Raw genomic sequence first — 144,179 nt, 5'->3', positions numbered from 1 at the left:
GGATGTTAATGATGAGGAAATCTGGTGGCATTAGTTGTTTACGATAGACCGAAGTTAAATTTTTTGTGATACTTATCTCTGTTCTCGCAGGATCATTCATGTACAGGGCAGGGCGAATAAAGGCGTGATGTTTCTTTCTTACCAAGCAGCACGTTCGTAGAAAGACTGAGTGATTGTATATTCACATGTGCCTGCGGTCTCCGTAACTAATTTGCTTGGATAATAATCATTACTGAATCCAAATACTTTTATCAAAAACGGCTCCAACCTAATCACTCCTAATGTAATATCATTTATTTGTTCTGAAAGAATGTTGCATTGCAGTGTTCTTAGTTATCGTCCGTATTTATCTGTTCATCTTGATGATGAACTCAGAGAATGATGAAAATATTCCTAGATGCACTTGGGCCAAGAATTTAATGCTGTAGTTAGTGAATTCATTTTCATTGCAGTGCACTGTTCACGATTTAATCAAGGCAATCAACTAGGACTCGTTACTAGTGCAATTCCTTTAGATTCACCTAATCACTTTTACACAGTTCTGGCCTTAGTACCAGCGTTCATTCGGACCTGTCACTAGATCAACAGCTGCCGAACCAGATAGCAGACAGATGTAACTTCACATAACTGGAACATCTAATAGGATTCGAACCGGAGTTTTCTGACAGGAAGTTAAAAAAATTGTTCATGGCGTTGGTTCTAAAACGCACTAAAAACTAAATTTAGAATCATTCTATATTATTCAACCGAGAATACTTAATTTGTGTCTCTGGCACACGTAAGTAAAAGATTTCGAGCTCCAGGACAGAAGATTGGACAAGACAATCCTTCCAGTAATAGTTTTTTCGAAAGAAAAAATCCCTTAAACTTCTAGCATGTCGAAACCTTCGATTTCACTTACATTTGAAAGTATGCACTCTCAGAAACATACAACACTTTTCTGATCAGTTTATACGTATTCAGGACACTGCACAACCATAGTTCTTCGTCAAATATTACCCTACAACCTGAACGATTGATAGGAATTGTATTTATGTTTGAACTTGCATTTTCCGTGGCGTTTCCGTATTTCTGTCCAACCTCTGCAAAGTGCAACGTGTCAAGTGCTTTCACAAGGGTAAGCTATACTGTAACACTGATGCACTCAGACACAGTGTTGATACTCACAGGTCAATTGAAGTACGCGGGGAATCGCTGGAGCCGATTCACAGAGTCCTTTATAAGGGCTAGTACACGTAGGAAGAAATATTGGTCGCTGCCATAAATGTCTGAACTGATTTCAACAATACACTAACAAATAGATAGATAGATAGAGAGAGAGAGAGAGAGAGAGAGAGAGAGAGAGCGCTGAAGTAAGACGGGATGCATCACTTTTGGAAGGTTAAGGCCGCTTCCGATCAAAAGTCTGCATCACTTAAGTATGACTATTTGAAACGAAACATCAATGGCTACCATAACAATTTCTTCAAGTCATCCTGCACATTTCATTGGAACATGGCAGTCATATTGTTATTTTTTTCATCACATGGTAACCTCAAATCGTCAATGATTATCATTTCACAACAGGACATAACAGTCCTACCTCAGTGCGTGACGTGACTTTGTAAAGACAGTAGACTTAGCAATATCCTTCTCTGTGTGGCTGTCCATTGTATATTACCGAGATAGTTTTTTTGAGGAGTCAGATTAAACCACAGCAGTTTCTGTGGGCTTCGATCTCAGCACAGATTCTTACTCAAGGACATGAGCTGACTTCAGAGGATCCTGCTACAGCACGAGGGGAAGAGTTCAAACGTACCTACAAATTCATGCCATGAGACATAGCTGTCCACTGCTTCCAACTATGATTAAGACCAGTCACAGAACACTTTGTTGAGAGCAGTGTACTCAGCACAGTGACTTGACGGGAAGTAACTGTAGTGGGAAAGCGATTGAATCAATATTCAAGTTTCTGATCAACTTTATTCACTAAGTTGCTGGCACCCTTTGAAATCTAATTGTGTTAACAGGATTGAAACCAGGGGGCACACAAATTCTTTCACAAAGAACCAGGAGATCTTCTCATTATCCCTTCTTCAAAAATAAATAAACTAAAAATTGCTAAAGTGTGTGAGACTAAGACCAGCCAACCTGATAAATTTCAACACAGGTGAAACACAGATTGACGGGCAAAGTAAGAAATCAATGATGTAGCAGATTTACGTGAAATCTTAATATGATTCTTTCCGCGAGTAGCCAGCTAATTGATGAACTTCTTACACCGATTCTTTGGCGGGAGAAAAGACAGTCTTTTAAAACGATTTATATTGGGAAAACTTTCGCAAACTTGTTACATTGGATATTTATTTTTTGACACAATCTCGTGGCTGGCAGAGCAGACGACTAACAAACGAGAGACTCTCATGTGAAACGAGACTGTACAAATGTTAAGGGTAAAAAGAATATTTTCAGAGTTCAGAGACGGGATATAGCAGCGTGTGGCACTTCTGTTTGGAGTGGCACACTCGACTCGTTGAGAATCAATGGCTGCACCACCAAAGTATGAGTGTGGCATTTCTTTTGCATGTTTATAATGGGGTAATCTGGTGGCATCAGTTGGTTAGGACAGAGTGAAGTTACAATCTTTCTGATACTTAATTTAATTCACGTAGGATATTCATTGCACAGGTCCCGGCGAATAATGGCATGATATTTCTTTTTCTCCAGTCGGCACGATCGTAGAAAGACTGAGTGATTGTGTATGAATATCTGACTGCGTTAAACGTAACTAATTTGTTTGGATTATACTCATTACTGATTCCAATGGCTTCTCTCAAAAACGGTACCAATTTAATCACTCCTAGTTTTATTTCATTTAATTGTTCTAACAATATTGTTTTGCAGTGTTCGTAATTATTATCCACTTGTATCCCTTCACGTTGATGATGAACTCCGAGCATCATTACAATAAACCTAGGTGCACTTCAACTAAGATTTTAATTTCGTAGTTAGTGAATTCGTTTTTTTGGAGTGTACTGTTCACTATTTTGTCAAGCCAAACTACCAGGACTCGTTACTAGTGCCACCCCTGTCGATTTCCCTAATCAGTTGCACACAGCTCTGGTATTGGAATAAGAGTTCAATCGGATCCGTCAGTAGTTCAGCAGATGCCGTTCCATACAGGAGATAGATGTAATCCTACCAGAATTCGAACCTGTGATCTTATGACAATCAGTTAAGGATTTAGCTAAGTAACATAGGTTCATAAACGCATTAAAAAAAGAATTTCGTATCATTGTATAATACTCATTTAGCAACACTTAATTTGTGTGTCTGGCAGTAGCAAGTAGTCCATGTTCAGCTCCAGGAAAGTATTTTGTACGAGACGTTCCTTCTGCAACAGCTATATCGATAGAAAAAATCCTTTACACTTCTTGCTTGACGATACCTTCGAATTCACTTAGATTCGACTTAATAGACTCACAGCAACACACGACACTCTTATCATCATTTCATACGTATTAAGTATTCAGGACACTGCACAACCAAAGTTCTTCGTCAAATATTACAATGCAACCTGTACGATTGATAGGACTTGTATTTATGATTGAACTTACATTTTCTGTGGACTTTCAGTATTTCCGTCAATCCTCTGTGAAGTGCAACGTATCAACTGCATTCACAAAGAGAAGCTATAATGTAACACTCACGGTCTTAGGCACAGTGTTGATACTCAGAGGTCAATTGAAGTATGCGGGAATCGCATGAGCCGATTCACAGAGATTTGTTTATAAGGGCAAGTACAAGTAAGACGAAATATTGACGCAGCTACAAGGGATTGAACTCATTTCCGCAGTCCCCTAACAAAGAGGTACAATGAAAGAGAGATGGTGAGAGAGGGGGGGGGGGTGTAAGAGAGAGTTGAAGTACGAAGGGTAGCATCACTCTTGGAAGGTGAAGACAGTTTGCTACCAAAAGTCTGCGTCATTGAAGTAATGACTATTTGAAACGAAATAGCAATGGCTACCATCAGAAATTTTTCAAGTCATCCTGCCCATTTCTTTGAAACATGGCAGTCGTACTAGTTCTACTTCATCACATGGTAGCCTCAAGTAATCAGTTGTTTTTATTTCCCAACAATACATAGGATTCCTACCTCAGTGCGTGTTGTGACTTTCTACAGGAGATCTTCTCATTGTAACTTTTTTAAAAATAAAAAAACTAAAAGCTACTAGAGTACGTGAGACTAAGAGCGACCAACTTGATAGTTTTGTACACAGGTGATCCACAGATTGAAGGATTAAGTAAGAAATCAATTAAGTAAGAGAGCGACATGAAATGTTCCTATAATTTTGTCTGCGACTATCCAACTACTTGGTGAACTAGCTACACCGAATCTTTGGAGAGAGAATTGGCAGTCCCTTAAAATTTTTCTCATTGAATGAAGTTTCGCAAACTTTTTGCATTGCATATTTATATTGGTGACACAAACTCGAATCTGGGAGAGCAGACCAACAAACGCAAGTCTCTCAGGTGTAACGAGACAGTGCACACGTGCTGGGTTAACACAAGAGGTTCGTACTTCAGAGATGTGATGTAGGAGCGTGTGGCACTTGTGTTTGGAGTGGCACACTCGACATTTTCTGATGGGTAATAATGGCTGTCACCAACACAGCATGCTGCCTGCATTTATTTAGGATGTTAATGATGAGGAAATCTGGTGGCATTAGTTGTTTACGATAGACCGAAGTTAAATTTTTTGTGATACTTATCTCAGTTCTCGCAGGATCATTCATGTACAGGGCAGGGCGAATAAAGGCGTGATGTTTCTTTCTTACCAAGCAGCACGTTCGTAGAAAGACTGAGTGATTGTATATTCACATGTGCCTGCGGTCTCCGTAACTAATTTGTTTGGATAATAATCATTACTGAATCCAAATACTTTTATCAAAAACGGCTCCAACCTAATCACTCCTAATGTAATCTCATTTATTTGTTCTGAAAGAATGTTGCATTGCAGTGTTCTTAGTTATCGTCCGTATTTATCTGTTCATCTTGATGATGAACTCAGAGAATGATGAAAATATTCCTAGATGCACTTGGGCCAAGAATTTAATGCTGTAGTTAGTGAATTCATTTTCATTGCAGTGCACTGTTCACGATTTAGTCAAGGCAATCAACTAGGACTCGTTACTAGTGCAATTCCTTTAGATTCACCTAATCACTTTTACACAGTTCTGGCCTTAGTACCAGCGTTCATTCGGACCTGTCACTAGATCAACAGCTGCCGAACCAGATAGCAGACAGATGTAACTTCACATAACTGGAACATCTAATAGGATTCGAACCGGAGTTTTCTGACAGGAAGTTAAAAAAATTGTTCATGGCGTTGGTTCTAAAACGCACTAAAAACTAAATTTAGAATCATTCTATATTATTCAACCGAGAATACTTAATTTGTGTCTCTGGCACACGTAAGTAAAAGATTTCGAGCTCCAGGACAGAAGATTGGACAAGACAATCCTTCCAGTAATAGTTTTTTCGAAAGAAAAAATCCCTTAAACTTCTAGCATGTCGAAACCTTCGATTTCACTTACATTTGAAAGTATGCACTCTCAGCAACATACAACACTTTTCTGATCACTTTATACGTATTCAGGACACTGCACAACCATAGTTCTTCGTCAAATATTACCCTACAACCTGAACGATTGATAGGAATTGTATTTATGTTTGAACTTGCATTTTCCGTGGCGTCTCCGTATTTCTGTCCAACCTCTGCAAAGTGCAACGTGTCAAGTGCTTTCACAAGGGTAAGCTATACTGTAACACTGATGCACTCAGACACAGTGTTGATACTCACAGGTCAATTGAAGTACGCGGGGAATCGCTGGAGCCGATTCACAGAGTCCTTTATAAGGGCTAGTACACGTAGGAAGAAATATTGGTCGCTGCCATAAATGTCTGAACTGATTTCAACAATACACTAACAAATAGATAGATAGATAGAGAGAGAGAGAGAGAGAGAGAGAGAGCGCTGAAGTAAGACGGGATGCATCACTTTTGGAAGGTTAAGGCCGCTTCCGATCAAAAGTCTGCATCACTTAAGTATGACTATTTGAAACGAAACATCAATGGCTACCATAACAATTTCTTCAAGTCATCCTGCACATTTCATTGGAACATGGCAGTCATATTGTTTTTTTTTTTCATCACATGGTAACCTCAAATCGTCAATGATTATCATTTCACAACAGGACATAACAGTCCTACCTCAGTGCGTGACGTGACTTTGTAAAGACAGTAGACTTAGCAATATCCTTCTCTGTGTGGCTGTCCATTGTATATTACCGAGATAGTTTTTTTGAGGAGTCAGATTAAACCACAGCAGTTTCTGTGGGCTTCGATCTCAGCACAGATTCTTACTCAAGGACATGAGCTGACTTCAGAGGATCCTGCTACAGCACGAGGGGAAGAGTTCAAACGTACCTACAAATTCATGCCATGAGACATAGCTGTCCACTGCTTCCAACTATGATTAAGCCCAGTCACAGAACACTTTGTTGAGAGCAGTGTACTCAGCACAGTGACTTGACGGGAAGTAACTGTAGTGGGAAAGCGATTGAATCAATATTCAAGTTTCTGATCAACTTTATTCACTAAGTTGCTGGCACCCTTTGAAATCTAATTGTGTTAACAGGATTGAAACCAGAGGGCACACAAATTCTTTCACAAAGAACCAGGAGATCTTCTCATTATCCCTTCTTCAAAAATAAATAAACTAAAAATTGCTAAAGTGTGTGAGACTAAGACCAGCCAACCTGATAAATTTCAACACAGGTGAAACACAGATTGACGGGCAAAGTAAGAAATCAATGATGTAGCAGATTTACGTGAAATCTTAATATGATTCTTTCCGCGAGTAGCCAGCTAATTGATGAACTTCTTACACCGATTCTTTGGCGGGAGAAAAGACAGTCTTTTAAAATGATTTATATTGGGAAAACTTTCGCAAACTTGTTACATTGGATATTTATTTTTTGACACAATCTCGTGGCTGGCAGAGCAGACGACTAACAAACGAGAGACTCTCATGTGAAACGAGACTGTACAAATGTTAAGGGTAAAAAGAATATTTTCAGAGTTCAGAGACGGGATATAGCAGCGTGTGGCACTTCTGTTTGGAGTGGCACACTCGACTCGTTGAGAATCAATGGCTGCACCACCAAAGTATGAGTGTGGCATTTCTTTTGCATGTTTATAATGGGGTAATCTGGTGGCATCAGTTGGTTAGGACAGAGTGAAGTTACAATCTTTCTGATACTTAAATTAATTCACGTAGGATATTCATTGCACAGGTCCCGGCGAATAATGGCATGATATTTCTTTTTCTCCAGTCGGCACGATCGTAGAAAGACTGAGTGATTGTGTATGAATATCTGACTGCGTTAAACGTAACTAATTTGTTTGGATTATACTCATTACTGATTCCAATGGCTTCTCTCAAAAACGGTACCAATTTAATCACTCCTAGTTTTATTTCATTTAATTGTTCTAACAATATTGTTTTGCAGTGTTCGTAATTATTATCCACTTGTATCCCTTCACGTTGATGATGAACTCCGAGCATCATTACAATAAACCTAGGTGCACTTCAACTAAGATTTTAATTTCGTAGTTAGTGAATTCGTTTTTTTGGAGTGTACTGTTCACTATTTTGTCAAGCCAAACTACCAGGACTCGTTACTAGTGCCACCCCTGTCGATTTCCCTAATCAGTTGCACACAGCTCTGGTATTGGAATAAGAGTTCAATCGGATCCGTCAGTAGTTCAGCAGATGCCGTTCCATACAGGAGATAGATGTAATCCTACCAGAATTCGAACCTGTGATCTTATGACAATCAGTTAAGGATTTAGCTAAGTAACATAGGTTCATAAACGCATTAAAAAAAGAATTTCGTATCATTGTATAATACTCATTTAGCAACACTTAATTTGTGTGTCTGGCAGTAGCAAGTAGTCCATGTTCAGCTCCAGGAAAGTATTTTGTACGAGACGTTCCTTCTGCAACAGCTATATCGATAGAAAAAATCCTTTACACTTCTTGCTTGACGATACCTTCGAATTCACTTAGATTCGACTTAATAGACTCACAGCAACACACGACACTCTTATCATCATTTCATACGTATTAAGTATTCAGGACATTGCACAACCAAAGTTCTTCGTCAAATATTACAATGCAACCTGTACGATTGATAGGACTTGTATTTATGATTGAACTTACATTTTCTGTGGACTTTCAGTATTTCCGTCAATCCTCTGTGAAGTGCAACGTATCAACTGCATTCACAAAGGGAAGCTATAATGTAACACTCACGGTCTTAGGCACAGTGTTGATACTCAGAGGTCAATTGAAGTATGCGGGAATCGCATGAGCCGATTCACAGAGATTTGTTTATAAGGGCAAGTACAAGTAAGACGAAATATTGACGCAGCTACAAGGGATTGAACTCATTTCCGCAGTCCCCTAACAAAGAGGTACAATGAAAGAGAGATGGTGAGAGAGGGGGGGGGGGTGTAAGAGAGAGTTGAAGTACGAAGGGTAGCATCACTCTTGGAAGGTGAAGACAGTTTGCTACCAAAAGTCTGCGTCATTGAAGTAATGACTATTTGAAACGAAATAGCAATGGCTACCATCAGAAATTTTTCAAGTCATCCTGCCCATTTCTTTGAAACATGGCAGTCGTACTAGTTCTACTTCATCACATGGTAGCCTCAAGTAATCAGTTGTTTTTATTTCCCAACAATACATAGGATTCCTACCTCAGTGCGTGTTGTGACTTTCTACAGGAGATCTTCTCATTGTAACTTTTTTAAAAATAAAAAAACTAAAAGCTACTAGAGTACGTGAGACTAAGAGCGACCAACTTGATAGTTTTGTACACAGGTGATCCACAGATTGAAGGATTAAGTAAGAAATCAATTAAGTAAGAGAGCGACATGAAATGTTCCTATAATTTTGTCTGCGACTATGCAACTACTTGGTGAACTAGCTACACCGAATCTTTGGAGAGAGAATTGGCAGTCCCTTAAAATTTTTCTCATTGAATGAAGTTTCGCAAACTTTTTGCATTGTATATTTATATTGGTGACACAAACTCGAATCTGGGAGAGCAGACCAACAAACGCAAGTCTCTCAGGTGTAACGAGACAGTGCACACGTGCTGGGTTAACACAAGAGGTTCGTACTTCAGAGATGTGATGTAGGAGCGTGTGGCACTTGTGTTTGGAGTGGCACACTCGACATTTTCTGATGGGTAATAATGGCTGTCACCAACACAGCATGCTGCCTGCATTTATTTAGGATGTTAATGATGAGGAAATCTGGTGGCATTAGTTGTTTACGATAGACCGAAGTTAAATTTTTTGTGATACTTATCTCAGTTCTCGCAGGATCATTCATGTACAGGGCAGGGCGAATAAAGGCGTGATGTTTATTTCTTACCAAGCAGCACGTTCGTAGAAAGACTGAGTGATTGTATATTCACATGTGCCTGCGGTCTCCGTAACTAATTTGTTTGGATAATAATCATTACTGAATCCAAATACTTTTATCAAAAACGGCTCCAACCTAATCACTCCTAATGTAATCTCATTTATTTGTTCTGAAAGAATGTTGCATTGCAGTGTTCTTAGTTATCGTCCGTATTTATCTGTTCATCTTGATGATGAACTCAGAGAATGATGAAAATATTCCTAGATGCACTTGGGCCAAGAATTTAATGCTGTAGTTAGTGAATTCATTTTCATTGCAGTGCACTGTTCACGATTTAGTCAAGGCAATCAACTAGGACTCGTTACTAGTGCAATTCCTTTAGATTCACCTAATCACTTTTACACAGTTCTGGCCTTAGTACCAGCGTTCATTCGGACCTGTCACTAGATCAACAGCTGCCGAACCAGATAGCAGACAGATGTAACTTCACATAACTGGAACATCTAATAGGATTCGAACCGGAGTTTTCTGACAGGAAGTTAAAAAAATTGTTCATGGCGTTGGTTCTAAAACGCACTAAAAACTAAATTTAGAATCATTCTATATTATTCAACCGAGAATACTTAATTTGTGTCTCTGGCACACGTAAGTAAAAGATTTCGAGCTCCAGGACAGAAGATTGGACAAGACAATCCTTCCAGTAATAGTTTTTTCGAAAGAAAAAATCCCTTAAACTTCTAGCATGTCGAAACCTTCGATTTCACTTACATTTGAAAGTATGCACTCTCAGCAACATACAACACTTTTCTGATCACTTTATACGTATTCAGGACACTGCACAACCATAGTTCTTCGTCAAATATTACCCTACAACCTGAACGATTGATAGGAATTGTATTTATGTTTGAACTTGCATTTTCCGTGGCGTTTCCGTATTACTGTCCAACCTCTGCAAAGTGCAACGTGTCAAGTGCTTTCACAAGGGTAAGCTATACTGTAACACTGATGCACTCAGACACAGTGTTGATACTCACAGGTCAATTGAAGTACGCGGGGAATCGCTGGAGCCGATTCACAGAGTCCTTTATAAGGGCTAGTACACGTAGGAAGAAATATTGGTCGCTGCCATAAATGTCTGAACTGATTTCAACAATACACTAACAAATAGATAGATAGATAGAGAGAGAGAGAGAGAGAGAGAGAGAGTGAGCGCTGAAGTAAGAGGGGATGCATCACTTTTGGAAGGTTAAGGCCGCTTCCGATCAAAAGTCTGCATCACTTAAGTATGACTATTTGAAACGAAACATCAATGGCTACCATAACAATTTCTTCAAGTCATCCTGCACATTTCATTGGAACATGGCAGTCATATTGTTTTTTTTTTTTTCATCACATGGTAACCTCAAATCGTCAATGATTATCATTTCACAACAGGACATAACAGTCCTACCTCAGTGCGTGACGTGACTTTGTAAAGACAGTACACTTAGCAATATCCTTCTCTGTGTGGCTGTCCATTGTATATTACCGAGATAGTTTTTTTGAGGAGTCAGATTAAACCACAGCAGTTTCTGTGGGCTTCGATCTCAGCACAGATTCTTACTCAAGGACATGAGCTGACTTCAGAGGATCCTGCTACAGCACGAGGGGAAGAGTTCAAACGTACCTACAAATTCATGCCATGAGACATAGCTGTCCACTGCTTCCAACTATGATTAAGCCCAGTCACAGAACACTTTGTTGAGAGCAGTGTACTCAGCACAGTGACTTGACGGGAAGTAACTGTAGTGGGAAAGCGATTGAATCAATATTCAAGTTTCTGATCAACTTTATTCACTAAGTTGCTGGCACCCTTTGAAATCTAATTGTGTTAACAGGATTGAAACCAGAGGGCACACAAATTCTTTCACAAAGAACCAGGAGATCTTCTCATTATCCCTTCTTCAAAAATAAATAAACTAAAAATTGCTAAAGTGTGTGAGACTAAGACCAGCCAACCTGATGAATTTCAACACAGGTGAAACACAGATTGACGGGCAAAGTAAGAAATCAATGATGTAGCAGATTTACGTGAAATCTTAATATGATTCTTTCCGCGAGTAGCCAGCTAATTGATGAACTTCTTACACCGATTCTTTGGCGGGAGAAAAGACAGTCTTTTAAAATGATTTATATTGGGAAAACTTTCGCAAACTTGTTACATTGGATATTTATTTTTTGACACAATCTCGTGGCTGGCAGAGCAGACGACTAACAAACGAGAGACTCTCATGTGAAACGAGACTGTACAAATGTTAAGGGTAAAAAGAATATTTTCAGAGTTCAGAGACGGGATATAGCAGCGTGTGGCACTTCTGTTTGGAGTGGCACACTCGACTCGTTGAGAATCAATGGCTGCACCACCAAAGTATGAGTGTGGCATTTCTTTTGCATGTTTATAATGGGGTAATCTGGTGGCATCAGTTGGTTAGGACAGAGTGAAGTTACAATCTTTCTGATACTTAAATTAATTCACGTAGGATATTCATTGCACAGGTCCCGGCGAATAATGGCATGATATTTCTTTTTCTCCAGTCGGCACGATCGTAGAAAGACTGAGTGATTGTGTATGAATATCTGACTGCGTTAAACGTAACTAATTTGTTTGGATTATACTCATTACTGATTCCAATGGCTTCTCTCAAAAACGGTACCAATTTAATCACTCCTAGTTTTATTTCATTTAATTGTTCTAACAATATTGTTTTGCAGTGTTCGTAATTATTATCCACTTGTATCCCTTCACGTTGATGATGAACTCCGAGCATCATTACAATAAACCTAGGTGCACTTCAACTAAGATTTTAATTTCGTAGTTAGTGAATTCGTTTTTTTGGAGTGTACTGTGCACTATTTTGTGAATCCAAACTACCAGGACTCGTTACTAGTGCCACCCCTGTCGATTTCCCTAATCAGTTGCACACAGCTCTGGTATTGGAATAAGAGTTCAATCGGATCCGTCAGTAGTTCAGCAGATGCCGTTCCATACAGGAGATAGATGTAATCCTACCAGAATTCGAACCTGTGATCTTATGACAATCAGTTAAGGATTTAGCTAAGTAACATAGGTTCATAAACGCATTAAAAAAAGAATTTCGTATCATTGTATAATACTCATTTAGCAACACTTAATTTGTGTGTCTGGCAGTAGCAAGTAGTCCATGTTCAGCTCCAGGAAAGTATTTTGTACGAGACGTTCCTTCTGCAACAGCTATATCGATAGAAAAAATCCTTTACACTTCTTGCTTGACGATACCTTCGAATTCACTTAGATTCGACTTAATAGACTCACAGCAACACACGACACTCTTATCATCATTTCATACGTATTAAGTATTCAGGACACTGCACAACCAAAGTTCTTCGTCAAATATTACAATGAAACCTGTACGATTGATAGGACTTGTATTTATGATTGAACTTACATTTTCTGTGGACTTTCAGTATTTCCGTCAATCCTCTGTGAAGTGCAACGTATCAACTGCATTCACAAAGGGAAGCTATAATGTAACACTCACGGTCTTAGGCACAGTGTTGATACTCAGAGGTCAATTGAAGTATGCGGGAATCGCATGAGCCGATTCACAGAGATTTGTTTATAAGGGCAAGTACAAGTAAGACGAAATATTGACGCAGCTACAAGGGATTGAACTCATTTCCGCAGTCCCCTAACAAAGAGGTACAATGAAAGAGAGATGGTGAGAGAGGGGGGGGGGGTGTAAGAGAGAGTTGAAGTACGAAGGGTAGCATCACTCTTGGAAGGTGAAGACAGTTTGCTACCAAAAGTCTGCGTTATTGAAGTAATGACTATTTGAAACGAAATAGCAATGGCTACCATCAGAAATTTTTCAAGTCATCCTGCCCATTTCTTTGAAACATGGCAGTCGTACTAGTTCTACTTCATCACATGGTAGCCTCAAGTAATCAGTTGTTTTTATTTCCCAACAATACATAGGATTCCTACCTCAGTGCGTGTTCTGACTTTCTACAGGAGATCTTCTCATTGTAACTTTTTTAAAAATAAAAAAAAAACTAAAAGCTACTAGAGTACGTGAGACTAAGAGCGACCAACTTGATAGTTTTGTACACAGGTGATCCACAGATTGAAGGATTAAGTAAGAAATCAATTAAGTAAGAGAGCGACATGAAATGTTCCTATAATTTTGTCTGCGACTATCCAACTACTTGGTGAACTAGCTACACCGAATCTTTGGAGAGAGAATTGGCAGTCCCTTAAAATTTTTCTCATTGAATGAAGTTTCGCAAACTTTTTGCATTGTATATTTATATTGGTGACACAAACTCGAATCTGGGAGAGCAGACCAACAAACGCAAGTCTCTCAGGTGTAACGAGACAGTGCACACGTGCTGGGTTAACACAAGAGGTTCGTACTTCAGAGATGTGATGTAGGAGCGTGTGGCACTTGTGTTTGGAGTGGCACACTCGACATTTTCTGATGGGTAATAATGGCTGTCACCAACACAGCATGCTGCCTGCATTTATTTAGGATGTTAATGATGAGGAAATCTGGTGGCATTAGTTGTTTACGATAGACCGAAGTTAAATTTTTTGTGATACTTATCTCAGTTCTCGCAGGATCATTCATGTACAGGGCAGGGCGAATAAAGGCGTGATGTTTCTTTCTTACCAAGCAGCACGTTCGTAGAAAGACTGAGTGATTGTATATTCACATGTGCCTGCGGTCTCCGTAACTAATTTGTTTGGATAATAATCATTACTGAATCCAAATACTTTTATCAAAAACGGCTCCAACCTAATCACTCCTAATGTAATCTCATTTATTTGTTCTGAAAGAATGTTGCATTGCAGTGTTCTTAGTTATCGTCCGTATTTATCTGTTCATCTTGATGATGAACTCAGAGAATGATGAAAATATTCCTAGATGCACTTGGGCCAAGAATTTAATGCTGTAGTTAGTGAATTCATTTTCATTGCAGTGCACTGTTCACGATTTAGTCAAGGCAATCAACTAGGACTCGTTACTAGTGCAATTCCTTTAGATTCACCTAATCACTTTTACACAGTTCTGGCCTTAGTACCAGCGTTCATTCGGACCTGTCACTAGATCAACAGCTGCCGAACCAGATAGCAGACAGATGTAACTTCACATAACTGGAACATCTAATAGGATTCGAACCGGAGTTTTCTGACAGGAAGTTAAAAAAATTGTTCATGGCGTTGGTTCTAAAACGCACTAAAAACTAAATTTAGAATCATTCTATATTATTCAACCGAGAATACTTAATTTGTGTCTCTGGCACACGTAAGTAAAAGATTTCGAGCTCCAGGACAGAAGATTGGACAAGACAATCCTTCCAGTAATAGTTTTTTCGAAAGAAAAAATCCCTTAAACTTCTAGCATGTCGAAACCTTCGATTTCACTTACATTTGAAAGTATGCACTCTCAGCAACATACAACACTTTTCTGATCACTTTATACGTATTCAGGACACTGCACAACCATAGTTCTTCGTCAAATATTACCCTACAACCTGAACGATTGATAGGAATTGTATTTATGTTTGAACTTGCATTTTCCGTGGCGTTTCCGTATTACTGTCCAACCTCTGCAAAGTGCAACGTGTCAAGTGCTTTCACAAGGGTAAGCTATACTGTAACACTGATGCACTCAGACACAGTGTTGATACTCACAGGTCAATTGAAGTACGCGGGGAATCGCTGGAGCCGATTCACAGAGTCCTTTATAAGGGCTAGTACACGTAGGAAGAAATATTGGTCGCTGCCATAAATGTCTGAACTGATTTCAACAATACACTAACAAATAGATAGATAGATAGAGAGAGAGAGAGAGAGAGAGAGAGAGAGTGAGCGCTGAAGTAAGAGGGGATGCATCACTTTTGGAAGGTTAAGGCCGCTTCCGATCAAAAGTCTGCATCACTTAAGTATGACTATTTGAAACGAAACATCAATGGCTACCATAACAATTTCTTCAAGTCATCCTGCACATTTCATTGGAACATGGCAGTCATATTGTTTTTTTTTTTTTTCATCACATGGTAACCTCAAATCGTCAATGATTATCATTTCACAACAGGACATAACAGTCCTACCTCAGTGCGTGACGTGACTTTGTAAAGACAGTACACTTAGCAATATCCTTCTCTGTGTGGCTGTCCATTGTATATTACCGAGATAGTTTTTTTGAGGAGTCAGATTAAACCACAGCAGTTTCTGTGGGCTTCGATCTCAGCACAGATTCTTACTCAAGGACATGAGCTGACTTCAGAGGATCCTGCTACAGCACGAGGGGAAGAGTTCAAACGTACCTACAAATTCATGCCATGAGACATAGCTGTCCACTGCTTCCAACTATGATTAAGCCCAGTCACAGAACACTTTGTTGAGAGCAGTGTACTCAGCACAGTGACTTGACGGGAAGTAACTGTAGTGGGAAAGCGATTGAATCAATATTCAAGTTTCTGATCAACTTTATTCACTAAGTTGCTGGCACCCTTTGAAATCTAATTGTGTTAACAGGATTGAAACCAGAGGGCACACAAATTCTTTCACAAAGAACCAGGAGATCTTCTCATTATCCCTTCTTCAAAAATAAATAAACTAAAAATTGCTAAAGTGTGTGAGACTAAGACCAGCCAACCTGATAAATTTCAACACAGGTGAAACACAGATTGACGGGCAAAGTAAGAAATCAATGATGTAGCAGATTTACGTGAAATCTTAATATGATTCTTTCCGCGAGTAGCCAGCTAATTGATGAACTTCTTACACCGATTCTTTGGCGGGAGAAAAGACAGTCTTTTAAAATGATTTATATTGGGAAAACTTTCGCAAACTTGTTACATTGGATATTTATTTTTTGACACAATCTCGTGGCTGGCAGAGCAGACGACTAACAAACGAGAGACTCTCATGTGAAACGAGACTGTACAAATGTTAAGGGTAAAAAGAATATTTTCAGAGTTCAGAGACGGGATATAGCAGCGTGTGGCACTTCTGTTTGGAGTGGCACACTCGACTCGTTGAGAATCAATGGCTGCACCACCAAAGTATGAGTGTGGCATTTCTTTTGCATGTTTATAATGGGGTAATCTGGTGGCATCAGTTGGTTAGGACAGAGTGAAGTTACAATCTTTCTGATACTTAAATTAATTCACGTAGGATATTCATTGCACAGGTCCCGGCGAATAATGGCATGATATTTCTTTTTCTCCAGTCGGCACGATCGTAGAAAGACTGAGTGATTGTGTATGAATATCTGACTGCGTTAAACGTAACTAATTTGTTTGGATTATACTCATTACTGATTCCAATGGCTTCTCTCAAAAACGGTACCAATTTAATCACTCCTAGTTTTATTTCATTTAATTGTTCTAACAATATTGTTTTGCAGTGTTCGTAATTATTATCCACTTGTATCCCTTCACGTTGATGATGAACTCCGAGCATCATTACTATAAACCTAGGTGCACTTCAACTAAGATTTTAATTTCGTAGTTAGTGAATTCGTTTTTTTGGAGTGTACTGTTCACTATTTTGTCAAGCCAAACTACCAGGACTCGTTACTAGTGCCACCCCTGTCGATTTCCCTAATCAGTTGCACACAGCTCTGGTATTGGAATAAGAGTTCAATCGGATCCGTCAGTAGTTCAGCAGATGCCGTTCCATACAGGAGATAGATGTAATCCTACCAGAATTCGAACCTGTGATCTTATGACAATCAGTTAAGGATTTAGCTAAGTAACATAGGTTCATAAACGCATTAAAAAAAGAATTTCGTATCATTGTATAATACTCATTTAGCAACACTTAATTTGTGTGTCTGGCAGTAGCAAGTAGTCCATGTTCAGCTCCAGGAAAGTATTTTGTACGAGACGTTCCTTCTGCAACAGCTATATCGATAGAAAAAATCCTTTACACTTCTTGCTTGACGATACCTTCGAATTCACTTAGATTCGACTTAATAGACTCACAGCAACACACGACACTCTTATCATCATTTCATACGTATTAAGTATTCAGGACATTGCACAACCAAAGTTCTTCGTCAAATATTACAATGCAACCTGTACGATTGATAGGACTTGTATTTATGATTGAACTTACATTTTCTGTGGACTTTCAGTATTTCCGTCAATCCTCTGTGAAGTGCAACGTATCAACTGCATTCACAAAGGGAAGCTATAATGTAACACTCACGGTCTTAGGCACAGTGTTGATACTCAGAGGTCAATTGAAGTATGCGGGAATCGCATGAGCCGATTCACAGAGATTTGTTTATAAGGGCAAGTACAAGTAAGACGAAATATTGAAGCAGCTACAAGGGATTGAACTCATTTCCGCAGTCCCCTAACAAAGAGGTACAATGAAAGAGAGATGGTGAGAGAGGGGGGGGGGGTGTAAGAGAGAGTTGAAGTACGAAGGGTAGCATCACTCTTGGAAGGTGAAGACAGTTTGCTACCAAAAGTCTGCGTCATTGAAGTAATGACTAATTGAAACGAAATAGCAATGGCTACCATCAGAAATTTTTCAAGTCATCCTGCCCATTTCTTTGAAACATGGCAGTCGTACTAGTTCTACTTCATCACATGGTAGCCTCAAGTAATCAGTTGTTTTTATTTCCCAACAATACATAGGATTCCTACCTCAGTGCGTGTTGTGACTTTCTACAGGAGATCTTCTCATTGTAACTTTTTTAAAAATAAAAAAACTAAAAGCTACTAGAGTACGTGAGACTAAGAGCGACCAACTTGATAGTTTTGTACACAGGTGATCCACAGATTGAAGGATTAAGTAAGAAATCAATTAAGTAAGAGAGCGACATGAAATGTTCCTATAATTTTGTCTGCGACTATCCAACTACTTGGTGAACTAGCTACACCGAATCTTTGGAGAGAGAATTGGCAGTCCCTTAAAATTTTTCTCATTGAATGAAGTTTCGCAAACTTTTTGCATTGCATAATTATATTGGTGACACAAACTCGAATCTGGGAGAGCAGACCAACAAACGCAAGTCTCTCAGGTGTAACGAGACAGTGCACACGTGCTGGGTTAACACAAGAGGTTCGTACTTCAGAGATGTGATGTAGGAGCGTGTGGCACTTGTGTTTGGAGTGGCACACTCGACATTTTCTGATGGGTAATAATGGCTGTCACCAACACAGCATGCTGCCTGCATTTATTTAGGATGTTAATGATGAGGAAATCTGGTGGCATTAGTTGTTTACGATAGACCGAAGTTAAATTTTTTGTGATACTTATCTCAGTTCTCGCAGGATCATTCATGTACAGGGCAGGGCGAATAAAGGCGTGATGTTTCTTTCTTACCAAGCAGCACGTTCGTAGAAAGACTGAGTGATTGTATATTCACATGTGCCTGCGGTCTCCGTAACTAATTTGTTTGGATAATAATCATTACTGAATCCAAATACTTTTATCAAAAACGGCTCCAACCTAATCACTCCTAATGTAATCTCATTTATTTGTTCTGAAAGAATGTTCCATTGCAGTGTTCTTAGTTATCGTCCGTATTTATCTGTTCATCTTGATGATGAACTCAGAGAATGATGAAAATATTCCTAGATGCACTTGGGCCAAGAATTTAATGCTGTAGTTAGTGAATTCATTTTCATTGCAGTGCACTGTTCACGATTTATTCAAGGCAATCAACTAGGACTCGTTACTAGTGCAATTCCTTTAGATTCACCTAATCACTTTTACACAGTTCTGGCCTTAGTACCAGCGTTCATTCGGACCTGTCACTAGATCAACAGCTGCCGAACCAGATAGCAGACAGATGTAACTTCACATAACTGGAACATCTAATAGGATTCGAACCGGAGTTTTCTGACAGGAAGTTAAAAAAATTGTTCATGGCGTTGGTTCTAAAACGCACTAAAAACTAAATTTAGAATCATTCTATATTATTCAACCGAGAATACTTAATTTGTGTCTCTGGCACACGTAAGTAAAAGATTTCGAGCTCCAGGACAGAAGATTGGACAAGACAATCCTTCCAGTAATAGTTTTTTCGAAAGAAAAAATCCCTTAAACTTCTAGCATGTCGAAACCTTCGATTTCACTTACATTTGAAAGTATGCACTCTCAGCAACATACAACACTTTTCTGATCACTTTATACGTATTCAGGACACTGCACAACCATAGTTCTTCGTCAAATATTACCCTACAACCTGAACGATTGATAGGAATTGTATTTATGTTTGAACTTGCATTTTCCGTGGCGTTTCCGTATTACTGTCCAACCTCTGCAAAGTGCAACGTGTCAAGTGCTTTCACAAGGGTAAGCTATACTGTAACACTGATGCACTAAGACACAGTGTTGATACTCATAGGTCAATTGAAGTACGCGGGGAATCGCTGGAGCCGATTCACAGAGTCCTTTATAAGGGCTAGTACACGTAGGAAGAAATATTGGTCGCTGCCATAAATGTCTGAACTGATTTCAACAATACACTAACAAATAGATAGATAGATAGAGAGAGAGAGAGAGAGAGAGAGCGCTGAAGTAAGACGGGATGCATTACTTTTGGAAGGTTAAGGCCGCTTCCGATCAAAAGTCTGCATCACTTAAGTATGACTATTTGAAACGAAACATCAATGGCTACCATAACAATTTCTTCAAGTCATCCTGCACATTTCATTGGAACATGGCAGTCATATTGTTTTTTTTTTTTCATCACATGGTAACCTCAAATCGTCAATGATTATCATTTCACAACAGGACATAACAGTCCTACCTCAGTGCGTGACGTGACTTTGTAAAGACAGTAGACTTAGCAATATCCTTCTCTGTGTGGCTGTCCATTGTATATTACCGAGATAGTTTTTTTGAGGAGTCAGATTAAACCACAGCAGTTTCTGTGGGCTTCGATCTCAGCACAGATTCTTACTCAAGGACATGAGCTGACTTCAGAGGATCCTGCTACAGCACGAGGGGAAGAGTTCAAACGTACCTACAAATTCATGCCATGAGACATAGCTGTCCACTGCTTCCAACTATGATTAAGCCCAGTCACAGAACACTTTGTTGAGAGCAGTGTACTCAGCACAGTGACTTGACGGGAAGTAACTGTAGTGGGAAAGCGATTGAATCAATATTCAAGTTTCTGATCAACTTTATTCACTAAGTTGCTGGCACCCTTTGAAATCTAATTGTGTTAACAGGATTGAAACCAGAGGGCACACAAATTCTTTCACAAAGAACCAGGAGATCTTCTCATTATCCCTTCTTCAAAAATAAATAAACTAAAAATTGCTAAAGTGTGTGAGACTAAGACCAGCCAACCTGATGAATTTCAACACAGGTGAAACACAGATTGACGGGCAAAGTAAGAAATCAATGATGTAGCAGATTTACGTGAAATCTTAATATGATTCTTTCCGCGAGTAGCCAGCTAATTGATGAACTTCTTACACCGATTCTTTGGCGGGAGAAAAGACAGTCTTTTAAAATGATTTATATTGGGAAAACTTTCGCAAACTTGTTACATTGGATATTTATTTTTTGACACAATCTCGTGGCTGGCAGAGCAGACGACTAACAAACGAGAGACTCTCATGTGAAACGAGACTGTACAAATGTTAAGGGTAAAAAGAATATTTTCAGAGTTCAGAGACGGGATATAGCAGCGTGTGGCACTTCTGTTTGGAGTGGCACACTCGACTCGTTGAGAATCAATGGCTGCACCACCAAAGTATGAGTGTGGCATTTCTTTTGCATGTTTATAATGGGGTAATCTGGTGGCATCAGTTGGTTAGGACAGAGTGAAGTTACAATCTTTCTGATACTTAAATTAATTCACGTAGGATATTCATTGCACAGGTCCCGGCGAATAATGGCATGATATTTCTTTTTCTCCAGTCGGCACGATCGTAGAAAGACTGAGTGATTGTGTATGAATATCTGACTGCGTTAAACGTAACTAATTTGTTTGGATTATACTCATTACTGATTCCAATGGCTTCTCTCAAAAACGGTACCAATTTAATCACTCCTAGTTTTATTTCATTTAATTGTTCTAACAATATTGTTTTGCAGTGTTCGTAATTATTATCCACTTGTATCCCTTCACGTTGATGATGAACTCCGAGCATCATTACAATAAACCTAGGTGCACTTCAACTAAGATTTTAATTTCGTAGTTAGTGAATTCGTTTTTTGGAGTGTACTGTTCATTATTTTGTGAAGCCAAACTACCAGGACTCGTTACTAGTGCCACCCCTGTCGATTTCCCTAATCAGTTGCACACAGCTCTGGTATTGGAATAAGAGTTCAATCGGATCCGTCAGTAGTTCAGCAGATGCCGTTCCATACAGGAGATAGATGTAATCCTACCAGAATTCGAACCTGTGATCTTATGACAATCAGTTAAGGATTTAAAAGTAACATAGGTTCATAAACGCATTAAAAAAAGAATTTCGTATCATTGTATAATACTCATTTAGCAACACTTAATTTGTGTGTCTGGCAGTAGCAAGTAGTCCATGTTCAGCTCCAGGAAAGTATTTTGTACGAGACGTTCCTTCTGCAACAGCTATATCGATAGAAAAAATCCTTTACACTTCTTGCTTGACGATACCTTCGAATTCACTTAGATTCGACTTAATAGACTCACAGCAACACACGACACTCTTATCATCATTTCATACGTATTAAGTATTCAGGACACTGCACAACCAAAGTTCTTCGTCAAATATTACAATGAAACCTGTACGATTGATAGGACTTGTATTTATGATTGAACTTACATTTTCTGTGGACTTTCAGTATTTCCGTCAATCCTCTGTGAAGTGCAACGTATCAACTGCATTCACAAAGGGAAGCTATAATGTAACACTCACGGTCTTAGGCACAGTGTTGATACTCAGAGGTCAATTGAAGTATGCGGGAATCGCATGAGCCGATTCACAGAGATTTGTTTATAAGGGCAAGTACAAGTAAGACGAAATATTGACGCAGCTACAAGGGATTGAACTCATTTCCGCAGTCCCCTAACAAAGAGGTACAATGAAAGAGAGATGGTGAGAGAGGGGGGGGGGGGGTGTAAGAGAGAGTTGAAGTACGAAGGGTAGCATCACTCTTGGAAGGTGAAGACAGTTTGCTACCAAAAGTCTGTGTCATTGAAGTAATGACTATTTGAAACGAAATAGCAATGGCTACCATCAGAAATTTTTCAAGTCATCCTGCCCATTTCTTTGAAACATGGCAGTCGTACTAGTTCTACTTCATCACATGGTAGCCTCAAGTAATCAGTTGTTTTTATTTCCCAACAATACATAGGATTCCTACCTCAGTGCGTGTTGTGACTTTCTACAGGAGATCTTCTCATTGTAACTTTTTTAAAAATAAAAAAACTAAAAGCTACTAGAGTACGTGAGACTAAGAGCGACCAACTTGATAGTTTTGTACACAGGTGATCCACAGATTGAAGGATTAAGTAAGAAATCAATTAAGTAAGAGAGCGACATGAAATGTTCCTATAATTTTGTCTGCGACTATCCAACTACTTGGTGAACTAGCTACACCGAATCTTTGGAGAGAGAATTGGCAGTCCCTTAAAATTTTTCTCATTGAATGAAGTTTCGCAAACTTTTTGCATTGCATAATTATATTGGTGACACAAACTCGAATCTGGGAGAGCAGACCAACAAACGCAAGTCTCTCAGGTGTAACGAGACAGTGCACACGTGCTGGGTTAACACAAGAGGTTCGTACTTCAGAGATGTGATGTAGGAGCGTGTGGCACTTGTGTTTGGAGTGGCACACTCGACATTTTCTGATGGGTAATAATGGCTGTCACCAACACAGCATGCTGCCTGCATTTATTTAGGATGTTAATGATGAGGAAATCTGGTGGCATTAGTTGTTTACGATAGACCGAAGTTAAATTTTTTGTGATACTTATCTCAGTTCTCGCAGGATCATTCATGTACAGGGCAGGGCGAATAAAGGCGTGATGTTTCTTTCTTACCAAGCAGCACGTTCGTAGAAAGACTGAGTGATTGTATATTCACATGTGCCTGCGGTCTCCGTAACTAATTTGTTTGGATAATAATCATTACTGAATCCAAATACTTTTATCAAAAACGGCTCCAACCTAATCACTCCTAATGTAATCTCATTTATTTGTTCTGAAAGAATGTTGCATTGCAGTGTTCTTAGTTATCGTCCGTATTTATCTGTTCATCTTGATGATGAACTCAGAGAATGATGAAAATATTCCTAGATGCACTTGGGCCAAGAATTTAATGCTGTAGTTAGTGAATTCATTTTCATTGCAGTGCACTGTTCACGATTTAGTCAAGGCAATCAACTAGGACTCGTTACTAGTGCAATTCCTTTAGATTCACCTAATCACTTTTACACAGTTCTGGCCTTAGTACCAGCGTTCATTCGGACCTGTCACTAGATCAACAGCTGCCGAACCAGATAGCAGACAGATGTAACTTCACATAACTGGAACATCTAATAGGATTCGAACCGGAGTTTTCTGACAGGAAGTTAAAAAAATTGTTCATGGCGTTGGTTCTAAAGCGCACTAAAAACTAAATTTAGAATCATTCTATATTATTCAACCGAGAATACTTAATTTGTGTCTCTGGCACACGTAAGTAAAAGATTTCGAGCTCCAGGACAGAAGATTGGACAAGACAATCCTTCCAGTAATAGTTTTTTCGAAAGAAAAAATCCCTTAAACTTCTAGCATGTCGAAACCTTCGATTTCACTTACATTTGAAAGTATGCACTCTCAGCAACATACAACACTTTTCTGATCACTTTATACGTATTCAGGACACTGCACAACCATAGTTCTTCGTCAAATATTACCCTACAACCTGAACGATTGATAGGAATTGTATTTATGTTTGAACTTGCATTTTCCGTGGCGTTTCCGTATTACTGTCCAACCTCTGCAAAGTGCAACGTGTCAAGTGCTTTCACAAGGGTAAGCTATACTGTAACACTGATGCACTCAGACACAGTGTTGATACTCATAGGTCAATTGAAGTACGCGGGGAATCGCTGGAGCCGATTCACAGAGTCCTTTATAAGGGCTAGTACACGTAGGAAGAAATATTGGTCGCTGCCATAAATGTCTGAACTGATTTCAACAATACACTAACAAATAGATAGATAGATAGAGAGAGAGAGAGAGAGAGAGAGAGCGCTGAAGTAAGACGGGATGCATTACTTTTGGAAGGTTAAGGCCGCTTCCGATCAAAAGTCTGCATCACTTAAGTATGACTATTTGAAACGAAACATCAATGGCTACCATAACAATTTCTTCAAGTCATCCTGCACATTTCATTGGAACATGGCAGTCATATTGTTTTTTTTTTTTTTCATCACATGGTAACCTCAAATCGTCAATGATTATCATTTCACAACAGGACATAACAGTCCTACCTCAGTGCGTGACGTGACTTTGTAAAGACAGTAGACTTAGCAATATCCTTCTCTGTGTGGCTGTCCATTGTATATTACCGAGATAGTTTTTTTGAGGAGTCAGATTAAACCACAGCAGTTTCTGTGGGCTTCGATCTCAGCACAGATTCTTACTCAAGGACATGAGCTGACTTCAGAGGATCCTGCTACAGCACGAGGGGAAGAGTTCAAACGTACCTACAAATTCATGCCATGAGACATAGCTGTCCACTGCTTCCAACTATGATTAAGCCCAGTCACAGAACACTTTGTTGAGAGCAGTGTACTCAGCACAGTGACTTGACGGGAAGTAACTGTAGTGGGAAAGCGATTGAATCAATATTCAAGTTTCTGATCAACTTTATTCACTAAGTTGCTGGCACCCTTTGAAATCTAATTGTGTTAACAGGATTGAAACCAGAGGGCACACAAATTCTTTCACAAAGAACCAGGAGATCTTCTCATTATCCCTTCTTCAAAAATAAATAAACTAAAAATTGCTAAAGTGTGTGAGACTAAGACCAGCCAACCTGATGAATTTCAACACAGGTGAAACACAGATTGACGGGCAAAGTAAGAAATCAATGATGTAGCAGATTTACGTGAAATCTTAATATGATTCTTTCCGCGAGTAGCCAGCTAATTGATGAACTTCTTACACCGATTCTTTGGCGGGAGAAAAGACAGTCTTTTAAAATGATTTATATTGGGAAAACTTTCGCAAACTTGTTACATTGGATATTTATTTTTTGACACAATCTCGTGGCTGGCAGAGCAGACGACTAACAAACGAGAGACTCTCATGTGAAACGAGACTGTACAAATGTTAAGGGTAAAAAGAATATTTTCAGAGTTCAGAGACGGGATATAGCAGCGTGTGGCACTTCTGTTTGGAGTGGCACACTCGACTCGTTGAGAATCAATGGCTGCACCACCAAAGTATGAGTGTGGCATTTCTTTTGCATGTTTATAATGGGGTAATCTGGTGGCATCAGTTGGTTAGGACAGAGTGAAGTTACAATCTTTCTGATACTTAAATTAATTCACGTAGGATATTCATTGCACAGGTCCCGGCGAATAATGGCATGATATTTCTTTTTCTCCAGTCGGCACGATCGTAGAAAGACTGAGTGATTGTGTATGAATATCTGACTGCGTTAAACGTAACTAATTTGTTTGGATTATACTCATTACTGATTCCAATGGCTTCTCTCAAAAACGGTACCAATTTAATCACTCCTAGTTTTATTTCATTTAATTGTTCTAACAATATTGTTTTGCAGTGTTCGTAATTATTATCCACTTGTATCCCTTCACGTTGATGATGAACTCCGAGCATCATTACAATAAACCTAGGTGCACTTCAACTAAGATTTTAATTTCGTAGTTAGTGAATTCGTTTTTTTGGAGTGTACTGTGCACTATTTTGTGAATCCAAACTACCAGGACTCGTTACTAGTGCCACCCCTGTCGATTTCCCTAATCAGTTGCACACAGCTCTGGTATTGGAATAAGAGTTCAATCGGATCCGTCAGTAGTTCAGCAGATGCCGTTCCATACAGGAGATAGATGTAATCCTACCAGAATTCGAACCTGTGATCTTATGACAATCAGTTAAGGATTTAGCTAAGTAACATAGGTTCATAAACGCATTAAAAAAAGAATTTCGTATCATTGTATAATACTCATTTAGCAACACTTAATTTGTGTGTCTGGCAGTAGCAAGTAGTCCATGTTCAGCTCCAGGAAAGTATTTTGTACGAGACGTTCCTTCTGCAACAGCTATATCGATAGAAAAAATCCTTTACACTTCTTGCTTGACGATACCTTCGAATTCACTTAGATTCGACTTAATAGACTCACAGCAACACACGACACTCTTATCATCATTTCATACGTATTAAGTATTCAGGACACTGCACAACCAAAGTTCTTCGTCAAATATTACAATGAAACCTGTACGATTGATAGGACTTGTATTTATGATTGAACTTACATTTTCTGTGGACTTTCAGTATTTCCGTCAATCCTCTGTGAAGTGCAACGTATCAACTGCATTCACAAAGGGAAGCTATAATGTAACACTCACGGTCTTAGGCACAGTGTTGATACTCAGAGGTCAATTGAAGTATGCGGGAATCGCATGAGCCGATTCACAGAGATTTGTTTATAAGGGCAAGTACAAGTAAGACGAAATATTGACGCAGCTACAAGGGATTGAACTCATTTCCGCAGTCCCCTAACAAAGAGGTACAATGAAAGAGAGATGGTGAGAGAGGGGGGGGGGGTGTAAGAGAGAGTTGAAGTACGAAGGGTAGCATCACTCTTGGAAGGTGAAGACAGTTTGCTACCAAAAGTCTGCGTTATTGAAGTAATGACTATTTGAAACGAAATAGCAATGGCTACCATCAGAAATTTTTCAAGTCATCCTGCCCATTTCTTTGAAACATGGCAGTCGTACTAGTTCTACTTCATCACATGGTAGCCTCAAGTAATCAGTTGTTTTTATTTCCCAACAATACATAGGATTCCTACCTCAGTGCGTGTTCTGACTTTCTACAGGAGATCTTCTCATTGTAACTTTTTTAAAAATAAAAAAAAAACTAAAAGCTACTAGAGTACGTGAGACTAAGAGCGACCAACTTGATAGTTTTGTACACAGGTGATCCACAGATTGAAGGATTAAGTAAGAAATCAATTAAGTAAGAGAGCGACATGAAATGTTCCTATAATTTTGTCTGCGACTATCCAACTACTTGGTGAACTAGCTACACCGAATCTTTGGAGAGAGAATTGGCAGTCCCTTAAAATTTTTCTCATTGAATGAAGTTTCGCAAACTTTTTGCATTGTATATTTATATTGGTGACACAAACTCGAATCTGGGAGAGCAGACCAACAAACGCAAGTCTCTCAGGTGTAACGAGACAGTGCACACGTGCTGGGTTAACACAAGAGGTTCGTACTTCAGAGATGTGATGTAGGAGCGTGTGGCACTTGTGTTTGGAGTGGCACACTCGACATTTTCTGATGGGTAATAATGGCTGTCACCAACACAGCATGCTGCCTGCATTTATTTAGGATGTTAATGATGAGGAAATCTGGTGGCATTAGTTGTTTACGATAGACCGAAGTTAAATTTTTTGTGATACTTATCTCAGTTCTCGCAGGATCATTCATGTACAGGGCAGGGCGAATAAAGGCGTGATGTTTCTTTCTTACCAAGCAGCACGTTCGTAGAAAGACTGAGTGATTGTATATTCACATGTGCCTGCGGTCTCCGTAACTAATTTGTTTGGATAATAATCATTACTGAATCCAAATACTTTTATCAAAAACGGCTCCAACCTAATCACTCCTAATGCAATCTCATTTATTTGTTCTGAAAGAATGTTGCATTGCAGTGTTCTTAGTTATCGTCCGTATTTATCTGTTCATCTTGATGATGAACTCAGAGAATGATGAAAATATTCCTAGATGCACTTGGGCCAAGAATTTAATGCTGTAGTTAATGAATTCATTTTCATTGCAGTGCACTGTTCACGATTTAGTCAAGGCAATCAACTAGGACTCGTTACTAGTGCAATTCCTTTAGATTCACCTAATCACTTTTACACAGTTCTGGCCTTAGTACCAGCGTTCATTCGGACCTGTCACTAGATCAACAGCTGCCGAACCAGATAGCAGACAGATGTAACTTCACATAACTGGAACATCTAATAGGATTCGAACCGGAGTTTTCTGACAGGAAGTTAAAAAAATTGTTCATGGCGTTGGTTCTAAAACGCACTAAAAACTAAATTTAGAATCATTCTATATTATTCAACCGAGAATACTTAATTTGTGTCTCTGGCACACGTAAGTAAAAGATTTCGAGCTCCAGGACAGAAGATTGGACAAGACAATCCTTCCAGTAATAGTTTTTTCGAAAGAAAAAATCCCTTAAACTTCTAGCATGTCGAAACCTTCGATTTCACTTACATTTGAAAGTATGCACTCTCAGCAACATACAACACTTTTCTGATCACTTTATACGTATTCAGGACACTGCACAACCATAGTTCTTCGTCAAATATTACCCTACAACCTGAACGATTGATAGGAATTGTATTTATGTTTGAACTTGCATTTTCCGTGGCGTTTCCGTATTACTGTCCAACCTCTGCAAAGTGCAACGTGTCAAGTGCTTTCACAAGGGTAAGCTATACTGTAACACTGATGCACTCAGACACAGTGTTGATACTCACAGGTCAATTGAAGTACGCGGGGAATCGCTGGAGCCGATTCACAGAGTCCTTTATAAGGGCTAGTACACGTAGGAAGAAATATTGGTCGCTGCCATAAATGTCTGAACTGATTTCAACAATACACTAACAAATAGATAGATAGATAGAGAGAGAGAGAGAGAGAGAGAGAGAGCGCTGAAGTAAGACGGGATGCATTACTTTTGGAAGGTTAAGGCCGCTTCCGATCAAAAGTCTGCATCACTTAAGTATGACTATTTGAAACGAAACATCAATGGCTACCATAACAATTTCTTCAAGTCATCCTGCACATTTCATTGGAACATGGCAGTCATATTGTTTTTTTTTTTTTTCATCACATGGTAACCTCAAATCGTCAATGATTATCATTTCACAACAGGACATAACAGTCCTACCTCAGTGCGTGATGTGACTTTGTAAAGACAGTAGACTTAGCAATATCCTTCTCTGTGTGGCTGTCCATTGTATATTACCGAGATAGTTTTTTTGAGGAGTCAGATTAAACCACAGCAGTTTCTGTGGGCTTCGATCTCAGCACAGATTCTTACTCAAGGACATGAGCTGACTTCAGAGGATCCTGCTACAGCACGAGGGGAAGAGTTCAAACGTACCTACAAATTCATGCCATGAGACATAGCTGTCCACTGCTTCCAACTATGATTAAGCCCAGTCACAGAACACTTTGTTGAGAGCAGTGTACTCAGCACAGTGACTTGACGGGAAGTAACTGTAGTGGGAAAGCGATTGAATCAATATTCAAGTTTCTGATCAACTTTATTCACTAAGTTGCTGGCACCCTTTGAAATCTAATTGTGTTAACAGGATTGAAACCAGAGGGCACACAAATTCTTTCACAAAGAACCAGGAGATCTTCTCATTATCCCTTCTTCAAAAATAAATAAACTAAAAATTGCTAAAGTGTGTGAGACTAAGACCAGCCAACCTGATAAATTTCAACACAGGTGAAACACAGATTGACGGGCAAAGTAAGAAATCAATGATGTAGCAGATTTACGTGAAATCTTAATATGATTCTTTCCGCGAGTAGCCAGCTAATTGATGAACTTCTTACACCGATTCTTTGGCGGGAGAAAAGACAGTCTTTTAAAATGATTTATATTGGGAAAACTTTCGCAAACTTGTTACATTGGATATTTATTTTTTGACACAATCTCGTGGCTGGCAGAGCAGACGACTAACAAACGAGAGACTCTCATGTGAAACGAGACTGTACAAATGTTAAGGGTAAAAAGAATATTTTCAGAGTTCAGAGACGGGATATAGCAGCGTGTGGCACTTCTGTTTGGAGTGGCACACTCGACTCGTTGAGAATCAATGGCTGCACCACCAAAGTATGAGTGTGGCATTTCTTTTGCATGTTTATAATGGGGTAATCTGGTGGCATCAGTTGGTTAGGACAGAGTGAAGTTACAATCTTTCTGATACTTAAATTAATTCACGTAGGATATTCATTGCACAGGTCCCGGCGAATAATGGCATGATATTTCTTTTTCTCCAGTCGGCACGATCGTAGAAAGACTGAGTGATTGTGTATGAATATCTGACTGCGTTAAACGTAACTAATTTGTTTGGATTATACTCATTACTGATTCCAATGGCTTCTCTCAAAAACGGTACCAATTTAATCACTCCTAGTTTTATTTCATTTAATTGTTCTAACAATATTGTTTTGCAGTGTTCGTAATTATTATCCACTTGTATCCCTTCACGTTGATGATGAACTCCGAGCATCATTACAATAAACCTAGGTGCACTTCAACTAAGATTTTAATTTCGTAGTTAGTGAATTCGTTTTTTTGGAGTGTACTGTGCACTATTTTGTGAATCCAAACTACCAGGACTCGTTACTAGTGCCACCCCTGTCGATTTCCCTAATCAGTTGCACACAGCTCTGGTATTGGAATAAGAGTTCAATCGGATCCGTCAGTAGTTCAGCAGATGCCGTTCCATACAGGAGCTAGATGTAATCCTACCAGAATTCGAACCTGTGATCTTATGACAATCAGTTAAGGATTTAGCTAAGTAACATAGGTTCATAAACGCATTAAAAAAAGAATTTCGTATCATTGTATAATACTCATTTAGCAACACTTAATTTGTGTGTCTGGCAGTAGCAAGTAGTCCATGTTCAGCTCCAGGAAAGTATTTTGTACGAGACGTTCCTTCTGCAACAGCTATATCGATAGAAAAAATCCTTTACACTTCTTGCTTGACGATACCTTCGAATTCACTTAGATTCGACTTAATAGACTCACAGCAACACACGACACTCTTATCATCATTTCATACGTATTAAGTATTCAGGACACTGCACAACCAAAGTTCTTCGTCAAATATTACAATGCAACCTGTACGATTGATAGGACTTGTATTTATGATTGAACTTACATTTTCTGTGGACTTTCAGTATTTCCGTCAATCCTCTGTGAAGTGCAACGTATCAACTGCATTCACAAAGAGAAGCTATAATGTAACACTCACGGTCTTAGGCACAGTGTTGATACTCACAGGTCAATTGAAGTATGCGGGAATCGCATGAGCCGATTCACAGAGATTTGTTTATAAGGGCAAGTACAAGTAAGACGAAATATTGACGCAGCTACAAGGGATTGAACTCATTTCCGCAGTCCCCTAACAAAGAGGTACAATGAAAGAGAGATGGTGAGAGAGGGGGGGGGGGTGTAAGAGAGAGTTGAAGTACGAAGGGTAGCATCACTCTTGGAAGGTGAAGACAGTTTGCTACCAAAAGTCTGCGTCATTGAAGTAATGACTGTTTGAAACGAAATAGCAATGGCTACCATCAGAAATTTTTCAAGTCATCCTGCCCATTTCTTTGAAACATGGCAGTCGTACTAGTTCTACTTCATCACATGGTAGCCTCAAGTAATCAGTTGTTTTTATTTCCCAACAATACATAGGATTCCTACCTCAGTGCGTGTTCTGACTTTCTACAGGAGATCTTCTCATTGTAACTTTTTTAAAAATAAAAAAAACTAAAAGCTACTAGAGTACGTGAGACTAAGAGCGACCAACTTGATAGTTTTGTACACAGGTGATCCACATATTGAAAGATTAAGTAAGAAATCAATTAAGTAAGAGAGCGACATGAAATGTTCCTATAATTTTGTCTGCGACTATCCAACTACTTGGTGAACTAGCTACACCGAATCTTTGGAGAGAGAATTGGCAGTCCCTTAAAATTTTTCTCATTGAATGAAGTTTCGCAAACTTTTTGCATTGCATATTTATATTGGTGACACAAACTCGAATCTGGGAGAGCAGACCAACAAACGCAAGTCTCTCAGGTGTAACGAGACAGTGCACACGTGCTGGGTTAACACAAGAGGTTCGTACTTCAGAGATGTGATGTAGGAGCGTGTGGCACTTGTGTTTGGAGTGGCACACTCGACATTTTCTGATGGGTAATAATGGCTGTCACCAACACAGCATGCTGCCTGCATTTATTTAGGATGTTAATGATGAGGAAATCTGGTGGCATTAGTTGTTTACGATAGACCGAAGTTAAATTTTTTGTGATACTTATCTCAGTTGTCGATGGATCATTCATGTACACGGCAGGCTGAATAAAGGCCTGATGTTTCTTTTTCTCCAACCAGCCTGTTCGAAGAAAAAATGAGTGATTGTATATTCACATGTGCCTGCGGTCTCCGTAACTAATTTGTTTGGATAATAATCATTACTGAATCCAAATACTTTTATCAAAAACGGCTCCAACCTAATCACTCCTAATTTAATCTCATTTATTTGTTCTGAAAGAATGTTGCATTGCAGTGTTCTTAGTTATCGTCCGTATTTATCTGTTCATCTTGATGATGAACTCAGAGAATGATGAAAATATTCCTAGATGCACTTGGGCCAAGAATTTAATGCTGTAGTTAGTGAATTCATTTTCATTGCAGTGCACTGTTCACGATTTAGTCAAGGCAATCAACTAGGACTCGTTACTAGTGCAATTCCTTTAGATTCACCTAATCACTTTTACACAGTTCTGGCCTTAGTACCAGCGTTCATTCGGACCTGTCACTAGATCAACAGCTGCCGAACCAGATAGCAGACAGATGTAACTTCACATAACTGGAACATCTAATAGGATTCGAACCGGAGTTTTCTGACAGGAAGTTAAAAAAATTGTTCATGGCGTTGGTTCTAAAACGCACTAAAAACTAAATTTAGAATCATTCTATATTATTCAACCGAGAATACTTAATTTGTGTCTCTGGCACACGTAAGTAAAAGATTTCGAGCTCCAGGACAGAAGATTGGACAAGACAATCCTTCCAGTAATAGTTTTTTCGAAAGAAAAAATCCCTTAAACTTCTAGCATGTCGAAACCTTCGATTTCACTTACATTTGAAAGTATGCACTCTCAGCAACATACAACACTTTTCTGATCACTTTATACGTATTCAGGACACTGCACAACCATAGTTCTTCGTCAAATATTACCCTACAACCTGAACGATTGATAGGAATTGTATTTATGTTTGAACTTGCATTTTCCGTGGCGTTTCCGTATTACTGTCCAACCTCTGCAAAGTGCAACGTGTCAAGTGCTTTCACAAGGGTAAGCTATACTGTAACACTGATGCACTCAGACACAGTGTTGATACTCACAGGTCAATTGAAGTACGCGGGGAATCGCTGGAGCCGATTCACAGAGTCCTTTATAAGGGCTAGTACACGTAGGAAGAAATATTGGTCGCTGCCATAAATGTCTGAACTGATTTCAACAATACACTAACAAATAGATAGATAGATAGATAGATAGAGAGAGAGAGAGAGAGAGAGAGAGAGAGAGAGAGAGAGAGAGCGCTGAAGTAAGAGGGGATGCATCACTTTTGGAAGGTTAAGGCCGCTTCCGATCAAAAGTCTGCATCACTTAAGTATGACTATTTGAAACGAAACATCAATGGCTACCATAACAATTTCTTCAAGTCATCCTGCACATTTCATTGGAACATGGCAGTCATATTGTTTTTTTTTTTTTTCATCACATGGTAACCTCAAATCGTCAATGATTATCATTTCACAACAGGACATAACAGTCCTACCTCAGTGCGTGACGTGACTTTGTAAAGACAGTAGACTTAGCAATATCCTTCTCTGTGTGGCTGTCCATTGTATATTACCGAGATAGTTTTTTTGAGGAGTCAGATTAAACCACAGCAGTTTCTGTGGGCTTCGATCTCAGCACAGATTCTTACTCAAGGACATGAGCTGACTTCAGAGGATCCTGCTACAGCACGAGGGGAAGAGTTCAAACGTACCTACAAATTCATGCCATGAGACATAGCTGTCCACTGCTTCCAACTATGATGAAGCCCAATCACAGAACACTTTGTTGAGAGCAGTGTACTCAGCACAGTGACTTGACGGGAAGTAACTGTAGTGGGAAAGCGATTGAATCAATATTCAAGGTTCTGATCAACTTTATTCACTAAGTTGCTGGCACCCTTTGAAATCTAATTGTGTTAACAGGATTGAAACCAGGGGGCATACAAATTCTTTCACAAAGAACCAGGAGATCTTCTCATTATCCCTTCTTCAAAAATAAATAAACAAAAAATTGCTAAAGTGTGTGAGACTAAGACCAGCCAACCTGATAAATTTCAATACAGGTGAAACACAGATTGACGGGCAAAGTAAGAAATCAATGATGTAGCAGATTTACGTGAAATCTTAATATGATTCTTTCCGCGAGTAGCCAGCTAATTGATGAACTTCTTACACCGATTCTTTGGCGGGAGAAAAGACAGTCTTTTAAAACGATTTATATTGGGAAAACTTTCGCAAACTTGTTACATTGGATATTTATTTTTTGACAGAATCTCGTGGCTGGCAGAGCAGACGACTAACAAACGAGAGACTCTCATGTGAAACGAGACTGTACAAATGTTAAGGGTAAAAAGAATATTTTCAGAGTTCAGAGACGGGATATACCAGCGTGTGGCACTTCTGTTTGGAGTGGCACACTCGACTCGTTGAGAATCAATGGCTGCACCACCAAAGTATGAGTGTGGCATTTCTTTTGCATGTTTATAATGGGGTAATCTGGTGGCATCAGTTGGTTAGGACAGAGTGAAGTTACAATCTTTCTGATACTTAAATTAATTCACGTAGGATATTCATTGCACAGGTCCCGGCGAATAATGGCATGATATTTCTTTTTCTCCAGTCGGCACGATCGTAGAAAGACTGAGTGATTGTGTATGAATATCTGACTGCGTTAAACGTAACTAATTTGTTTGGATTATACTCATTACTGATTCCAATGGCTTCTCTCAAAAACGGTACCAATTTAATCACTCCTAGTTTTATTTCATTTAATTGTTCTAACAATATTGTTTTGCAGTGTTCGTAATTATTATCCACTTGTATCCCTTCACGTTGATGATGAACTCCGAGCATCATTACAATAAACCTAGGTGCACTTCAACTAAGATTTTAATTTCGTAGTTAGTGAATTCGTTTTTTGGAGTGTACTGTTCATTATTTTGTGAAGCCAAACTACCAGGACTCGTTACTAGTGCCACCCCTGTCGATTTCCCTAATCAGTTGCACACAGCTCTGGTATTGGAATAAGAGTTCAATCGGATCCGTCAGTAGTTCAGCAGATGCCGTTCCATACAGGAGATAGATGTAATCCTACCAGAATTCGAACCTGTGATCTTATGACAATCAGTTAAGGATTTAAAAGTAACATAGGTTCATAAACGCATTAAAAAAAGAATTTCGTATCATTGTATAATACTCATTTAGCAACACTTAATTTGTGTGTCTGGCAGTAGCAAGTAGTCCATGTTCAGCTCCAGGAAAGTATTTTGTACGAGACGTTCCTTCTGCAACAGCTATATCGATAGAAAAAATCCTTTACACTTCTTGCTTGACGATACCTTCGAATTCACTTAGATTCGACTTAATAGACTCACAGCAACACACGACACTCTTATCATCATTTCATACGTATTAAGTATTCAGGACACTGCACAACCAAAGTTCTTCGTCAAATATTACAATGCAACCTGTACGATTGATAGGACTTGTATTTATGATTGAACTTACATTTTCTGTGGACTTTCAGTATTTCCGTCAATCCTCTGTGAAGTGCAACGTATCAACTGCATTCACAAAGGGAAGCTATAATGTAACACTCACGGTCTTAGGCACAGTGTTGATACTCAGAGGTCAATTGAAGTATGCGGGAATCGCATGAGCCGATTCACAGAGATTTGTTTATAAGGGCAAGTACAAGTAAGACGAAATATTGACGCAGCTACAAGGGATTGAACTCATTTCCGCAGTCCCCTAACAAAGAGGTACAATGAAAGAGAGATGGTGAGAGAGGGGGGGGGGGTGTAAGAGAGAGTTGAAGTACGAAGGGTAGCATCACTCTTGGAAGGTGAAGACAGTTTGCTACCAAAAGTCTGCGTCATTGAAGTAATGACTATTTGAAACGAAATAGCAATGGCTACCATCAGAAATTTTTCAAGTCATCCTGCCCATTTCTTTGAAACATGGCAGTCGTACTAGTTCTACTTCATCACATGGTAGCCTCAAGTAATCAGTTGTTTTTATTTCCCAACAATACATAGGATTCCTACCTCAGTGCGTGTTGTGACTTTCTACAGGGGATCTTCTCATTGTAACTTTTTTAAAAATAAAAAAAACTAAAAGCTACTAGAGTACGTGAGACTAAGAGCGACCAACTTGATAGTTTTGTACACAGGTGATCCACATATTGAAAGATTAAGTAAGAAATCAATTAAGTAAGAGAGCGACATGAAATGTTCCTATAATTTTGTCTGCGACTATCCAACTACTTGGTGAACTAGCTACACCGAATCTTTGGAGAGAGAATTGGCAGTCCCTTAAAATTTTTCTCATTGAATGAAGTTTCGCAAACTTTTTGCATTGCATATTTATATTGGTGACACAAACTCGAATCTGGGAGAGCAGACCAACAAACGCAAGTCTCTCAGGTGTAACGAGACAGTGCACACGTGCTGGGTTAACACAAGAGGTTCGTACTTCAGAGATGTGATGTAGGAGCGTGTGGCACTTGTGTTTGGAGTGGCACACTCGACATTTTCTGATGGGTAATAATGGCTGTCACCAACACAGCATGCTGCCTGCATTTATTTAGGATGTTAATGATGAGGAAATCTGGTGGCATTAGTTGTTTACGATAGACCGAAGTTAAATTTTTTGTGATACTTATCTCAGTTCTCGCAGGATCATTCATGTACAGGGCAGGGCGAATAAAGGCGTGATGTTTCTTTCTTACCAAGCAGCACGTTCGTAGAAAGACTGAGTGATTGTATATTCACATGTGCCTGCGGTCTCCGTAACTAATTTGTTTGGATAATAATCATTACTGAATCCAAATACTTTTATCAAAAACGGCTCCAACCTAATCACTCCTAATGTAATCTCATTTATTTGTTCTGAAAGAATGTTGCATTGCAGTGTTCTTAGTTATCGTCCGTATTTATCTGTTCATCTTGATGATGAACTCAGAGAATGATGAAAATATTCCTAGATGCACTTGGGCCAAGAATTTAATGCTGTAGTTAGTGAATTCATTTTCATTGCAGTGCACTGTTCACGATTTAGTCAAGGCAATCAACTAGGACTCGTTACTAGTGCAATTCCTTTAGATTCACCTAATCACTTTTACACAGTTCTGGCCTTAGTACCAGCGTTCATTCGGACCTGTCACTAGATCAACAGCTGCCGAACCAGATAGCAGACAGATGTAACTTCACATAACTGGAACATCTAATAGGATTCGAACCGGAGTTTTCTGACAGGAAGTTAAAAAAATTGTTCATGGCGTTGGTTCTAAAACGCACTAAAAACTAAATTTAGAATCATTCTATATTATTCAACCGAGAATACTTAATTTGTGTCTCTGGCACACGTAAGTAAAAGATTTCGAGCTCCAGGACAGAAGATTGGACAAGACAATCCTTCCAGTAATAGTTTTTTCGAAAGAAAAAATCCCTTAAACTTCTAGCATGTCGAAACCTTCGATTTCACTTACATTTGAAAGTATGCACTCTCAGCAACATACAACACTTTTCTGATCACTTTATACGTATTCAGGACACTGCACAACCATAGTTCTTCGTCAAATATTACCCTACAACCTGAACGATTGATAGGAATTGTATTTATGTTTGAACTTGCATTTTCCGTGGCGTTTCCGTATTTCTGTCCAACCTCTGCAAAGTGCTTTCACAAGGGTAAGCTATACTGTAACACTGATGCACTCAGACACAGTGTTGATACTCACAGGTCAATTGAAGTACGCGGGGAATCGCTGGAGCCGATTCACAGATTCCTTTATAAGGGCTAGTACACGTAGGAAGAAATATTGGTCGCTGCCATAAATGTCTGAACTGATTTCAACAATACACTAACAAATAGATAGATAGATAGATAGAGAGAGAGAGAGAGAGAGAGAGAGAGAGAGAGAGCGCTGAAGTAAGACGGGATGCATCACTTTTGGAAGGTTAAGGCCGCTTCCGATCAAAAGTCTGCATCACTTAAGTATGACTATTTGAAACGAAACATCAATGGCTACCATAACAATTTCTTCAAGTCATCCTGCACATTTCATTGGAACATGGCAGTCATATTGTTTTTTTTTTTTTTTCATCACATGGTAGCCTCAAGTCGTCAATGATTATCATTTCACAACAGGACACAACAGTCCTACCTCAGTGCGTGACGTGACTTTGTAAAGACAGTAGACTTAGCAATATCCTTCTCTGTGTGGCTGTCCATTGTATATTACCGAGATAGTTTTTTTGAGGAGTCAGATTAAACCACAGCAGTTTCTGTGGGCTTCGATCTCAGCACAGATTCTTACTCAAGGACATGAGCTGACTTCAGAGGATCCTGCTACAGCACGAGGGGAAGAGTTCAAACGTACCTACAAATTCATGCCATGAGACATAGCTGTCCACTGCTTCCGACTATGATGAAGCCCAGTCACGGAACACTTTGTTGAGAGCAGTGTACTCAGCACAGTGACTTGACGGGAAGTAACTGTAGTGGGAAAGCGATTGAATCAATATTCAAGTTTCTGATCAACTTTATTCACTAAGTTGCTGGCACCCTTTGAAATCTAATTGTGTTAACAGGATTGAAACCAGGGGGCATACAAATTCTTTCACAAAGAACCAGGAGATCTTCTCATTATCCCTTCTTCAAAAATAAATAAACTAAAAATTGCTAAAGTGTGTGAGACTAAGACCAGCCAACCTGATAAATTTCAATACAGGTGAAACACAGATTGACGGGCAAAGTAAGAAATCAATGATGTAGCAGATTTACGTGAAATCTTAATATGATTCTTTCCGCGAGTAGCCAGCTAATTGATGAACTTCTTACACCGATTCTTTGGCGGGAGAAAAGACAGTCTTTTAAAACGATTTATATTGGGAAAACTTTCGCAAACTTGTTACATTGGATATTTATTTTTTGACACAATCTCGTGGCTGGCAGAGCAGACGACTAACAAACGAGAGACTCTCATGTGAAACGAGACTGTACAAATGTTAAGGGTAAAAAGAATATTTTCAGAGTTCAGAGACGGGATATAGCAGCGTGTGGCACTTCTGTTTGGAGTGGCACACTCGACTCGTTGAGAATCAATGGCTGCACCACCAAAGTATGAGTGTGGCATTTCTTTTGCATGTTTATAATGGGGTAATCTGGTGGCATCAGTTGGTTAGGACAGAGTGAAGTTACAATCTTTCTGATACTTAAATTAATTCACGTAGGATATTCATTGCACAGGTCCCGGCGAATAATGGCATGATATTTCTTTTTCTCCAGTCGGCACGATCGTAGAAAGACTGAGTGATTGTGTATGAATATCTGACTGCGTTAAACGTAACTAATTTGTTTGGATTATACTCATTACTGATTCCAATGGCTTCTCTCAAAAACGGTACCAATTTAATCACTCCTAGTTTTATTTCATTTAATTGTTCTAACAATATTGTTTTGCAGTGTTCGTAATTATTATCCACTTGTATCCCTTCACGTTGATGATGAACTCCGAGCATCATTACAATAAACCTAGGTGCACTTCAACTAAGATTTTAATTTCGTAGTTAGTGAATTCGTTTTTTTGGAGTGTACTGTGCACTATTTTGTGAATCCAAACTACCAGGACTCGTTACTAGTGCCACCCCTGTCGATTTCCCTAATCAGTTGCACACAGCTCTGGTATTGGAATAAGAGTTCAATCGGATCCGTCAGTAGTTCAGCAGATGCCGTTCCATACAGGAGATAGATGTAATCCTACCAGAATTCGAACCTGTGATCTTATGACAATCAGTTAAGGATTTAGCTAAGTAACATAGGTTCATAAACGCATTAAAAAAAGAATTTCGTATCATTGTATAATACTCATTTAGCAACACTTAATTTGTGTGTCTGGCAGTAGCAAGTAGTCCATGTTCAGCTCCAGGAAAGTATTTTGTACGAGACGTTCCTTCTGCAACAGCTATATCGATAGAAAAAATCCTTTACACTTCTTGCTTGACGATACCTTCGAATTCACTTAGATTCGACTTAATAGACTCACAGCAACACACGACACTCTTATCATCATTTCATACGTATTAAGTATTCAGGACACTGCACAACCAAAGTTCTTCGTCAAATATTACAATGCAACCTGTACGATTGATAGGACTTGTATTTATGATTGAACTTACATTTTCTGTGGACTTTCAGTATTTCCGTCAATCCTCTGTGAAGTGCAACGTATCAACTGCATTCACAAAGGGAAGCTATAATGTAACACTCACGGTCTTAGGCACAGTGTTGATACTCACAGGTCAATTGAAGTATGCGGGAATCGCATGAGCCGATTCACAGAGATTTGTTTATAAGCGCAAGTACAAGTAAGAAGAAATATTGACGCAGCTACAAGGGATTGAACTCATTTCCGCAGTCCCCTAACAAAGAGGTACAATGAAAGAGAGATGGTGAGAGAGGGGGGGGGGGGGTGTAAGAGAGAGTTGAAGTACGAAGGGTAGCATCACTCTTGGAAGGTGAAGACAGTTTGCTACCAAAAGTCTGCGTCATTGAAGTAATGACTATTTGAAACGAAATAGCAATGGCTACCATCAGAAATTTTTCAAGTCATCCTGCCCATTTCTTTGAAACATGGCAGTCGTACTAGTTCTACTTCATCACATGGTAGCCTCAAGTAATCAGTTGTTTTTATTTCCCAACAATACATAGGATTCCTACCTCAGTGCGTGTTGTGACTTTCTACAGGAGATCTTCTCACTGTAACTTTTTTAAAAATAAAAAAAAACTAAAAGCTACTAGAGTACGTGAGACTAAGAGCGGCCAACTTGATAGTTTTGTACACAGGTGATCCACAGATTGAAGGATTAAGTAAGAAATCAATTAAGTAAGAGAGCGACATGAAATGTTCCTATAATTTTGTCTGCGACTATCCAACTACTTGGTGAACTAGCTACACCGAATCTTCGGAGAGAGAATAGGCAGTCCCTTCAAATTTTTCTCATTGAATGAACATTCGCAAACTTTTTGCATTGCATATTTATATTGGTGACACAAACTCGAATCTGGGAGAGCAGACCAAAAAACGCAAGTCTCTCAGGTGTAACGAGACGGTGCAAACGTGCTGGGTTAACACAAGAGGTTCGTACTTCAGAGATGTGATGTAGGAGCGTGTGGCACTTGTGTTTGGAGTGGCACACTCGACATTTTCTGATGGGTAATAATGGCTGTCACCAACACAGCATGCTGCCTGCATTTATTTAGGATGTTAATGATGAGGAAATCTGGTGGCATTAGTTGTTTACGATAGACCGAAGTTAAATTTTTTGTGATACTTATCTCAGTTGTCGATGGATCATTCATGTACACGGCAGGCTGAATAAAGGCCTGATGTTTCTTTTTCTCCAACCAGCCTGTTCGTAGAAAAAATGAGTGATTGTATATTCACATGTGCCTGCGGTCTCCGTAACTAATTTGTTGGGATAATAATCATTACTGAATCCAAATACTTTTATCAAAAACGGCTCCAACCTAATCACTCCTAATGTAATCTCATTTATTTGTTCTGAAAGAATGTTGCATTGCAGTGTTCTTAGTTATTGTCCGTATTTATCTGTTCATCTTGATGATGAAGTCAGAGAATGATGAAAATATTCCTAGATGCACTTGGGCCAAGAATTTAATGCTGTAGTTAGTGAATTCGTTTTGATTGCAGTGCACTGTTCACGATTTTCTCAAGGCAATCAACTAGGACTCCTTACTAGTGCAATTCCTTTAGATTCACCTAATCACTTTTACACAGTTCTGACCTTAGTACCAGCGTTCATTCGGACCTGTCACTAGATCAACAGTTGCCGAACCAGATAGCAGAAAGATGTAACTTCACATAACTGGAAACTCTAAAAGGATTCGAACCGGAGTTTTCTGATAGGAAGTTAAAAAAATTGTTCATGGCGTTGGTTCTAAAACGCACTAAAAACTAAATTTAGAATCATTCTATATTATTCAACCGAGAATACTTAATTTGTGTCTCTGGCACACGTAAGTAAAAGATTTCGAGCTCCAGGACAGAAGATTGGACAAGACAATCCTTCCAGTAATAGTTTTTTCGAAAGAAAAAATCCCTTAAACTTCTAGCATGTCGAAACCTTCGATTTCACTTACATTTGAAAGTATGCACTCTCAGCAACATACAACACTTTTCTGATCACTTTATACGTATTCAGGACACTGCACAACCATAGTTCTTCGTCAAATATTACCCTACAACCTGAACGATTGATAGGAATTGTGTTTATGTTTGAACTTGCATTTTCCGTGGCGTTTCCGTATTTCTGTCCAACCTCTGCAAAGTGCAACGTGTCAAGTGCTTTCACAAGGGTAAGCTATACTGTAACACTGATGCACTCAGACACAGTGTTGATACTCACAGGTCAATTGAAGTACGCGGGGAATCGCTGGAGCCGATTCACAGAGTCCTTTATAAGGGCTAGTACACGTAGGAAGAAATATTGGTCGCTGCCATAAATGTCTGAACTGATTTCAACAATACACTAACAAATAGATAGATAGATAGATAGAGAGAGAGAGAGAGAGAGAGAGATAGAGCGCTGAAGTAAGAGGGGATGCATCACTTTTGGAAGGTTAAGGCCGCTTCCGATCAAAAGTCTGCATCACTTAAGTATGACTATTTGAAACGAAACATCAATGGCTACCATAACAATTTCTTCAAGTCATCCTGCACATTTCATTGGAACATGGCAGTCATATTGTTTTTTTTTCATCACATGGTAACCTCAAATCGTCAATGATTATCATTTCACAACAGGACATAACAGTCCTACCTCAGTGCGTGACGTGACTTTGTAAAGACAGTAGACTTAGCAATATCCTTCTCTGTGTGGCTGTCCATTGTATATTACCGAGATAGTTTTTTTGAGGAGTCAGATTAAACCACAGCAGTTTCTGTGGGCTTCGATCTCAGCACAGATTCTTACTCAAGGACATGAGCTGACTTCAGAGGATCCTGCTACAGCACGAGGGGAAGAGTTCAAACGTACCTACAAATTCATGCCATGAGACATAGCTGTCCACTGCTTCCAACTATGATTAAGCCCAGTCACAGAACACTTTGTTGAGAGCAGTGTACTCAGCACAGTGACTTGACGGGAAGTAACTGTAGTGGGAAAGCGATTGAATCAATATTCAAATTTCTGATCAACTTTATTCACTAAGTTGCTGGCACCCTTTGAAATCTAATTGTGTTAACAGGATTGAAACCAGAGGGCACACAAATTCTTTCACAAAGAACCAGGAGATCTTCTCATTATCCCTTCTTCAAAAATAAATAAACTAAAAATTGCTAAAGTATGTGAGACTAAGACCAGCCAACCTGATAAATTTCAACACAGGTGAAACACAGATTGACGGGCAAAGTAAGAAATCAATGATGTAGCAGATTTACGTGAAGTGTTAATATGATTCTTTCCGCGAGTAGCCAGCTAATTGATGAACTTCTCACACAGATTCTTTGGCGGGAGAAAAGACAGTCTTTTAAAATGATTAATATTGGGAAAACTTTCGCAAACTTGTTACATTGGATATTTATTTTTTGACACAATCTCGTGGCTGGCAGAGCAGACGACTAACAAACGAGAGACTCTCATGTGAAACGAGACTGTACAAATGTTAAGGGTAATAAGAATATTTTCAGACTTCAGAGACGGGATATACCAGCGTGTGGCACTTCTGTTTGGAGTGACACCCTTGACTTGTTGAGAATAATTGGCTGCACCACCAAAGTATGCTAGTGGCATTTCTTTTGCATGTTTATAATGGGGTAATCTGGTGGCAGAGTGAAGTTACAATCTTTCTGATACTTAATTTAATTCACGTAGGATATTCCATGTACAGGTCCCGGCAAATAATGGCATGATAATTCTTTTTCTCCAGTCGGCACGATCGTACAAAGACTGAGTGATTGTGTATGAATATCTGACTGCGTTAAACGTAACTAATTTGTTTGGATTATACTCATTACTGATTCCAATGGCTTACTCAAAAACGGTACCAATTTAATCACTCCTAGTTTAATCTCATTTAATTGTTCTAACAATATTGTTTTGCAGTGTTCGTAATTATTATCCACATGTATCCCTTCACGTTGACGATGAACTCCGAGCATCATTACAATAAACCTAGGTGCTCTTCAACCAAGATTTTAATTTCGTAGTTAGTGAATTCGCTTTCTTTGGAGTGAACTGTTCACTATTTTGTGAAGCCAAACTACCAGGACTCGTTACTAGTGCCACCCCTGTAGATTTTCCTAATCAGTTGCACACAGCTCTGTTATTGGAATAAGAGTTCAATCGGATCCGTCAGTAGGTCAGCAGATGCCGTTCCATACAGGAGATAGATGTAATCCTACCAGAATTCGAACCTGTGACCTTATGACAATCAGTTAAGGATTTAGTTAAGTAACATAGGTTCATAAACGCATTAAAAAAAGAATTTCGTATCATTGTATAATACTCATTTAGCAACACTTAATTTGTGTGTCTGGCAGTAGCAAGTAGTCCATGTTCAGCTCCAGGAAAGTATTTTGTACGAGACGTTCCTTCTGCAACAGCTAAATCGATAGAAAAAATCCTTTACACTTCTTGCTTGACGATACCTTCGAATTCACTTAGATTCGACTTAATAGACTCACACCAAGACACAACACTCTTCTGATCATTTCATACGTATTAAGTATTCAGGACATTGCACAACAAAAGTTCTTCGTCAAATATTACAATGCAACCTTTACGATTGATGGGACTTGCATATATTTATATTTGAAGTTACATTTTACGTGGTCTTTCAGTATTTCCGTCAATCCTCTGTGAAGTGCAACGTATCAACTGCATTCACAAGGGGAAGCTATAATGTAACACTCACGGTCTCAGACACAGTGTTAATACTCACAGGTCGATTGAAGTACGCGGGAATCGCATGAGCCGATTCACAGAGATTTGACTATAAGGGGAAGTACAAGTAAGAAGAAATATTGACGCAGCTACAAGGGATTGAACTGATTTCTGCAGTCCCCTAACAAAGAGGTACAGTGAGAGAGAGAAAGAGATGGAGAGAGGGGGGGGCGGGAGAGTAAGTGAGAGTTTAAGTACTGCGAAATCTAATTATGTCAACAGGATTCAAACCAAGTGGCACACAAATTCTTTCACAAAGAGCTAAGAGATCTCCCCATTATACCGTCTTCAAAAATAAATGAACTAAAAACTGCTAAATTATGGGAGACTAAGACCAGCCAACTTGATAAATGTCAACACAGGTGAAACACAGATTGACGGGCAAAGTAAGATATCAATGATGTAGCACATTTACATGAAATGTTAATATGATTCTTTCCGCGAGTAGCCAGCTAATTGATGAACTTCTTACACCGATTATTTGGCGGGAGAAAAGACAGTCTTTTAAAATCATACATATTGGGAAAACTTTCGCAAACTTGTTACATTGGATTTTTATTTTTTGACACAATCTCGTGGATGGGAGAGCAGACGACCAACAAACGAGAGAATCTCATGTGAAACGAGACTGTACAAATGTTAAGAGCTAACAGAATATTTTCAGACTTCAGAGAAACTCTCTCAGGTGTAAAGAGGCAGTACACATGTCCAGGGTTAACACAAGAGGTTGAGACTTCAGAGACTTGATGTAGGAGCGTGTGGCACTTCTGTTTGGAGTAGCACAATTGACTTTTTCTGATGGGTAACAATGGCTGTCACCATCATAGCATGGTGCCTGCATTTCTTTAGGATGTTAATGATGAGCTAATCTGGTGGCATTAGTTGTTTGCCATAGAGCGAAGTTACAGATTTTGTTATACTTATCTCAGTTCTGGCTGGATCATCCATGTACTGGACAGGGCGAATAAACGCGTGATATTTCTTTTTCTCCAAGACTGAGTGATTGTATATTCACATGTGTCTGCGATCTCCGTATCTAATTTTGTTGGATAATAATCATTACTGAATCCAAATGCTTTGTCAAAAACGGATCCAATTTTACACTGCTTGTATTATCTCTTTTATTTGTTTTGGTTCAATGATATTTTGCTGTGTTCTCAATTATTGTTCATGTGTATCTCTTCATCTTGATGATGAACTCTGAGAATAAATACAATAATCCTAGAACCACTTGGGCCAACGTATTAATTCTGTAGTTAGTGAATTCTTTTTCTTTGCAGTGCACTGTTCACGATTTTGTGAAGCCAGTTACCCAGGACACGTTGTAGTGCAATCCCTTTAGATTCGTCTAATCAGTTGTACACAGCTCTTGTATTAGAACCAGAGTTCATTCGCACCATTCACTAGATCAACAAATGCAGAACCAGATAACAGACCGATGTAACTTCACATAATTATAAGCTCTTCCAGATTCAGAACCTGGGATCTTCTGACAGGCAGTTAGAAAATTGTAATTTGGCACTGGTCCTTAAACGCGTTAAAAACTGAATTGAAAACCATTGTATAATATCCATTCAGGAACACTTAATTTGTGTCTCTAGCAAAGGTAAGTAAACGCGATTCATCTCCAGAACAGTATTGTGTACAACAGTACATTGTACAAGACCTTCCTTTCTGCAACAGCTATATCGAAAGAAAAAATCCCTAGAACTTCTGCCTTCTCGATATCTTCGATTTCACTTACATGAAACATAATTCACTCACAACAACAAACAACACCCTTCTGATTACATTGTATGTATTCATGAAACTGCACAGCAGACGTTCCACGTCAAATATTATATGCAACCAGCACGATTAATACGACTTGTATGTATGTTTGAACATGCATTTTCCGTGGTGTTTCCATATTTCTATCCATCCTCTGTAAAGAGCAACGTATTAAGTGCATTCACAAAGAGAATGCTGTACTGCAACACTGACGGACACAGACACAGTGTTTATACTCACAGGTTAATTAAAGTAGGCGGGAAAAGCATGGAGCTGATACACAGAGAATCCTTTATAAGGGCAAGTACAATTAAGAAGAAATATCGGTCACAGCTACAAGGGATTGAACTGATTTCTACAATACACTAACAAAGAGGTAGAGAGGCTGAAGTACGAAGGGCTGCATCACTCTTGGAAAGTAAAGACAATTTCTGACCAAAGTCTGCGTCATTCAAGTAATGACTATGTGAAACGAAATGACAATGATTACCATCAGAATTATTTCAAGAAATCCTGCACATTTCATTGGAACATGGCAGTCTTACTAGTTCTATTTCATCACATGGTAACCTCAAGTCGTATATCATTGTCATTTTACAACAGCACATAACAGTACTAACTCTCTGCGTGAGTCGTTCTGCACACGTGTTGAAAATATGATAGTTGTATAACCTCTAATTCCGTAGATGTAGACTACAGTAACCATTAATTTCCAAGTCGAAAAGGCGCATAGGAATACTGGCTGCGTGATGTATCACTATATGACGTCATGCAGATAGAACGCAGAGGCCAGCTCAAATGGTTCATTATACAGGATACCTCAGGAAAATACCTAGATCTGATATACACAGCATCCTATCTATGGACCACTAAAAGGAAGGGAAACTGTTGGCATGAAGAAAGAGATGGTATACGAAACCCACAATACACTATCAAAGTGAGACACAGAAAGAAAGCCAGAAGAGGTGGTGTTGCGCGACTGTGCGGGCTGGCGGGCTGAGGCACTCATGCTATGCGAAGACAATCAGCGACCGCTATACTTTCTCAAAGATGTGTTGAATATATACAGTATGATAAATAAGACATGACATCAGAATTTTTTCTAGTTCAGTACCAAAACGAATATGGTAGTCATATCGGCTCTTAATTTATCATATGGTAGTCTCCATTCGTCAATAATTGCAGTACTCGAACAGCACATACAAGTACTAACTGTGTCCATGATATATCACTAATGTGACCTCAGAGATAGCTGACGCTCCATCGCTGGTCCATAGTGAAATCATAACTGACTGCATCGTTCGGAATTCACATAATGCAATACGAGATTTGAGTTTAATGTTTGAGAATTCTGTATAAATTGCTATAAAAGAAAGTACTATTACCAGCAACTACGATTAATATTTATTAAGTGTGTCAATGCGAGCTGAGATACTGAAGTAATTTGATGCGCTCAACTGTAGATTATCTCACCGATCGATAGCGTTTACTTGTGATGGAATACCAACAGTACCACATGTCGCCTCGCACAGAGAAAGTAGGAAATGTATGGACATATTGAAAACGTCGAATTTCCTATTTCATAGTGTCCCAGTATGCAAAACATAGCGTGAAAATAATTCCAATACGATTCGTATTACCTTTCCAACGGCCTGTATAACTACGTTAGAGTTCATGATTAAGACAGATTTAAATATTGCCAGAGTATAAGGTACCAGTGGACTGTTCTGAGGGCTGCGTATTCTATGATGCGATATTTATCTTCACTGTTTTTCACATCTTCTCAAAACGTCGTCGAAAAACATTCTTCACCTGCAGCACTTTGAATCCGTCACTATAAGAAAATAACTTTTCGCTAGAGAACTCTCTGCAACGGTATACAGGCTGGTATCTCTAGTAACACAATAGCCATTCCCTCATCATTTATACTAAAACATACAATTATTTTAACTCGTCCAACACATGACATTCTCATACTATTTAATCTAATCCAAATTACTTTCTTCTATTTCTCCCTAGACAACGTTTTATGAGTTCGCCACTAAATTTTCCTATTACTGGCTTTTTATTACTGATGAGTAGTTTCGGAATTTTGGCCGCTCTTGAAGTTCCTTACTTACGAAGATTCCTTACAGTTGCTATGGTGCTCACAGGGTGCACGATGCGATACTGCAGCATCTTTTACAGCTGTTTTCCTCTCATTTTCGTTACAGTTCTTTTCATTGATAGCAACTTTTAAAACTGTTGTCCTCTTATTTTCATACAATTCTTTTCATTGACCGACCATCACGATAGGTCAACAAACGCTTTCGTCTGCGTTACGAGTTATCAGAGGATGCTTCTCTCCACTTACCGTATGCGGTATAAAGCTTGGATTTACTATCTCTTGAAACACCATATACTTCGGCAACCTTGGTGACAGAACACCCGACACATGAACTCCAACAACTGCCCCTGTACAAATACCACTAGCTCCTAGATAATGCCTTCAAAAATACACATGACACTGTCCTGGCCTCTATCTGCACTTGAAAGGACAATGCACCGGTGATGTTCGTGTTTAAATCGAACAGCACACCTTTCAGTCTTCACTAACATCTGCATATGTGTTCAGACATGCATTTCTCGTAGTGTTTCAATATTTTTGATCTACCCTTGTACATTGCATTGCATCAAGTTCTTTGACAAAGGGACTGCCCACTTCGACACAGAGACACAGGTCATTTAAAGTAGATGATTATATAAAATACCTGCAGTGAATAGTTGGAACTGGTACACGCACAGTATTCGTTACAAGCGACTTAAAATAAAAGAGGAAACTCTTGGTGAAATCTACAAGGGATATATAAAAATTCCAACAACACATTACCAGAAAGAGACAGAGAGAGAAATCTGGAGGAGGTGATGGACGACGTGGGCGTGAAGGCTAGAGGCAGTCATGAAAAGCGACAACAGTTAGAAACTGCAACACTCCGTCATAGATGTACTGAATATCTGCAACATAACGGCAATGGCTGACCATCAGAATTTTTTCAAGTAATTCTGCACACTCATTACTAAAATAGTGATGGTCTACTTCTAATTTGGCAATTTGAGACCACAGTCACCATTAATGCCCACGTCGGAACGGCGGATACGAATATTGTGTGCGTGATGTATCGCTATGTGACGTCATGCAGATAGAACGCAGAGGCCAGCTCAAATAGTTCATTATACACGATACCTCAGGAAAATACCTAGATCTGATATACACAGCATCATATCTATGGACCACTAAAAGGAATTGAAACTGTTGGCATGAAGCAAGAAATGGTATACGAAACTAACAATACACTATCAAAGTGAGACACAGAAAGAAAGCCAGAATAGGTGGTGGTGGAAGCGAGTGAGCGGGGTGGCGAGCTGAGGCACTCATGCAAGGCGAAGACAATCAGCGACCGCTACACTTTCTGAAAGATGTGTTGCATGTATGCAGTATGAAAGGTGAGGCAAACCATCAGAATTTTTTCAAGTCAAGTTCAGTACCAATATGTATATGGTAATCATATCGGCTCTTAATTCATCACATGGCAGCCTCCACAATCAATACTTTCAGGACCTGAACAGCACATACAAGAACTAACTGTACCCATGGTATATCACTAATGTGACTTCAGAGATAGCTGACGCTCCATCGCTGGTCCATAGTAAAATCATAACTGACTGCATCGATCGGAATTCACATAATACAATACGAGACATTGTCGGGTACGGCCTTTCTGCCATACATTCCCAGAGTGACGGACAGAATCGGCCGTATATTGCGCAAACACGGCGTAAAGACGATTTTCAAACCGACAAGGAAGATCAAAGAGTGTCTTAGATCGGCGAAGGAGAAGAGAGACCCACTTGCAATGTCGGGAATATACCGTATACCTTGCACATGCGGAAAAGTTTATGTCGGAATGACTGGACGATCCATTAACACCAGGATCAAAGAGCATAAGCGACATTGCAGGTTGGGGCAGGTGGAGAAATCGGCCGTGGCAGAGCACGCACTGAATGAGACCGACCACGTAATAAAATTCGCCGACACGGAAGTTCTGGCTGTAGAGAAGCACTATCACACGCGCTTGTTCAGAGAAGCTCTAGAAATCCAAAAACACGCGAACAGTTTCAACAAGAAAGAGGAAAGCCTTATGGTAAACGGATCCTGGCTTCCCGTACTGCAGCGAACGACCGTCGCAGGTAGCAAGAGGAGAACCGCACCGGAAATGACCGCGGAGAAGCCCTCGGACGTTGGCGCGCCAGGTACATATAGTCTGCGGCCGCGAGCTCGCCTCCAGTTCACCACCGGCAATGGAGGGTGAAGCTTTGACAATGCCAGCCACTCGTGCTGGCGAAACGTCAGAAAAATCATTAGATGAACGTCGGCCGAAGAACCCGAGACAGAAGCCAATAGGCAGTTTGTCAACAAGTGGCCACGAAAGCCTTAACAATTTTGTAAATTGAGAAATACCTCAACGTATTGAAAACTTCAGTTGTCCTATTTGGTAGTGTCATAGTTAGAATAAAAATCATGGAATTAAAGCCAATCCGATTTGTTGATATGACGGTTACCATAACAACGTCCCACTTAACGAAATTAAGAGTTCACGTTTAAGGCTCATTTGACAAGTGCCAGGAGCACAAGGTTTACTTAATTCACATTTATTCGCAGAGAATGTGCTAGTTCCGACACCTAATACCTATTTAACACTTCCGAAGTGCCTTAATTTTCCTAACAGGAACAGTTAATTATATTCAGATTGCTTTGACGTTTTAATTGTATACTGGTGGCTCACATCGGTATTCTTCTGTATTGCTGAACAATACGTGTGAATTGTGCGCAGCCACGAGGAGTAAACGTAATAAACAATCCCGAATTACTGGGGACGAGGTGTTGCTAATATAAAGGCAGAGCTGGTGTGTTATTGACGGTTTAGCGTAGCATCTCGCCACGACATAGTACATCCTATTTTTCGTCACAATCCTCTGCACAGACCGCCTCTCACCATCACTTAACACGCACTTACATCTGCTTTGTGAGTTAACAAATGATGTTCTTCCGCTTTCACTGTATGCGGTGTAAATCTTTCATACAATGCCTCTTGAAACCCCAACCACTTCAGCTACCTTCGTATGGAGCACCCGCGTTGCAACCACCAACAATTAGCCCATGTACGAATTCACTTAGCTCCGACAAAATGTACTCAGAAATACACAGAATATCGTTCTGGCCACGACTTACACTTGAAATACAATGAGGACATTGAACAGGTGGCATTGGTGCTCAAACACAACTGCACAACCCGCAGGAGTGACCAGAATCTGCGTATTAAGGATGCAATTCTCCTGCTATTTCGATATTTTTGACAAACACTGTATACTGCGACATATCAAGTGCTCGGATAAAACGAAAGCTTACTTTAACACACACAGACAGAGGCAAAGACACGCTATTGTTTGTCAGAGACGAGTTAAAGTAGTTCACTATACAGATTAAGTGCGGCGAATACCTGGATCTGATACACACAGGATCCTCTCTATGGGGCACGAAAAGGAAGGGGAACTATTAGCGGCACATGCAGGGGATGGAAGATAAAACCAACAATACATGATGGGAGACGGACAGAGAAAGAAGGCTACAAGAGGCCGACGTGAGTGAGGAGTGTGTAGCGGCGAGTGACGCACTCATCCAGAGCGAAGAGAATCACCAAATGCTACACTTTGTCAAAGATGTGTCTATTGTGTGCAATATTATAGGCAAGGCATACCATCAGAATTTTTTCAAGTCACACTGCGCACTCTATATTCATATGGCAGTCATACCAGCTCTAATTCATCACATGGTAGCACTCAGTCATCAATAATTTCCATGCTGGCACAGCACATACAAGTACTGTGTGAACGATGGTATAAGAACTTTTGTAAGCATATGTGAGTGCAGCATAAAGCCTCATAGGACTGTTCAATCGCACGCAGACAAAAAGTAGCTGGCAGTTAAGACACAGATTAGACAGAAACAGAATACTACTGGAGGTATAGTAAAGATGAAAGGAAATCTCGCTCTTAGCTACAACGAAATCAATGGTCACGTGATGATGTTTTACCGGGCATGACGTTTGGTGGTAACAAGACGTGAAAGTCTCTTAAAGATAGGCAACAGTAGTCGTTACTTTGCCACATTGACCAGAAGTAAAAGCAGAAAAAGCTGCAGCAAGAGGATGGGAAAAGTAGCAACAAACATGTGCACCTTAGCTACTTTGGTGTTCTGTTTCTAAGTTTCTAATACCAAACAATGTTTGTTCCATTTCCCCTAAATCAAACCCATTTTTAAGTATTTGGGAGGTGTTTCCCACAAAACGGAGAAAATCTAGTGTGAAACTGTATATATAATAGCTCCTCTGCTATGACAGAAACGATCGTTTAATACTTACATTACTCAGTATGTTCTGGGGTTTTCCTGTTCGTACCAAGTAAATATCGGAGTAGTAGCACATTCAGCATATCTAAAATTACTATAGCTGCTTAATAATGACCTACAAGTATACGTAATTCTAATGGGAGCTCTTTAACGGTCCGGAGGTGTGAACTCTACGGTAACAGAAGAACCGACTATGCGAAACTGAAGAACTTAGGCCATCTCCTTCGCTAGGACGTGGGTTGTGACTTGTCGTGATAACTGGAAGCGAGTGGCGAAACGCTAGGAAAGCATCCATGGCCGAATTAGCCTTTACTCGTGTTGGATACAGAGGTGTGGTCGCTGCTGGAGAGAGGTCGCTGACGTCGCAATGTAGTAGTCGGCCACACATCCTATTGAGATGCCCTCTACAGGTACACGTCTACTGGTCTGACGACTGGGTTTCACTTATCTTCAGAATTCGTCAGAGGACACCGCGCTTCACGTGCTGTACTTTAAATCTATCACGAAACGAAAAATTTCTTCACTAGAGAAATCCCTGCAGGTTTATTCAGACTGGATTCTATAGTAGCAAAGTCTCCATTCCCTCGTCATTTGTAAGTTAACACACACTGATTCTATGCCATCCAACACTTGACATTCTCAACCCATTCAGTAAAATTCACGTTACTTTCTTCCATTGGTCCACAGTCCAGGTTTTATGGCTTCAGTTCTAAGTTTTCTTCTTCCCGGCTTTGGCACCATTAATCAGTGGCTTTGGAATTCCAGCTGGGCCTTAAACTGCGTACTAATGGATATTCGTTCCTGTTGCTTTGATGTTGATAGGATTCGCGGTTCCACATTGTGTTCTGCTGTGGCTTCTACAGCTGTCGTTCTCATGATGGACCAAAAGATTTCGAGTGCCACCACGCGTTCTTTAGCAACATATTAATTTAGAGGTAGAAAAGATGTTAAACCACAAAGATTGATGTAATTTTCTGAATGTTATGTAACTAATGTCATTCTCTGTCAATATGTTGTAGAAAAACGAGCAATAGTCCGCGCTTCATAGTTCAAACAATGGTGGTGGTGGTGATTAGTGTTTAACGTCCCGTCGACAACGAGGTCATTAGAGACGGAGCGCAAGCTCGGGTTCGGGAAGGATTGGGAAGGAAATCGGCCGTGCCCTTTCAAAGGAACCATCCCGGCATTTGCCTGAAACGATTTAGGGAAATCACGGAAAACCTAAATCAGGATGGCTGGAGACGGGATTGAACCGTCGTCCTCCCGAATGCGAGTCCAGTGTGCTAACCACTGCGCCACCTCGCTCGGTAGTTCAAACAAGTAGCAAACACACTCCATGTACCAGCACCATAGGCCAACAGCTGACCGCGTCAGAGATCCCTTCTCATCTAGGTGACCACTATACGACGCAGCCAAGGCCGCAGAGGACTAATATTTCACTGTTAAAAGCAATGGAATCGTAATATGATTGTCAAAAAATTTGTCCCCTCCGGGTAGTGTCGGATAGATAGTCAGTTCTGTTTGAGACGGTGTCACCATTTAGATATCGTGTGTAACAGTCGCCTGCGAATGACAGATGATCGGTGATGTACTGATATCGCAAACAGTTAATTCGTGGTAATATCGTCGATGAGATCGTCTGACGTTAGATATCGGTTTAGATGCTATTGGGAATTTGATCACTGTCAGACTGATCGGTTACTGAATACGCGTTTTTCAGTGTGAATGCCTGTAATAGATTTCGTTCCGTAAGAAATATCTTGAGGGTAGGCAGTTTTACAGTTTCTGGTCGTAACTACTTGAGAAGTTTAGCTACAACATTACGTACGGTGGATGTGATAGTTATTACGGAGAAGATGTGGATACTAATTTTTAGTGGTCACGAAAACAATAAAAGACCGGCTATCGTGTTCAGCAGAAGCTGATCCACGAATTGTCGAAGCTGTGTTCTGTGTTCCGAAAAGTTACATGTTTAGAGGAGTTGCAGTCACTTATAGGACTGGACTATTAGCTGCGATTCGTGGTTATCCTTGCGCGCATAAGACATTGATAATACAAGTGATTGTGTTTGATGGTGATTGAGGTACACATGCCCTAAGGTAACTGAGTGTTTGCGATAATCTTTGGGTGGCGTAGGACGCGCGGTCTAAGTTAACGAGTGTTTCACACATGTTATTGTTGAGGTTTTAATACGCAGTACTGTGATAGTTGAGTAACATATATGGTGTATGTACCATTGAGCAAGAGTGTCAACCGGTGATTGGTAATTCCCAGGAAACTAAATTTGCACGGTGTATATATTGACAGATAACAGCTACTGTTTACTGCGAAAGGATATTTTTGACAATCCAAATAGTTTGGATAGTTTAGTACCCTAGGGGAGGCCCGCCCAGTTAGCCGAGCGGTCTAACGCGGGCCACACAGTAACCCTGGGTTCAGTGTGGGGCGGCGGAGGGGTGAAGTGGACTGCGGTAGTCGTCGTGGGATTGTGGACCACTGCAGCTGCGGCGAGGACGGAGCCTCTCAGTCGTTGCTAGGTCCCCAGTTAACATACAATACAATACTCTAGCGGAATCAGTAAACACAAAAACCGACGATATTCCACTGATCGTTGGGGTGACGAGTGACATTTCAAATACGAATTGTTAGAAGGAACTTGTTCGGCAACACCTGAAGAGACTGATTTTCGTGTAATAATTTAATTTAATTCAATATACAAGTGTTGTTGGCATGTAGGTTTTATGTTTTCAATTTTTTGTCTTTTGTATTTGCGTTTCGTGTGGGATTAGTCTTGAGACACTCGTACACGATAACTTCCACTGAATATTATTGAACTAATAGTAAATAAAGAAAGAAGTAATTATAAAATTTGCGTCAAAGATAATTATTTAGTGGAACGGACAGAATCCCTACTAAAGTTATTTACGCAAGTAGTTTTGAAAATAAACTATGTCTTTTCGATTTGCAAGGTATTAAAAAGCGACAAATACACAGATAAGTCATTTTTAGTAGTGTCAAAATAACAAAAGAATGAAAATTATTTGTCGTTCTTAAACTCAATCACAGCAGTCGTAAACTAACTACTGGAAAAAAGTTTTAATTAGAATTTCAATACAGCGATGTAAGAAAAATAGTAACTCCCCCCAGGCAAAGGTTATTTCCAAGATATAAAGATAATACGCGTGAAAACAGAAAAGAGATCAGACATCATAGTAGTAAATATTATCTCAGAGGTAGCTGACGCTCTATCGCTGTTTCATGGATAAATCATAACTCTTGCTGCAGCGATCAGATTTCACATAAAAAAATACGAGATTTGAACTTACTGTTTGAGAATTCTATATAACAGCTATAACCGTAAGCGATATTAGCAGCAACTACGATTAATACTTATAAAGTGCGTTAATGCGTGCTGAGTTTAATGTAGTAATTTCACGCGCACCTTTATAGAAGACCATTTATTTATTATAGAAGACCAGCAGTAGCCCAAGTTATCTCGCACAGACAAATTAAGAAATACCTTAACATACTGAAAAGTTCAGTTGTCCTATTTCATACTGTTGTAGTATACATACAATTGCGTGAAAATAAGTCCAATATGAGCTGTTGATATGACGATTGCCTTAAAAAAGCCCTATATAACAAAGTTAGAGTTTATAGTTCATTTGAAAAGATCCAGGAGCACAAGGGTTACTTAATTCATATTTATTCTCAGTGAACATACTAGTTCCGACGCGTAATACCTACGTACCACTGCCACAGTGCTTTTTTTTTTTTTGACACGGGCAGTTAATTACGAGGTGCATTCAAGTTCTAAGGTCTCCAATTTTTTTTTCTCTGGACTGGAAAGAGATAGAAACATGCGCATTGTTTTAAAATGAGGCCGCGTTCATTGTCAATACGTCCCAGAGATGGCAGCACCGTATGGCAGATGGAATTTTGCCGCCAGCGGCGAGAATGAGAACTGTTTTAAATACTTAAAATGACGACGTTTTCCTTACTTGAACAGCATGCAATCATTCATTTTCTGAATTTGCGTGGTGTGAAACCAATTGAAATTCATTGACAGTTGAAGGAGACATGTGGTGATGGAGTTATGGATGTGTCGAAAGTGCGTTCGTGGGTGCGACAGTTTAATGAAGGCAGAACATCGCGTGACAACAAACCGAAACAACCTCGGGCTCGAACAAGCCGGTCTGATGGCATGATCGAGAAAGTGGAGAGAATTGTTTTGGGGGATCGCCGAATAACTGTTGAACAGATCGCCTCCAGAGTTGGCATTTCTGTGGGTTCTGTGCACACAGTCCTGCATGACGACCTGAAAATGCGAAAAGTGTCATCCAGGTGGGTGCCACGAATGCTGACGGATGACCACATGGCTGCCCGTGTGGCATGTTGCCAAGCAATGTTGACGCGCAACGACAGCATGAATGGGACTTTCTTTTCGTCGGTTGTGACAATGGATGAGACGTGGATGCCATTTTTCAATCCAGAAACAAAGCGCCAGTCAGCTCAATGGAAGCACACAGATTCACCGCCACCAAAAAAATTTCGGGTAACCGCCAGTGCTGAAAAAATGATGGTGTCCATGTTCTGGGACAGCTAGGGCGTAATCCTTACCCATTGCGTTCCAAAGGGCACTATGGTAACAGGTGCATCCTACGAAAATGTTTTGAAGAACAAATTCCTTCCTGCACTGCAACAAAAACGTCCGGGAAGGGCTGTGCGTGTGCTGTTTCACCAAGACAACGCACCCGCAAATCGAGCTAACGTTACGCAACAGTTTCTTCGTGAGAACAACTTTGAAGTGATTCCTCATGCTCCCTACACACCTGACCTGGCTCCTAGTGACTTTTGGCTTTTTCCAACAATGAAAGACACTCTCCGTGGCCGCACATTCACCAGCCGTGCTGCTGTTGCCTCAGCGATTTTCCAGTGGTCAAAACAGACTCCTAAAGAAGCCTTCGTCGCTGCCATGGAATTATGGCGTCAGCGTTGTGAAAAATGTGTACTCTGCAGGGCGATTACGTCGAGAAGTAACGCCAGTTTCATCGATTTCGGGTGAGTAGTTAATTAGAAAAAAAATCGGAGGCCTTAGAACTCGAATGCACCTCGTACATTCAGAGTACTTTCACGTTTTAGGCACGTACTGGTGGTTCACGCTGGTATTCTTCCGTATTGCTACAGCAGATGCGTGAGCTGTGCGCAGTCACAAGGCGTAAACGTAATAAACAATTCCGAATTGCTGGGCACGAGATGTTGCTAATCATAAAGATAGGGTTGGTGTCTTATTGACAGATTTGGGTAGCAACGTGCCACGACACAGTACATCTTCTTATTGTTCGTCACAATCCTCTGCACCGACTGCCTATCACCATCACTCAACACACACTTTCGTCTGCGTCGTGAGTTAAATGATGTTTTTCCCCGAACGAGATTTTCACTCTGCAGCGGAGTGTGCGCTGATAGGAAACTTCCTGGCAGACTGTAACTGTGTACCGGACCGAGACTCGAACTCGGCACCTTTGCTTTCGCAGGCAAGTGCTCTACCAACTGAGCTACCCAATCACGACTCACGACCCGCCCGCACAAGTTTAATTCCGCCAGTACCTCGTCTCCTACCTTCCAAGCGCTTCAAATCTATCACGAATCGAAAACATTTCTTCGCTAGAGAAATTTCTGCAAGAGCATATTGGCTGGAATTTCTAGTAACACGACAGCTTTTCCCTCGTCGTTTGTAATAAAACACACGATAGTTCTAACTCATCTAACACTTGAGATTCTCATACTATTTGATCTAATCCAAATGACTCTCATTCATTGCTACATAGTTTAGGTTTTATGGATTCGGCGTTAATTTTTCCAGTTACGGGCTTTTGCATTACTGATAAGTGGCTTTGGAATTCCATCCAGCCCCGAAATTCCGCAATTATGGAGATTCCTTCGTGGTGCGTTGGTGCTCATACGGTTCGCGATCCGACATTAAGCTTTGCAGCTGTCGGCCTCTTGTTTTTGTCACAATCCTCTTCATTGACCGTCTATAACGATCACTGGAAACAAAGTTTCATCTGCGTTGTGAATTAGCAGATGATGTTCCTCTGCTCTTCCCGTATGCGGTACAAATCTTTGATACTGTGTCTCTTGAAAAATCATTCACTTCGGCTACTTCTGACAGAACACCCACCATAGAAGCACCAACAATTAACCAACGTCCGATTTCACTTAGCTCCGTCGTAATGCACTCAAAAATACACAGAACACTGTTCTGACTGCTGCTTGCAATTGAAACGTATTGATGACACTTCACAGCTGCCGTTCGAGCTTCAATAGAACAGCCCATCCTGCTGCCTTGACTAGTATCTGCGTACATGTTCAAGCGTGCTTATCTCGTGGTGTTTCCATATTTTTGACCAACCCCTGTATATTGCAATGTATCAAGTGCTTTGACAAAGGGAAAGCATACTTCAAAACACAGACACAATGTTCATTCACAGCGGTCACTTGAAGTAGACGATTACGTAGACTACCTGTGGTCATACACGCAGAATCCTGTATAAGGGCCACTAAAAGAAAGGGGAACTGTTTGCGGCGACTACAACGGATAGAAGAAATTCCAACAGCACACTGTCAGAAAGATACAGAGAGAGATTGATACAGTAGGTGGTGTGGTGTGGCGACTGAAGCAGTCATGTAAAGCGAAGACAATCAGCGTCTGCAACACTTCGTCATAGATGTGTTTAATATATGCAACATAACAGCAGAAGCTTACCAAAACATGCCACTGTACACATTCCATATGAATATGGTAGTCATACTAGCTCTAATTCATCAAATGGTAGCCTATAGTCACTAATAACTTCCATGTTAGAACAGCACATATCATTACTAACCGTGTACGTGCTGGTTCACTTTGTGACCTAGTTCAGGCAGCAGACTTAAAAATTCCCTATTCCATTAGGATCAAGTATGTAGCTGCCCACCGCTACATTATGTACGTTAGATCTTAGACGAAGGATACAATAATTCCAATTCCAAAGTAAGCAGCTGCTGACACATGTCAATATTACAATATTACCGAACGATCAGTTTAAAAACAATCATGGTTGCAAAATACTAAAACCAAATCTTCATGGAAGATGCCATAAACTGGTAGAAGCTTACCTGGGATAAGATCAATCTGATTTCAGGAGAAAAGTAGGAACACACGTTGGCAATACTGACCACACGACTTATCTTAAAAGACGTTTATAACATTTATAGACTTAGAGAAAGCTTTTGACAATGTTGACTGGAGCACTCTCTTTGAAATTCCTAAGATAGCAGGGGTAAAATACAGGTAGCAAAAAGCTATTTACAGCCTGTACAGAAACCAGACGGCAGTTTAATAATAGTCGAGGGGCAAGAGAAGGAAGCAGTGGTTGAGAAGGGAGTGAGACAGGGTTGTAGTCTATCTCCAATGTTATTCAGCAAGTACATAGAGCACGCAGTAAATGAAACAAAAGAAAAACTCGGAGTGTTATAGTCCAGGGAGAAGAAATAACAACTTTGAGGTTCGCCGACGAAACTGTAATAATTTCGGAGACACCAAAAGTCTTGGAAGAGTAGTTGAACAGAATTGACAGCGTCTTAAAAGTAGGATATAAGAGGAACATCAACAAAAGCAAAACCAAGGATAATGGAATGTAGCCGAATTAAATCAGGTGATATTGCGGGAATAAGATTAGAAATGGAGACACCTATAGTAGTAGTAGAGTTTTGTTATTTGGGCAGCAAAACAACTGATGAAGGTCGAAGTATTGAGGAAATAAAATGTAGACTGGGCATGGCAAGAAAAGCGTTTCTCAAGAAGAAAAATTAGTTAACATTGAATTTAGACTTGAGTGTTATGATGTCTTTTCTGTAGGAATTTTTGTGGAATATATAAGAAGCTCCCCGGCTTTTTTCTGAGAACATCGGATACGAGAAAGAGTTTTAATTCTTGCAAAGGAAGTCACAATACAATTTTCAAAAAATAATGAGGTAAAATGTACACAACCGTCACTTTTACAATTTGTACGTGCTCGACTAATCCCGTGGCGGTATAAGGGCACCCAATGACGACCAGAAAACGTCGAATGTAGTAAATATTTTGTACAGTCGCAAGTTTTTGTACAGTGGTAAGAGAGAGTGCTATAAACAACATACTAGAAATACTCACTGGTGAGGGATGAGTGTGGGAGTGGAGATGTATGTGTATGTCACTCTTGTACTTTTCTTTTTGTTAACTCAAAAACCATGGTGATAACGTATCCCACAAAAAACATTCAAGTACATTTTCTACAAGAAAGATCCGATTCTTTTCATCAGAACTAACAACTTGGCTGTAGCGAGGGGGAGAATACGAAAATCTCGCTTGTGGTTTCCGAAGGCCAAGAATAACATTGTGGGCTGCAAATAATGACACCGTCAGGGAAGCTAAATCACCCTGTAAAAGGACCAGTGAAACGAAAGGGGTCAAGTATAATAGCTAGAAATTCCGACAACACATTATCAAAGATTGAAAACGGAGAGCGGGGAGCGAGTTGGGAAGGGTGTGACGTGGGGCGTGAGGCACTGAAGCGCAGCACAGAAGAACTACGACCGCATAGACGTGTTCAGTATGTGCAAAGTAACAGAAAAGACGTACCATCAGAAGTTTTTCAACTCACTCTGTGTATCCCATATGGATACATCAGTCATAGGAAGAATAATTCATCACATGGTAATCTCTGGTCATTAATAATTCCCATCTAACAACAACGTATACGAATACTGTTTGTGTGAGTTATCACTTTGTAACTCCGTTCAGAAAGGCGTTTAAACATTCCCTTCTCCATAACTGTGTTAAATATGTAGATGGCCATTGTATATGATACATTATTACATCTTAGACAGCAAACGTTTAGAGTTCGTCAGGGATTTACGTATACAGAAAGTTTTTTAAGGAGTTTTGTTAGACAATGTGACTGCCGCGTAAAGCCTCTCAGAAGAGTTAAATCGGACGATGACAAGGAATAACCGGCAATTATGTCAAGAATTAGGCAGAAACAGAATACTATTGGAGGTATAATATAGATGAAACAAAGTCTCACTATTAGCTACAACGAATAGGTTTGGTCACATGAGGATAAACAGTTGTTACTTTCTCCAGTTTCGATGCATGAGTTCCGTCTTGATCATAAAAGTGAATCTACTCAACCTTATCATCTTTTAAAGTAATCAATGTCATTACAAGACCACTTACCGTTGGTTGTAACTTACGAAGACGTCTTACATCCAGCAGATGAACTGCTGCTGAAAGTGGATATAAAAAGTTCCCAGGAAAATTTCACGGTTTTTCTGAAAACTTCGGACAAGAGTCTTAATTTTTGCAAAGTAGACCACAAAATAATCAGACAAAATGTATACAAACGCCCCTTTTACAATTTGTATGTGCTCGACTAATCCGGTGCCAGTCGATGAATACCAAAAAGGTCGAATGTAGGAAATATTTCGTACAGTCGCAAATTTTTGCACAGTGGTAATACGGAGTACCACGAACAACATACTAGAAATACTCGCTGGTGAGGTATGAGTGTGGTGGTGGAGTTGTATGTGAAAGTCACTCTTGTACTTTTCTTTTTCTTTTTAATAACTCGGAAACCATGGCTTCCAGCGAAAACGAATCCCACAAAACAAATTCAAGTAAATTAAATTTTCTACAAGAAAGGTCAGATTCTTTTTCTCCGTAGGAATAACAAGGAAGACAATACGAAAATGTCGCTCGTGCTTTCCGAAAGTCAAGAATAACGTTGTGGGTTGCATACACCGATAACGATAGGGCCAGTTAAATCACCCTGCAAAATGGCCAGTGAAACAAAAGAGAACAATTGGTGGTAACTACAAGGGTTAGAAGAGACTCCGAGAACACACTATCAGAGACTGAACGACGAGAGCGGGATGCTAGTCGGGAAGGGTGTGAGGTGAGGTCCGAGGCACTCATGCGAAGCGCGGACTAACTGCGACTGCATACAAGTGCTCAGTCTGCACAAAATACTAGGAAAGACATACCATCAGAACTTTTTCAACTCACTCTGCGTACTCCACATGGATAGAGCAATCATAGCATGACTAATCCATCACACGGTTATCTCTAGTCATCACTAGTTCCCATCTAGCAACAACATGTACGAATACTAACTGTGTGAGTGATGTATCACTTTGTAACCTCGTCCGGAAAGGAAATTAAACAATCTGTTCTCCATAATAGTATTAAATATGTGGATGACCATTGTATATTATACACCATTACATCTTAGACAGTAAAATGGTTCGAGGTCGCCAGGGATTTATGCATACAACAAGTTTTTTAAGGAGTTTTATTAGCTAATGTAAGTGAAGCGCAAAACCTCTCACGACAGTTAAATCGGACGATGACAAGGAATAACCGGCAATTATGGCAAGGATTTGGCAGAAACAGAATACTATTTGAGATATAGTAAAGATGAAACGAAATCTCACTATTAGCTCCAACGAATAGGATTGACCACACGAGGATAGATAGTTGCTACTTTCACCGGTTTCGCTGTATATGTTCTGACTTCATCATATACGTGTATCTACTCAACCTTCTCATCCTTTAAAGTTATGGATGTCATTACACGACCGCCTGCTGTTGGCTGTAATTTACGAAGGCGCCATATACCCAACAGCTGAAAGTGTATATAAAAACATTCGAGAGAGATCTCACGGTCTGTTCTGTCAACGTTGTACGCAAGTGCGAGTTTTATTTTCAGCAAAGAAAATCTCTATATCTCGATGACTATTTGGGAGATGCGAAAGTACTTTACACGTAAGATATGAAAGGAAGTAAATACAATGCGAATAACGTGAAATAAAACATTATACACATGCCATCAGAATATACGTGTGTTTAGTCTCCTACCTCCATATACGAAGTCCGATGAGACGTCTGCCGACATATACTACTGGACATAAACATAAAGTGTGTTTATAAGCCTTTATAACCACGTAGACTCGAGACTGTGGGTAGGCCAGATGACTTCAAGAATATTACTGTGCAGAACCAGCTGGATCATAGATGCTGCTTTATGACAGGGTTCACTGTCGTGCTGATATGTCTCCGAACTGTTCCTCTGCCGTACACGGTACAGAGTGCTGGAAATGTTATCATTTCCTGTCGCATTTAAAGTTTTCTTAGGAGCAATACGGAAACCACAACCTAAAAACGACAAAATCCCCATATCGTAACAATATCACCTCCTCTGTGCTTCATCCACTGCTCAGTGTCATCATTATTCACACAGCCTGAAGCGTCACTTTTCACTGACTACAGAAATGAGTGGCGTATGAGGAGCTCCTCGATAGTTGTACTCCATTCCGCTTAACACTCTAAGCAACATTATTGTGTTTGTACTAGTGGTAGTAGCAGTTTGAAACTTACGAGTGAATGCTTCCAATGATTTAATCCGACTTTTTACAACCACCCTCCGAGTTTGCTCCACTGTTCCTGATCGTCAGTGGAGGAGGCCTGCCTGGACTTCGTTTAGCGAGGTTTCTCTTCGCATTTCCACTTCACACTAACATCTCCAGCACGCGACAAGGCCAGCTTTAGAAGAGACAAAATGTCCCCGACAGGTTTGTTAACCTGGTGACATTGAAACGCTTAGCCTACGTTCGCAGCCACTGAACTTTTCTGACCGACCCATCCCCCTATTACCGCTTCCCTGCATACGACCCTGCTCCCACAGCCGGTGGTTCTGCAGACCAAAGTTCATGAGTGACGTCAGCTATTGCACACGAAAAAAAGTGCCACTCAGAAGAGACAAGGTTAATACATATTAAAAGATGGTTTGAACCTTACAAACACTGGTCTCATTGTCGCAATTAGAAACAAGTATAATTACAACGTTAGAAACATGATTGTAATTGAGCTTAATGGAATACACAGATAAAAATAAGATCGCTTAGGACTGATGTTTATCAGCAGTTGTAGTAACACGTACGGCCATGTACGGACCTAAAGCAACACTACTGGCCATTAAAATTGTTACACCAAGAAGAAATGCAGATCATAAACGGGTATTCATTGGACAAATACATTATACTACAACTGACATGTGATTAATTTTCACGCAATTTGGGTGCAAAGATCCTGAGAAATCAGTACCCAAAACAACCACGTCTGGCCGTAATAACGGCCTTGATACGCCTGGGCATTGAGTCAAAACAGAGCTTGGAAGGCATGTACAGGTACAGCTGCCCATGCAGCTTCAACACGATACCACAGTTCATCAAGAGGAGTGACTGGCGTTTTGTGACGAGCCTGTTGCTCGGCCACCATTGACCAGACGTTTTCAATTGGTGAGAGATCTGGAGAATGTGCTGGCCAGGGCAGCAGCTGAACATTTTCTGTATCCAGAAAGGCCCGTACGGGACCTGCAACATGCGGTCGTGCATTATCCTGCATAAATGTAGGGTTTCGCAGTGACTGAATTAAGCGTAGAGCCATGGGTCGTAACACATCTGAAATGTAACGACCATTGTTCAAAGTGCCGTCAATGCAAACATGATGTCACCGAGACGTGTAACCAATGGCACCCCATAGCATCACACTGGGTGATACGCCAGTATGGCGATGATGAATACACGCTTCCAATGTGCGTTCACCGCGATGTCGCCAAACACGAATGCGACCATCATGATGCTGTAAACAGAACCTGGATTCATCCGAAAGAACGACGTTTTGCCATTCGTGCACCCAGGTTCGTCGTTGAGTACACAATCGCAGGCGCTCCTGTCTGTGATGCAGCATCAAGGGTAACCGCAGCCATGGTCTCCGAGCTGGTAGTCTATTTCTGCTGCAAACGTCGTCGAACTGTTCGTGCAGATGGATGTTGTCTTGCAAACGTCCCCATCTGTCGACTCAGGGATCGAGACGTGGCTGCACGATCCATTACAGCCATGCGGATAAGATGCCTGTCATCTCGACTGCTAGTGATACGAGGCCGTTGGGATCCAGCACAGCATTCCGTATTACCCTCCTGAACCCACCCATTCCATATTCTGCTAACAGTCATTGGATCTCGACCAACGCGAGCAGCAGTGTCGCGATACGATAAACCGAAATCGCGATAGGCTACAATTCGACATTTATCGAAGTCGGAAACGTGATGGTACGCATTTCTCCTCCTTACACGAGGCATCACAACAACGTTTCATCAGGCAACGCCAGTCAACTGCTGTTTGTGAATGAGAAATCGGTTGGAAACTTTCCTCGTGTCAGCACGTTGTAGGTGTCGCCACCGGCGCCAACCTTGTGTGAATGCTCTGAAAAGCTAATCATTTGCATATCACAGCATCTTATTCCTATCGGTTATATTTCGCGTCTGTAGCACGTCATCTTCGTGGTGTAGCAATTTTAATGACCAGTAGTGTACAATGAAGCATCGTCAGTATTGAATGATTTTAATACCGATATCTTATTTTGCAAGACTATATGGGACCTCGTCAAAGTGTGGAGCCATTGTTTGGTTTATGAATTACACGACTGCAAAAGTTTCAGTGCTACCAAGGTACATTCGAGCACTATTTGGCGCCTGAACACATACTTATCGCTATCCATCGCCAAAAATTTCGCCCTATGGCTCATATACAGGGGTTCGACAATAATCACGAGAACACAAAAAACATAGACATTACCATGCGTGATTCAGTGAAGGAAACCTGTTGACTTCAAAATAACACCCAGTCATAAAAAAGAGAAAGAAAGAAAGATCGTGTATGATTTTCACAGGAATATCATATCATTCTTCCTTCTAAGTGGTGGCATGTCCCATCACTAACGCCGGCCGCTGTGAACGTGCGGTTCTAGGCGCTGCAGTCCGGAACCGCGGGGCTGCTACGGGCGCAGGTTCGAATCCTGCCTCGGCCACGGATGTGTGTGTTGTCCTTAGGTTAGTTAGGTTTAAGTAGTTCTAAGTTCTAGGGGACTGATGACCTAAGATGTTAAGTCCCATAGTGCTCAGAGCCATTCTAACCAATCACTGACGATGGAGGTATATTTCGATAACGCGCACTTCTATCCAAACTAGACCACAAAAGTTAAATAATACCAAGACCTGGTGACTGTGATTAACAGGGCAGTTGCAATAATTCATCATTTTGCTCACAAAACCCGTCCTGGACTATGTGAGCTGTGTGAACATGGGTCCGAACTTTTGGAATGCTGCATCACATTTGGGGTACAAACACTGTACCCTCGAATTGATCTGATCGTCGAAAATGGTCACCTAACACTTAGCAGTAATACAACCAAGATGAGTAACTATGGAGCCCATGGATTACGATGATATGGCTGCCCAGCCGATTAGCGACCCCAGTCACATTTCACTATAGTACACATACGTGGCGAGAACTTGCCAACAGCGTAAAACAAGACTTACCTGATCAAATGTCTTTCTTACATAGTCCAGCTTTTATCTCTCCGACACAATATTTTACGCTTATGGGCATTTGCATGATATAAGAAAGGTTTTGGAATGCGAGCCAGCCCTTAAACGCCTTGCTTATGGAGGTTCCTACGTGTTGTTTTGGTGCTGACAGGATTCGCGAGTGCGAAATTTCGATCTGCTGTGACTTTTGCAAAACTCGTCCACTCATTTTACATCAAAATCCTTTTCAATGACACACTTTCACGTTCGCTCAACACACACTTTCATCTGCATTGTGCCTATGCAGTTGATGTGTTTCCGCTTTCCCTGTATGCGTGATATACCTTCGATACGGTGTGTCTTGAAACATGAAACACTTCGACTGCCTTGGTTACGGGAACAGCCACCATACGAGCATCAATAGTTAGCACAGTTCTTGTACCTCCGACATACTGCAGTCACATCTACACAGAATACTGTTCTGGTCACGACAGAAACTTTAAACGCATTGAAGACATTGCGCAGGTGGTTTTCGTAGTCGAATACAAGAGCGCAACCTGCGGGCTAGACTTAAGTCTGAGTTTATGTTCAAACACGCATTTCTCGTGCTGTTTCCATATTTTTGTCCAACCCTTGTATACTCTAATAGATATCAAGTGCCTTCACAAAGGGACAGCGTACTTAAAGAAAAACTTACGCGCACGCGCACACACACACACACACGGTACTGATTCTCAGAGGTATGTTGAAGAACACGAATATACAAACTATATGCGGTGAATACCTGGATCTCATACGCAAATAATCCTGTGTCAGTTGATTCTGCTGCCGCTATCGCTCCTATCGTGTTATGCAACCCGCAGTGTTTTATCTAGCCTCCAGAAACCACGCGAGAAATTTTCATATTCTCTCGCTCGCTACGCAAAAACTATTAGACCTACAGAAAAATATTGTTCAGGACCTTCTGTAGGAAATGTAACATAGATAAATTTCATATCGAGATATGTTTTCGCTAGGGGCTGTATGTTTCGAGTTATTGAAGAAAATCGTACAAAAGTTAATTTCGAACACATGAAATATTCCTCAGATTATACCTTTTCTAGTCTTCGCTGTTGGCCTTATACGACCACCAGATTAATTAGTCCAGGAGCCAGTGACAGATTTTCATGACCAAGTCCCTACCAATTGACAATTCGTGAAATGAACTATTAATATTCGCGACCGTCGGCTGCGACTTCGTTGGTGGGGCGGGCAGTGGCAGCCTCCCACGCATGGATAAAAAAAAAGTTGTTTTAGTCATTTCCTATCATTTGAAAATTTGTCAGATTGTAGCTTACCTAAATTTTGAAGGAAAAATAAAGTCAGCTGACCATAACATGGTGATTATACGTCAGCTGGCTGCTTAAACACGAAAAAAATTATATTTTCAATGATTTTACTCTCAACTAAAAATGTATCTGGTGATAGTTTATATGCTACTATGAATGAAAATTAATGTCAGCTTGCTGTATCTCAGTGGAAAGTTTGGTAGCCGGTACCCTGAAAGGTGTAACGCAGCAGCATCCATCACCTACTGAATCTTATCAGCTGACGACTTTTCCCTTGACTTACAGCTTTGTTCATTATTTACGAAAGCCTGTTAACAATCCTCTTATAAATTTTCATGCGGGAGAAAATAACGTTTATTAAGTTATTCTCTTTCTTTTTACAGATTGAAGCTATACATTAGCCCTTTCGATACTGCAGCTAGGTTGTGGATTAAAATTACCTTCTCCGGATGCTATGTTACAGCAGAGCATAGAACGCTAAAGGCACACTTGTAGGAGTTACGTTTTACCCATGACTGCGGACAAAGGCCATTTGTTGTGTACAGCGCATGTAGAAGATTCTTGGTAGAAACGAAATTGGTGGGGAATGTAACGCGACTCGAAAAGAAATTGAAACTTGTTTAGTCGAACAGAGTGTTAGTATAGTAACATTTCAGTATTAAATAAAAATGTCTAGCGTAATACCTTATTGCGTCTTTTGCACACAAAAAAAGCTCAGTTTAAATTATTTAGCGAAGACAATTTAAATAAGTACATATATGTATTTATAATACGAAAAGCTAATAATCTAGCTGGTCACGATACTACTGTGCTTCCTACACAGCCAAACAATTTTCAGTTGTATCATAGTGAATGTTATCGACGTTATACAGCTTTGTCGCCTCAATATAGGAAAAGAAGAACGACATCAGAAGACACACCTTCTTCAACATTACCGAACGTATATGGATTGGATATAATTTCTTTAAATTATTTCGATCATAAATTTATATTAATTTAATGTAAGAAAAAGTATAATTTAGTAATATGTTATTTGCCTCATGTACGGTATCGCTATTACTGTATACACTATACCAAAAAAAAAAAAAATGGTCCAAATGGCTCTGAGCACTATGGGACTTAACATCTATGGTCATCAGCCCCCTAGAACTTAGAACTACATAAACCTAACTAACCTAAGGACAGCACACAACACCCAGCCATCACGAGGCAGAGAAAATCCCTGACCCCGCCGGGAATCGAACCCGGGAACCCGGGCGTGGGAAGCGAGAACGCTACCGCACGACCACGAGATGCGGGCTACACTATACCCTCTTTTTAGTAGAGTAGTATGTGTGTATGTGCGCTGTATAATGAAAAGTAATAATAATATAAGTTACACTTAAGAATAAATAATTTTTTAGGCAAAACGAAGATGCCCTTCATGTAAGTGCAGGACCAAGTGGACTCACAAACACCGGTAATACTCTGTCTGCCGAGGAAGCTGACGTCACTGTGTTTACCCCAGAGCTACAGGTTCCCGAAAATGCTAGCTAAGCTCCTGAAGATGTCACTGAAGATGTTACTGGAGGTAAAAATATTTGTATATGTTTCTTTTGCGGGGAGAGTCGAAGAAAATTTGAAGGTCGCGAGGAGAAATTATCTATTTTCACTGAAAATGGACGCGATTCAGTAGAAAATGTGGCGATAGAGAGCAACGATTCCGACATGATAAAAAAATTCAGAGCTTACCAACTGATGAAGAGTTATATTTTCATAAAAACTGTAAAAATAGTTACATAACTTCACGAGATTCTATATTAAAAGAAGAAAAAGATAAATCGGAATGACATTTTACACGAAAAATCCGAGCAGAAGCCTATAAAGTGGTTGAAAAATTTGTCGAGGAAAATATTATCTTACAAGAGCAGTCTTTCTCCTTAGAATTTTTAAATAATATTTTTATTGAACATTTGAAAAATAATCAGCAAGATGTTTCAAATTACAGTTTCAAACCATATCATTCAAAAGAAAGAGTATTAAAGAAATTTCCGAAAGAAATTTGCATATCTCCTTTAAAGGACAAATTTTTGTGAAACCTTTCAAAGGGATCATGATCCAAAATGAAGTGGAAAAGCAAAATATTTTAGATGCTGCTTCACGTATTCTACACGACGAAATACATCAAGTTAAATGTCTGAAGGTACCGAATCAGATTCAAACAAAAAACTAAATAGACGGTGAATTCGAAATTCCAGAAATATTAATAAATTTTTATAGAAAATTGATATCTGGTGAAAATTGTCAACGGGGACAGGACAAAAGAACAACAAAGGTAGCCAAATCATTTTCTGAAGATGTAATTCATGCTGTTTTTAATGGTCGAATTAAATTATCAAAACATATTTGTTTTGGCATGACTTTGAAGAGCAAAAAAATTATTAATATTGTTAATCAGTATGGTCATTGCTGTAGCTACAGTACATTGGAAGGCCTTGATACTGAGGTTACATTCACTTCTTGTGAGCTTTCCGAAATCTGTCCAGAAGGTATTTTACGAGCATCTCACATGTATACTGGAGTTACATTTGACAGTTACGATCGTTTCGTAGAAACTGCCACTCGCAAAGATACGCTCCACGATACTGTATTTGTAGGTATAATTTTTCAAATTGAAAACAATATCGTCAGTGAAGAAGCAGTTAATAACGAAAATGTACAGCAAAATTTTCGACTTGGAGTAGTTGTGGCAATGAAGCAGCAGTTGAGGACGATAATGTACATCAAGATCTTCAGATGGAAAATGATGTCGTAGGTGAAGCAGTAGTTGAGGACAATAATTTACTGCAAGATCATGATATTGAAGGTAGTATCGTCAGTGAAGTGGACAATGTTTCGTCATACCGATCTCGCAAACACAGACGGAATTTTGATACTGTTACTCTAGAACAACATAAGTTCAACAAAAAACCGAGACTTGTGGAAAGTATGCTGCCATCTGATGCATCATTACACCATAAATCTTCAATCAGTACAACACATTGATTTTGCATGGATGCTTTCAAACTATTTGCAATTATCAGGTAGACCGATGTGGGTTGGTTATAATAGTTTATTGCATGAAGATCGATCTTCCAAGCACATTATTTGTTATTTAACAACGATCAATGCTTCACCAACGAACAAAGATACGATTTATGAGACTATGATTCAAAGTCAAAAGGTGGGTCTTGAGTGCGGGAAAAATTACATTGAAGTAACTTACTATCTTGCTATTGCAAAAATTGCGCTACAGATCCAAACTACAGAAGCCAACACTTTTGACAATTTATTCATCCACTTTGGAGTATTCCATATTATGATGGCGTACTTCAAGGCACTAGGTAAATTCATAGATAATTGTGGTTTTGTCAACCATCATGGTAAATGAAGAACTCGCCAACGTAGCAGTCAACGGGTTCATTACTGGCAAACATTTTAAAAGATGTAAGCGTTTACATCCTATGATTACGTTATCACTGAAAATATTATATTTTGAACGCTTCATTCATCAAGAAAAAATAAATTTACCCGATGAGTTGAAAACCTAGTTGTTATGGTTTCTAAAAACAAGGGCGTTTGAATCTTCATTGCAACAAGCTGAATCAACGGAAATATTTAATAAATATGAGCAATTACAGTAGAAACATTGGAAGGCAAACATGGTAAGACAGCGCAGTATTAGATGATATATGTAAGAGTGATCGATTACTACTTAGTGCTTACTACAGGCATCCGTACCAGCAATTTCGGAATGCTTTATTGAAATTAGTTAATTTGGATTTTATTTTCAATCAACCAAATTAGGCGCGTTATTTAATAAAGTACCTCGATAATTCAATGAAAGTTGACGAGATTCATCCAGGCTTACGTGAGAATTTTTAGAAGGTATCATTCGGTATAAAGCGGACCAAAAACAATTTTTCGAAATAACCATTCGTGAATAATTTGATGATTATAAACAATCCGCCTCGATTGCAAATAGAAACCGGATGTTGACCTAGGTTTCGACGGGGGTAACCACGCATTATTCGGAACACACTAAAACTACAAACTGCCCAAAGAGGATGGTTCTGTATTAATGTTCTTCCTTCTTCGGAACACACTAAAACCACAAACTGCCTAAAGAGGCATGGTTCTGTATTACTGTTGGACCAAGACTCTTTAGGCAGTTTGTAGCTATAGTGCGTTCTGAACAAGGCGTGGTTATCCGCGCCGAAACCTAGGTCAACATCCGGTTTATATTTGCATTCGATGCAGATTCCTTATAAACATCAAAATCTGCGGTATTTATAGGAGACTAATAATTTTTTGGGACAATCTATACAATCTGAGGATCATGTGAATACTATGAAACATATAATGACCCTGAATATGTTACGGAACGCACATAAGCTTCAAATGTTATTGCTGATCCGGTAAAATTAACGTTTCTTGAAACTTCAAAGCAATAACATGTTTCTTAACTTCCCATAATTTACGTACATTTACATGACAAAGTGATGTTAGAAATGTTAATAGACATCCTTAACACGGCCTATATACCCTAGTAAGGTGCATAATAATATCTATTTTGTACTTTGGTAAATAATCATTAATTTTTGAAATTGTTATATATCTTAATTACAAACTTCATTTATCCGAAACTTATTTCAAAACCAGAGAGAATTCATAGTTTTTAAATTTATGTTATTCTGTAATTCCACAGTAACATCTACAAATTTCGTGCAGCAATTCGACTGTGGTTAGTCAGAGGTATTCAGTATTAAGTGTTCTCGGTTTCCATGTACACAAACTTTATCGACCATTTTTAAAAAATTACATGTTGAGTTTGGTTTACCATTTTTAAAATATCTAATTAATCCAGGTACATTTCAAACAAATTACTTATCTGAATTAACAACACTTTCCAGTGAATCAGTTACAAAATTTCTATTAATTATTTTTTAGTCTTCAATAAATATTTAGAATTTTGTGCACAAAATGGTACTTAAATCAATCGCTTCGGACATCCGGAACACGTTAGAAAGCCAATTTACCGTTATGTGAAGTACCTTGGAGACGGAGACTCCAGATGGTTGCAAATAGGTTGGAAAATATGCCTTATGGAAGAACTGCAAAAATTGAAAAGTTACTGTCTGTTTCTCAAGTCCAAAAGAGGATGGGCACACGTTTACGTAAGCTAATAAAAGATATGAAGGAGAAAAACCTCAGTGACAGCAAACAAACTGGTTGTCGGGGTCGTCTTACTAAGGAAGACGTAACAAATGTGCAGCTCTATTATATCTTAGCCATAAGAAAGAAGCGAGACAATATTGAGACCATAAAGAAAGCAGTATGGGCTACCTTTTTCCACAAAGCTTCTACGGATGACCATCCACAGCATGCTCTCTGTGACAGTGGTGTAGACACATGGTGTCGTTACAAAAGAGCAATAGCAAATGGCGAGACTTATGCACACCATCACTCCCTGCCATTTGAGGTATTAGAAGCAATTAAGCCCATATACAGGGACCCAAGTGACACTAAACTATTGTCATAGTGCTTACATGAAAAGACACAAAATGTTAATGACTGTTTAAACCATGTGATATGGGAACGCCTGCCTAAAACTGTGATTCTTGATATCAGCACCTTTAGATTAGGTGTATTAGATGCAGTTATTTGCTTTAATGATGGGGCAGTTAGCACTGATGGCAATTGGTTCCTTGAGAGTGGCAGAAGGCGAAAAATGGGTTCTTGAGGCAACTACAGAGACCAGAGTAGCAACGAGGAGCAAGAAAAGAGGAGCGAATATGAGGTACACACAAACCAAGAATATTATGCAACTGGCGGGTTTTAAGAACAACACAGGTGAGTAACCGATGAAATGTAACTTTAAACTGAATTTCCCAAGAATCTAATTTTCCGACTTGTTTATTTTAGTAAAAAAAGCTATTTCAGCTAGAGGTCTGACTTTCTTTTTATATTTCAGCTACCAATTGGAGAAAAGTAGACTACAGGCTCCATCTTACTTTCACTAGGAAGAAAAATATATCCTTATTAATTATTAAAAAATTACCTTAATTTTGACTCACAGAGCCATTTATTTATAGTATAAGTAACTATGGACTGGAATCGTTTGAGTTAAGTCTACTTTTTAAATAACAATGTCATAAATGCACCCAAAAAGTTTTAAGCATCTAAGAAAAGTAGTTAATAAGTCTATTGATTTTAAACATAGGCTGGCAGGAAAAATTTTAAATTACTGAGCGACATACATGTTTACACGACAAAGGTTATATCAAAGCTATTCTAGTTATTCTTGATCCAAAATCTTCGTTCTTAAAACACTTTCATTGTCCAAACATTTCTTTGTATTCAGAGGTCACATTATGTATTAGACCCTCATAAACTTTATGAAAATTCTTACTGCTTTTCCAGCCGTTCACTGGCAAGTTACCTGAAAATATTACACTGCATGTGACTAAATATTTTATGTATGTTCAGTTATTAAAAATTCACTGTAAATTTCCCAAAAGAATCAAAGACCGTCAGTACAGGACGTCTGCCGTATCTTCGTTTAACAGAGGTTTTTCTTCGCCTTTCCACTTCACAATCTCTTCAACAACGGGCTACCTGGACAGCTTTAGAACGGACGAAATGTTCGCGAGTGATTTGTTAATCTGCTCATATCCAATAACTAACCTACGTTCCAACTCACTGCGCTCTCCTGATCGACTTATCCTTCTATTATTTCATTGATACTGACGATCCTGCTGGTTTATTTCCTGATTCCCGAGACTAAAGGACACAAGTCACACAGGAGAGAGACAAGGTTAATGTATAGTAAAGGGTGATTTACCCTTGCAGTCAGGGATAACATTGACACAATTAGAACGTGCATAAAACCATACCTAGAAAAAAGACTTTAATTGTTCTTAAGGGAATACCACTACTATTCAGATCGGGCAGGACTAATGTTTCTAAAGGGCTATAATAAAACGTCGTTCATGCACGGACCTAAACCTATACTGAAGCAAAACAAGTATTGAATGACGTGAATGCATATCTATTATGTTGAAAGGTAACTTGGGACCCACATAATTGTGGAGGCATAGTTGGGCTTATGGATCACGCGAGTGCCTCTCCCATTACCATTGGTATCATTGCTGACAAGATACTTCCGAGCACTATTTGATGTCTGCACAGATCCTTATCGCGAGTTTCAACCGAATTTCGTAATATTCTTCCCACAGTATAGTGGCTTCTCGTGCTCAAATAAAACAGGGTAACTACTGACAGCAAGTGCAACGGACAGAAGAGGTTCCGACAACACACTATCGGAGATCGAAAGCGCTCATGCCGAGCAAAGACAACCTGTGTCCGCACAGAAGCGCTCACTATATGCAAAACTATAGCAATGGCATACCATCAGAATTTCCATGTCGCAACATAAAATCTACATGTACATTTACATTTATACTCCGCAAGCCACCCAACGGTGTGTGGAGGAGGGCACTTTACGTGCCACTGTCATTACCTCCCTTCCCCGTTCCAGCTGCGTATGGTTCGCAGGAAGAACGACAGCCGGAAAGCCTCCGTGCGCGCTCGAAACTCTCTAATTTTACATTCGTGATCTCCTCGGGCGGTACAAGTAGGGGAAAGCAATATATTCGATACCTCATCCAGAAACGTACCCTCTCAAAACCTGGACAGCAAGCTACACCGCGATGCAGAGCGCCTCTCTTGCAGTCTGCCTCTTGAGTTTGCTAAACATCTCCGTAACGCTATCACGCTTACCAAATAACCCTGTGACGAAACGCGCTGCTCTTCTTTAGATGTTCTCTATCACCTCTGTCAATCCGGCCTGGTACGGATCCCACACTGATGAACAACACTCAAGTACAGGTCGAACGAGTGTTTTGTAAGTCATCTCCTTTGTTGATGGACTACATTTTCTAAGGACTCTCCCAATGAATCTCAACCTGGCACTCGCCTTACCAACAATTAATTTTATATGATCATCCCACTTCAAATCGTTACGTACGTATACTCCCAGATATTTTACAGAAGTAACTGCCACCAGTGTTTGTTCCGCTATCATATAATCATACAATAAACGATCCTTCTTTATATGTCATACAAGCACTAACTGTGTGCGTTGTGTATCATTATGAGACCTACTACAGAGAGCAGAATTAAACATTCCCTTCTCCATAAAGGTATTAAATTTGTGGCCGCCCATTGTATATTACACACTACTAGATAACAGACAGCTAATATTGTGAGGTCGCCATTGATTCGCGTATACAAGACGCTATCAGAATGTTTATTAGCAAATGTAAATGCAACGTAAAGCCTCACAGGACGGTTGACTCGGACAATAACAAAGAATAACTGGCCCTTCATACAATTTTAGAAGTTATTCAATACCTTTTGTGGTATAGTAAAAATGAAAAAATCTCGGTATCACCTGTAACGATCACGTGAGGCTATTGTTCAAAGAGTGACGTTAGTTAGTCTCGAGCAGTGAAGGTCTCTTAAAGAGAGACAACAGCAGCCATTACTTATCCTTTCTTAAATCGTTAAACCCCTAGCACACAGTGTCTAGTTCCCTTCATCTGGGAACGATTAGTCTTTCAGTAACCAATATTGATACAGTTTTCTCGTAGCAAGAAGGCTCGCATTTATAGCTTCGTTTCCACTTCACATATATTGCGATCCTGTAACCACTCGAACCGTATATTGTTTCCCTTGCCGTAGTTTATGTATATTTACATGACAAGGTGATTTTACAAATGTTAAGAGACATCTTTAACATTGCTTACTTGCTGCAGATAAGTGATCGCTAAATCGTATTTCATACTACGGTCCATCATCGTTAATTTTTGAAATTAATTTACTTTATTAGTACAAAATTTACTAATGCCAATCTTATTAACAAGAACTGAAACAATTCCCACATTTTTCATTATCGTTACTGAAAGGTATCGCAGTAACATTTCGTTAATTCGTGCAGAAACCACACACCGGTTACACATGTTTACACGGAAACTAATTTAAGTACCAACTAACTAATTTTTAAAAATTACATGCTGGATTCAGTTTACATTTAAAAATAGAATATTATCTAAATATATTTCAAAACAGAGAATTATCTAAACTAAAAATTGCTTTGCGTGTGCCTAAGATATTCTATTTGTCACATTTTATTCAACCTGCAATGCACAATTTCCCAAAACAATCAAGTTTTCCCTCTCCATTGTTTACAGAAGGCCACCTTCATTGTTTGAAACCAAATTTGAATGGATTACAATTGGAATATATGTCTAATCACGCTGAACGCACCATAAAGGGAAACGTTCTCATGTGTGGCAGTCACCCTTCCTAATTCATCACGTAATTACACAGATAGATCTAACTTTCAGCGGTGTAATGTATATTTACGAGTTCTGTCTACATCATAAACATGATTTTACTCAACTTTCTCTTCTTTTAAAATTGTACGTGATCTGTGAATATCGGATACAAGTATGAAGTTTATTTTCTACAAAAGAAAGCTCTGGATTTTGATGACTATTTGGAAGATGCTAAAGTGTGTTGCACCTTAAATAGGAAAAGAACTAAATACAATGTGAGTAACGTGAAATAAAACACGAATTATATGACACCAGAATATACATGCTATTAATGTGTTACCGCCATATACAAAATCTGATGAGAGGTATCCAGGCACCTGGTACTAGACATATATACGAAGTGTGTCCACCCTTCGCCTTTATAATCGCATCGACTCGAGACATTGGGTAGGCCAGGCCATTTCAAGAATGTTATTATACACAAACAACTGCGAAACTGATGCTGCATTATGAGAGGGTGGACTGTCAAGCTGATACAATCAATCATTGTCCACAAACTCTCCCTCCGCTGTATGTAGTACACACTACAGCCAAATGTATTCATAAACATTTGCTTTTGACGTTTTCTTATCCGAAATCGGGGAAAAACCGCATTACCACCAAAACAACCCCATGCCGAAACAAAAACACATCCTCTGTAACTCACTGTTGGCATTCAACACGATAACAGTTAACGTTCTCCAAGCGTACGCCAAACCCAAACTCATCCATAGGTTTGCCATAGCAACAGCACGATTCATCACAACAAATCACTCGTCCCAATTCTCCAGTGCCCAGTGGCGTCACTCTTTACACAACGTCTAGTGTCACTGTGTACTGACAACAGAAGTGAGAGACTAACGAGGAGTTGCACCCCCGTTGTATTTCAGTCCGTTTAACATCCGATGCAACGCTATTGTCTTTCTAGTACTGGTAGTAGCACTCTGAAAATTACATCTGGATCTTCGAAAGACTTAATCTGACATTTTACAACTACGCTCTGGCATGCCCGACAGTACCTGAACGTCAGTACAGGACGTCTGCAGTATCTTCGTTTAACAGAGGTTTTTCTTCGCCTTCCCACTTCACAATCTCTTCATCAGCTGACTACTTGGTCAGCTTTAGAAGGCACGAAATTTTCTCAACTGATTTGCTAATTTACTCATGTGCAATGACTAGCCTACGTTCCAACTCACTGCGCTCTCCTGATCGACTTATCCTTCTATTACCTCATCCCTACTGACTATCCTGCTGGTTCATTTGCTGCCTCCCGAGACTAAGGCAGATAAATCACTCAGAAGAGAAAATGTTAATATACAGTAAAAGGCGATTTGACCCTTGCAATCACTGATAACATAACAAACTTAGAAGCCTGCATACAACCATCGCAAGAAAAATGCTAGGAAAATGACTTTGATTGTTCTTAAGGGAATACACGAAATAAATGAGATTGGACAGGGCTAACGATTCTAAAAGGTTGTAATAAAACGTCGTTCGCGCACAGACCTAAACCTATACTAACGCTATCCAAATACTGAATGACGTAAATATATATCTGTTATGTTGCATGCTATCGTGGGATAGTATGGGTTATGGATCCCACGAGTGCCCTACCCATTACCGATAGCATCAATGCTGACAAGATACATCCGAGCACTGTTTGACGTCTGCACAGATACTTATCGCTGGTTTTCAACGGAATGTTATACCATTCTTCCCACAGAATAGTACCCGGACGTGCTCAAATAAAACAGGGTATCTATTGGCGGCAAGTGCAAGGGACAGACGACGTTCCGACAACACACTGTCAGAGATTGAAAGCGCTCATGCCAAGCAAAGAAAACTGTGACTGCATAGAAGAGGATACTATATGCAAAACTATAGCAATGGCATACCATCAGAGTTTGTTCAAATCATTCTGCACACTCCATATGGCTATGGCAGTCATTGCAGGACTTACTCATCACATGGTAACCTCTGCTCATAAAAAATTTCCATGTCGCAACTCAACATACAAGCACTAACTGTGTGCATGACGTATCATTATGTGACCCACTACAGAGAGCAGTTTTAAATACTCTCTTCTGCATAAAGGTATTAAATATGTGGCCGCCCACTGTATATTATGCATTACTAGACCATAGACAGCTTATGTTGTGAGGTCGCCGTGGATTTGCGTATGCAGGAAGTTTTCAGAACCTTTATTAGCACGTGAAAATGCACCGTAAAGCCTCACAGGACTGTTAAATCGGATGATGACAAAGAATAACTGGCACATCCTACAATTTTAGATATTATTCAATACCATTTGTAGTATAGTAAAGATGAAAACAAATCTCGGTATCACCTGCAACGAATGGTAGTGATTTCATAAGAATGTTATTCGGAGCATGACGTTAGGTGGTCGGTCACGAGTAACGAAAGTCTCAGAAAGAGAGACACGAGAAGCCATTACTTATCCCTTCTAAAATCGTTAAATCCCTTGCACACACTTTCCAGTTCACTTCACTTGGGAACGATTAGTCTTTCTGTATCACAGCTGCTACAGTTCCTCGTAGTAAGTAGGCTCGCATTTACAACTTTGTTTCCCATTCGCATATTTTGCGGTCCTGTAACCACTCGAACATTTATATTTATGATACTTGTCCTTGATCGCATTTAAAACTACTTTTAACATTAAGCAACGAATTTCATTGACGAAAACTAAATTTAAGTGGCTCGCGTAAGTAATGAAACAATTTCTCCTTTTGCTTCCCTAACGTATATCCAAAAGTCAATTCCTTTCAGAGAAATTTTTAGAAAAACAAAAATTGCCTCCCATTTCTGTGGTCATTTACATTCAAACATCTCATTAACTTGCATCGTGTTCATTAATTTAATGCCGTAGTTAGTGAATTCGTCTTCATTGCAGTGCACTGTTCACGATTTTGTCTAGTTAATCACCTAGGACTCGTTACTAGTGCAATTCCTTTAGATTCACCTAATCAGTTTTACGCAGTTGTGGCATTAGTACCAGCGTTCGTTCGGACCTGTCACTAGGTCAACAGTTGCAGAACCAGATAGCAGACAGATGTAATTTCACATAACTGGAAACTCTAAAAGGATTCGAACCGGAGGTTTCTGACATGATGTTAAAAAATTAAATTCTTGGTATTGGTTCTAAAACGCACACAAATCTAAATTTAGAATCATTCTACATTATTCAACGGCGAAAGATGTCGAGCTCCAGGACAGTATTATGTACAAGACATTCATTTCTGTAATAGCTTTTTCTAAAGAAAAAATCCCTTAAACTTCTAGCATGTCGAAACGTTCGATTTCACTTACAATTGACAGAATGCACTTACAGCAAATTACAACACTTTTCTGATCACTTTATACGTATACCGGACAATGCACAACCAAAGTTCTTCGTCAGATACTACCATACAACCTGTACGATTGATAGGACTTGTATTTATGTTTGAACTCGCATTTTCCGTGACGTTTCCGTATTTCTGTCGAAACTCTGTAAAGTGCAACGTGTCAACTGCTTTCACAAGGGGAAGCTGTACTGTAACACTGATGCACTCAGACACAGTCTTGATACTCACAGGTCAATTGAAGAACGCGGTAATCGCTTGAGCCGATTCACAGATTCCTTTCTAAGGGCTAGTACATGTAGGAAGAAATATTGGTCGCAGCCATAAGGGACTGAATTGATTTCAACAATACACTAACAAATAGATATAGATAGAGAGAGATTGAGAGAGAGAGAGAGAGCGCTGAAGTAAGACGGGTTGCATCACTTTTAGAAGGTTAAGGCCGCTTCCGATCAAAAGTTGCATCACTTAAGTAATGACTATTGGAAACGAAACATCAATGGCTGCCATCAGAATTTCTTCAAGTCATCCTGCACATTTCATTGGAACATGGCAGTCATATTGTTTCTTTTTCATCACATGGTAGCCTCAAGTCGTCACTGATTATCATTTCACAACAGGACGTAACAGTCCTACCTCAGTGCGTGACGTGACTTTGTAAAGACAGTAGACTTAGCAATATCCTTCTCTGTGTGGCTGTCCATTGTATATAACCGAGATAGTTGTTTTGAGGAGTCAGATTAAACCACAGCAGTTTCTGTGGGCTTCGATCACAGCAGAGATTGTTATTGAAGGACATGGGCTGACTTCAGAGGATCCTGCTACAGCACGAGGGGCTGATCAACTTTATTTACCAAGATTCTGGCACCCTGCGGAAACTAATTATGTCAACAGGATTCAAACCAGGTGGCACACAAATTCTTTCACAAAGAGCAAGGAGATCTTCTCATTATACCTTCTTCAAAAATAAATAAACTAAAAACTGCTAAAGTATGGCAGACTAAGACCAGCCAACTTGATAAATTTCAACACAGGTGATACACAGATTGATGGGCAAAGTAAGAAATCAATGATGTAGCAGATTTACGTGAAATGTTAATATGATTCTTTCCGCGAGTAGCCAGCTAATTGATGAACTTCTTACACTGATTCTTTGGCGGGAGAAAAGACAGTCTTTTAAAATGATTCATATTGGGAAAACTTTCACAAACTTGTTACATTGGATATTTATTTTTTGACACGATCTCGTGGATGGGAGAGCAGACGACTAACAAACGAGAGAATCTCATGTGAAACGAGACTGTACACATGTTAAGAGTTAATAGAATATTTTCAGACTTCAGAGATGGGATATAGCAGCGTGTGGCACTTCTGTCTGGGGTGCCACACTCGACTTGTTGAGAATCAATGGCTGCACCACCAAAGTATGCTAGTGGCGTTTCTTTTGGATGTTTATAATGGGGTAATCTGGTGGCATCAGTTGGTTGCGAAAGAGTGAAGTTACAATCTTTCTGATACTTAATTCAATTCACGTAGGATATTCCATGTACAGGCCCCGGCGAATAATGGCATGATATTTGTTTTTCGCCAGTTGGACGATCGTAGCAAGACTGAGTGATTGTATATGAATATCTGACTACGTTCAACGTAACTAATTTGTTTGGATTATACTCATTACTGAATCCAAATGCTTCTCTCAAAAGCGGTACCAATTTAATCACTACTAGTTTTATCTCATTTAATTGTTCTAACTGAATATTGTTTTGCAGTGTTCGTAATTATTATCCACATGTATCCCTTCACGTTGATGATGAACTCCGAGCATCATTACAATAAACCTAGGTGCACTTCAACTAAGATTTTAATTTCGTAGTTAGTGAATTCGTTTTTTTGGAGTGTACTGTTCACTATTTTGTGAAGCCAAACTACCAAGACTCGTTACTAGTGCCATCCCTGTAGATTTTCCTAATCAGTTGTACACAGCTCTGGTATTGGAATAAGAGTTCAATCGGATCCGTCAGCAGGTCAGCAGATGCCTTTCCATACAGGAGATAGATGTAATCCTACCAGAATTCGAACCTGTGATCTTATGACAATCATTTAAGGATTTAGTTAAGTAACATAGGTTCATAAACGCTTTAAAAAAAGAATTTCGTATCATTGTATCATACTCATTTAGCAACACTTAATTTGTGTGTCTGGCAGTAGCAAGTAATCCATGTTCAGTTCCAGGACAGTATTTTGTACGAGACGTTCCTTCTGCAACAGCTATATCGATACAAAAAATCCTTTACACTTCTTGCTTGACGATACCTTCGAATTCACTTAGATTCGACTTAATATTCTCACTAACTGTAAAAGCTGCAAATAAAATGTACACAATAATAAATGCCCATGCCCCGACAAATGATAAAAATAATAAAAAAGAACACAGAGAAGAGGTAGAAAAATTTTGGGAGCTCTTAGATCAAACGACGAATAACATTAATAAAAATCACATCAAAATTTTAATTGGAGACTTCAATGCCCAGTTAGGAAGGGAAAAGAGATATAGAGACGTAATAGGGAAATGGACAGCACAAAGAAGAACAAACAAAAATGGCATAAGACTAGTGGAATTTTGCAGAAACCATGACATGATCTCAAAGTCGACGTATTTTAAGAGAAGACCAAGTAAACTAAAAACTTGGAAACATCCAGACTGGAAAAAAGGAGAATGGCAACTGGAACATGTCTGCATGGATAAGAATTACCACAAGGAAATTTACACTGTGAAAGTACTGAGAGGGACAGATACCGGATCAGATCATTACATGATAAAAATAAAAATTAAATTAACCCCATTAGCGAAGAAAATAATCCCACCAGAAGAAGAAGAGAACCTATGACCCTCATAAACTGATACAAAATGAGGATTATGAAGCACAAACCAGGGATATAAAAATAACAGATGATTTGGAAGAAATAATTCCCAAATTGAAACAAATAGCTGAACAAGTTGCCCCTATAAATCCAAGGGAAAAACACCAGTGGTGGAACGATGAATGTGATGAAGCAGTGTTGGATCGACACCAAGCCTGGTTAAGGCATCAAAATGAAAAAACAGAAAAATCATATTTGGAACTCACAAAACAAAGGAAGACAACACAAAAAATAATAAGGAGAGTTAAACGTCAGTACCAAAAAGATATACTTCTAATGATAGAAACAAATAGTGAAAAAACAAACTCAAGAGACTATTACAAAATATTTGGCAGACAATTACAAGGATATGATCCTCCAACATTAATGTTAAAAGATAAAGATAATAACCTAGCCCATAGCAATAGTAAAAATACAGAAATTCTAGCAGAAACATTTAACAAGTTACTAAATTGTGAAGATCCCCCAGAACTTCTTCAGATAAACACAGAAACCCCAATTAAAACACCAGCAGAAAATATAAATCCACCTACAATTAATGAGGTCTACAGAGCTTTGAAAGAACTCAAAAACTACAAAGCAAGTGGAGAAGATCAAACGTTTGCTGAACTTTGGAAATATGCAGCAGAACCAGTAATGATAGCATTACACCAATGCATAGTAAAAATCTGGAATGATGAGAAATTACCAGAAAACTGGACTACTGCTATAATATATCCATTACATAAGAAAGGAGAAAAATCAAATCCAGACAAGTATAAAGGAATTTCCCTTTTGGACTGCACGTATAAGATCATGTCAAGAATACTATACAACCGCTGTAAAGATCAACTAGAACTGGAATTGGGAGAATATCAAGGAGGATTTAGATCCTGGAGAAGCTGCCCAGAACAGATAATCACCTTGAAGTTAGTTATGGATGTCTACAAAAGAAGGCAAAAACAACTAGTCATAACCTTTGTAGATTTCAAAAAGGCGTATGATTGCATCCATAGATCTTCAATGATGAAAATATTAAGAAATTTTGGACTTCATCCTAAATTAATAAAAATGATACAGTTAACCTTAACAAACACCAAATCCAAAGTAAAATTTAGAGGAGAAATATCTGAACCAGTTACGATTAAAACAGGGTTGAGACAGGGAGATTGTTTATCACCATTGCTATTCAATTGTGCTCTTGAATATGTAATGAGAGAATGGTACAAGGAAAATCCTATGAATATTAAAATTGGAACTAAGAAAGATAAAATAAACCTAAATTGCTTGGGATTTGCTGATGACCTAGCATTACTAGCTAATAATATTCAGGAAGCCACGAAACAAATAACAAGCTTACAAAATATAGCACAAAAATTAGGACTCCAGATATCATTTGAAAAGACTGAAATAATGGTAACGGATCCACTTGTAATAGATCACATCACAGTGAATAATAGGGAAATTAAAATAGTGAAACAATTTAAATACCTGGGTGAAATTATAACACATAAATTGGACGAGAAACCTGCATGGCGAGCAAGAACTAATAAAATGATAAAAGCTCAAAAGCTAACATGGTCTACGTACAAAAAAAATGTCTATCAATTAAAACAAAATTAAAACATTACAAGACGGTGGCTCAACCAGAGGTGACATACGGAAGTGAAACTCTTTTTAAAGTCACCCAGAAAAACAGAATTGACAAAATTTTAAAAGTAGAGAGAAGAATTGCTAGAACATGCATAAATAAGAAATATCAAAAAGCTGGGCAATGGCGGATAGTTCCAAATGAAGTGGTATACAGAGAACTGCAGCCCATCACTGATACTATACGAAAGAAAAGGATCTCTTTTTGTGGTCACATTCTGAAGACACCAGAAACCAGATTATCAAGGAAAATTATTGAGAAACTCTGGAATTTGAAACAACAAGGAGGATGGCTTAAGGAAATAAGAGAGGATATGGAAGAACTGGAAATAACTCTGGATGATTTGCAGAACAAAACGCCAAATTTAAAGAAGTTGAGGGACACAGAAATAAGATTTAAACCAAAAATTGACAAACGACATACAATGAAAAGGGTATTTACAGATAAGGAACGACGAAAAGAATCGGAACGAATGAAGAGATACTGGGCCACTCGGAAGGGGAAAATACCAAAGAAGAGGACCAGAAATGATTGACTGAAGTGGTCCAATGAGGCCGTAAAAGCAGAAGAAGAAGAAGAAGAAGACTCACAGCAACACACAACACTCTTCTGATCATTTCATACGTATTAAGTATTCAGGACATTGCACATTCAAAGTTCTTCGTCAAATATTACAATGCAACCTGTACGATTGATAGGACTTGTATTTATGATTGAACTTACATTTTCCGTGGACTTTCAGTATTTCCGTCAATCCTCTGTGAAGTGCAACGTATCAATTGCATTCACAAAGGGAAGCTATAATGTAACACTCACGGTCTTAGGCACAGTGTTGATACTCACAGGTCGATTGAAGTATGCGGGAATCGCATGAGCCGATTCACAGAGATTTGTTTATAAGGGCAAGTACAAGTAAGAAGCAATATTGACGCAGCTACAAGGGATTGAACTCATTTCCGCAGTCCCCTAACAAAGAGGTACAGTGAGAGAGTGATAGAGAGAAGGAGGGGCGGCGGGGGGGAGGGGGGAGGGGGGGAGTGAGAGAGAGTTGAAGTACGAAGGGTAGCATCACTCTTGGAAGGTGAAGACTGTTTGCTACCAAAAGTCTGCGTCATTGAAGTAATGACTATTTGAAACGAAATATCAATGGCTACCATCACAACTTTTTCAAGTCATCCTGCCCATTTCTTTGGAACATGGCAGTCGTACTAGTTCTATTTCATCACATGGTAGCCTCAAGTAATCAGTTATTTTTATTTCCCAACAATACATAGGATTCCTACCTCAGTGCGTGAGGAGATCTTCTCATTGTACCTTCTTCAAAAATAAATAATCTAAAAGTTGCTAGAGTACGTGAGACTAAGAGCGGCCAACTTGATAGTTTTGTACACAGGTGATCCACAGATTGTAGGATTAAGTAAGAAATCAATTAAGTAAGAGAGCGACATGAAATGTTCCTATAATTTTGTCTGCGACTATCCAACTACTTGGTGAACTTGTTACACCGAATCTTTGGAGAGAGAATAGGCACTCCCTTAAAATTTTTCTCATTGAATGAACTTTCGCAAACTATTTCCATTGCATATTTATATTGGTGACACAAACTCGGAAGACACAAAGTCGGAGCTGGGAGAGCAGACCAATAAACGCCAAGTCTCTCAGGTGTAACGAGACAGTGCACGCATGCTGGGTTAACACAAGAGGTTCGTACTTCAGAGATGTGACGTAGGAGCGTGTGGCACTTGTGTTCGGAGTGGCACACTAGACATTTTCTGATGAGTAACAATTGCTGTCACCAACACAGCATGCTGCCTGCATTTATTTAAGATGTTAATGATGAGGTAATCTGGTGGCATTAGTTGTTTACGATAGACCGAAGTTAAATTTTTTGTGGTACGTATCTCAGTTCTGTCAGGATCATTCATGTACAGGGCAGGGCGAATAAAGGCGTGAAATTGCTTTTTCTCCAAGCGGCACGATCGTAGAAAGACTGAGTGATTGTATATTCACATGTGCCTGCGGTCTCTGTAACTAATTTGTTTGGATAATAGTCATTACTGAATCCAAATACTTTTATCAAAAACGGCTCCAACCTAATCACTCCTAATTTAATCTCATTTATTTGTTCTGAATGAACGTTGCATTGCAGTGTTCTTAGTTATTGTCCGTATTTATCTATTCATCTTGATGATGAAAATATTCCTAGATTCACTTGGGCCAAGAATTTAATGCTGTAGTTAGTGAATTCGTTTTCTTTGCAGTGCACTGTTCACGATTTTCTCAAGGCAATCAACTAGGACTCGTTACTAGTGCAATTCCTTTAGATTCACCTAATCAGTTTTATACAGTTCTGGCCTTAGTACTAGCGTTCATTCGGACCTGTCACTACATCAACAGTTGCTGAACCAGATAGCAGACAGATGTAACTTCACATAACTGGAAACTCTAAAAGGATTCGAACCGGAGTTTTCTGACAGGAAGTTAAAAAATTAGTTCATGGCATTGGTTCTAGAACGCACTAAAAACTAAATTTAGAATCATTCTATATTATTCAACGGCGAATACTTAAAATGTGTCTCAGGCACAAGTAAGTAAGAGATGTCGAGCTCCAGGACCGTATTTTGTACAAGACATTCATTTCTGTAATAGCTTTTTCTAAAGAAAAAATCCCTTAAACTTCTAGCATGTCGGAACGTTCGATTTCACTTACAATTGACAGAATGCACTTACAGCAAATTACAACACTTTTCTGATCACTTTATACGTATACCGGACAATGCACAACCAAAGTTCTTCGTCAGATATTACCATACAACCTGCACGATTGTTAGGACTTGTATTTATGTTTGAACTTGCATTTTCCGTGGCGTTTCCGTATTTCTGTCCAAACTCTGTAAAGTGGAACGTGTCAAGTGCTTTCACAAGTGGAAGCTGTACTGTAACACTGATGCACTCAGACACATTGTTGATACTCACAGGTCAATTGAAGAACGCGGGGAATCGCTGGGGACCGATTCACAGATTCCTTTATAAGGGCTAGTACACGTAGGAAGAAATATTGGTCGCAGCCATAAGGGACTGAACTGATTTCAACAATACACTAACGAATAGATATAGATAGAGAGAGAGAGAGAGAGAGAGAGAGAGCGCTGAATTAAGACGGGTTGCATCAATTTTGGAAGGTTAAGGCCGCTTCCGATCAAAAGTCTGCGTCATTGAAGTAATGACGATTTGAAACGAAACATCAATGGCTACCATCAGAATTTCTTTAAGTCATCCTGCACATTTCATTGGAACATGGCAGTCACATAGTATCTATTTCATCACATGGTAGCCTCAAGTCTTCAATGATTATCATTTCACAACAGGACATAACAGTCCTACCTCAGTGCGTGACGTGACTTTCTACAGACAGTAGACTTAGCAATATCCTTCTCTGTGTGGCTGTCCATTGTATATAACCGAGATAGTTTTTTTGAGGAGTCAGATTAAACCACAGCAGTTTCTGTGGGCTTCGATCACAGCAGAGATTGTTATTGAAGGACATGGGCTGACTTCAGAGGATCCTGCTACAGCACGAGGGGCAGAGTTCAAACGTACCTACAAATTCATGCAATGAGACATAGCTGTCGACTGCTTCCAGCTAGGATTACGCCCAGTCACAGAACACTTTGTTGAGAGCAGTGTACTCACCACAGTGACTTCACGGGATGCAACTGGAGTGGAAAAGCGATTGAATCAATATTCAAGGTTCTGATCAATTTTATTTACTAAGATTCTGGCACCCTGCGAAATCTAATTATGTCAACAGGATTCAAACCAGGTGGCACACAAATTCATTCACAAAGAGCAAGGAGATCTTCTCATTATAATTTCTTTAAAAATAAATAAACTAAAAACTGCTAAAATATGGGAGACTAAGACCAGCCAACTTGATAAATTTCAACACAGGTGAAACACAGATTCACGGGCAAAGTAAGAAATCAATGATGCAGCAGATTTACGTGAAATGTTAATATGATTCCTTCCGCGAGTAGCCAGCTAATTGATGAACTTCTTACACTGATTCTTTGCCGGGAGAAAAGACAGTCTTTTAAAATAATTCATATTGGGAAAACTTTCGCAAACTTGTTATATTGGATATTTATTTTTTGACACAATCTCATGGATGGGAGAGCAGACGACTAACAAACGAGAGAATCTCATGTGAAACGAGACTGTACACATGTTAAGAGCTAACAGAATATTTTCAGACTTCAGAGAAACTCTCTCAGGTGTAACGAGGCAGTACACATGTCCAGGGTTAACACAAGAGGTTGAAACTTCAGAGACTTGATGTAGGAGCGTGTGGCACTTCTGTTTGGAGTAGCACAATTGACTTTTTCTGATGGGTAACAATGGCTGTCACCATCATAGCATGGTGCCTGCATTTCTTTAGGATGTTAATGATGAGCTAATCTGGTGGCATTAGTTGTTTGCCATAGAGCGAAGTTACAGATTTTGTTATACTTATCTCAGTTCTGGCTGGATCATCCATGTACTGGACAGGGCGAATAAACGCGTGATATTTCTTTTTCTCCTAGACTGCGTGATTGTATATTCACATGTGTCTGCGATCTCCGTATCTAATTTTGTTGGATAATAATCATTACTGAATCCAAATGCTTTGTCAAAAACGGATCCAATTTTTCACTGCTTGTATTATCTCTTTTATTTGTTTTGGTTCAATGATATTTTGCTGTGTTCTCAATTATTGTTCATGTGTATCTCTTCATCTTGATGATGAACTCTGAGAATAAATACAATAATCCTAGAACCACTTGGGCCAACGTATTAATTCTGTAGTTAGTGAATTCTTTTTCTTTGCAGTGCACTGTTCACGATTTTGTGAAGCCAGTTACCCAGGACACGTTGTAGTGCAATCCCTTTAGATTCGTCTAATCAGTTGTACACAGCTCTTGTATTAGAACCAGAGTTCATTCGCACCATTCACTAGATCAACAAATGCAGAACCAGATAGCAGACCGATGTAACTTCACATAATTATAAGCTCTTCCAGATTCAGAACCTGGGATCTTGTGACAGGCAGTTAGAAAATTGTAATTTGGCACTGGTCCTTAAACGCGTTGAAAACTGAATTGAAAACCATTGTATAATATCCATTTAGGAATACTTAATTTGTGTCTCTAGCAAAGGTAAGTAAACGCGATTCATCTCCAGAACAGTATTGTGTACAACAGTACATTGTACAAGACCTTCCTTTCTGCAACAGCTATATCGAAAGAAAAAATCCCTAGAACTTCTACCTTCTCGATATCTTCGATTTCACTTACATGAAACATAATTCACTCACAACAACAAACAACACCCTTCTGATTACATTGTATGTATTCATGAAACTGCACAGCAGACGTTCCACGTCAAATATTATATGCAACCAGCACGATTAATACGACTTGTATTTATGTTTGGACATGCATTTTCCGTGGTGTTTCCATATTTCTACCCATCCTCTGTAAAGAGCAACGTATTAAGTGCATTCACAAAGAGAATGCTGTACTGCAACACTGACGGACACAGACACAGTGTTTATACTCACAGGTTAATTAAAGTAGGCGGGAAAAGCATTGGAGCTGATACACAGAGAATCCTTTATAAGGGCAAGTACAATTAAGAAGAAATATTGGTCACAGCTACAAGGGATTGAACTGATTTCTACAATACACTATCAAAGAGGTAGAGAGGCTGAAGTACGAAGGGCTGCATCACTCTTGGAAAGTAAAGACAATTTCTGACCAAAGTCTGCGTCATTCAAGTAATGACTATGTGAAACGAAATGACAATGATTACCATCAGAATTATTTCAAGAAATCCTGCACATTTCATTGGAACATGGCAGTCTTACTAGTTCTATTTCATCACATGGTAACCTCAAGTCGTATATCATTGTCATTTTACAACAGCACATAACAGTACTAACTCTCTGCGTGATGTGACTTTCTACAGATGGTAGATTTAAAAATTTCTTACTTGCTGTGGCTGCAAATTGTGTATTATTCATTATCACACATTACCACGATAATGTTTCTGGGGAGTCAGTGGATACCACAGCAGCGCCCGTGGGCTGAGATTTCGTCAGGGATTATTACTAAACAACAGAGGTTGACTTCAGAGGATCCTGTCTCAGCACGATGGCAGAGTTCAAACGTACCTACGAATTCTTGCAATGAGACATAGCTGTCCACTGCTTCCAGCTTTGGTTCAGCCCAGTCACGAACAGTTAGAGAGCAGTGTACTCAGCACAGTGACTTCACGAGATGTAACTGTAGTGGGAAAGCGATTGAATCAATAGTCAAGGCTCTGATTAACTTTGTTTACCGAGTTCTCTGGCACCCTGTGAAATCTAGTAGTGTACTCAGCTCAGTGTCTTAATGGGAGGTAAGTGGAGTGGGAAAGGAATTGAATCAATATCCAAGGTTCTGAGCAGTTATGTTTACTGATTTGTCGGGCACTCTGTGAAATCTAGATATGTCAACCGGATTCCAGCCCAGTGCCCACAAATGCTTCCTCAAAGAGGTAGGAACTATTCTCATTGTACCTTCTTTAAAAATAAATAAATTAAAAACTACTAGAGTATATGAGATTAAGAGGGCCAACTTGATAGTTTTGTACACAGGTGAACCACTGATTGACGGACTAATTAAGAAATCAGAGATTTAAGACAGCGAAAAGGAATGTTCTTATAATTTTGTCTGCGAGCACGCAGCTAATTTCTGAATTTCTTACACCGATTCTTTTGAGGGGGAATAGTAAGTTGTTTAAATTTTATCTCATTGGATAAACTTTCGCAAACTTTCTTCATTGTACATTTCTATTTGTGACACAAAGTAGGAGTAGGGACAGCAGAAGGCCAATACACGAGAGTCTCCCAGTTCAGACGAGGAACTACACACGTTCACTGTCAAGACAACAGGCTTCAGACTTCAGCGACGGGATGTAGCAGTGTGTGGAACTTCTGTTTGGAGTGGCACACTGAACTTTTTCTGATGAGTGGCAATGGCTGTTACCACCACAGTATGCTGCTTGCATTTCTTTAAGATGTTTATGATGAGGTAATCTGCTGGCATAAGTTTTATCTCGTAATTTCCGTATTATTGACCTTCCATGTTTATTGCAAAGTATCAGATGCTTTGACAATTGGAACGCACACTTCAACACTCAGACACACGAATAGTTCTCAGAGACCGGTTAATGTAGCTGATTATATAAACTACCTGCAGTCTGAACACGATACACACAGTGTACTTTTTAGGTGCCTTAAAATAAAAGGGGAACTCTTGGCGAAATCTAGAAGGGATATAAAAAAATTTCCAACATCACTCTACCAGAAAGAGGCAGAGAGAGAAATCTGGAGGGGGGAATTCACGACGTGAGCGTGAGGGCTAGAGGCAGTCATGCAAAGCGACGACAGTTAGAGACCACTCCACTTCGTCATATAGTTACTGAATACCTGCAACATAATGGTTTACCATCGGAAGTTTTTCAAGTCGTTCTGCACACGTGTTGAAAATATGATAGTTGTATAACCTCTAATTCCGTAGATGTAGACTACAGTAACCATTAATTTCCAAGTCGAAAAGGCGCATAGGAATACTGGCTGCGTGGTGTATCACTATGTGACGTCATGCAGATAGAACGCAGAGGCCAGCTCAAATAGTTCACTATACAGGATACCTCAGGAAAATACCTAGATCTGATATGCACAGCATCCTATCTATGGACCACTAAAAGGAAGGGAAACTGTTGGCATGAAGAAAGAGATGGTATACGAAACCCACAATACACTATCAAAGTGAGACACAGAAAGAAAGTCAGAAGAGGTGGTGTTGCGCGACTGTGCGGGCTGGCGGGCTGAGACACTCATGCAATGCGAAGACAATCAGCGACCGCTATACTTTCTCAAAGATGTGTTGAATATATACAGTATGATAAATAAGACATAACATCAGAATTTTTTCTAGTTCAGTACCAAAACGAATATGGTAGTCATATCGGCTCTTAATTTACCATATGGTAGTCTCCATTCGTCAATAATTGCAGTACTCGAACAGCACATACAAGTACTAACTGTGTCCATGATATATCACTAATGTGACCTCAGAGATAGCTGACGCTCCATCGCTGGTCCATAGTGAAATCATAACTGACTGCATCGTTCGGAATTCACATAATGCAATACGAGATTTGAGTTTAATGTTTGAGAATTCTGTATAAATTGCTATAAAAGAAAGTACTATTACCAGCAACTACGATTAATATTTATTAAGTGTGTCAATGCGAGCTGAGATACTGAAGTAATTTGATGCGCTCAACTGTAGATTATCTCACCGATCGATAGCGTTTACTTGTGATGGAATACCAACAGTACCACATGTCGCCTCGCACAGAGAAAGTAAGAAATGTATGGACATATTGAAAACGTCGAATTTCCTATTTCATAGTGTCCCAGTATGCAAAACATAGCGTGAAAATAATTCCAATACGATTCGTATTACCTTTCCAACGGCCTGTATAACTACGTTAGAGTTCATGATTAAGACCGATTTAAATATTGCCAGAGTATAAGGTACCAGTGGACTGTTCTGAGGGCTGCGTATTCTATGATGCGATATTTATCTTCACTGTTTTTCACATCTTCTCAAAACGTCGTCGAAAAACATTCTTCACCTGCAGCACTTTGAATCCGTCACTATAAGAAAATAACTTTTCGCTAGAGAACTCTCTGCAACGGTATACAGGCTGGTATCTCTAGTAACACAATAGCCATTCCCTCATCATTTATACTAAAACATACAATTATTTTAACTCGTCCAACACATGACATTCTCATACTATTTAATCTAATCCAAATTACTTTCTTCTATTTCTCCCTAGACAACGTTTTTATGAGTTCGCCACTAAATTTTCCTATTACTGGCTTTTTATTACTGATGAGTAGTTTCGGAATTTTGGCCGCTCTTGAAGTTCCTTACTTACGAAGATTCCTTACAGTTGCTATGGTGCTCACAGGGTGCACGATGCGATACTGCAGCATCTTTTACAGCTGTTTTCCTCTCATTTTCGTTACAGTTCTTTTCATTGATAGCAACTTTTAAAACTGTTGTCCTCTTATTTTCATACAATTCTTTTCATTGACCGACCATCACGATAGGTCAACAAACGCTTTCGTCTGCGTTACGAGTTATCAGAGGATGCTTCTCTCCACTTACCGTATGCGGTATAAAGCTTGGATTTACTATCTCTTGAAACACCATATACTTCGGCAACCTTGGTGACAGAACACCCGACACATGAACTCCAACAACTGGCCCCTGTACAAATACCACTAGCTCCTAGATAATGCCTTCAAAAATACACATGACACTGTCCTGGCCTCTATCTGCACTTGAAAGGACAATGCACCGGTGATGTTCGTGTTTAAATCGAACAGCACACCTTTCAGTCTTCACTAACATCTGCATATGTGTTCAGACATGCATTTCTCGTAGTGTTTCAATATTTTTGATCTACCCTTGTACATTGCATTGCATCAAGTTCTTTGACAAAGGGACTGCCCACTTCGACACAGAGACACAGGTCATTTAAAGTAGATGATTATATAAAATACCTGCAGTGAATAGTTGGAACTGGTACACGCACAGTATTCGTTACAAGCGACTTAAAATAAAAGAGGAAACTCTTGGTGAAATCTACAAGGGATATATAAAAATTCCAACAACACATTACCAGAAAGAGACAGAGAGAGAAATCTGGAGGGGGTGATGGACGACGTGGGCGTGAAGGCTAGAGGCAGTCATGAAAAGCGACAACAGTTAGAAACTGCAACACTCCGTCATAGATGTACTGAATATCTGCAACATAACGGCAATGGCTTACCATCAGAATTTTTTCAAGTAATTCTGCACACTCATTACTAGAATAGTGATGGTCTACTTCTAATTTGGCAATTTTAGACCACAGTCACCATTAATGCCCACGTCGGAACGGCGGATACGAATACTGTGTGCGTGATGTATCGCTATGTGACGTCATGCAGATAGAACGCAGAGGCCAGCTCAAATAGTTCATTATACACGATACCTCAGGAAAATACCTAGATCTGATATACACAGCATCATATCTATGGACCACTAAAAGGAATTGAAACTGTTGGCATGAAGCAAGAAATGGTATACGAAACTAACAATACACTATCAAAGTGAGACACAGAAAGAAAGCCAGAATAGGTGGTGGTGGAAGCGAGTGAGAGGGGTGGCGAGCTGAGGCACTCATGCAAGGCGAAGACAATCAGCGACCGCTACACTTTCTGAAAGATGTGTTGCATGTGTGCAGTATGAAAGGTGAGGCAAACCATCAGAATTTTTTCAAGTCAAGTTCAGTACCAATATGTATATGGTAATCATATCGGCTCTTAATTCATCACATGGCAGCCTCCACAATCAATACTTTCAGGACCTGAACAGCACATACAAGTACTAACTGTGTCCATGATATATCACTAATGTGACATCAGAGATAGCTGACGCTCCATCGCTGGTCCATAGTAAAATCATAACTGACTGCATCGATCGGAATTCACACAATACAATACGAGATTTGAATTTTAATGTTTGAGAATTCTGTATAAACAGCTATAAAAGAAAGTAATATTAGCAGCAACTACGGTTAATATTTATAAAGTGTGTGAATGCGAGCTGAGATATTGAAGTAATTTGACGTGCACCATTGTAGAGTATCTCACCGAAAGATAGCAGTTACTTGTGATGGAATACCAGCAGATGCACATATCGCCTCGCACAGAGAAGATAAGAAATGTCTTGACATATTGAAAAAGTCGGATTTCCTATTTCATAGTGTCGTAGTATGCATAACATAGCGTGAAAATAATTGCAATACGATTTGTTGAAATCGCAATTACCATCCAAACGCCCTGTCTAACAAAATTAGAGTGCATGATTAAGACCTATTTAAATAGTGCCAGGGGTACAACGTTTACTTACTTCATATTAATTCTCGCAGTATATGCTAGTTTCGTAGCGTAATACTTATTTAACACTTTCAAAGTGCCTTAATTTTACCGGCACTGGCAGATAATTACATTCAGAGTACACTGACGGTTTACGCAGGTACTGGTGACTCACGCCGGTGTTCTTCTGTATTGCTAAAGCAGATATGTGAATATTGCGCAGCCATTACGACGTAAACGTAATCAACAATCCCGAACTACTGGCCGTGACGTGTTGCTACTCATAAGGGCAAGGATAGTGTCTATATTCACAGGTTAGCGTACCATCGCGCCACGACACAGTACATCCACATATTTGTCATCACAATCCTCTTCACTGGCCGCGTATCACCCTCACTCAACACACACTTGCAACTACGCTGTAAAATGATGTTTTTCCGCTTTCACTCTATGCGGTGTAAATATTCCATACAACGTCTAAAAGAATGGTTCAAATGGCTCTGAGCACTATGGGACTTATCATCTGAGGCCATCAGTCCCGTAGAACTTAGAACTACTTAAACCTAACTGAGCTAAGGACATCACACACATCCATGCCCCAGGCAGGATTCGAACCTGCGACCGCAGCGGTCGCGCGGTTCCACACTGTAGCGCCTAGAACAGCTCCGCCACTCGAATTCACGTATTTCTGACATAACGCTCCCAGAAATACACTCAACCTAGTATTGGCCACGACTCACACTAGTAAATTATTGAGGGTACTGGACAGGTCTCTTTCGTGTTTAAATACAACAGCGCAACTTGCAACCTTGATTATCATCTGAATATATGTTCAAGCATACATTTCTCTTGGTGTTTCCGTATTCTTGACCAACACCTGTCTATTGCAACGTATCAAGAGCTTTCATAAACGAAAACAGTACTTCAACAACCACAGACACAGACACGCTGTTGGTTGTCAGAGACCTATTGGAATAGTTTATTACACAGATTACCTCCGGAGAGTACGTGGATCTGATGCACACAGCATCATATCTAAGGACCACTAAAACGATGAAGAACTGTTGGCGATGATGCAAGGGATGGAAAACAAAACCAAGAATACACTATCAAAGTGAGACTGAGAAAGAAATGTGTAAGAGGTGCAGACAGAGGATGTGTGTACAACTGGGGTGAGAAACTCATGTAAAGCGAAGACAATCAGATACCGCTACACCATATCAAAACGTCTTGAACATGTGCTGTAAAATACGAATGGCATTGCATCAAAATTATTCTAGTCACTCTGAGCACTCCATATGGATATGGTAGGCATGCCTACTCTAAATCTCTCTGCCTCGTGATGACTAGGTGTTGTGTGATGTCCTTAGGTTAGTTAGGTTTAAGTAGTTCTAAGTTCTAGGGGACTGATGACCGTACATGTTAAGTCCCATAGTGCTCAGAGCCATTATTTGAACCTACTCTAAATCATCACATGGTAGTCTCTATTCATCAATAATTTTGATGTTAGAACAGCACATACGATTACTAAATGTGTGCGTGATGTATCACTATTAAGACCTGATGCACATCCAAGATTTAAAAATTCCCCCATCAATACATATATTAAATAAGTGGCTGCCCATTGTATATTACATCCCATTACACCTTAGACACCTAACGTTTTTAGATCGCCAGGGATTTATGTATGCACTAAGAGGATTACGACCTTTTGTAAGCAAATGTAAGTCCAGCGTAAAGCCTCACATCAATGCTCAATCCGACGATGGCCAACAATAACTGGCTGTTAACACAAGGATTAGACCGAAACATAATACCATTTGAGGTACAGCTAAGATGAAACGAAATATGAATCTTAGCAACAACGAAATGAACGATCACGTGATGTTGTACTGTGTGTGACGTTTGGTGGTCACAAGAAGTGAAAGTGTCTTAAAGAGAGAAAGCAGCAGCCATTACTTTCCCAAACAGACCAGAGTAAAAGAATAGACAGCTGCTGTAAGAGGATGGAAAAAATGCAGCAACAAACATGTACGACCCAGGTTACTTTGGCTTTTTGTTTCTAAGTGTCTAATACCGCAACGAACTCTTTTCCGTTTTTCTTCTACAATAAATCACTTTTTAACGATTTGGGAAATGGTTCGCACTAAATGCAGTAAATGCAAAGTGAAACTGTATATGGAAGACCCTCTTTCATGCCACATATATTATGTTTGACAATTTGATTATTCAGTACAATGGGGGTTTTTCTGTTCAAATTAATTAATTAACTACCATAGTGGTTTTCGAAAGTAACAAATTCGACATAACTAAAAATACTACGATAGCATAACAATGATCCCAAAGTTTTTTTATTTTTCTTTAATAGGAGGTGGAGCCCCTCCACGCCATCACCGGCATGATGACCAACTCGAAAGGTCTCTGCGTAAGGGCTAGTTTTCACTAAAGTGATGTCTCACAGGATGTGGGTACTACGATGTTTGCGTACACCTGGTTAAGGTGGTAGAGGAGGCGAGTGCGCGGGATGGCGGGCTGAGGCACTCATGCAAAGCGAAGACAATCTGCGACCGCTATACTCGTACTTTATCAAAGATGTGTTGAATATGTGCAGTAAGATAGGTAAGGCATAACATCAGAATTTTTTCAAGTCACTCTGCGCACTCTATATGGATGTGATATTCATACCGGCTCTTTTTCATCACATTGTAGCCTCCATTCATCAAAAGGTTCAGTGCTGGAACGACACATACAACTGCTATGTGCATGATGTATCACTAATGAGAGCTCGTGGACACACAAGTTTTAAAGATCCGCTCCATAAGGAATTTAAATATGTGGCTGCTTGTGATTATTACACACCATTACATTTTACACAGCTAACGTTTTTTGGTCACCAGGGATTTACGTGTGCACTAAGTGGTGTAAGAAATTTTGTAAGCATATCTGAGTGCAGCATAAAGCCTCACAGGACTGCTCATCCCGACGATGACAAAGAATAACTGGCAGGATTAGACAGAAACAGATTACCATTGGAGGAATAGTAAGGATGAAAGGAAATCAGGCTCTTAGCTGCACCGAAGTCAGCGATGACGTGATGTTGTTTTACCGTGCGTAACATTAGGTGGTCACTAAAAGTGAAAGTGTCTTGAACAGAGACAACAGTAGTCGTTACATTGCCACACTGACCAGAAATAAAAACAGAAAAAGCTACTGCAAGAGGATGGAAGAAGTAGCAACAAACATGTGCGACTAAGCTTACTTTGGTGTTCTAGGTCTCTAATTTCAAAATGAGGTTTTTTCTATTTTCCCTAAATAAAACCCATTTTAAGTATATGTGACAAGTTTCCCACAAATCGCAGTAACAACAGCGTGAAACTGTACATGATAGGTCCCCTGTTATGGCAGAAACGATCGTTTGACACTTCGACTATTCGGTATATTGTGTGGATTGCCTGTTCAGATTAGGTAAATATAGGAGTTGTTATTGCAGGTTGCATATTCAGCATATTTAAAATTACTGTATCTGCTTAGTAATGAAGTCAAAGTATGCATAATTCTTATGGGAACTCTTTAGTGGCCCAGAGGTGTGAAGCGAAGCTGAAGAACATACACCATCTCCTTCGTTAGGACGTGGGTTGTGACTTGTCGTGAGAACTGGAAACGAGTGGCGAAACGCTAGTAAAACAGCCATGCCCGAATCAGACTTTTAGTCATATTGGATGCAGACGCCGCGATGTGCCGCACATCCTAATGAGCCGTCCTCTGTAGGTACGCGCCTACTGGTTTGAGGGCTGGGTTTGATTTGAAGCGATATTTATCTCTACTACTTTCACCTATCTTCAGAAAATGCCAGTGGACACCGCACTTCACTTCTAGTATTTTAAACCTACCACAAAAAGAAAACATTTCTTCACTGGAAAAATCTCTGCAAGGGTATATAGTCTCAATCTATAATAACAAAATATCCATTACCCCGTCGTTTCTAAGAAAACTGTGACTATTTCTATCTCATTCAACATTTGACATTCTCAATCCATTAACTAAAATCTACGTGACTTTCTTCCATAAGTCCATAATCTAGATTTTATGGATTACGAACGAAATTTTCCTTGTTATGGGCTCTGGCACCACTAATGAGTAGCTTGTGGAGTCCCTGCAGAGTCTTAAATTGTCTACTTATGAGGATTCACTTCTGTTGCTTTGGTGCTGATAGGATTTGCGATCAGACAATGTGTTCAGCATTGATTTCTACAGCTATCGTCCTTGTGACGGACCAAAAGATTTAGAGTGCCATCACGGATTCTTTACCAACATATTAATTTAGAGAATGGAAAGATGTTACAAGCATAAACATTTTTGTAATTTTATTAATGTTATGTAACCAACGTCATTGCATGTCAACATGTCGTTTCGTAAGAAAGGATCACGGTATATTGAGGGAAGTCAGTTATACAGTTTCCTATCGTAAGTGTGTGAAAAGCTCAGCTAAAACACTAGAAGAGTTGCATTCAGTTACGGAAATGGACTATTAACTGCGATTCGTGGTTATCCTGGCGCGCACAACACATTCATAGTAGTTGTGATTGTGTATGTTGAGGATTGAGGTACGACCGCTTTATTATTTTAGTTTTTGCCAAATTTTGTGGTTTGTTGTAGGTCGCACACTCTAAGGTAATTGAGTGTGTCACACTTGTTAATGTTGAGGTTTTAATACGCAGTACTGCTATAGTAGTGCAACATATATGGTGTATGTACCACTGAGCAAGAGTCTCAATCGGTGATTGATAATAACCAGGAATATGGATTGCAAAGTGTATATGTTGACAAAAGACAGCTATTGTTGACCGCGAATGTGTGAATGCAAATAGTGCGGAGAGTTTAGTACCCTAGCGGAGCCATTAAACATAAAAGCCGCCGATATTCCATTGCTTTTTGGGGTGACGACTGACATTTCAAATATGGACTGTTAGTGGGACAGCGTTAGCCAACACCTGAAGAGGCTAAGTACTTGCCTAATAAATTAATTCTAGATCCAAGTGATGCTATCACATAGGTTTTAGTGTTTTCAATTTTTTGTCTTTACTGTTTCCGTTTCGTGTGGGATTAGTCTTGAGTCACTCATTCAAGATTAATTGCATTGACTTTATTGAACTTATAGTAAATAAAGAAAGAAGTAATAATAAAATTTTCGTTACGGATTTTCATTTAGTGGAACGGATAGAGTCCTCACTAAAGTTATTTACGCAAGTAGTTCTGAAAAGAATAGATCTCTATTTTGATGTGCAAGGTATTCAAAAACCGCAATTGCAAAGATAAGTCACTTCTCAGTAGTTCCAGGGACAGCAAAACAAGTAATGTTATTTGTCGTACTTAAACTTCATTACAGGTTACGTTAACTAAATACTGGAAAAAGTTTTAACGAGAATTTATAACTTCGCGGTGCTATTTACCGACAAAATTTTCTCGGGCTTCCAGCCGCGTCCAGTGGTTTAAAATCCACGAGCTTTCGGCCGAGCGAGATATCCTTGACAACGGCCGACGGGGATCCGGCCAAAAGCTCGTGGATTGTAAACCACTGGACGTGCCTGCAAGCCAGAGAAAATTTTATCAGTTTTAATGAGTATTTCGGCAGAGTAATGTTAAGACAAATAATAACTCCCCTCAGTAAAAGGTTATTCCAAAGGATTACAGCAATAAAGATAATAAGTGTAAAAATATAAAACACATCCGACATCATAGGAGTAAATGTTATCTCAGAAGTAGCTGACGCTTTATCACTGGTCCATAGAGAAATCATAATTATGGCTGCAGCTATCGAAATTCACATAGTAAAATACCAGATTTAAATTTCATGTTTGAGAATTCTGTATAAACAGCTATAACCGTAAGCGATATTAGCAACAACTACGATTAATATTTATAAAGTGTGTTAACGCGTGCTGAATTTGATGTATTAATTTGACGGGCACCTTAGTAGAGTATCTCATCGAAAGATAGCATTTATTTGTGATAGAAGACCAGCAGTAGCCCAAGTTCTCTCGCACAAACAAATTGAGAAATACCTCAACGTATTGAAAACTTCAGTTGTCCTATTTGGTAGTGTCATAGTTTGAATAAAAATAATGGAATTAAAGCCAATCCGATTTGTTGATATGACGGTTACCATAACAATGTCCCACTTAACGAAATTAAGAGTTCACGTTTAAGGCTCATTTGACAAGTGCCAGGAGCACAAGGTTTACTTAATTCACATTTATTCGCAGAGAATGTGCTAGTTCCGACGCCTAATACCTATTTAACACTTCCGAAGTGCCTTAATTTTCCTAACAGGAACAGTTAATTATATTCAGATTGCTTTGACGTTTTAATTGTATACTGGTGGCTCACATCGGTATTCTTCTGTATTGCTGAACAATACGTGTGAATTGTGCGCAGCCACGAGGAGTAAACGTAATAAACAATCCCGAATTACTGGGGACGAGGTGTTGCTAATATAAAGGCAGAGCTGGTGTGTTATTGACGGTTTAGCGTAGCATCTCGCCACGACATAGTACATCCTATTTTTCGTCACAATCCTCTGCACAGACCGCCTCTCACCATCACTTAACACGCACTTACATCTGCTTTGTGAGTTAACAAATGATGTTCTTCCGCTTTCACTGTATGCGGTGTAAATCTTTCATACAATGCCTCTTGAAACCCCAACCACTTCAGCTACCTTCATATGGAGCACCCGCGTTGCAACCACCAACAATTAGCCCATGTACGAATTCACTTAGCTCCGACAAAATGTACTCAGAAATACACAGAATATCGTTCTGGCCACGACTTACACTTGAAATACAATGAGGACATTGAACAGGTGGCATTGGTGCTCAAACACAACTGCACAACCCGCAGGAGTGACTAGAATCTGCGTATTAAGGATGCAATTCTCCCGCTGTTTCGATATTTTTGACAAACACTGTATACTGCGACATATCAAGTGCTCGGATAAAACGAAAGCTTACTTTAACACACACAGACAGAGGCAAAGAAACGCTGTTGTTTGTCAGAGACGAGTTATAAAGTAATTCACTATACAGATTAAGTGCGGCGAATACCTGGATCTGATACACACAGGATCCTCTCTATGGGGCACGAAAAGGAAGGGGAACTATTAGCGGCACATGCAGGGGATGGAAGATAAAACCAACAATACATGATGGGAGACGGACAGAGAAAGAAGGCTGCAAGAGGCCGACGTGGGTGAGGAGTGTGTAGCGGCGAGTGACGCACTCATCCAGAGCGAAGAGAATCACCAAATGCTACACTTTGTCAAAGATGTGTCTATTGTGTGCAATATTATAGGCAAGGCATACCATCAGAATTTTTTCAAGTCACACTGCGCACTCTATATTCATATGGCAGTCATACCAGCTCTAATTCATCACATGGTAGCACTCAGTCATCAGTAATTTCCATGCTGGTACAGCACATACAAGTACTGTGTGAACGATGGTATAAGAACTTTTGTAAGCATATGTGAGTGCAGCATAAAGCCTCATAGGACTGTTCAATCGCACGCAGACAAAAAGTAGCTGGCAGTTAAGACACAGATTAGACAGAAACAGAATACTACTGGAGGTATAGTAAAGATGAAAGGAAATCTCGCTCTTAGCTACAACGAAATCAGTGGTCACGTGATGATGTTTTACCGGGCATGACGTTTGGTGGTAACAAGATGTGAAAGTCTCTTAAAGATAGGCAACAGTAGTCGTTACTTTGCCACATTGACCAGAAGTAAAAGCAGAAAAAGCTGCAGCAAGAGGATGGGAAAAGTAGCAACAAACATGTGCACCTTAGCTACTTTGGTGTTCTGTTTCTAAGTTTCTAATACCAAACAATGTTTGTTCCATTTCCCCTAAATCAAACCCATTTTTAAGTATTTGGGAGGTGTTTCCCACAAAACGGAGAAAATCTAGTGTGAAACTGTATATATAATAGCTCCTCTGCTATGACAGAAACGATCGTTTAATACTTCCATTACTCAGTATGTTCTGGGGTTTTCCTGTTCGTACCAAGTAAATATCGGAGTAGTAGCACATACAGCATATCTAAAATTACTATAGCTGCTTAATAATGACCTACAAGTATACGTAATTCTAATGGGAGCTCTTTAACGGTCCGGATGTGTGAACTCTACGGTAACAGAAGAACCGACTATGCGAAACTGAAGAACTTAGGTCATCTCCTTCGCTAGGACGTGGGTTGTGACTTGTCGTGATAACTGGAAGCGAGTGGCGAAACGCTAGGAAAGCATCCATGGCCGAATTAGCCTTTACTCGTGTTGGATACAGAGGTGTGGTCGCTGCTGGAGAGAGGTCGCTGACGTCGCAATGTAGTAGTCGGCCACACATCCTATTGAGATGTCCTCTACAGGTACACGTCTACTGGTCTGACGACTGGGATTCACTTATCTTCAGAATTCGTCAGAGGACAAGGCGCTTCACGTGCTGTACTTTAAATCTATCACGAAACGAAAAATTTCTTCACTAGAGAAATCCCTGCAGGTTTATTCAGACTGGAATCTATAATAGCAAAGTCTCCATTCCCTCGTCATTTGTAAGTTAACACACATTGATTCTATGCCATCCAACACTTGACATTCTCAACCCATTCAGTAAAATTCACGTTACTTTCTTCCATTGGTCCACAGTCCAGGTTTTATGGCTTCAGTTCTAAGTTTTCTTCTTCCCGGCTTTGGCACCATTAATCAGTGGCTTTGGAATTCCAGCTGGGCCTTAAACTGCGTACTAATGGATATTCGTTCCTGTTGCTTTGATGTTGATAGGATTCGCGGTTCCACATTGTGTTCTGCTGTGGCTTCTACAGCTGTCGTTCTCATGATGGACCAAAAGATTTCGAGTGCCACCACGCGTTCTTTAGCAACATATTAATTTAGAGGTAGAAAAGATGTTAAACCACAAAGATTGATGTAATTTTCTGAATGTTATGTAACTAATGTCATTCTCTGTCAATATGTTGTAGAAAAACGAGCAATAGTCCGCGCTTCATAGTTCAAACAGTGGTGGTGGTGGTGATTAGTGTTTAACGTCCCGTCGACAACGAGGTCATTAGAGACGGAGCGCAAGCTCGGGTTCGGGAAGGATTGGGAAGGAAATCGGCCGTGCCCTTTCAAAGGAACCATCCCGGCATTTGCCTGAAACGATTTAGGGAAATCACGGAAAACCTAAATCAGGATGGCTGGAGACGGGATTGAACCGTCGTCCTCCCGAATGCGAGTCCAGTGTGCTAACCACTGCGCCACCTCGCTCGGTAGTTCAAACAAGTAGCAAACACACTCCATGTACCAGCACCATAGGCCAACAGCTGACCGCGTCAGAGATCCCTTCTCATCTAGGTGACCACTATACGACGCAGCCAAGGCCGCAGAGGACTAATATTTCACTGTTAAAAGCAATGGAATCGTAATATGATTGTCAAAAAATTTGTCCCCTCCGGGTAGTGTCGGATAGATAGTCAGTTCTGTTTGAGACGGTGTCACCATTTAGATATCGTGTGTAACAGTCGCCTGCGAATGACAGATGATCGGTGATGTACTGATATCGCAAACAGTTAATTCGTGGTAATATCGTCGATGAGATCGTCTGACGTTAGATATCGGTTTAGATGCTATTGGGAATTTGATCACTGTCAGACTGATCGGTTACTGAATACGCGTTTTTCAGTGTGAATGCCTGTAATAGATTTCGTTCCGTAAGAAATATCTTGAGGGTAGGCAGTTTTACAGTTTCTGGTCGTAACTACTTGAGAAGTTTAGCTACAACATTACGTACGGTGGATGTGATAGTTATTACGGAGAAGATGTGGATACTAATTTTTAGTGGTCACGAAAACAATAAAAGACCGGCTATCGTGTTCAGCAGAAGCTGATCCACGAATTGTCGAAGCTGTGTTCTGTGTTCCGAAAAGTTACATGTTTAGAGGAGTTGCAGTCACTTATAGGACTGGACTATTAGCTGCGATTCGTGGTTATCCTTGCGCGCATAAGACATTGATAGTACAAGTGATTGTGTTTGATGGTGATTGAGGTACACATGCCCTAAGGTAACTGAGTGTTTGCGATAATCTTTGGGTGGCGTAGGACGCGCGGTCTAAGTTAACGAGTGTTTCACACATGTTATTGTTGAGGTTTTAATACGCAGTACTGTGATAGTTGAGTAACATATATGGTGTATGTACCATTGAGCAAGAGTGTCAACCGGTGATTGGTAATTCCCAGGAAACTAAATTTGCACGGTGTATATATTGACAGATAACAGCTACTGTTTACTACGAAAGGATATTTTTGACAATCCAAATAGTTTGGATAGTTTAGTACCCTAGGGGAGGCCCGCCCAGTTAGCCGAGCGGTCTAACGCGGGCCGCACAGTAACCCTGGGTTCAGTGTGGGGCGGCGGAGGGGTGAAGTGGACTGCGGTAGTCGTCGTGGGATTGTGGACCACTGCAGCTGCGGCGAGGACGGAGCCTCTCAGTCGTTGCTAGGTCCCCAGTTAACATACAATACAATACTCTAGCGGAATCAGTAAACACAAAAACCGACGATATTCCACTGATCGTTGGGGTGACGAGTGACATTTCAAATACGAATTGTTAGAAGGAACTTGTTCGGCAACACCTGAAGAGACTGATTTTCGTGTAATAATTTAATTTAATTCAATATACAAGTGTTGTTGGCATGTAGGTTTTATGTTATCAATTTTTTGTCTTTTGTATTTGCATTTCGTGTGGGATTAGTCTTGAGACACTCGTACACGATAACTTCCACTGAATATTATTGAACTAATAGTAAATAAAGAAAGAAGTAATTATAAAATTTGCGTCAAAGATAATTATTTAGTGGAACGGACAGAATCCCTACTAAAGTTATTTACGCAAGTAGTTTTGAAAATAAACTATGTCTTTTCGATTTGCAAGGCATTAAAAAGCGACAAATACACAGATAAGTCATTTTTAGTAGTGTCAAAATAACAAAAGAATGAAAATTATTTGTCGTTCTTAAACTCAATTACAGCAGTCGTAAACTAACTACTGGAAAAAAGTTTTAATTAGAATTTCAATACAGCGATGTAAGAAAAATAGTAACTCCCCCCATGCAAAGGTTATTTCCAAGATATAAAGATAATACGCGTGAAAACAGAAAAGAGATCAGACATCATAGTAGTAAATATTATCTCAGAGGTAGCTGACGCTCTATCGCTGTTTCATGGATAAATCATAACTCTTGCTGCAGCGATCAGATTTCACATAAAAAAATACGAGATTTGAACTTACTGTTTGAGAATTCTATATAACAGCTATAACCGTAAGCGATATTAGCAGCAACTACGATTAATACTTATAAAGTGCGTTAATGCGTGCTGAGTTTAATGTAGTAATTTCACGCGCACCTTTATAGAAGACCATTTATTTATTATAGAAGACCAGCAGTAGCCCAAGTTATCTCGCACAGACAAATTAAGAAATACCTTAACATACTGAAAAGTTCAGTTGTCCTATTTCATACTGTTGTAGTATACATACAATTGCGTGAAAATAAGTCCAATATGAGCTGTTGATATGACGATTGCCTTAAAAAAGCCCTATATAACAAAGTTAGAGTTTATAGTTCATTTGAAAAGATCCAGGAGCACAAGGGTTACTTAATTCATATTTATTCTCAGTGAACATACTAGTTCCGACGCGTAATACCTACGTACCACTGCCAAAGTGCTTTTTTTTTTTGACACGGGCAGTTAATTACGAGGTGCATTCAAGTTCTAAGGCCTCCAATTTTTTTTTCTCTGGACTGGAAAGAGATAGAAACATGCGCATTGTTTTAAAATGAGGCCGCGTTCATTGTCAATACGTCCCAGAGATGGCAGCACCGTACGGCAGATGGAATTTTACCGCCAGCGGCGAGAATGAGAACTGTTTTAAATACTTAAAATGACGACGTTTTCCTTACTTGAACAGCATGCAATCATTCATTTTCTGAATTTGCGTGGTGTGAAACCAATTGAAATTCATTGACAGTTGAAGGAGACATGTGGTGATGGAGTTATCGATGTGGCGAAAGTGCGTTCGTGGGTGCGACAGTTTAATGAAGGCAGAACATCGCGTGACAACAAACCAAAACTACCTCGGGCTCGAACAAGCCGGTCTGACGGCATGATCGAGAAAGTGGAGAGAATTGTTTTGGGGGATCGCCGAATAACTGTTGAACAGATCGCCTCCAGAGTTGGCATTTCTGTGGGTTCTGTGCACACAGTCCTGCATGACGACCTGAAAATGCGAAAAGTGTCATCCAGGTGGGTGCCACGAATGCTGACGGATGACCACATGGCTGCCCGTGTGGCATGTTGCCAAGCAATGTTGACGCGCAACGACAGCATGAATGGGACTTTCTTTTCGTCGGTTGTGACAATGGATGAGACGTGGATGCCATTTTTCAATCCAGAAACAAAGCGCCAGTCAGCTCAATGGAAGCACACAGATTCACCGCCACCAAAAAAATTTCGGGTAACCGCCAGTGCTGAAAAAATGATGGTGTCCATGTTCTGGGACAGCGAGGGCGTAATCCTTACCCATTGCGTTCCAAAGGGCACTACGGTAACAGGTGCATCCTACGAAAATGTTTTGAAGAACAGATTCCTTCCTGCACTGCAACAAAAACGTCCGGGAAGGGCTGTGCGTGTGCTGTTTCACCAAGACAACGCACCCACATATCGAGGTAACGTCACGCAACAGTTTCTTCGTGATAACAACTTTGAAGTGATTCCTCATGCTCCCTACACACCTGACCTGGCTCCTAGTGACTTTTGGCTTTTTCCAACAATGAAAGACACTCTCCGTGGCCGCACATTCACCAGCCGTGCTGCTGTTGCCTCAGCGATTTTCCAGTGGTCAAAACAGACTCCTAAAGAAGCCTTCGTCGCTGCCATGGAATTATGGCGTCATCGTTGTGAAAAATGTGTACTCTGCAGGGCGATTACGTCGAGAAGTAACGCCAGTTTCATCGATTTCGGGTGAGTAGTTAATTGGAAAAAAAATTGGAGGCCTTAGAACTTGAATGCACCTCGTACATTCAGAGTACTTTCACGTTTTAGGCACGTACTGGTGGTTCACGCTGGTATTCTTCCGTATTGCTACAGCAGATGCGTGAGCTGTGCGCAGTCACGAGGCATAAACGTAATAAACAATTCCGAATTGCTGGGCACGAGATGTTGCTAATCATAAAGGCAGGGTTGGTGTCTTATTGACAGATTTGGGTAGCAACGTGCCACGACACAGTACATCTTCTTATTGTTCGTCACAATCCTCTGCGCCGACTGCCTATCACCATCACTCAACACACACTTTCGTCTGCGTCGTGAGTTAAATGATGTTTTTCCCCGAACGAGATTTTCACTCTGTAGCGGAGTGTGCGCTGATAGGAAACTTCCTGGCAGACTGTAACTGTGTACCGGACCGAGACTCGAACTCGGCACCTTTGCTTTCGCAGGCAAGTGCTCTGCCAACTGAGCTACCCAAGCACGACTCACGACCCGCCCGCACAAGTTTAATTCCGCCAGTACCTCGTCTCCTACCTTCCAAGCGCTTCAAATCTATCACGAATCGAAAACATTTCTTCGCTAGAGAAATTTCTGCAAGAGCATATTGGCTGGAATTTCTAGTAACACGACAGCTTTTCCCTCGTCGTTTGTAATAAAACACACGATAGTTCTAACTCATCTAACACTTGAGATTCTCATACTATTTGATCTAATCCAAATGACTCTCATTCATTGCTACATAGTTTAGGTTTTATGGATTCGGCGTTAATTTTTCCAGTTACGGGCTTTTGCATTACTGATAAGTGGTTTTGGAATTCCATCCAGCCCCGAAATTCCGCAATTATGGAGATTCCTTCGTGGTGCGTTGGTGCTCATACGGTTCGCGATCCGACATTAAGCTTTGCAGCTGTCGGCCTCTTGTTTTTGTCACAATCCTCTTCATTGACCGTCTATAACGATCACTGGAAACACAGTTTCATCTGCGTTGTGAATTAGCAGATGATGTTCCTCTGCTCTTCCCGTATGCGGTACAAATCTTTGATACTGTGTCTCTTGAAAAATCATTCACTTCGGCTACTTCTGAGAGAACACCCACCATAGAAGCACCAACAATTAACCAACGTCCGATTTCACTTAGCTCCGTCGTAATGCACTCAAAAATACACAGAACACTGTTATGACTGCTGCTTGCAATTGAAACGTATTGATGACACTTCACAGCTGCCGTTCGAGCTTCAATACAACAGCCCATCCTGCTGCCTTGACTAGTATCTGCGTACATGTTCAAGCGTGCTTATCTCGTGGTGTTTCCATATTTTTGACCAACCCCTGTATATTGCAATGTATCAAGTGCTTTGACAAAGGGAAAGCATACTTCAAAACACAGACACAATGTTCATTCACAGCGGTCACTTGAAGTAGACGATTACGTAGACTACCTGTGGTCAAACACGCAGAATCCTGTATAAGGGCCACTAAAAGAAAGGGGAACTGTTTGCGGCGACTACAACGGATAGAAGAAATTCCAACAGCACACTGTCAGAAAGATACAGAGAGAGATTGATACAGTAGGTGGTGTGGTGTGGCGACTGAAGCAGTCATGTAAAGCGAAGACAATCAGCGTCTGCAACACTTCGTCATAGATGTGTTTAATATATGCAACATAACAGCAGAAGCTTACCAAAACATGCCACTGTACACATTCCATATGAATATGGTAGTCACACTAGCTCTAATTCATCAAATGGTAGCCTATAGTCACTAATAACTTCCATGTTAGAACAGCACATATCATTACTAACCGTGTACGTGCTGGTTCACTTTGTGACCTAGTTCAGGCAGCAGACTTAAAAATTCCCTATTCCATTAGGATCAAGTATGTAGCTGCCCACCGCTACATTATGTACGTTAGATCTTAGACGAAGGATACAATAATTCCAATTCCAAAGTAAGCAGCTGCTGACACATGTCAATATTACAATATTACCGAACGATCAGTTTAAAAACAATCATGGTTGCAAAATACTAAAACCAAATCTTCATGGAAGATGCCATAAACTGGTAGAAGCTTACCTGGGATAAGATCAATCTGATTTCAGGAGAAAAGTAGGAACACACGTTGGCAATACTGACCACACGACTTATCTTAAAAGACGTTTATAACATTTATAGACTTAGAGAAAGCTTTTGACAATGTTGACTGGAGCACTCTCTTTGAAATTCCTAAGATAGCAGGGGTAAAATACAGGTAGCAAAAAGCTATTTACAGCCTGTATAGAAACCAGACGGCAGTTTAATAATAGTCGAGGGGCAAGAGAAGGAAGCAGTGGTTGAGAAGGGAGTGAGACAGGGTTGTAGTCTATCTCCAATGTTATTCAGCAAGTACATAGAGCACGCAGTAAATGAAACAAAAGAAAAACTCGGAGTGTTATAGTCCAGGGAGAAGAAATAACAACTTTGAGGTTCGCCGACGAAACTGTAATAATTTCGGAGACACCAAAAGTCTTGGAAGAGTAGTTGAACAGAATTGACAGCGTCTTAAAAGTAGGATATAAGAGGAACATCAACAAAAGCAAAACCAAGGATAATGGAATGTAGCCGAATTAAATCAGGTGATATTGCGGGAATAAGATTAGAAATGGAGACACCTATAGTAGTAGTAGAGTTTTGTTATTTGGGCAGCAAAACAACTGATGAAGGTCGAAGTATTGAGGAAATAAAATGTAGACTGGGCATGGCAAGAAAAGCGTTTCTCAAGAAGAAAAATTAGTTAACATTGAATTTAGACTTGAGTGTTATGATGTCTTTTCTGTAGGAATTTTTGTGGAATATATAAGAAGCTCCCCGGCTTTTTTCTGAGAACATCGGATACGAGAAAGAGTTTTAATTCTTGCAAAGGAAGTCACAATACAATTTTCAAAAAATAATGAGGTAAAATGTACACAACCGTCACTTTTACAATTTGTACGTGCTCGACTAATCCCGTGGCGGTATAAGGGCACCCAATGACGACCAGAAAACGTCGAATGTAGTAAATATTTTGTACAGTCGCAAGTTTTTGTACAGTGGTAAGAGAGAGTGCTATAAACAACATACTAGAAATACTCACTGGTGAGGGATGAGTGTGGGAGTGGAGATGTATGTGTATGTCACTCTTGTACTTTTCTTTTTGTTAACTCAAAAACCATGGTGATAACGTATCCCACAAAAAACATTCAAGTACATTTTCTACAAGAAAGATCCGATTCTTTTCATCCGTAGAACTAACAACTTGGCTGTAGCGAGGGGGAGAATACGAAAATCTCGCTTGTGGTTTCCGAAGGCCAAGAATAACATTGTGGGCTGCAAATAATGACACCGTCAGGGAAGCTAAATCACCCTGCAAAAGGACCAGTGAAACGAAAGGGGTCAAGTATAATAGCTAGAAATTCCGACAACACATTATCAAAGATTGAAAACGGAGAGCGGGGAGCGAGTTGGGAAGGGTGTGACGTGGGGCGTGAGGCACTGAAGCGCAGCACAGAAGAACTACGACCGCATAGACGTGTTCAGTATGTGCAAAGTAACAGAAAAGACGTACCATCAGAAGTTTTTCAACTCACTCTGTGTATCCCATATGGATACATCAGTCATAGGAAGAATAATTCATCACATGGTAATCTCTGGTCATTAATAATTCCCATCTAACAACAACGTATACGAATACTGTTTGTGTGAGTTATCACTTTGTAACTCCGTTCAGAAAGGCGTTTAAACATTCCCTTCTCCATAACTGTGTTAAATATGTAGATGGCCATTGTATATGATACATTATTACATCTTAGACAGCAAACGTTTAGAGTTCGTCAGGGATTTACGTATACAGAAAGTTTTTTAAGGAGTTTTGTTAGACAATGTGACTGCCGCGTAAAGCCTCTCAGAAGAGTTAAATCGGACGATGACAAGGAATAACCGGCAATTATGTCAAGAATTAGGCAGAAACAGAATACTATTGGAGGTATAATATAGATGAAACAAAGTCTCACTATTAGCTACAACGAATAGGTTTGGTCACATGAGGATAAACAGTTGTTACTTTCTCCAGTTTCGATGCATGAGTTCCGTCTTGATCATAAAAGTGAATCTACTCAACCTTATCATCTTTTAAAGTAATCAATGTCATTACAAGACCACTTACCGTTGGTTGTAACTTACGAAGACGTCTTACATCCAGCAGATGAACTGCTGCTGAAAGTGGATATAAAAAGTTCCCAGGAAAATTTCACGGTTTTTCTGAAAACTTCGGACAAGAGTCTTAATTTTTGCAAAGTAGACCACAAAATAATCAGACAAAATGTATACAAACGCCCCTTTTACAATTTGTATGTGCTCGACTAATCCGGTGCCAGTCGATGAATACCAAAAAGGTCGAATGTAGGAAATATTTCGTACAGTCGCAAATTTTTGCACAGTGGTAATACGGAGTACCACGAACAACATACTAGAAATACTCGCTGGTGAGGTATGAGTGTGGTGGTGGAGTTGTATGTGAAAGTCACTCTTGTACTTTTCTTTTTCTTTTTAATAACTCGGAAACCATGGCTTCCAGCGAAAACGAATCCCACAAAACAAATTCAAGTAAATTAAATTTTCTACAAGAAAGGTCAGATTCTTTTTCTCCGTAGGAATAACAAGGAAGACAATACGAAAATGTCGCTCGTGCTTTCCGAAAGTCAAGAATAACGTTGTGGGTTGCATACACCGATAACGATAGGGCCAGTTAAATCACCCTGCAAAATGGCCAGTGAAACAAAAGAGAACAATTGGTGGTAACTACAAGGGTTAGAAGAGACTCCGAGAACACACTATCAGAGACTGAACGACGAGAGCGGGATGCTAGTCGGGAAGGGTGTGAGGTGAGGTCCGAGGCACTCATGCGAAGCGCGGACTAACTGCGACTGCATACAAGTGCTCAGTCTGTACAAAATACTAGGAAAGACATACCATCAGAATTTTTTCAACTCACTCTGCGTACTCCACATGGATAGAGCAATCATAGCATGACTAATCCATCACACGGTTATCTCTAGTCATCACTAGTTCCCATCTAGCAACAACATGTACGAATACTAATTGTGTGAGTGATGTATCACTTTGTAACCTCGTCCGGAAAGGAAATTAAACAATCTGTTCTCCATAATAGTATTAAATATGTGGATGACCATTGTATATTATACACCATTACATCTTAGACAGTAAAATGGTTCGAGGTCGCCAGGGATTTATGCATACAACAAGTTTTTTAAGGAGTTTTATTAGCTAATGTAAGTGAAGCGCAAAACCTCTCACGACAGTTAAATCGGACGATGACAAGGAATAACCGGCAATTATGGCAAGGATTTGGCAGAAACAGAATACTATTTGAGATATAGTAAAGATGAAACGAAATCTCACTATTAGCTCCAACGAATAGGATTGACCACACGAGGATAGATAGTTGCTACTTTCACCGGTTTCGCTGTATATGTTCTGACTTCATCATATACGTGTATCTACTCAACCTTCTCATCCTTTAAAGTTATGGATGTCATTACACGACCGCCTGCTGTTGGCTGTAATTTACGAAGGCGCCATATACCCAACAGATGAATTGCAGCTGAAAGTGTATATAAAAACATTCGAGAGAGATCTCACGGTCTGTTCTGTCAACGTTGTACGCAAGTGCGAGTTTTATTTTCAGCAAAGAAAATCTCTATATCTCGATGACTATTTGGGAGATGCGAAAGTACTTTACACGTAAGATATGAAAGGAAGTAAATACAATGCGAATAACGTGAAATAAAACATTATACACATGCCATCAGAATATACGTGTGTTTAGTCTCCTACCTCCATATACGAAGTCCGATGAGACGTCTGCCGACATATACTACTGGACATAAACATAAAGTGTGTTTATAAGCCTTTATAACCACGTAGACTCGAGACTGTGGGTAGGCCAGATGACTTCAAGAATATTACTGTGCAGAACCAGCTGGATCATAGATGCTGCTTTATGACAGGGTTCACTGTCGTGCTGATATGTCTCCGAACTGTTCCTCTGCCGTACACGGTACAGAGTGCTGGAAATGTTATCATTTCCTGTCGCATTTAAAGTTTTCTTAGGAGCAATACGGAAACCACAACCTAAAAACGACAAAATCCCCATATCGTAACAATATCACCTCCTCTGTGCTTCATCCACTGCTCAGTGTCATCATTATTCACACAGCCTGAAGCGTCACTTTTCACTGACTACAGAAATGAGTGGCGTATGAGGAGCTCCTCGATAGTTGTACTCCATTCCGCTTAACACTCTAAGCAACATTATTGTGTTTGTACTAGTGGTAGTAGCAGTTTGAAACTTACGAGTGAATGCTTCCAATGATTTAATCCGACTTTTTACAACCACCCTCCGAGTTTGCTCCACTGTTCCTGATCGTCAGTGGAGGAGGCCTGCCTGGACTTCGTTTAGCGAGGTTTCTCTTCGCATTTCCACTTCACACTAACATCTCCAGCACGCGACAAGGCCAGCTTTAGAAGAGACAAAATGTCCCCGACAGGTTTGTTAACCTGGTGACATTGAAACGCTTAGCCTACGTTCGCAGCCACTGAACTTTTCTGACCGACCCATCCCCCTATTACCGCTTCCCTGCATACGACCCTGCTCTCACAGCCGGTTCATGAGTGACGTCAGCTATTGCACACGAAAAAAAGTGCCACTCAGAAGAGACAAGGTTAATACATATTAAAAGATGGTTTGAACCTTACAAACACTGGTCTCATTGTCGCAATTAGAAACAAGTATAATTACAACGTTAGAAACATGATTGTAATTGAGCTTAATGGAATACACAGATAAAAATAAGATCGCTTAGGACTGATGTTTATCAGCAGTTGTAGTAACACGTACGGCCATGTACGGACCTAAAGCAACACTACTGGCCATTAAAATTGTTACACCAAGAAGAAATGCAGATCATAAACGGGTATTAATTGGACAAATACATTATACTACAACTGACATGTGATTAATTTTCACGCAATTTGGGTGCAAAGATCCTGAGAAATCAGTACCCAAAACAACCACGTCTGGCCGTAATAACGGCCTTGATACGCCTGGGCATTGAGTCAAAACAGAGCTTGGAAGGCATGTACAGGTACAGCTGCCCATGCAGCTTCAACACGATACCACAGTTCATCAAGAGGAGTGACTGGCGTTTTGTGACGAGCCTGTTGCTCGGCCACCATTGACCAGACGATTTCAATTGGTGAGAGATCTGGAGAATGTGCTGGCCAGGGCAGCAGCTGAACATTTTCTGTATCCAGAAAGGCCCGTACGGGACCTGCAACATGCGGTCGTGCATTATCCTGCATAAATGTAGGGTTTCGCAGTGATTGAATTAAGCGTAGAGCCATGGGTCGTAACACATCTGAAATGTAACGACCATTGTTCAAAGTGCCGTCAATGCAAACATGATGTCACCGAGACGTGTAACCAATGGCACCCCATAGCATCACACTGGGTGATACGCCAGTATGGCGATGATGAATACACGCTTCCAATGTGCGTTCACCGCGATGTCGCCAAACACGAATGCGACCATCATGATGCTGTAAACAGAACCTGGATTCATCCGAAAGAACGACGTTTTGCCATTCGTGCACCCAGGTTCGTCGTTGAGTACACAATCGGAGGCGCTCCTCTCTGTGATGCAGCATCAAGGGTAACCGCAGCCATGGTCTCCGAGCTGGTAGTCTATTTCTGCTGCAAACGTCGTCGAACTGTTCGTGCAGATGGATGTTGTCTTGCAAACGTCCCCATCTGTCGACTCAGGGATCGAGACGTGGCTGCACGATCCATTACAGCCATGCGGATAAGATGCCTGTCATCTCGACTGCTAGTGATACGAGGCCGTTGGGATCCAGCACAGCATTCCGTATTACCCTCCTGAACCCACCCATTCCATATTCTGCTAACAGTCATTGGATCTCGACCAACGCGAGCAGCAGTGTCGCGATACGATAAACCGAAATCGCGATAGGCTACAATTCGACATTTATCGAAGTCGGAAACGTGATGGTACGCATTTCTCCTCCTTACACGAGGCATCACAACAACGTTTCATCAGGCAACGCCAGTCAACTGCTGTTTGTGAATGAGAAATCGGTTGGAAACTTTCCTCGTGTCAGCACGTTGTAGGTGTCGCCACCGGCGCCAACCTTGTGTGAATGCTCTGAAAAGCTAATCATTTGCATATCACAGCATCTTATTCCTATCGGTTATATTTCGCGTCTGTAGCACGTCATCTTCGTGGTGTAGCAATTTTAATGACCAGTAGTGTACAATGAAGCATCGTCAGTATTGAATGATTTTAATACCGATATCTTATTTTGCAAGACTATATGGGACCTCGTCAAAGTGTGGAGCCATTGTTTGGTTTATGAATTACACGACTGCAAAAGTTTCAGTGCTACCAAGGTACATTCGAGCACTATTTGGCGCCTGAACACATACTTATCGCTATCCATCGCCAAAAATTTCGCCCTATGGCTCATATACAGGGGTTCGACAATAATCACGAGAACACAAAAAACATAGACATTACCATGCGTGATTCAGTGAAGGAAACCTGTTGACTTCAAAATAACACCCAGTCATAAAAAAGAGAAAGAAAGAAAGATCGTGTATGATTTTCACAGGAATATCATATCATTCTTCCATCTAAGTGGTGGCATGTCCCATCACTAACGCCGGCCGCTGTGAACGTGCGGTTCTAGGCGCTGCAGTCCGGAACCGCGGGGCTGCTACGGTCGCAGGTTCGAATCCTGCCTCGGCCACGGATGTGTGTGTTGTCCTTAGGTTAGTTAGGTTTAAGTAGTTCTAAGTTCTAGGGGACTGATGAACTAAGATGTTAAGTCCCATAGTGCTCAGAGCCATTCTAACCAATCACTGACGATGGAGGTATATTTCGATAACGCGCACTTCTATCCAAACTAGACCACAAAAGTTAAATAATACCAAGACCTGGTGACTGTGATTAACAGGGCAGTTGCAATAATTCATCATTTTGCTCACAAAACCCGTCCTGTACTATGTGAGCTGTGTGAACATGGGTCCGAACTTTTGGAATGCTGCATCACATTTGGGGTACAAACACTGTACCCTCGAATTGATCTGATCGTCGAAAATGGTCACCTAACACTTAGCAGTAATACAACCAAGATGAGTAACTATGGAGCCCATGGATTACGATGATATGGCTGCCCAGCCGATTAGCGACCCCAGTCACATTTCACTATAGTACACATACGTGGCGAGAACTTGCCAACAGCGTAAAACAAGACTTACCTGATCAAATGTCTTTCTTACATAGTCCAGCTTTTATCTCTCCGACACAATATTTTACGCTTATGGGCATTTGCATGATATAAGAAAGGTTTTGGAATGCGAGCCAGCCCTTAAACGCCTTGCTTATGGAGGTTCCTACGTGTTGTTTTGGTGCTGACAGGATTCGCGAGTGCGAAATTTCGATCTGCTGTGACTTTTGCAAAACTCGTCCACTCATTTTACATCAAAATCCTTTTCAATGACACACTTTCACGTTCGCTCAACACACACTTTCATCTGCATTGTGCCTATGCAGTTGATGTGTTTCCGCTTTCCCTGTATGCGTGATATACCTTCGATACGGTGTGTCTTGAAACATGAAACACTTCGACTGCCTTGGTTACGGGAACAGCCACCATACGAGCATCAATAGTTAGCACAGTTCTTGTACCTCCGACATACTGCAGTCACATCTACACAGAATACTGTTCTGGTCACGACAGAAACTTTAAACGCATTGAAGACATTGCGCAGGTGGTTTTCGTAGTCGAATACAAGAGCGCAACCTGCGGGCTAGACTTAAGTCTGAGTTTATGTTCAAACACGCATTTCTCGTGCTGTTTCCATATTTTTGTCCAACCCTTATATACTCTAATAGATATCAAGTGCCTTCACAAAGGGACAGCGTACTTAAAGAAAAACTTACGCGCACGCGCACACACACACACACACACGGTACTGATTCTCAGAGGTATGTTGAAGAACACGAATATACAAACTATATGCGGTGAATACCTGGATCTCATACGCAAATAATCCTGTGTCAGTTGATTCTGCTGCCGCTACCGCTCCTATCGTGTTATGCAACCCGCAGTGTTTTACCTAGCCTCCAGAAACCACGCGAGAAATTTTCATATTCTCTCGCTCGCTACGCAAAAACTATTAGACCTACAGAAAAATATTGTTCAGGACCTTCTGTAGGAAATGTAACATAGATAAATTTCATATCGAGATATGTTTTCGCTAGGGGCTGTATGTTTCGAGTTATTGAAGAAAATCGTACAAAAGTTAATTTCGAACACATGAAATATTCCTCAGATTATACCTTTTCTAGTCTTCGCTGTTGGCCTTATACGACCACCAGATTAATTAGTCCAGGAGCCAGTGACAGATTTTCATGACCAAGTCCCTACCAATTGACAATTCGTGAAATGAACTATTAATATTCGCGACCGTCGGCTGCAACTTCGTTGGTGGGGCGGGCAGTGGCAGCCTCCCACGCATGGATAAAAAAAAGTTGTTTTAGTCATTTCCTATCATTTGAAAATTTGTCAGATTGTAGCTTACCTAAATTTTGAAGGAAAAATAAAGTCAGCTGACCATAACATGGTGATTATACGTCAGCTGGCTGCTTAAACACGAAAAAAATTATATTTTCAATGATTTTACTCTCAACTAAAAATGTATCTGGTGATAGTTTATATGCTACTATGAATGAAAATTAATGTCAGCTTGCTGTATCTCAGTGGAAAGTTTGGTAGCCGGTACCCTGAAAGGTGTAACGCAGCAGCATCCATCACCTACTGAATCTTATCAGCTGACGACTTTTCCCTTGACTTACAGCTTTGTTCATTATTTACGAAAGCCTGTTAACAATCCTCTTATAAATTTTCATGCGGGAGAAAATAACGTTTATTAAGTTATTCTCTTTCTTTTTACAGATTGAAGCTATACATTAGCCCTTTCGATACTGCAGCTAGGTTGTGGATTAAAATTACCTTCTCCGGATGCTATGTTACAGCAGAGCATAGAACGCTAAAGGCACACTTGTAGGAGTTACGTTTTACCCATGACTGCGGACAAAGGCCATTTGTTGTGTACAGCGCATGTAGAAGATTCTTAGTAGAAACGAAATTGGTGGGGAATGTAACGCGACTCGAAAAGAAATTGAAACTTGTTTAGTCGAACAGAGTGTTAGTATAGTAACATTTCAGTATTAAATAAAAATGTCTAGCGTAATACCTTATTGCGTCTTTTGCACACAAAAAAAGCTCAGTTTAAATTATTTAGCGAAGACAATTTAAATAAGTACATATATGTATTTATAATACGAAAAGCTAATAATCTAGCTGGTCACGATACTACTGTGCTTCCTACACAGCCAAACAATTTTCAGTTGTATCATAGTGAATGTTATCGACGTTATACAGCTTTGTCGCCTCAATATAGGAAAAGAAGAACGACATCAGAAGACACACCTTCTTCAACATTACCGAACGTATATGGATTGGATATAATTTCTTTAAATTATTTCGATCATAAATTTATATTAATTTAATGTAAGAAAAAGTATAATTTAGTAATATGTTATTTGCCTCATGTACGGTATCGCTATTACTGTATACACTATACCAAAAACAAAAAAAAAAAAAAATGGTCCAAATGGCTCTGAGCACTATGGGACTTAACATCTATGGTCATCAGTCCCCTAGAACTTAGAACTACATAAACCTAACTAACCTAAGGACAGCACACAACACCCAGCCATCACGAGGCAGAGAAAATCCCTGACCCCGCCGGGAATCGAACCCGGGAACCCGGGCGTGGGAAGCGAGAACGCTACCGCACGACCACGAGATGCGGGCTACACTATACCCTCTTTTTAGTAGAGTAGTATGTGTGTATGTGCGCTGTATAATGAAAAGTAATAATAATATAAGTTACACTTAAGAATAAATAATTTTTTAGGCAAAACGAAGATGCCCTTCATGTAAGTGCAGGACCAAGTGGACTCACAAACACCGGTAATACTCTGTCTGCCGAGGAAGCTGACGTCACTGTGTTTACCCCAGAGCTACAGGTTCCCGAAAATGCTAGCTAAGCTCCTGAAGATGTCACTGAAGATGTTACTGGAGGTAAAAATATTTGTATATGTTTCTTTTGCGGGGAGAGTCGAAGAAAATTTGAAGGTCGCGAGGAGAAATTATCTATTTTCACTGAAAATGGACGCGATTCAGTAGAAAATGTGGCGATAGAGAGCAACGATTCCGACATGATAAAAAAATTCAGAGCTTACCAACTGATGAAGAGTTATATTTTCATAAAAACTGTAAAAATAGTTACATAACTTCACGAGATTCTATATTAAAAGAAGAAAAAGATAAATCGGAATGACATTTTACACGAAAAATCCGAGCAGAAGCCTATAAAGTGGTTGAAAAATTTGTCGAGGAAAATATTATCTTACAAGAGCAGTCTTTCTCCTTAGAATTTTTAAATAATATTTTTATTGAACATTTGAAAAATAATCAGCAAGATGTTTCAAATTACAGTTTCAAACCATATCATTCAAAAGAAAGAGTATTAAAGAAATTTCCGAAAGAAATTTGCATATCTCCTTTAAAGGACAAATTTTTGTGAAACCTTTCAAAGGGATCATGATCCAAAATGAAGTGGAAAAGCAAAATATTTTAGATGCTGCTTCACGTATTCTACACGACGAAATACATCAAGTTAAATGTCTGAAGGTACCGAATCAGATTCAAACAAAAAACTAAATAGACGGTGAATTCGAAATTCCAGAAATATTAATAAATTTTTATAGAAAATTGATATCTGGTGAAAATTGTCAACGGGGACAGGACAAAAGAACAACAAAGGTAGCCAAATCATTTTCTGAAGATGTAATTCATGCTGTTTTTAATGGTCGAATTAAATTATCAAAACATATTTGTTTTGGCATGACTTTGAAGAGCAAAAAAATTATTAATATTGTTAATCAGTATGGTCATTGCTGTAGCTACAGTACATTGGAAGGCCTTGATACTGAGGTTACATTCACTTCTTGTGAGCTTTCCGAAATCTGTCCAGAAGGTATTTTACGAGCATCTCACATGTATACTGGAGTTACATTTGACAGTTACGATCGTTTCGTAGAAACTGCCACTCGCAAAGATACGCTCCACTATACTGTATTTGTAGGTATAATTTTTCAAATTGAAAACAATATCGTCAGTGAAGAAGCAGTTAATAACGAAAATGTACAGCAAAATTTTCGACTTGGAGTAGTTGTGGCAATGAAGCAGCAGTTGAGGACGATAATGTACATCAAGATCTTCAGATGGAAAATGATGTCGTAGGTGAAGCAGTAGTTGAGGACAATAATTTACTGCAAGATCATGATATTGAAGGTAGTATCGTCAGTGAAGTGGACAATGTTTCGTCATACCGATCTCGCAAACACAGACGGAATTTTGATACTGTTACTCCAGAACAACATAAGTTCAACAAAAAACCGAGACTTGTGGAAAGTATGCTGCCATCTGATGCATCATTACACCATAAATTTTCAATCAGTACAACACATTGATTTTGTATGGATGCTTTCAAACTATTTGCAATTATCAGGTAGACCGATGTGGGTTGGTTATAATAGTTTATTGCATGAAGATCGATCTTCCAAGCACATTATTTGTTATTTAACAACGATCAATGCTTCACCAACGAACAAAGATACGATTTATGAGACTATGATTCAAAGTCAAAAGGTGGGTCTTGAGTGCGGGAAAAATTACATTGAAGTAACTTACTATCTTGCTATTGCAAAAATTGCGCTACAGATCCAAACTACAGAAGCCAACACTTTTGACAATTTATTCATCCACTTTGGAGTATTCCATATTATGATGGCGTACTTCAAGGCACTAGGTAAATTCATAGATAATTGTGGTTTTGTCAACCATCATGGTAAATGAAGAACTCGCCAACGTAGCAGTCAACGGGTTCATTACTGGCAAACATTTTAAAAGATGTAAGCGTTTACATCCTATGATTACGTTATCACTGAAAATATTACATTTTGAACGCTTCATTCATCAAGAAAAAATAAATTTACCCGATGAGTTGAAAACCTATTTGTTATGGTTTCTAAAAACAAGGGCGTTTGAATCTTCATTGCAACAAGCTGAATCAACGGAAATATTTAATAAATATGAGCAATTACAGTAGAAACATTGGAAGGCAAACATGGTAAGACAGCGCAGTATTAGATGATATATGTAAGAGTGATCGATTACTACTTAGTGCTTACTACAGGCATCCGTACCAGCAATTTCGGAATGCTTTATTGAAATTAGTTAATTTGGATTTTATTTTCAATCAACCAAATTAGGCGCGTTATTTAATAAAGTACCTCGATAATTCAATGAAAGTTGACGAGATTCATCCAGGCTTACGTGAGAATTTTTAGAAGGTATCATTCGGTATAAAGCGGACCAAAAACAATTTTTCGAAATAACCATTCGTGAATAATTTGATGATTATAAACAATCCGCCTCGATTGCAAATAGAAACCGGATGTTGACCTAGGTTTCGACGGGGGTAACCACGCATTATTCGGAACACACTAAAACTACAAACTGCCCAAAGAGGATGGTTCTGTATTAATGTTCTTCCTTCTTCGGAACACACTAAAACCACAAACTGCCTAAAGAGGCATGGTTCTGTATTACTGTTGGACCAAGACTCTTTAGGCAGTTTGTAGCTATAGTGCGTTCTGAACAAGGCGTGGTTATCCGCGCCGAAACCTAGGTCAACATCCGGTTTATATTTGCATTCGATGCAGATTCCTTATAAACATCAAAATCTGCGGTATTTATAGGAGACTAATAATTTTTTGGGACAATCTATACAATCTGAGGATCATGTGAATACTATGAAACATATAATGACCCTGAATATGTTACGGAACGCACATAAGCTTCAAATGTTATTGCTGATCCGGTAAAATTAACGTTTCTTGAAACTTCAAAGCAATAACATGTTTCTTAACTTCCCATAATTTACGTACATTTACATGACAAAGTGATGTTAGAAATGTTAATAGGCATCCTTAACACGGCCTATATACCCTAGTAAGTGCATAATAATATCTATTTTGTACTTTGGTAAATAATCATTAATTTTTGAAATTGTTATATATCTTAATTACAAACTTCATTTATCCGAAACTTATTTCAAAACCAGAGAGAATTCATAGTTTTTAAATTTATGTTATTCTGTAATTCCACAGTAACATCTACAAATTTCGTGCAGCAATTCGACTGTGGTTAGTCAGAGGTATTCAGTATTAAGTGTTCTCGGTTTCCATGTACACAAACTTTATCGACCATTTTTAAAAAATTACATGTTGAGTTTGGTTTACCATTTTTAAAATATCTAATTAATCCAGGTACATTTCAAACAAATTACTTATCTGAATTAACAACACTTTCCAGTGAATCAGTTACAAAATTTCTATTAATTATTTTTTAGTCTTCAATAAATATTTAGAATTTTGTGCACAAAATGGTACTTAAATCAATCGCTTCGGACATCCGGAACACGTTAGAAAGCCAATTTACCGTTATGTGAAGTACCTTGGAGACGGAGACTCCAGATGGTTGCAAATAGGTTGGAAAATATGCCTTATGGAAGAACTGCAAAACTTTAAAAGTTACTGTCTGTTTCTCAAGTCCAAAAGAGGATGGGCACACGTTTACGTAAGCTAATAAAAAATATTAAGGAGAAAAACCTCAGTGACAGCAAACAAACTGGTTGTCGGGGTCGTCTTACTAAGGAAGACGTAACAAATGTGCAGCTCTATTATATCTTAGCCATAAGAAAGAAGCGAGACAATATTGAGACCATAAAGAAAGCAGTATGGGCTACCTTTTTCCACAAAGCTTCTACGGATGACCATCCACAGCATGCTCTCTGTGACAGTGGTGTAGACACATGGTGTCGTTACAAAAGAGCAATAGCAAATGGCGAGACTTATGCACACCATCACTCCCTGCCATTTGAGGTATTAGAAGCAATTAAGCCCATATACAGGGACCCAAGTGACACTAAACTATTGTCATAGTGCTTACATGAAAAGACACAAAATGTTAATGACTGTTTAAACCATGTGATATGGGAACGCCTGCCTAACACTGTGATTCTTGATATCAGCACCTTTAGATTAGGTGTATTAGATGCAGTTATTTGCTTTAATGATGGGGCAGTTAGCACTGATGGCAATTGGTTCCTTGAGAGTGGCAGAAGGCGAAAAATGGGTTCTTGAGGCAACTACAGAGACCAGAGTAGCAACGAGGAGCAAGAAAAGAGGAGCGAATATGAGGTACACACAAACCAAGAATATTATGCAACTGGCGGGTTTTAAGAACAACACAGGTGAGTAACCGATGAAATGTAACTTTAAACTGAATTTCCCAAGAATCTAATTTTCCGACTTGTTTATTTTAGTAAAAAAAGCTATTTCAGCTAGAGGTCTGACTTTCTTTTTATATTTCAGCTACCATTTGGAGAAAAGTAGACTACAGGCTCCATCTTACTTTCACTAGGAAGAAAAATATATCCTTATTATTAAAAAATTACCTTAATTTTGACTCACAGAGCCATTTATTTATAGTATAAGTAACTATGGACTGGAATCGTTTGAGTTAAGTCTACTTTTTAAATAACAATGTCATAAATGCACCCAAAAAGTTTTAAGCATCTAAGAAAAGTAGTTAATAAGTCTATTGATTTTAAACATAGGCTGGCAGGAAAAATTTTAAATTACTGAGCGACATACATGTTTACACGACAAAGGTTATATCAAAGCTATTCTAGTTATTCTTGATCCAAAATCTTCGTTCTTAAAACACTTTCATTGTCCAAACATTTCTTTGTATTCAGAGGTCACATTATGTATTAGACCCTCATAAACTTTATGAAAATTCTTACTGCTTTTCCAGCCGTTCACTGGCAAGTTACCTGAAAATATTACACTGCATGTGACTAAATATTTTATGTATGTTCAGTTATTAAAAATTCACTGTAAATTTCCCAAAAGAATCAAAGACCGTCAGTACAGGACGTCTGCCGTATCTTCGTTTAACAGAGGTTTTTCTTCGCCTTTCCACTTCACAATCTCTTCAACAACGGGCTACCTGGACAGCTTTAGAACGGACGAAATGTTCGCGAGTGATTTGTTAATCTGCTCATATCCAATAACTAACCTACGTTCCAACTCACTGCGCTCTCCTGATCGACTTATCCTTCTATTATTTCATTGATACTGACGATCCTGCTGGTTTATTTCCTGATTCCCGAGACTAAAGGACACAAGTCACACAGGAGAGACAAGGTTAATGTATAGTAAAGGGTGATTTACCCTTGCAGTCAGGGATAACATTGACACAATTAGAAACGTGCATAAAACCATATCTAGAAAAAAGACTTTAATTGTTCTTAAGGGAATACCACTACTATTCAGATCGGGCAGGACTAATGTTTCTAAAGGGCTATAATAAAACGTCGTTCATGCACGGACCTAAACCTATACTGAAGCAAAACAAGTATTGAATGACGTGAATGCATATCTATTATGTTGAAAGGTAACTTGGGACCCACATAATTGTGGAGGCATAGTTGGGCTTATGGATCACGCGAGTGCCTCTCCCATTACCATTGGTATCATTGCTGACAAGATACTTCCGAGCACTATTTGATGTCTGCACAGATCCTTATCGCGAGTTTCAACCGAATTTCGTAATATTCTTCCCACAGTATAGTGGCTTCTCGTGCTCAAATAAAACAGGGTAACTACTGACAGCAAGTGCAACGGACAGAAGAGGTTCCGACAACACACTATCGGAGATCGAAAGCGCTCATGCCGAGCAAAGACAACCTGTGTCCGCACAGAAGCGCTCACTATATGCAAAACTATAGCAATGGCATACCATCAGAATTTCCATGTCGCAACATAAAATCTACATGTACATTTACATTTATACTCCGCAAGCCACCCAACGGTGTGTGGAGGAGGGCACTTTACGTGCCACTGTCATTACCTCCCTTCCCCGTTCCAGCTGCGTATGGTTCGCAGGAAGAACGACAGCCGGAAAGCCTCCGTGCGCGCTCGAAACTCTCTAATTTTACATTCGTGATCTCCTCGGGCGGTACAAGTAGGGGAAAGCAATATATTCGATACCTCATCCAGAAACGTACCCTCTCAAAACCTGGACAGCAAGCTACACCGCGATGCAGAGCGCCTCTCTTGCAGTCTGCCTCTTGAGTTTGCTAAACATCTCCGTAACGCTATCACGCTTACCAAATAACCCTGTGACGAAACGCGCTGCTCTTCTTTAGATGTTCTCTATCACCTCTGTCAATCCGGCCTGGTACGGATCCCACACTGATGAACAACACTCAAGTACAGGTCGAACGAGTGTTTTGTAAGTCATCTCCTTTGTTGATGGACTACATTTTCTAAGGACTCTCCCAATGAATCTCAACCTGGCACTCGCCTTACCAACAATTAATTTTATATGATCATCCCACTTCAAATCGTTACGTACGTATACTCCCAGATATTTTACAGAAGTAACTGCCACCAGTGTTTGTTCCGCTATCATATAATCATACAATAAACGATCCTTCTTTATATGTCATACAAGCACTAACTGTGTGCGTTGTGTATCATTATGAGACCTACTACAGAGAGCAGAATTAAACATTCCCTTCTCCATAAAGGTATTAAATTTGTGGCCGCCCATTGTATATTACACACTACTAGATAACAGACAGCTAATATTGTGAGGTCGCCATTGATTCGCGTATACAAGACGCTATCAGAATGTTTATTAGCAAATGTAAATGCAACGTAAAGCCTCACAGGACGGTTGACTCGGACAATAACAAAGAATAACTGGCCCTTCATACAATTTTAGAAGTTATTCAATACCATTTGTGGTATAGTAAAAATGAAAAAATCTCGGTATCACCTGTAACGATCACATGAGGCTATTGTTCAAAGAGTGACGTTAGTTAGTCTCGAGCAGTGAAAGTCTCTTAAAGAGAGACAACAGCAGCCATTCCTTATCCTTTCTTAAATCGTTAAACCCCTAGCACACAGTGTCTAGTTCACTTCATCTGGGAACGATTAGTCTTTCAGTAACCAATATTGATACAGTTTTCTCGTAGCAAGAAGGCTCGCATTTATAGCTTCGTTTCCACTTCACATATATTGCGATCCTGTAACCACTCGAACCGTATATTGTTTCCCTTGCCGTAGTTTATGTATATTTACATGACAAGGTGATTTTACAAATGTTAAGAGACATCTTTAACATTGCTTACTTGCTGCAGATAAGTGATCGCTAAATCGTATTTCATACTACGGTCCATCATCGTTAATTTTTGAAATTAATTTACTTTATTAGTACAAAATTTACTAATGCCAATCTTATTAACAAGAACTGAAACAATTCAAACATTTTTCATTATCGTTACTGAAAGGTATCGCAGTAACATTTCGTTAATTCGTGCAGAAACCACACACCGGTTACACATGTTTACACGGAAATTAATTTAAGTATCAACTAACTAATTTTTAAAAATTACATGCTGGATTCAGTTTACATTTAAAAAAAGAATATTATCTCAATATATTTCAAAACAGAGAATTATCTAAACTAAAAATTGCTATGCGTGTGCCTAAGATATTCTATTTATCAGACTTTATTCAACCTGCAATGCACAATTTCCCAAAACAATCAACTTTTCCCTCTCCATTGTTTACAGAAGGCCACCTTCAATGTTTGAAACAGAATATGAATGGATTACAATTAGAATATATGTCCAATCACTCTGAACGCACCATAAAGGGAAACGTTCTCATGTGTGGCAGTGACCCTTCCTAATTCATCACGTAATTACACAGATAGATCTAACTTTCAGCGGTGTAATGTATATTTACGAGTTCTGTCTACATCATAAACATGATTTTACTCAACTTTCAGTTCTTTCAAAATTGTAAGTGTTCTGTGAATATCGGATACAAGTAAGAAAAGCTTTGGATTTTGATGACTATTTGGAAGTATGCTAAAGTGTGTTGCACCTTAAATACGAAAACAACTAAATACAATGTGAATAACGTGAAATAAAACTCGATATATATGACATCAGAATATACATGTTATTAATGTGCTACCTCCATATACAAAATCTGATGAGAGGTATCCAGCACCTGGTACTAGACATATATACGAAGTGTGTCCACCCTTCGCCTTTATATGCGCATCGACTCGAGACCTTAGGTAGGCCAGGCCATTTCAAGAATGTTATTATACACAAACAACTGCGAAACAGATGCTGCATAATGAGAGGGTTGACTGTCAAGCTGATACAATCATTGTCCACAAACTCTCCCTCCGCTGTATGTAGTACACACTACAGCCAAATGTATTTGTAAACATTTGCTTTTGACGTTTTCTTAACCGAAATCGGGGAAAAACCGCCTTACCACCAAAACAACCCCATGCAGAAACAAAAACACATCCTCTGTAACTCACTGTTGGCATTCAACACGATAACAGTTAACGTTCTCCAAGCGTACGCCAACCCAAACTCATCCATATGTTTGCCATAGCAACAGCACGATTCATCACAACAAATCACTCGTCCCAATCCTCCAGTGCCCAGTGGCGTCACTCTTTACACAACGTCTAGTGTCACTGTGTACTGACAACAGAAGTGAAAGACTAACGAGGAGTTGCACCCCCGTTGTATTTCAGTCCGTTTAACATCCGATGCAACGCTATTGTCTTTCTAGTACTGGTAGTAGCACTCTGAAAATTACATCTGGATCTTCGAAAGACTTAATCTGACATTTTACAACTACGCTCTGGCATGCCCGACAGTACCTGAACGTCAGTACAGGACGTCTGCAGTATCTTCGTTTAACAGAGGTTTTTCTTCGCCTTCCCACTTCACAATCTCTTCATCAGCTGACTACTTGGTCAGCTTAAGAAGGTACGAAATTTTCTCAACTGATTTGCTAATTTACTCATGTGCAATGACTAGCCTACGTTCCAACTCACTGCGCTCTCCCGATCGACTTATCCTTTTATTACCTCAGCCCTACTGACGATCCTGCTGGTTCATTTGCTGCCTCCCGAGACTAAGGCAGATAAATCACTCAGAAGAGAAAATGTTAATATACAGTAAAAGGCGATTTGACCCTTGCAATCACTGATAACATAACAGACTTAGAAGCCTGCATACAACCATCGCAAGAAAAATGCTAGGAAAATGACTTTGATTGTTCATAAGGGAATACACGAAATAAATGAGATTGGACAGGGCTAACGATTCTAAAAGGTTGTAATATAACGTCGTTCGTGCACAGACCCAAACCTATACTGACGCTATCCAAATACTGAATGACGTAAATATATATCCGTTATGTTGCATGGTATCGTGGGATAGTATGGGTTATGGATCCCACGAGTGCCCTACCCATTACCGATAGCATCAATGCTGACAAGATACATCCGAGCACTGTTTGACGTCTGCACAGATACTTATCGCTGGTTTTCAACGGAATGTTATACCATTCTTCCCACAGAATAGTACCCGGACGTGCTCAAATAAAACAGGGTATCTATTGGCGGCAAGTGCAAGGGACAGACGACGTTCCGACAACACACTGTCAGAGATTGAAAGCGCTCATGCCAAGCAAAGAAAACTGTGACCGCATAGAAGAGGATACTATATGCAAAACTATAGCAATGGCATACCATCAGAGTTTGTTCAAATCATTCTGCACACTCCATATGGCTATGGCAGTCATTGCAGGACGTACTCATCACATGGTAACCTCTGCTCATAAAAAATTTCCATGTCGCAACTCAACATACAAGCACTAACTGTGTGCATGACGTATCATTATGTGACCCACTACAGAGAGCAGTTTTAAATACTCTCTTCTGCATAAAGGTATTAAATATGTGGCCGCCCACTGTATATTATGCATTACTAGACCATAGACAGCTTATGTTGTGAGGTCGCCGTGGATTTGCGTATGCAGGAAGTTTTCAGAACCTTTATTAGCACGTGAAAATGCACCGTAAAGCCTCACAGGACTGTTAAATCGGATGATGACAAAGAATAACTGGCACATCCTACAATTTTAGATATTATTCAATACCATTTGTAGTATAGTAAAGATGAAAACAAATCTCGGTATCACCTGCAACGAATGGTAGTGATCACATAAGAATGTTATTCGGAGCATGACGTTAGGTGGTCACGAGTAACGAAAGTCTCAGAAAGAGAGACACGAGAAGCCATTACTTATCCCTTCTAAATCGTTAAATCCCTTGCACACACTTTCCAGTTCACTTCACTTGGGAACGATTAGTCTTTCAGTATCACAGCTGATACAGTTCCTCGTAGTAAGTAGGCTCGCATTTACAGCTTTCTTTGCCATTCGCATATTTTGCGGTCCTGTAACCACTCGAACATTTATATTAATGATACTTGTCCTTGATCGCATTGAAAACTACTTTTAACATTGAGCAGCAAATTCCATTGACGAAAACTAAATGTAACTGGCTTGCGCTAGTAATGAAACAAATTCTTTTGCATCCCTAAAGTATATCCAAAAGTCAATTCCTTTCAGAGAAATTTTTAGAAAAACAAAAATTGCTTCCCATTTCTGTGGTCATTTACATTCAAACATTTCATTAACTTGCATCGTGTTCATTAATTTAATGCCGTAGTTAGTGAATTCGTCTTCATTGCAGTGCACTGTTCACGATTTTGTCTAGTTAATCACCTAGGACTCGTTACTAGCGCAATTCCTTTAGATTCACCTAATCAGTTTTACTCAGTTGTTGCATTAGTACCAGCGTTCGTTCGGACCTGTCACTAGGTCAACAGTTGCAGAACCAGATAGCAGACAGATGTAATTTCACATAACTGGAAACTCTAAAAGGATTCGAACCGGAGGTTTCTGACATGATGTTAAAAAATTAAATTCTTGGTATTGGTTCTAAAACGCACACAAATCTAAATTTAGAATCATTCTACATTATTCAACGGCGAAAGATGTCGAGCGCCAGGGCAGTATTTTGTACAAGACATTCATTTCTGTAATAGCTTTTTCTAAAGAAAAAATCCCTTAAACTTCTAGCATGTCGAAACGTTCGATTTCACTTACAATTGACAGAATGCACTTACAGCAAATTACAACACTTTTCTGATCACTTTATACGTATACCGGACAATGCACAACCAAAGTTCTTCGTCAGATATTACCATACAACCTGTACGATTGATAGGACTTGTATTTATGTTTGAACTTGCATTTTCCGTGACGTTTCCGTATTTCTGTCGAAACTCTGTAAAGTGCAACGTGTCAAGTGCTTTCACAAGGGGAAGCTGTACTGTAACACTGATGCACTCAGACACAGTCTTGATACTCACAGGTCAATTGAAGAACGCGGTAATCGCTTGAGCCGATTCACAGATTCCTTTATAAGGGCTAGTACATGTAGGAAGAAATATTGGTCGCAGCCATAAGGGACTGAACTGATTTCAACAATACACTAACAAATAGATATAGATAGAGAGAGATTGAGAGAGAGAGAGAGAGCGCTGAAGTAAGACGGGTTGCATCACTTTTAGAAGGTTAAGGCCGCTTCCGATCAAAAGTTGCATCACTTAAGTAATGACTATTGGAAACGAAACATCAATGGCTGCCATCAGAATTTCTTCAAGTCATCCTGCACATTTCATTGGAACATGGCAGTCATATTGTTTCGTTTTCATCACATGGTAGCCTCAAGTCGTCACTGATTATCATTTCACAACAGGACGCAACAGTCCTACCTCAGTGCGTGACGTGACTTTGTAAAGACAGTAGACTTAGCAATATCCTTCTCTGTGTGGCTGTCCATTGTATATTACCGAGATAGTTTTTTTGAGGAGTCAGATTAAACCACAGCAGTTTCTGTGGGCTTCGATCACAGCAGAGATTGTTATTGAAGGACATGGGCTGACTTCAGAGGATCCTGCTACAGCACGAGGGGCTGTCATTATTGAATCCAAATACTTTTATCAAAAACGGCTCCAACCTAATCACTCCTAATTTAATCTCATTTATTTGTTCTGAATGAACGTTGCATTGCAGTGTTCTTAGTTATTGTCCGTATTTATCTGTTCATCTATATGAGGAACTCAGAAAATGATGAAAATATTCCTAGATTCACTTGGGCCAAGAATTTAATGCTGTAGTTAGTGAATTCGTTTTCTTTGCAGTGCACTGTTCACGAGTTTGTCAAGGCAATCAACTAGGACTCGTTACTAGTGCAATTCCTTTAGATTCACCTAATCAGTTTTACACAGTTCTGGCCTTAGTACCAGCGTTCATTCGGACCTGTCACTAGATCAACAGTTGCTGAACCAGATAGCAGACAGATGTAACTTCACACAACTGGAAACTCGAAAAGGATTCGAACCGGAGTTTTCTGACAGGAAGTTAAAAAATTAGTTCATGGCATTGGTTCTAAAACGCACTAAAAACTAAATTTAGAATCATTCTATATTATTCAACGGCGAATACTTAAAATGAGTCTCAGGCACAAGTAAGTAAAAGATGTCGAGCTCCAGGACAGTATTTTGTACAAGAGATTCACTTCTGTAATAGCTTTTTCTAAAGAAAAAAATCCCTTAAATTCTAGCATGTCGAAACGTTCGATTTCACTTACAATTGACAGAATGCACTCACAGCAACATACAACACTTTTCTGATCACTTTATACGTATTCCGGACAATGCACAACCAAAGTTCTTCGTCAGATATTACCATACAACCTGCACGATTGTCAGGACTTGTATTTATGTTTGAACTTGCATTTTCCGTGGCGTTTCCGTATTTCTGTCCAAACTCTGTAAAGTGGAACGTGTCAAGTGCTTTCACAAGGGGAAGCTGTACTGTAACACTGATGCCCTCAGACACAGTCTTGATACTCACAGGTCAATTGAAGAACGCGGGGAATCGCTGGAGCCGATTCACAGATTCCTTTATAAGGGCTAGTACACGTAGGAAGAAATATTGGTCGCTGCCATAAGGGACTGAACTGATTTCAACAATACACTAACAAATAGATAGATAGATAGAGAGAGAGAGAGAGAGAGAGAGCGCTGAAGTAAGACGGGTTGCATCACTTTTGGAAGGTTAAGGCTGCTTCCGATCAAAAGTCTGCGTCATTGAAGTAATAACGTTTTGAAACGAAACATCAATGGCTACCATCAGAATTTCTTTTAAGTCATCCTGCACATTTCATTGGAACATGGCAGTCAAATAGTATCTCTTTCATCACATGGTAGCCTCAAGTCTTCAATGATTATCATTTCACAACAGGACATAACAGTCCTACCTCAGTGCGTGACGTGACTTTCTACAGACAGTAGACTTAGCAATATCCTTCTCTGTGTGGCTGTCCATTGTATATTACCGAGATAGTTTTTTTGAGGAGTCAGATTAAACCACAGCAGTTTCTGTGGGCTTCGATCACAGCAGAGATTGTTATTGAAGGACATGGGCTGACTTCAGAGGATCCTGCTACAGCACGAGGGGCAGAGTTCAAACGTACCTACAAATTCATGCAATGAGACATAGCTGTCCACTGCTTCCAGCTAGGATTACGCCCAGTCACAGAACACTTTGTTGAGAGCAGTGTACTCACCACAGTGACTTCACGGGATGTAACTGGAGTGGGAAAGCCATTGAATCAATTTTCAAGGATCTGATCAACTTTATTTACCAAGATTCTGGCACCCTGCGAAATCTAATTATGTCAACAGGATTCATACCAGGTGGCACACAAATTCTTTCACAAAGAGCAAGGAGATCTTCTCATTATACCTTCTTCAAAAATAAATAAACTAAAAACTGCTAAAGTATGGCAGACTAAGACCAGCCAACTTGATAAATTTCAACACAGGTGAAACACAGATTGACGGGCAAAGTAAGAAATCAATGATGTAGCAGATTTACGTGAAATGTCAATATGATTCTTTCCGCGAGTAGCCAGCTAGTTGATGAGCTTCTTACACCGATTCTTTGGCGGGAGAAAAGACAGTCTTTTAAAATGATTCATATTGGGAAAACTTTCGCAAACTTGTTACATTGCATATTTATATTTTGACACAATCTCGTGGATGGGAGAGCAAACGACTAACAAACGAGAGAATCTCATGTGAAACGTGACTGTACACATGTTAAGAGTTAACAGAATATTTTCAGACTTCAGAGACGGGATATAGCAGCGTGTGGCACTTCTGTCTGGGGTGGCACACTCGACTTGTTGAGAATCAATGGCTGCACCACCAAAGTATGCTAGTGGCGTTTCTTTTGGATGTTTATAATGGGGTAATCTGGTGGCATCAGTTGGTTGCGAAAGAGTGAAGTTACAATCTTTCTGATACTTAATTCAATTCACGTAGGATATTCCATGTACAGGTCCCGGCGAATAATGGCATGATATTTCTTTTTCTCCAGTCGGTACGATCGTAGAAAGACTGAGTGATTGTATATGAATATCTGACTACGTTCAACGTAACTAATTGGTTTGGATTATACTCATTACTGAATCCAAATGCTTCTCTCAAAAGCGGTACCAATTTAATCACTCCTAGTTTTATCTCATTTAGTTGTTCTAACTGAATATTGTTTTGCAGTGTTCGTAATTATTATCCACATGTATCCCTTCACGTTGATGATGAACTCCGAGCATCATTACAATAAACCTAGGTGCACTTCAACTAAGATTTGAATTTCGTAGTTAGTGAATTCGTTTTTTGGAGTGTACTGTTCACTATTTTGTGAAGCCAAACTACCAAGACTGGTTACTAGCGCCATCCCTGTAGATTTTCCTAATCAGTTGTACACAGCTCTGGTATTGGAATAAGAGTTCAATCGGATCCGTCAGCAGGTCAGCAGATGCCGTTCCATACAGGAGATAGATGTAATCCTACCAGAATTAGAACCTGTGATCTTATGACAATCATTTAAGGATTTAGTTAAGTAACATAGGTTCATAAACGCTTTAAAAAAAGAATTTCGTATCATTGTATCATACTCATTTAGCAACATTTAATTTGTGTGTCTGGCAGTAGCAAGTAATCCATGTTCAGCTCCAGGACAGTATTTTGTACGAGACGTTCCTTCTGCAACAGCTATATCGATATAAAAAATCCTTTACACTTCTTGCATGACGATACCTTCGAATTCACTTAGATTCGACTTAATAGACTCACAGCTACACACGACACTCCTCTTATTATTTCATACGTATTAAGTATTCAGGACACTGCACAACCAAAGTTCTTCGTCAAATATTACAATGCAACCTGTACGATTGATAGGACTTGTATTTATGATCGAACTTACATTTTCCGTGGACTTTCAGTATTTCCGTCAATCCTCGGTGAAGTGCAACGTATCAACTGCATTCACAAAGGGAAGCTATAATGTAACACTCACGGTCTTAGGCACAGTGTTGATACTCACAGGTCAATTGAAGTATGCGGGAATCGCATGAGCCGATTCACAGAGATTTGTTTATAAGGGCAAGTACAAGTAAGACGAAATATTGAAGCAGCTACAAGGGATTGAACTCATTTCCGCAGTCCCCTAACAAAGAGGTACAGTGAGAGAGAGATAGAGAGAGAGAGAGGGTGGGGGGGTGGGGGAGTAAGAGAGAGTTGAAGTACGAAGAGTAGCATCACTCTTGGAAGGTGAAGACTGTTTGCTACCAAAAGTTTTCGTCATTGAAGTAATGACTATTTGAAATGAAATATCAATTGCTACCATCAGAACTTTTTCAAGTCATCCTGCCCATTTCTTTGGAACATGGCAGTCGTACTAGTTCTATTTCATCACATGGTAGCCTCAAGTAATCAGTTATTTTTATTTCCCAACAATACATAGGATTCCTACCTCAGTGCGTGTTGTGACTTTCTACAGGAGATCTTCTCATTGTACCTTCTTCAAAAATAAATAATCTAAAAGTTGCTAGAGTACGTGAGACTAAGAGCGGCCAACTTGATAGTTTTGTACACAGGTGATCCACAGATTGAAGGATTAAGTAAGAAATCAATTAAGTAAGAGAGCGACATGAAATGTTCCTATAATTTTGTCTGCGACTATCCAACTACTTGGTGAACTTGTTACACCGAATCTTTGGAGAGAGAATAGGCACTCCCTTAAAATTTTTCTCATTGAATGAACTTTCGCAAACTATTTCCATTGCATATTTATATTGGTGACACAAACTCGGAAGACTCAAAGTCGGAGCTGGGAGAGCAGACCAATAAACGCCAAGTCTCTCAGGCGTAACGAGACAGTGCACGCATGCTGGGTTAACACAAGAGGTTCGTACTTCAGAGATGTGACGTAGGAGCGTGTGGCACTTGTGTTCGGAGTGGCACACTAGACATTTTCTGGTGAGTAACAATTGCTGTCACCAACACAGCATGCTGCCTGCATTTATTTAAGATGTTAATGATGAGGTAATCTGGTGGCATTAGTTGTTTACGATAGACCGAAGTTAAATTTTTTGTGGTACGTATCTCAGTTCTCTCAGGATCATTCATGTACAGGGCAGGGCGAATAAAGGCGTGATATCGCTTTTTCTCCAAGCGGCACGATCGTAGAAAGAATGAGTGATTGTATATTCACATGTGCCTGCGGTCTCCGTAACTAATTTGTTTGGATAATAGTCATTACTGAATCCAAATACTTTTATCAAAAACGGCTCCAACCTAATCACTCCTAATTTAATCTCATTTATTTGTTCTGAATGAACGTTGCATTGCAGTGTTCTTAGTTATTGTCCGTATTTATCTGTTCATCTTGATGATGAACTCAGAAAATGATGAAAATATTCCTAGATTCACTTGGGCCAAGAATTTAATGCTGTAGTTAGTGAATTCGTTTTCTTTGCAGTGCACTGTTCACGATTTTCTCAAGGCAATCAACTAGGACTCGTTACTAGTGCAATTCCTATAGATTCACCTAATCAGTTTTACACAGTTCTGGCCTTAGTACCAGCGTTCACTCGGACCTGTCACTAAATCAACAGTTGCTGAACCAGATAGCAGACAGATGTAACTTCACATAACTGGAAACTCTAAAAGGATTCGAACCGGAGTTTTCTGACAGGAAATTAAAAAATTAGTTCATGGCATTGGTTCTAAAACGCACTAAAAACTAAATTTAGAATCATTCTATATTATTCAACGGCGAATACTTAAAATGAGTCTCAGGCACAAGTAAGTAAAAGATGTCGAGCTCCAGGACAGTATTTTGTACAAGAGATTCACTTCTGTAATAGCTTTTTCTAAAGAAAAAATCCCTTAAATTCTAGCATGTCGAAACGTTCGATTTCACTTACAATTGACAGAATGCACTCACAGCAACATACAACACTTTTCTGATCACTTTATACGTATTCCGGACAATGCACAACCAAAGTTCTTCGTCAGATATTACCATACAACCTGCACGATTGTTAGGACTTGTATTTATGTTTGAACTTGCATTTTCCGTGGTGTTTCCGTATTTCTGTCCAAACTCTGTAAAGTGGAACGCGTCAAGTGCTTTCACAAGGGGAAGCTGTACTGTAACACTGATGCCCTCAGACACAGTCTTGATACTCACAGGTCAATTGAAGAACGCGGGGAATCGCTGGAGCCGATTCACAGATTCCTTTATAAGGGCTAGTACACGTAGGAAGAAATATTGGTCGCTGCCATAAGGGTCTGAACTGATTTCAACAATACACTAACAAATAGATAGATAGAGAGAGAGAGAGAGAGAGAGAGAGAGCGCTGAAGTAAGACGGGTTGCATCACTTTTGGAAGGTTAAGGCTGCTTCCGATCAAAAGTCTGCGTCATTGAAGTAATAACGTTTTGAAACGAAACATCAATGGCTACCATCAGAATTTCTTTTAAGTCATCCTGCACATTTCATTGGAACATGGCAGTCAAATAGTATCTCTTTCATCACATGGTAGCCTCAAGTCTTCAATGATTATCATTTCACAACAGGACATAACAGTCCTACCTCAGTGCGTGACGTGACTTTCTACAGACAGTAGACTTAGCAATATCCTTCTCTGTGTGGCTGTCCATTGTATATTACCGAGATAGTTTTTTTGAGGAGTCAGATTAAACCACAGCAGTTTCTGTGGGCTTCGATCACAGCAGAGATTGTTATTGAAGGACATGGGCTGACTTCAGAGGATCCTGCTACAGCACGAGGGGCAGAGTTCAAACGTACCTACAAATTCATGCAATGAGACATAGCTGTCCACTGCTTCCAGCTAGGATTACGCCCAGTCACAGAACACTTTGTTGAGAGCAGTGTACTCACCACAGCGACTTCACGGGATGTAACTGGAGTGGGAAAGCCATTGAATCAATTTTCAAGGATCTGATCAACTTTATTTACCAAGATTCTGGCACCCTGCGAAATCTAATTATGTCAACAGGATTCATACCAGGTGGCACACAAATTCTTTCACAAAGAGCAAGGAGATCTTCTCATTATACCTTCTTCAAAAATAAATAAACTAAAAACTGCTAAAGTATGGCAGACTAAGACCAGCCAACTTGATAAATTTCAACACAGGTGAAACACAGATTGACGGGCAAAGTAAGAAATCAATGATGTAGCAGATTTACGTGAAATGTCAATATGATTCTTTCCGCGAGTAGCCAGCTAGTTGATGAACTTCTTACACCGATTCTTTGGCGGGAGAAAAGACAGTCTTTTAAAATGATTCATGTTGGGAAAACTTTCGCAAACTTGTTACATTGCATATTTATATTTTGACACAATCTCGTGGATGGGAGAGCAAACGACTAACAAACGAGAGAATCTCATGTGAAACGAGACTGTACACATGTTAAGAGTTAACAGAATATTTTCAGACTTCAGAGACGGGATATAGCAGCGTGTGGCACTTCTGTCTGGGGTGGCACACTCGACTTGTTGAGAATCAATGGCTGCACCACCAAAGTATGCTAGTGGCGTTTCTTTTGGATGTTTATAATGGGGTAATCTGGTGGCATCAGTTGGTTGCGAAAGAGTGAAGTTACAATCTTTCTGATACTTAATTCAATTCACGTAGGATATTCCATGTTCAGGTCCCAGCGAAGAATGGCATGATATTTCTTTTTCTCCAGTCGGTACGATCGTAGAAAGACTGAGTGATTGTATATGAATATCTGACTACGTTCAACATAACTAATTTGTTTGGATTATACTCATTACTGAATCCAAATGCTTCTCTCAAAAGCGGTACAAATTTAATCACTCCTAGTTCTATCTCATTTATTTGTTCTAACTGAATATTGTTTTGCAGTGTTCGTAATTATTATCCACATGTATCCCTTCACGTATGATGAACTCCGAGCATCAGTACAATAAACCTAGGTGCACTTCAACCAAGATTTTAATTTCGTAGTTAGTGAATTCGCTTTCTTTGGAGTGTACTGTTCCCTATTTTGTGAAGCCAAACTACCAGGACGCGTCACTAGTGCCACCCCTGTCGATTTCCCTAATCAGTTGTACACAGCTCTGGTATTGGAATAAGAGTTCAATCGGATCCGTCAGTAGGTCAGCAGATGCCGTTCCATACAGGAGATAGATGTAATCCTACCAGAATTCGAACCTGTGATCTTATGACAATCACTTAAGGATTTAGTTAAGTAACAAAGGTTCATAAACGCATTAAAAAAAGAATTTTGTATCATTGTATAATACTCAGTTAGCAACACTTAATTTGTGTGTCTGGCAGTAGCAAGTAATCCATGTTCAGCTAGAGGACAGTATTTTGTACGAGACGTTCCTTCTGCAACAGCTATATCGATAGAAAAAATCCTTTACACTTCTTGCTTGACGATACCTTCGAATTCACTTAGATTCGACTTAATAGACTCACTAACTCTAAAAGCTGCAAATGAAATGTACACAGTAATAAATGCCCATGCCCCAACAAATGGTAAAAATAATAAAAAAGAACACAGAGAAGAGGTAGAAAAATTTTGGGGGCTCTTAGATCAAACGACGATTAACATTAATAAAAATCACATCAAAATTTTAATTGGAGACTTCAATGCCCAGTTAGGAAGGGAAAAGAGATATAGAGACGTAATAGGGAAATGGACAGCACAAAGAAGAACAAACAAAAATGGCATAAGACTAGTGGAATTTTGCAGAAACCATGACATGATCTCAAAGTCGACGTATTTTAAGAGAAGACCAAGTAAACTAAAAACTTGGAAACATCCAGACTGGAAAAAAGGAGAATGGCAACTGGACCATGTCTGCATGGATAAGAATTACTACAAGGAAATTTACAATGTGAAAGTAGTGAGAGGGACAGATACCGGATCAGATCATTACATGATAAAAATAAAAATTAAATTAACCCCATTAGCGAAGAAAAAATCCCACCAGAAGAAGAAGAGAACCTATGACCCTCATAAACTGATACAAAATGAGGATTATGAAGCACAAACCAGGGATATAAAAATAACAGATGATTTGGAAGAAATAATTCCCAAATTGAAACAAACAGCTGAACAAGTTGCCCCTATAAATCCAAGGGAAAAACACCAGTGGTGGAACGATGAATGTGATGAAGCAGTGTTGGATCGACACCAAGCCTGGTTAAGGCATCAAAATGAAAAAACAGAAAAATCATATTTGGAACTCACAAAA

The sequence above is a fragment of the Schistocerca nitens genome, chromosome 3 (genome assembly GCF_023898315.1).
Source record: "Schistocerca nitens isolate TAMUIC-IGC-003100 chromosome 3, iqSchNite1.1, whole genome shotgun sequence".
NCBI lineage: Eukaryota > Metazoa > Arthropoda > Insecta > Orthoptera > Acrididae > Schistocerca > Schistocerca nitens.
This window is presented reverse-complemented; position numbering follows the sequence as displayed.